This window comes from Pinus tabuliformis, chromosome 4_1, assembly GCF_031772625.1.
Source record: "Pinus tabuliformis cultivar Carrire ecotype Pingquan chromosome 4_1, CPIR1, whole genome shotgun sequence".
Lineage (NCBI taxonomy): Eukaryota > Viridiplantae > Streptophyta > Pinopsida > Pinales > Pinaceae > Pinus > Pinus tabuliformis.
This window is the reverse complement of record NC_142303.1, coordinates 218,449,348-218,593,526: the sequence shown is the minus strand read 5'-3', so window position 1 is coordinate 218,593,526 and position 144,179 is coordinate 218,449,348. Positions and strand designations below refer to the sequence as shown.

At 38.4% G+C, this 144,179-nt stretch overlaps 1 protein-coding gene across 2 annotated transcripts; it reads right to left on the bottom strand.

Annotated features, from left to right (window-relative positions):
* Positions 1 to 30,566: 30,566 nt before the first annotated feature.
* LOC149175019 (dual specificity protein phosphatase PHS1-like) lies at positions 30,567 to 136,384 on the bottom strand. 2 transcript variants are annotated; one of them, XM_089419495.1, is made up of 11 exons: positions 136,058 to 136,384; positions 135,836 to 135,925; positions 132,943 to 133,106; positions 109,380 to 109,584; positions 108,189 to 108,365; positions 103,395 to 103,555; positions 32,661 to 33,777; positions 32,405 to 32,551; positions 31,949 to 32,176; positions 31,605 to 31,765; positions 30,567 to 31,471 (listed from the first exon to the last, which is right to left on the bottom strand). In XM_089419495.1, the coding sequence occupies exons 1-11, from the start codon at positions 136,205 to 136,207 to the stop codon at positions 31,165 to 31,167; spliced, it is 2,907 nt and encodes a 968-aa protein (XP_089275621.1). In that variant the 5' UTR covers positions 136,208 to 136,384; the 3' UTR covers positions 30,567 to 31,164. The 2 variants fall into 2 exon arrangements, with proteins under 2 accessions (XP_089275621.1, XP_089275622.1); XM_089419496.1 differs by lacking the exons at positions 135,836 to 135,925; positions 136,058 to 136,384 and having other exon boundaries at positions 109,380 to 109,579; positions 132,943 to 133,085.
* Between the last annotated feature and the right edge of the window lie 7,795 nt (positions 136,385 to 144,179).

Genomic DNA, 144,179 nt, shown 5'->3' with positions numbered 1-144,179 from the left:
TACTTTGGGAGCGAACTAGAGAAAATGAATTTCCTAGTCTGAGAGATGTGCAACATCACACAATACCTCATATGTGAAGGGCTTGATGTTGTAGGGAAGGCGACACTACTGGCAGATTCAAAGATCTCGTCCTTAGTGAAGCCACCCAATACTGTACAACTGCGGGTATGGTGTAGTCGGTAGGCCCAACCGCTTCACGACCTCTGCTGAAATGACGTCCTTTTGGCTCCCATTGTCAACAATGAATTGCAACAGCAACCCCTTCACCCACATTTCTGAGTGGAAAAGTTGCTCCCCCTCCTTTGGATCTTCGGGCTCATTCTTCTAGATCTTGGCAGTGGCAACAATGACACTGGGCTTCGCATCAATGATCTACTTGCCTTTGCCATTCCCCTTGTCGGGTTCTAACTCAGGGTCGGAACATGCATCTGATTTTGAAGCCTTCAACTCGGCCACCAACGACTGCTTGGTCTGACACTCGTGTTGTGAGTGGGGCTCTTATGGAACTCACACCACTTTCTTGTGTCCTTCTTTGACTTTGTGGTGTTGTTATTTTCTTGCGGCTTCGACGGGTTGTCATGGGTCACCTTGCCTTGGCTTTGTCCTTTGTTCTTCAGATTCGCACATCCAAAGTCTCGCTTCTTTTGTTTAAACTTCTTTTCGATTTTGACAGTGTATCGGTACCCCGTGCCGAGCGTGGAGATGTTCAAGAAATCCATCTCATCTTGGATGCATCTATGTAGGCAACTACGATATTTGAGTACCAAATGCAACTCAGAGTCCTTGATATCCAACTGTGTGCGAAGGGTATGAAAAATGTTTGTGAACTCCGGCACCTCGTGGTCCCTTCCCTGCCACAGCGTGGTCCACTTTATGTATTTGTCCTCATAGCTTTTAACAGGGTAGTACTACTCCTTGATGGCATCTCGAAATGCATTCCAAGTGGGTGTGGCTGAAAATAGTGAGCCCGTACTTTCATCCTTCTGTTCGTAGTAGGTTTCCCACCAGTCCTTAACGTGGGGGGCTGCTTTGAGAAGAGCAAAAATAATCTTTTCCCGAATGGAAAAATCATGAATAGAAAATTATCCTTCTAGCATATTTAACCATTTATCTACGGCATCTACATCTATCTAACCCTCGAATATGGGGATTTCAAAGTTAACTTGTACCTTAAAGGGTGTGGCATTTCCAGAGTAGCTGTTGGAAGCTGATGCGTTGCCTCTGGGTAGCCGCTGAAGGATCTGGGCAAAATTTTCCATCATCGCGTTCCTCTATCGCTCAAGGGCTTCTTTGAGCAAGATTTGATAGGATCTCTTGCCCCCTCGTCTTTCTTTTCATCCACCATGGGAGGCCGTCGAGATTTGCGAGACTAGTCTTGCAAAGGTTTGACTAGTTCAAGCCCTAACTCCTTATATCCCGACCTCGTTGGGGATATGCAAAGAAAAACCACATAAAGAGAAGAACCCTCTGATACCACTGATTTGGATATATGTAGGAATGCAATAAAGTACATAAATAACCATAAATATAGAGATGCAGCGGAAATAATACTTCATTTCATTAATGTAAAATACTGAAATATGCTTGCAAACAGAAATGGAAATAAACCAGCTAGGGTGATGATAGCTTATCTCTAAGAAGAGATGTAGTGACTACATGCCTCTGAACTGAGTTACAATGAGGCTTGAAGACCTATTTATTGTTGAGAAACAATGGAAAACCCTAAACATCCGAAAACCTAACCCTAGGAGATGAAGCGCCACACTATGGGCCCCGTTTTGGGTAAATTGGTACATCAACTTCTCGGGGTCGTAACTTTTGCATGCAATCTCCGTTTGACACACACCATAGCTCATTAGAAAGATGAGGACTACAAATTTGGGAAGAGAAACATTAGTCTTTGGACCCATGTTGTAGTTGGTAGGCCCAACTGCTTCACGACCTTGGCTGAAATGAGGTTCTTTTGGCTCCCACTGTTAGCAATGAATTGCAGCAGCGAACCCTTCATGCACATTTGTGAGTGGAAAAGTCTTTCCCCTTCCTCTAGATCTTCGAGCTCATTCTTCTAGATCTTGGCAGTGGCAACAGTGGTACTGGGCTCCACATCAATGATTTGTTAGATAAAATTGACTCGGGGTTTGAGTCAAGGTTGACCTAGTTAAATAATAGTGGTTTTGGGTACATGGTATAGTGTACCCATGGTATTATGGTCCGTGGTATTATATGTAATGGAGCTTATAAAAGGCTGGAAGGACTTCATTGTAAAGTAGGCCTAGAGGTGAGCGGTGAAGGCTCACTTGGCCGAATTAGCCAGGTTTTTTGGCCAATGCTAATGAGATCTTATTGGGTTGGGTTTTTCCCCGGATTTGGGGTTTTCCCGGATAAACGTTTCTGTTTATGTGTTTATGGTTGATGGTTGTTGTTTATATTTGTTCCTCTTAGTAGTTCTCCGTAATATATAATTTTATAACATGATCTGCTTCCCTTTTCCATTCCCCTTGTCAGGTTTTGACTCAGGGTCGGAACATGCATCTGATTCTGAAGCCTTCAACTCGGCCACCAACAACTGCTTGGTCGACACTCACTTGTGTTGTGAGTGGGGCTCTTATGGAACTTGCACCACTTCCTAGTGTCCTTCTTTGACTTCGTGGTGTTGTTCTTTTCTTTCGGCTTCGACGGTTTGTCTTGGGTCACCCCGCCTTGGCTTTGTCATTTGTTCTTCGGATTTGCAGATCTAAAGTCTTGCTTCTTTTGTTTAAACTTCTGCTCGATTTTGACAATGTATCGATACGGCGTGCCGAGCGAGGAGATGTTCATGAACTTTATCTATTCCTAGATGTATCTGTTTAGGCAGTCGCGATATTTGAGTACCAAATGCAACTCAGAGTTCTTGATACCCAACTGTGTGCGAAGGGTATGAAAAATGTTTGTGAACTCTAACACATCTTGGTCCCTTCCTTGCTGTAGCGTGGTCCACTTTATGTATTTGTCCTCATAGCTTTTGACAGGGTAGTACTGCTCCTTGATGGCGTCCCAGAATTAATTCCAAGTAGGTGCTGCTGAAAATAGTGAGCCTGTACTTTCATCCTTCTACTCGCAGTAGGTTTCCCACCAGTCCTTGACGTGGGTGCTACTTTGAGAAGAGCAAAAATAATCTTTTCCCCCACTGGAAAAATCATGAACAGAAAAATACCCTTCTAGCAAATTTAACCATTTATCTATGACATCTGCATCTATCTGGCCCTCGAATATGGGGATTTCAAAGTTAACTTGTGCCTTAAAGGGTGCGACGTTTCCAAAGCAGCTGTTGGAAGCCGATGCGTCGCCTCTGGGTAGCCGCTGAGGGATCTGGGAAAAATTTTCCATCACCGCGTTCCTTTGTCGCTCGAGGGCTTCTTCGAGCAAGATTTTGATAGGATTTCCTGCCCCCTCGTCTTTCTTTTCATCCACCATGGGAGGCTATCAAGATTTGTGAGGCTGGTCTTGCAAAGGTTTGACCAATTCAAGCCCTAACTCCTTATATCCCGCCATCGTTGGGGACATGCAAAGAAAAACAGAGAAAGAGCAGATCCCTCTGATACCACTCATCCGGATTTATGCAGGGATGCAATAAAGTACAGAAATAACCATAAATACAAAGATGCATCGGAAATAATACTTCATTTCATTAATTTAAAATACTGAAATATGCTTACAAACAGAAATGGAAATAAACCAACTAGGGCGATAGTAGCTTATCTCTGAGAAGAGATGTGGCGGCTACATACCTCTAAACTGAGTTACAATGAGGCTTGAAGGCCTATTCATTGTTGAGAAACAATGGAAAACCTTAAATATCCAAAAGCCTAACCCTGGGAGATGAAGCGCCACACTATGGGCACCGTTTTGGGTAAATTTGGTACATCAACTTCCCAGGGTCGTAACTTTGGCATACAATCTCTATTTGACGTGCACCATAGCTCGTTAGGAAGATCTATCCGAGGACTACAACTTTGGGAAGAGAAACATCGGATCAAGGTCCTATGTTGCTCCCAATGTTCCCAAAAAATGTCATTTAGGGCCTCAAAATGGATCCGAAAATTCCAGACCCGAAAAACTGTTAAAAATAGTAAATTGTGCTACAATTAAGGAAACTGAAAAACTGAAAGAGACAGTTGTGGGGGTCCAAGTGGGGTAAGTGGGTGGCCACCAACATCCACCTAGATCACCTCCCTACTTTGGGATCCAGACATCAACACAAAGTGTCGACCAAATGTCCTCCCAAGAAATATGTCTTACACACAAGGCCTCAACGCTCATGATTATTCCAATCGGTAGCAAATCCTCCCCAATCAAACAAATCGGTAACAAATCTCTCCCGATCAAACTGATCGGTAACCAACATGTTGTCAAACCTCCGAGATATTTATCTGTACAAACACAACCCCAATCAGTAACAAACTTTCAAATGTACATAAGTAAACACAAACCTTCGGGGTCTTTCATACAACTTGATCTTGCTTCTCAATTTATCACAATAGAACTTTATAATGAATCTTGATAGAAGACTCCTCAATTATACATCTTCCTTTCCTACTTCACATGTAACAACATATTCTGCAATTAGATCCTGCTTTCCTTATTTCAGTAGCCCCTCAAAATGCTTTCTCCAATTTCTTCTTTCAAGGTATTTATTATGACCATAATATGCCCTCCCTCTTAACTTAAGGAGATTTATTCTATCCAGGATCCCTCTTAACTTAGGGAGATAAACTTCTTATTATAACATTGGAGAATCTTTCATGGCTTCCATCCTTCTTGATCATCATCATTCATATAACTTCCTTCATCATTCTTATCAAGTCAAATTTACTTACGAGCATCTTCATCATCTTGAAGATTATGCACCTACACAACTTAGATAACAAGTATAACCAAATATGTATAGAAGCATGAAGTTAACTATACCAGAATCATAAAATAATAGAAGCATTGGACTTTAGACATCAAATACCCAAACTTGGCTAGGTTCACAAACAAGAGACACATACTTTTATACTTCAACTTCTTGCTAGGGTTTTGTCATAAAACCCTAGACTTCATCATTGAGAAACTTAATCATGCTAAAAATCTTCATTATATCTAGGGCTTCAATATTTCTTCGAGAGATATGACATACCCTACTACAAAATAGTGCACACCCTAGAAGCAATTCAAACAAATATAGTTCTACAATGTATCCAACAACTTTAGAACTCATATGTTAGACTTCTACTAGGATTTAGTGCAAGATCCTAGATTTCATACATGAGTCATTAAGCTTCAACAATCAAAACCAATCACAACTCAATTTTAGATTTCAACAATATTTCATAAATCTCAGATTATCACATAGTCATCATATATGAAAGAATTGAACTTCTGCTAAGGTTTAGTTACAAAACTCTAGAATTCACAAACACAATCATCCTAAAGTATCAAACTTCGACTAGGGTTTAGTTCCAAACCCTAGGACTTATCCATCAATAATTAGGTCAACACGTATATCTAGGTTTCCATCATCATGCACAAACATCTCATAACAACGTACGTTAGTCGAACCCAATGATACAAACACATTCAGATATCTAACATATTTGATTAGATGGACAAACATATACATAGGGTTTCATTCCTAGGACATTATCTAAAATAAGGGTCTTTCTCATAAACCCTACCAAACCTTAAAGATCTAGGGTTTCAACAACAAACGTTAATTTATCAATACTTCAAAGTTTTGGGATTTCAGACATTGTCATTCTACCCTAACAAGTTAGGGTTTTAATAACCATACCAAAACCTCAAACATGACATTATCAAAGCATCAAATATTTTCTTTAGACTTCATAAAAAACCCAAAGTAGGATAGGGTTTCACACGTTATCATCGACATACCCTTAAGTTAGGGTTTTACAAAGAACCTTTTTAGGATTCCAAGGGAGTAATCAACGATGTGAGGAGGGTAGATTTATCTAATGATGAATCACCCAATCAAGAATCTTTATGATTCAAGAGAGCTAGACACAATAATTCTAGTAATGTAGGAATGAATATAACTTTATCATGAAGAGAGTAAAACTTGTAGTGTAAGACACTGCTTTTGTTTCTTAACAAACCTTGTAATTCCAATGTTGTGTCTTGTGAGGCTTTCTTCCATAATCCTTGAGTATTCAACAAGTTTTTCCTAAACAAGGAAAATATGAATAGAAATGTGATTAGTATTTAATATAAACAAACTTAGATAAGTAAAGGAAACCAAAAATGAAAAGGTAATACAAGGAGTAAGATACTTATCTTTGGAAGTTGATGAGGGATCCCTCCAAACTCGAAGGATACTTATAACCTTCAAAAAACAATTCAAAAAATGTTTTTCCAAAATATGTTAAACCTACAAATCCTAGAAATAAAAAATGAAACAACTAAAGCTTAGAGTAAAATACTTAGTAGTGTAAGTCCCTTATATCTGATTCTTCGACTTTATTCTTCTTTGGAGATCCTTCTTTAGAAAAATTAGTTTGGTCCATGTTCCTTTTCTTATTTTTCGGATTGTCACGACAATCACTTTTATAGTGACCCATATTATGACATTGGTGGCATTCTATTTTGGGCATGTCTACCTTCCTTCTTGGCCCTTTTGACTTCTTGAAGTTTCCTTTCTCATGATAATCAAAGTATGCATTTGAAACTTTCTATTCTTCATTGTTGGTTACTAATGAGATTTTCATCTCTTCTTGGTTGCAAACATTCCATAATTGTTCAAATGAATGAGTTTATTTCTAGTTGTTGAGTCCGAAAGAAAAAACACTCCAAGTAGGTGGCAATCCCAACAATGCAGTAATCACTAGCTCTTTTTCTGGTACAATATCATTTATGGCTTGAAGGTCATCTCTAATTCTATATGTCATTACAAATAAGGAAGCCACAATGTCATCTTTTGTCATTTTTTTTGTCCTTAGCTCATTCTTAAGACTTGCTACTTAACCAATGTTCTTAATAGTGAACAATTTTGATAAGGCTTCATACGTTTCTTGAGTATGATCTATGTTGGAAATGTATGGGACAAGATTGTCCTTTATACCTTCTACCATTAATGTCATAGCCAATATTTCTAACTCTCTAAACTTTACTTTAACTGCATCACTAGATCCTTCGGTAGGTTTCTTCACTTTTCCTGTGACCAAATCCAAGACTTGTTGTTTTCAAGAATGAGATCAATTCTCTTCTTCCATCACCTGTAAATTATTTGATGCTCCTTCTAATTTTTTATCTCATTTTATTGTGTTAGACATTGTCCTTGAAGGTAGTAAGCTTCTTTCCTTATAAGATCTCCTTATATGATCCCTTGCTCAACCTTTTGAGGTTTCTTAGAATCCTTTCAATAGATCCTCAAACTACCTTTTTCCTTCTTCACCTTAGCTCTGATACCATGTTAGAAAATCAGAAAGGCAGAAATATTTTCTTTATATAGATAATTACTTGTGACTTTCTTATCTTTATGTTCTTCTTTTATCTTTTAGTTCATCAATCAATTACCAAAACAATAGCACAAAGATCATAGACACCATATATAGGCGGAAAGCCAGGGCAAAACCCTTATCTAGGGGAAAACCCAGTCAACAACTCTTCCTTAATAACTTCCTAAGACAATCCAAGACTCTTGACTTAGAAACAAACTTCCTCCACACCAAGTCATCCCTTCCTTCCTTCTTGCAGATGATAACCCTTCAACTGTGAAATTTTTTGAATCGAACAAGTCAGAAATCTACTACAGCAAACTTATTTGCATTACCTACTTGTCTTCTTCATTTAACAAGTTATTTTCAGAAATATTCTGAAAATATTAATGTAAATACATTGCAGCCTACACCAATATACAGATCAAGTTCTGAAAAAATAAATGATACAAACATACAAAGGACACACTCATTTTTGGACAAAATGTCCTTGGAAAAACCCAATGCGAGAAAACTGGTGCAACAACTCTGTGGGTTTTCTATTATTAAGAAAAAGTTATGAATAAAAATGTTGGTTGCCCTCTCAGAAAACCAATGATAGAGAAATACAACGGTGGAAAACATAAGTGAGTTTTACCTCACTTCACCCAGCAGATTCTGGTTGATCCGGCGGCAAATCTGGTTGGCCCTTACAACAGCACTGCCACTTCGGAGTAACTGCGTGGGCCTACGTGGAGCTCTTGAGGCTCTGCGTCAGCTCTTCTGCCCACTGCATCATCTTTCCCAGATGTTCCTGCAATTCCTGGCAGTTTCGGCTCTCTGCATGGAAGGCAACTCTCTCCCTCTGCATTGGCCCTTCTCGCTCTGCATCAAGGCTACGTGGGCCAAAACTGGCCCAACATCAGCTCTTATGTCTACTGTATTGCCTCTATAAGCTTCTCTTTGCCTCTTTATCAGTATTCCAAAACTATTATTGCCCCTCAGCTGCAAGATCTCCCCAATCGCTTCCCTCCTAAGAACTTCTCACCTCAGAAAATTGATTTCCTCAATCTCTTTGTGTGTCTTCTCCAACTGACCCCAAGCCTCCATTTATACTTTTCCAGTTGAGAAATCAACCGCTGAGATTAAGTCTTTAATCAATGGTTAAGATTAAATTAGACTTCATCCTTGTCTCTTAGAAGCTTCTCACCCATATTTTCATTAATACCCATTGATATTTTAATTTTCCTAAGTTTAGACATATGAACCCCATTAAAAATATTAATTATTTTAATAAAATACAATTCGCGTGGAATTTCACCAAACTATTTCTTGGTCTTGGAGATCTCATGTGTTCTAGCCCCTCCACAAAATTTCGGAGCTAGTGCACATCTGATGCTACCCAAAAATCAACACTCCCTCTTAGTGATGAATGCGCTCTAGCAATACTTCCCAACAAAAGTATCACACTAATCCATGGCATCGATCCTCTGCGCTGCTGGTCTGCTGCCCCTCATACATTGCACTGTTGCAACCTGTAATGCTACCCATTACGCTGCCACTGTCATTGCTACATCTATACTACAACTCCCTCTCAATATGTTGCATCATGCTGCCCATAGCACTGCCACTGCTAACTGAAGCACCGCAACTCAGTTGCTGAGAAGTAAGCAATTGAAAATCCACCCAAAAGTTGACATGTTGGTCATTTGAGATGTCCCTGGACGCTGAATCTACCTCTTATGCTAATTTGTGTTGAGCCTTTAATGCTACGACGATGTTGTTGTATCTGGTCTGTGCCTCCCGCACTGTTGCGACACTCCAATGCGCTGCTTCAGATTCTGGCACTCTAGATCTACCACTGTTGCTACATCATCCCTTGCACCAACTGACTCCTGTCATTATGCTACTGTCATTAAGGGCTCCCCTTGCCGTATTTGATCCAAGAGTTTGGGCACCTCAAGGATCTTGTCCCTCTTGTAGTCCTCCCCGATTACAGTTCAATATCACCCCACCTTTTTTCTAGAGGTTCATGAGCACTCATGGCGCAATCATCATCGTTTTCCTCTCCGTCATCTTTTGTTGGAGAATCCTTTCGGTCAGACTTCTCTTCTTTGCCCTTCTTCTGAGGGCACTGTGTGGAGAAATGACCCATTTCTCCACATTTGAAGCATCTGACTTTGGATATGTCCTTTTTCTTCCTCTTATGTTTCCCTTATTGTCTCGATGATGCGAGAGCTACATCCTCCTCTTCCTCCTTCTTGACTCTGATCCCTTTGTTGCTTCTTCCAGCCTTGGTCAATCGTCTGATCTTTTCCCGTCGAAGAGCTGCCCACATCTCCTCCCAACTAGGAAGAGAAGCCTTGCCCAAGATGATTTGGACAAAGGTTTCCCAATGTTCATTGACTGCATTCAGGGCAGTTCTGACCATAAATTCAAGATCTGGTGTAGCCCATACGGAAGCTAGCTGGTCACGGATCCCTTGCAACCTGAGAAGGAAGGTATCAATTTCTTCTCCCTTCTACATCTGAAACTATCTCAGTTGACTCTCAAGCAACATCTTCTGTTGAACAAAACTTCCCTCGTACAATGTGGTCAAGGCCTCCCACATTTCCCTTGTTGTTTCTTTCTCAACAATATGTGGTATTACATGATCTTTGACCCTGTCCAAGATCATGCACTTTGCTTTAGCCTAAGCCTCTTCGTACTTCTTGAGAGGATCAACATCAACCAGAACAACAACTGTCTTCAAGGCATAATCATTGATGCGAATTTTGTCCAAAACTTCCAAGATCCTGGCCTTCCAGATGACAAAGTTGGATGCTCCATCCAACTTGTCCTGGTCCCTCAATCCATTAACTTCCATCTCTGCTCAAATGAATGTCGAATTGGTTCTCTTCTCCCTCTTTCATTGTTGCCCCAACAAAACTCATATCTGGATTTCTTTGGTGCTAGAAATCCTCTAAGGAACAAGCTCCCTCTTAATTTTGATTTCCTTCACGGAAATCCTTCTACCAACAACTGTCGAACCACTTCTCTCTGATCTCTCTTTGCTGCTGCTCAACACTGGATTTAGATTTATTGGCAAGAAATCTTTTGAGGAAATTATTCCCTCTACTTTGCTTTTGCACCACTAGGTATTGTTCTGCACCAACAAAATCAACACCCCACCAGCAACTCCATATGAGATTTGTGTTGCACCTATAGCTATGACAACCAGAAAAACGAGACCCAACAGTCTTTGCGTTGGCCCATCAATCACTGCGTTGCCCTCTGCAGCAACAACGTCACCCAATCAGGCTAACGCATGCTCTATGTGAGCCTCCCTTAGTGACTGTGTCACCCCTCCTCTGCTCTCTCAACCAGAAACTGCGTTATCTCTCAAGATAGCTGCCTTCGCACACATATTGTCTTTTGTTATTTCGCCCATGGCTTCAGTCCTCCTTGATCTGCAATCCCTCTGATACCAAGTGAAATTTTCTAAATCAAACAAGTCATAAATTCTACTGCAGCAAACTAATTTGCATTACCTACTTGTGTTATTCATTTAATAAGTTATTTTCAGAAATATTCAGAAAATATTAATGTAAATACACTACAGCTTTCACCAATATACAGATCAAGTACTGAAAAAATAAATGAGACAACCATACAAAGGACACACATCTTTTTTGACTAAACGTCCCTAGATAAGCCCAATGCTGGAAAATTAGTGCAGCAGCGCTGAGGGTTTTCTATTATTACGCAGAAGTTCTAAATACAAATGTTGGTTTCCCTCCCAATAAACCAGTGACAGAGAAATACAATGGCGGAAAACCTGAGTGAGTTTCACCTCACTTTACCCGGTAGATTTTGGCTGATTCGACATCAAATCTAGTTGGCACGAGCTACAACTGTGCTGCCCCTTTGCAGTAACTGTGTGGGCCTGCATGGAGCTCTTGGAGGCTTTGCGTCAGCTCTTTTGCCCACTATGTCAACTTTCCCAGCTGTTCCGTCAATTCTCGACATTTCCAGCTCTCTGCGTGGAAGGCAGCTCTCTCCCTTTGTGTTGGTCCTTCTGGCTTTGTGTCAACGCTGCATGGGCCTAGATTGGCCCAGCATCAGCTCTCCTGGCTATTGTGTTGCCTCCACAAGCTTCTCTCCGCCTCTTTGTCAGTATTCCAAGACCATCACTGCCCCGCAACTGGAAGATCTCCCCAATCGATTTCCCTCCTAAGAACTTCTCACCTCAGAAAATCAATTTCCTCGATCTCTTTGTGTGTCTTCTCCAACTAACCCCAAGCCTCCATTTATACTTTTCCTATTGAGAAATCAATGGCCGAGATTAATTCTCTAATCAATGGGTAAGATTAAATTATACTTGATCCTCATCTCTTAGAAGCTTCTCACCCATATTTTCATTAATACCCATCAATATTTTAATTTTCCTAAGTTTAGACTTAGGAACCCCATTAAAAATATTAATTATTTTAATAAAATACAATCCATGTGTAATTTCACCAAACAATTTCCAAGTCTTGGATATCTCATGTGTTCTAGCCCCTCCACAAAATTTCGGAGCTAGAGCACATCCAATGCTACCCAAAAATCAACATCAACAGCAACCCCGACCTTACAACAGCAAATTTGACCCGACAAATGGCAGTAGCAGCAACAAAAACAACTTCGACTTGACAAGAAAGACTTCGATCTCCTAGAGAAATCCACACGAGAGAGAGAGATAGCCCAAAATTTCGATCTTGCATTTTTCTCCCTTCTTCTCCAACTTCACACTCCTTTTAGCCTCCTTTCCTACTTCACACTTTTCCAACTCTTTCTTCTGGATATTGAAATTGTATGAGAGAGACTGAATGCTCTGAATGAATTCAAACTACTCTAATATATAAGCTTCTGGTGAGGTTGAGTTACCCAGTTTGAGGCCGACTTGATCTCCTTGAGGCTGACTTGGCGTGGAGGGGATAAATAGCTTATTTGACTCAACATTAATTATTTTTACATTATTTGAAAGCCCAAGAATGGTCTATTTTAATGGAATATGACTCTAATGACTCAGAATAAATCCTAAAATTCCTAAATGGGGACTTTGACCTAAAACATGATGACCAAAGCATGAAACCCATGCTTTAATAAGTCATAATAATAATAATAAAAGTATCTTTTTCATTCTTTTGATAAATAAATTTATTTGTGACTCAAATACTTTTAATGAAGACCGAACCTAGTTACAATTTTCAAAATTCACCTAGCTCATAATATGTTGCAATATCCGGTTTTAAGGTTGTAAAGGGGTCTTTGTGGTCAAGCCCTATACTTTTGTAATTTTTTGAAACTTGCGACACAAAATAACATGCTGCAATTCTAATGTGATTTCCATTTTTTATATATTTTAAACCAAATGAATTATGTATTTGATTCTTATTTTTTTAATTGAATGAACAACCTTCTTTTTCCCTCACTAATACCCTAATACCCAAGTGTCCTTTACCATTCCCTGTGGTCTTGTTCCAGGCTACCATCTTCAAGTACCCTTCAAACAAATTTGTCCTACACCCTTCATGCTCATGTGTTTCTTTGAGACAAATTATGTCTCTATCCTCCACAATAGGCCCTCACCCAGGTCCTCGTCTCCATGGGTAACCTCTGTAGTTCCAACAAAATAAACTTAAGGAAACTTGGGTATGACTTGATTGTTATTTGTTTTGACATACAAGACTCACATTTGAGTCTTTGTCCTTGTTTGTCCATACTGACCTTGTTGTATGGTTTCCTACTAAAGAATTTGTTGCCTCTTTTTTGTTACCATCTTGCTGCTATGTTTTCAAATGAGGTACAAAACGCTCTATCACAACTTTACATTTATAAATCCATACTCTCTTTCCCTCGTCTCTTTATGTCCTAACGTTTGAAATTTCCTCCCCTCTTTCCTCTTGTTGTCTTATAGTTAAATCTTCTTTTAGAAAAAAAGTGAGAACCTCTCAAGAGTTGCTTCTTGCTCAGAATGATATGCTTATCACGCATCCTAAGCATGATCGATTTTATGGGGCTGGATCTCTCACTGCTAATCTTACCCACCCTCCATGCTTAACATATTTGTCATTGCCAAAGCAGCTTGTCTTTTAAGAAGTCCCTTGAAAGGTCAAGAGTACATTCATTTTTCCCATAGTCTTTCACCCCTTTAATAATTATGTTTGTTGCTCTATCGTGCCTTTCCTCGCTTTCTCTATATTGCATGTTTCCAACCCACATGTTTGTTTCTTTGTTATTAGAAAAATTGCTAATAGCTTGAGCCCAAGTTTTGGAAACTCTTGTGAAACCTTCTTTCGTTTCTTCTCTTACTTTCACTTCATGCTTGTCTATTTGGGCAGCCACTTTCCCTTTATCTTGGGATGGTTTTGAATTCACCACCTCTTTACTTTCCACTATAAATTTATTTGTGTTTTTCACATACATCTTCATGTGTTTCCATTATGTATTATTCTCTATCAAGAGAGCTTCATGTAGCAATGCCACTTGCTCCTTCAAAACTTTACTGCTTTTTGCTGAAGATTGATTTGCAGTTGTTATTACATGAATTTTATAATCACTTTCCTACTTTAGCTTCTAAAACCTCCAACCTCCTCTTTGCACTTAACAATTCTTTCACATAAATATCATATGACCAGGTGAGAGGTGTGGATGTGGGGCTATAGAAGGCAAAATCATCGATGACTTTTCCTCTAGGCTTGTTGTTGCTACATGCTTGCAAAGGGGACTTGTTTGAATATTGCTTATTACGAAGGGCTTGAGTACTTGGAGAGAATTTTTTACTTGTCTGCTCCCATTTTAGATGGGCTAGTCCTTGTTTTTTAATGCCCTGAAACTGTTTGGCATTGACCCAAACCCACTTCCCTGTGTTGGTTGATGAGGCAATTTTCACCTGTCCTAGATCATTTGTTTCCACAAGTCCTAAAATTTCTTGCCCCGTTGTCATGTTTGAATGCATTGTCATTGCCTTACAAAATAGAACACAACAGAGACTGAAGTTTAGTAGTAAAATAAAGAACTAACATTGTTCATGTTCACCTGCCCTGACCCTGTTCCTACCCCATGTTCTTGTTCCTCAACCCTATCTTTGTTCATTGTTTCTGCTCACAAGAAGATCTATGAATACTCACGCTACCAAGAGAAGATCATTGCATATGAATGGTCCTACTTTCTATCGTCCAACTCGCCAAATCCCTGTAAAACCAACAGGAGCAAACTAATGTGTTTGACCTGCAAACACTCTCGCTATCCTATGGGCTAAGTGATCTCGAAATAAATATATTCTGAAGCATGTTGAATGTAAAATAATTACAGACAATTGACAAAAAAATCCAAATACTATAAAGCAATGCTTATTGGGTGTTTTTAAATATCTAATGGAATAATTCCCCAATACTATACCACCCAAAAGAAAATCATTTATTTTGACATTTATCAATATTTAAACAATGCATTAAATATATTATAATGGGATTTGTTATACAAATCACAACAGATCTCTAACTATCATTTAGTTGGAATGGGGGATAGTTCTCAAAGATAGTTTCTCTCTATTCTAATGAAAAGGGGAGACAAGTGGTAGTTAGAGAGAGGCTTAGTGTTGTATGTAGGAAAACTTGCATGTTCTTGGAAAAGATGTGGTCTGTTCTTTTAATTATGGAATAATTGTGACAATCTCAATGCTAAATTGTTGTTAAAGAGACTTGGTTTTATGTGCAAGCAGACTTGTTTGTTTTTAGGAAAGATATGGTTTGTTCTTCTAGCTATGGAATAATTGTGATAGTCTAAACATTATTCAAAATCTTTGTTTGAGTAGATAAATGAGTTTGAGTGTATTGGAATGTTCAAGAATTGTGACAATCTCAACGCTAAATTGTTGTTAAAAAAACTTGGTTTTATGTGCAAGCAGGTTTGCTTGTTTCTAGGAAAGATATGGTTTGTTCTTCTAGCTATGGAATAATTGTGATAGTATAAACATTATTCAAAATCTTTGTTTGAGTAGATAAATGAGTTTGGGTGTATCGGAATGTTCAAGAAGTATGTTGCTAATTTTTCATTGGTTGTTATTAAAGTGATCCATTGTTGGAGGTGCTAGAGTGTTGTGGTTAGAGTTTTTAGAGATTTTTGCACACCATGATCCCACAAAAAGGTGTTGCTTGTGCCATAGGCCTATCCACCTCACAATAGACTATATATGAGGAAACTATTATGTTATTGTCTTGTAATTTTGTGAGTACTTTTTGGGTTGAGTTAACCTAGTGTATCAAATATAGTTTTTGAATTTGTGCTAAAACCCTACACAATGATCATCACCAAAGTTACTGGTTTTGTATTGATATGGAGAAAAGGACACTTTTTGTAGTGTGTTTCTCTAATGGTAAATATTACAACTTTTTGTTATTTTTCTAACTTTTTGTTAGTTTTCAACTGAGTCCACATGTAAATGTTTGCAAACATTTACACCACTACAACATGTCCTCATAGCTTTTTTCTTTTAGATTTAATTTTTAAAAAAATGTTATAAAATAATATATTTTGATTTTAAAATGTGTTATGGTTTTTGAGTCAGTGGTATTGATAATTCATGGTATTGACTCATGGTATTGTAACAAAGCCTATTTACAAAGTAATAATATCCATAGTAAAATGGGGATGAATATGCATGGTTAGAAATGTTGTTATATTGTAAGTTTATTGTAAGTATTAAATTTTAATTTAAAAAATGTTACAAAATTAAATTAAATTAAAATATTTATAATTTTTTTATTTTTATTTTGAAATGAGTTGTGGTTTTTCGGTATGTAGTATTGATAAGCCAAGGTATTGGCCCATGGTATTGTAAGAAAGCCTATTTAGAAGTTAGTAATTTCCATAGTAAAATGGGGTGAATATTAGTGGTCAAGAGCCTTGTTATATTGTAAATAGTATTTTTTTATGTGGTTATTAATTAAAATTAAATATGGTTACAAAATCCTTAGTTTAAGTTATATAGTAAAATGGAAGTAAATTTATAGCTACTATTTATATGCTATATATTTTAATGTGATATGTATATTATCTAAGAATTTGTTTGTAATTTTATTAATGAAATATATATAATTTAAAAATATTTACTAACATCTAAAGCCTACACATATACCCTATACTGGATTGTATAACAAAAATATTTTAGTGTCAGCCATAAATAAAAGGTTTCAATGTCCATATTAAATAACATAATGTTATATATAAAAGAAAAATAAACTAATTTTAATTTTAAAAAATCTTATATTTTCATTATTAATATGGAGTTGATATATAAAATTCAAAAAATCTTAATTAAAAAAATATTTAATTTGGATTATAAATCAAATACTCCAATATGCACTTTAAGTAAAGGATTTTAATATATATATATATATATATATATATATATATATATATATATATTTAAACAATCATCTAACATTTTATAAAATATAATAATAAAGATAATTTAAACAAACATCTAACTTTTCATAAAATATTAATAATAAAGATAATTCAATGTGTGTGTGTGTGTATATGTAAATAGTGAGAGAGAGTAAGAGATAGTATCTTATGGATATATGTGTTTTATTTCCAAACATGTGAAGTCAGATATTGACCTTTTAATGGGGAGAATGTGAATCATAAATAAAATATTTGAGTGTCAACTATGTATATAATACATAATACAAGTGAAAATGAAAATTTTCTTATAGTTAAAACACTTTCTTTAGTGTGTTGGTCAAAACTAGCATAGATCCATCTTAACTCGCTTAAGAGCATCACATAGATTACTCTATTTCAGAGCTTAAACATGTCATGTCAACTTTACGACGGATCACAACAATTCCTCTCTCTCTCTCTCTCTATATATATATATATATGTGTGTGTGTGTGTGTGTGAAAGAGATTTTTAACCAAAGGTATATAGAGAGAGAGCGCATATTTTAACCAAAGGGAAAAATAAATAAACTATTCTAATAAATACTTTATTTATTATATGCATATCTACTTATTTATGTGTGTGCGTGTGTGAGAGAGAGAGAGAGAGAATTAACATGGCAACAAAAGATTTCATGCAACTTTGAAAGTCCTCCATTAATAATTTGAGGCCCAAAAAGATTTATATACAAAGAATACCTCAAGTACAAACCCTTGGGTTGGGTTAAAATCTAATCACCAAAGCTACATAGAAAAGATGCCCTAAATGCATATTAAACCAAATGTGTAGACATCCTAGATACCTAAAACCCTAAAGCATAAAATACCTCGAAATTTCATATCCAAGTATACTTCATAAAGTCATGCTACAAACCTATGAGTAGATGTGAGGAAGTAGGGGAAAAGGACGAATTCGATGTGGAGAAACAATGAAATGGAAATACAGGTAATAAAAAGGAATGCTCATAGCCAAATATACTAGCCATTATTGCGCAGTAGCAAACATATAGGCCTTAAGACCACCCTTAAAGGCATGAAGCACAGACTAAAGTAACCAAGAAGAACATGTAATATTGTTTACCTACCAATGAAACCTGAAACCCCTATGTTGAGCCACAACTATGAAGCTTAGAGTGCCCTTGACCATCTTCATAAAAGAAATCGTGCCAAGAATAACTCAACATAGTTAACTTTAAATGTATTGACTCCCGAAAGACTTCAAATCATTTTCCACCTTCTGAATTCATCCATTAGATAAGGAACACTCAATTATATTCATCCTCCTAGGATCTGAGCATTTAACCTTGATGGAAGTGAGCATGGTAGATTGTATCTCCTCAAAAACCACTACATCACATAGATCACTCTATTTCAAAGCTTAAACATGTCAGCTTTACGAGACTTGATCATGTGTGGGGAGTATTACAACGATTCCTCTCTCTCTCTCTCTCTCTCTCTCTCTCTCTCTCTCTATATATATATATATATATATATATAGAGAGAGAGAGAGAGAGAGAGAGAACATTTTTTAACCAAAGGGAAAATTAAATAATCTATTCTAACAAATACTTTATTTATTATATGCATATCTACTTATGGAACAAAATAAGAGGCACATAACAATACTTTTATGTATGCATTAACTACAGTAAAGGAAATGGTAATAGCAACATACTTGTGGAAAATGTAGAACTTATTAATAATGTCAAAATGGAAAAAAGCACAGGCTACCAACTAAAACTGAAGCCAACCAAATTATTTTAGCATAAATCAAATATAAATTTTGAAACTATTTACTCTAAATCATAATCTATCATTGCACGCCCTATAATAATAGAAGAAAATCTATAAACATGAACATTATTTTCAATTAGAAAGTGTGTGATATTGTTTTGGGGTAGCATCGGATGTTCTCTAGCCACGAAAATTGGTGGAGACGTTAAGGCACATGTGATCTCCAATACCCAGAAAGGGTTTGGGCAAATTCTAAACAATTGAGAAATGTTAAAATAATTAATATTTTTAATGGAGTCCCTAAGTCTAAACTTAGGGAAAATAAAATATTAATGTGAATTAATATAAAATTGTGTTAGAATGGTCCAAAAGTCATGGATCAAGCCAGATCTAATCTTAGCCGTTGGTTAGGGACTTAATCTCGGCCGTTGATTTGTCAAAGAGAAAAGTATAAGATGAGGCTTAAGGGTCACTTGGAGAAAACACCAAGAGATCAAGAGTTCGACTTTCTGGGGTTGGATTTGCTGAGGAAGTCGAGAGAGTGATCAGAGTTGCAACTGAGGGGCAGTGAATATAGAAGAATAGAGGTAGAGATAGCACCAGGAGGATCGGCGCAGTATCCGAGAGTGAGGGGCACAGAACCAGCGAAGGGTTCACGCAGAGCCAACCAGGGCTCATGTAGAGCCAACCAAGAGCTACACAGTGCCTCAGAGGGCCAGCGTGGGTGACGCATAGGGCCAGAGGACTGACGCAATGCCTCCAGAGGCTGATGCAGGCCAAGCCAGAGTGACGATGGGAAAATGCTGGGCCAGAAAGGGCTGACGTTGTCCCTAGAGGCTAACACTAGGGTTTCGTGGGGTAGATTGGAGTTGTGAAGCTGCTAGAGTGATTATCCAGGGTTTCAGCCGGAACATCTGTCTCCGACTGAGAGGTACTACTGTCGAGATTATTCTATGTTGGGTGAGCCGGTTTTGGCACCCAGATTGTATTCTAAAACTACTTAATAATTAAAACCCTTAAATAGCTACACCGATTTTTCCGCATTGGGTTTTTCCGAGGACATTAGTCCAAAAACAACGGTGTCACTTGTGTGCTTGTTTCTGTTTCCTTTAGTTGATGATCTGTAATGTGTTGAGCATGTAATTGTATTTATTTCCAGTGTTTACATGGTAAATAACTTGTTAATTAATAGAACAAGTAGGTAGGAATAAATTAGTAAAGTACATGAAGGGTTTCTAATAGATAGGCTTAGAAATTCCAACATGGTATTAGAGCATGGTTGTAGATCACAAGAAAACTGAGGACATCAGCCGAGCAGAGCAGCAACAACAGAAAACAGTTTTCCCGAGTGACAGAAGTTGTTCCTAGCAGAGAAGCAGCAAGGAAGGGGTGATGCAGTGCCTGCGTCATCAAGTTTAAGCCAAGAAGAGGCAGTGTAGAGCCTGTAGGGAGGCAAAGACAGGCTCACGCAGAGGCCAGGAGGGCTGACGTAGTTGGCTGAGGACATTGATTTGCCGGTGCCGGGATTGCACAGAGCCTAAGAGCTCTAACCTTCAGTTTGTTAGGGTTTAGGAGGTTGTGGGTAATTTGCAGAGTGGAGTTGGTGGGGTACTGTAGTCAAAACAATACCTAACAGGGCAAGGCCAAGGAAGAGGGAGTTACTACTGAGGATTTCTAGTCCAGAAATTCGAATCAGTGGTGCAGCTGCACTAACGATCAAAGTGGAGGCATCTCGACATTGGCAGAAGGGTTTCCAGGAGGGAAATCGAGGCTCAAAGGGAGTCACACCAAGGACTTCCAGGAGGGAAGTAGACGAGCAGCGAGATGGCGGTGAACGAGGTAAGAGATCAAGACAGACTGGACGGAGCCTCAAACTTCGTAGTCTGGAAGGCCAGAATCTTATCCGTTCTAGACAGGAATTGTGTCAAGCACTTCGCCTTGAGAATGATAGTTATCCCAGTTGACCTAGCTGATAACAATAAGTACGAGGAGGCAATGGCGAGGGCCAAGAGCATCATTCTTGACGGGTTCAAGGTCCATGTAGTACCACATATTATTGAAAATGACATAGCAAATGAGATGTGGGAGGCCCTAAAGAAATTGTACCAACATACTTTTGTGCAGAGAAGGATGTTACTAGAAAATCAGTTGTGATCATCCCAGGTGCAGAAGGGAGAACAAATCGACCCCTTCCTCAGTCGATTGAAGGAGATCCAGGATCAGCTAACTTCCATAGGGGCCACGTCGGATCAAGAACTGATGGTGAGTACAACCCTAAACGCAGTATCAGAAGACTGGGAGGTGTTTGTCCAGAGAATATTGGGCAGGGCAACCCTTCCAGATTGGGAGGAAATGTGAGCTGCTATTTGCCAAGAAGAGATCAGAACGCTGAGCAAGGCGGGAAGCAGTGGCAAGGGGATCAGAATCAAGAAGGAGGAGGAGGTGGATGCTGCCCTGGCATCTGAGGGGAAGCAGGAGAAACGAAAGAAGAAGGACCTCTCCAAGGTCAAATGCTTCCACTATGGGGAGTTGGGTCATCATGCGACCCAATGTCCAAGGAAGAAGAGCAAGGGAAAGGCCTTCGAGACCAAGGTTGCGCCAGAAAGGGCAGAGAAGGAAGTGGAGACAGACGATGACTATGCCATGAGTGCGCACACACCACTTGAGCTGAAGTGGGAAGACATCACGCTGTAGTCAGATGGACTACAGGCAATGAGGGGCAGGATCTTCAAGGTACATAGCCTCTTGGATTAGACCTTACTACGGGAGCACCGAAGAGCAGTAGCAGTACCGGCGAATGTCAGTAGAGACGGATGCAAATGGAGCGACAGATGGAGCTACATTGCAGGATTCCCAGGACAGCGTCAGGCAACAGTGCCAGAAGCACGAGAGTGTTGCACTAGTGAAAGATAGCACAAAGAGGTGTGCAACAGTGCGAGATGCATGGAGTTGTTGCAGCAGCACAGAGGTCAGAGAGGGAGCACTTGTTAGTGACAGATGGAGTTTCAACATCGAGGGTGTCTCTAGCTTGATAGAGATGTCAGAGTTGGACGATCAGTTACTTACTTCTCAATAACTGGGTTACAGTGCAGTAGTTAGTAATGACAATGCTATGCGCAACATGATGTAACAAGATGAGAGGGAGTTGCAATATAGATGCAGTAGTGGCAGTGGCAGGGCCATGGGTAGCAGTACAGGTTGCAGCAATGCAAATGATGGGAAGCGGGCCTTTCATCAGCACAGGGACTGATGTCGGATGATCAGGGTGATACTCAGTGAGGAGTATTGCTAGAGCACAGTCCTCCTAAGAGGGAGTGTTGATTTGGGGTAGCATCGAATGTGCTCCAGCCACGAAAATTGGTGGAGAGGCTAAGGCACATGAGATCTCCAATACCCAGAAAGAGTTTGGGTAGACTCTAAACAGTTTGGGAAATATTAAAATAATTAATATTTTTAATAGAGACCCTAAGTCTAAACTTAGGGAAAATAAAATATTAATTTGAATTAATATAAAACTGTGTTAGAACGGTCCAAAAGTCATGGATCAAGCCAAATCTAATCTTAGCCGTTGATTAGGGACTTAATCTCAGCCGTTGATTTGTCAACAAAAAAAGTATAAGAGGAGGCTTGAGGGTCACTTGGAGAACACACCAAGAGATCAAGATTTTGACTTTCTGGGGCTGGGTTTGCTTAGGAAGTCGAGAGAGTGATCAGAGTTGTAGCTGAGGGGCAATGAATACAGAAGAAGAGAGGCAGAGATAGCAGTAGGAGGATCAGCGCAATAGCCGAGAGTGAGGGACACAGAACCAACCAGGGGTTCACACAAAGCTAGCCAAGGCTCACGCAGAGGCAGCCAGGCGCTGCGCAGTGCCTCAGAGGGCCAACGTGGGTGACGCAGAGGGCTAGAGGGCTAACGCAGTGTCTCCAGAGGCTGATGCGGCCCAAGCCAGAGTGACGTTGGGCAAATGTTGGGCTAGAAAGGGCTGACGCTGGGGTTTCGTGGGGCAGATTGGAGCTATGAAGTTTACAGAGTGATTATCTGAGGTTTCAATCGGAACATATGTCTCCAACAGAGAGGTACTACTCCCGAGATTATTCTATGTTAGGTGAGCCAGTTTTGGCACCCAGATTGTATTATGAAACTGCTTAATAATTAAAACCCTCAGATAGTTGCACCGATTTTCTTGCATTGGGTTTTTTCGGGGACATTAGTCCAAAAACAATGGTGTCACTTGCGTGCTTATTTCTGTTTCCTTCAGTTGATGATATGTAATGTGTTAAGCATGTACTTGTATTTATTTCAATATTTACATGGTAAATAACTTGTTAATTAACATAACAAGTAGGTAGGAATAAATCAGTAAAGTACATGAAGGGTTTCTAACTGATAGACTTAGAAATTGCAACATGTGAGAGAGAGAGAGAGAGAGAGAGACTTAACATGGCAACAAAAGATTGCATGCAACTTTGAAGGTCCTCCATCAATAGTTTGAGGCCCAGAAAAATTTATATACAAAGAATACCTTATGTACAAACCCTTGAGTTGGGTTAAACTTTAATCACGGAAGTTGCATATAAAAGATGCCCTAGATGCCTATTAAACCAAATGTGGACATCCTAGATACCTAAAAGCCTAAAGCATAGAACACCTAGAAATTTCATATCCAAGTACATTGCATAAATTCATGTTTAAACCTATGAGTAAATGCAAGGAAGTGGGGGAAAAGGACTCATCTGTAATGGAATGGAAATAGAGGTGCTACTAAGGAATGCTCATAACCAAATACACTAGTCATTGTTGAGCAAGAACAAACCTATAGGCCTTAGGACCACCCTTAAAAGCATGGACGAGCTAAAGTAACCAAGAACATGTAATCTTGTTTACCTAACAATGAAACCTAAAACCCTAATGTTGAGCCACAACTACGAAGCTTAGAGTGCCCCTCGACCATCTTTCCAAAAGAAATCGTGTCAAGAATAACTCAACATAGTTGATGCTTTAAATCTATTGATTCCTAGAAGACTTCCAAATCATTTTCCACCTTCTCAATTTTGTCGGTGAGTGAGGATGACATGGATTGTTTAATGTCCAATTCATCCATTAGGTAAGGAACACCCAGTTATATTCATCCTCCCAAGATCGAAGCATTTAACCTTGATGGAAGTGAGCATGATAGATTGTATCTCCTCAAGAACCATTGGGTAAGACTACCCCTATGCTCAATCTTTCAGTGAAGCATTAAAACCTATTTACTTTGTCAAAATAAATCCTAAGATGAAATTGTGGCATGAAGAAACATTGGATAAATCTCAATAGGCACCAGACACTCGTTCCTATATGTGGATTTTTGAACTAAACATTTTACCAGCCCTATTTTCTCCATATAGATATGTACTGAACCTTGAAACTGTCTTTGTGACCACCTTATTTTGTTTGTGTATGAGTATATGCATACTAGTGTTTCTCTCTATATATATGATTTCAATCAAATTGTGATATGCCAGTGGTACTATATCATAGTTTTTATTTTGATCTTCTTAAGAAATGCTTTTGATAATGAGACAAGAAAAATGATTTTGTTTTTTCCTATTTGAAACAAAATTATTTAAAAATAATGCTTAGAATTTACAAAAAAAAATTCGGCGAAGATCACATGAGACATCATTTGTCGACGCGTTTCGAACCAACCAGTGTGGTTCATCGTCAGGACCAGTTGAAGAAACAGATCTAGCCTAGCAGTTTAAATAGACAGAGCAAAGCCCCCAGCGATTAAAAAGGCTAACAACTACTTTTGACTAGGTACCTTAAAAAATGCTACCCGGGGGGACGAGTCCTTTAAATAAATTAATATTGTGATAAAAATATTTAAAAATAATTAAAAATATATAATAGTTATGTTAAAAATAATTTATGTTACTAGTTAGTTAAAGACAAATAAATAAAAATCATATCTAAGGGAAAAAAAATTACCCTAGAGGGGGACAGTCCCTCAAATAATAATGATAAATAATTAAAAATTCTTTAAAAATAAATAAACAATTATGTACAATTATAAAAATAGTTAGTTAGAAAAAAATAATTAAAAAATTATATCTAAGGGAAAAAATATTTCTCATAGAGGGACCAATCCCTTAGAAAAATAAATAAAATAATTATCTGAAAACTTTTTTATTAATGAAACTTATATGATAAAATTATATTATATTAAAATTATATTAAAATTAAAATATAATTAAAACTAAATTATATTAAAATTATATTAAAATTAAAATATAATTAAAATTATATCTAAAATTAAATTATATTAAAATTATATTATTAAATTATATTAAAATTATGTTAAAATTATATTACCTAGGGGGACCAACCCCCTAAAATAAAATAATTTAATGATAATATATAATTCAAAATTTAAAATTTTTAAGTTAAATTAATAATTAAAATACTTCGTGATAATATTTCGTTACAAATAAATTATTAAAAATAAGAAGGAAAAATAGGAAGGAAAAACAAAATGAGTAAAATATATATGTAAAAAAAAAAATAATAATAAATAAATAATTAAATAAAATAATAATAATAATAATAATAATAATAAATAACTACGTTTAAAACAAAAAAAAAGGACTAGGACGAGAGTGCTGGGACCCAACACCGACTGATTTTCCAGCCATCATCTCTATTGAGATTACTCGGCCTCTTTTCAATCTCAAGCGCTTCCCTAAATTTCCGATGATGGAAGTGCGAAACCTTAGCAATAACACTAGCTTCCTCAATACAAACATGATGATTGGTTTTCTCAGCATGCTCAGCCAAAACAGAGGACTTAGTACGCCTATGCTTAAGATCAGCTGCATGCTCACTAATCCTCTGATTAATGGAGCGACCAGTTTCCCCAATGTAGGGGGTCCCACAGGAACAGGGGATCAAGTACACACCTTTCATATCTTCAGGGTCGATAAGATCCTTCGCTGATCTGAGGGACATGCGAATGGTGTTCAGGGGCCTAAAGGTCACAGGAACATCATGCGACTTGAGAATCCTACCAATCTTATCAGTAGTCCCCTGAACATAAGGAAGAAGGACACCAGGAACTCACTCCTTTGGTTCTCGATGAGATAGCGAATTCTTCGAAGCTTTAACGAAAGCCCTCTGACCCAGGAATCTACTATAACCATTCTCAACAAAGACATCAAGGAGATGGGATTTTTCTTTCTCCAAACTCTCCTTATCCGAGATCCTTAGGGCCCGAGTAGCCAGGGTATTGAGAACACCCAACTTTTGAGCCGGGAAATGATGGGAACTGGCATGAAGATACTGCTCAGTATGCGTTTTCTTCCGGAAAACTCGGTGGCCGAGGGAACCATCACTATTCTTAGAAATAAGAATATCGAGGAACGGAAGGCAACCATCAACCTCCTGCTCCATGCTGAACTTAATGGCAGAGGATTGATTATTGAGATGATTGAAGAAGAGATCTAATTCCTCTTGGCCGTGAGGCCAGATAACATTGGTGTCATCCACATATCTTCTCCAAAGCTTTGGCAGGAGCCTGGAAGAGTTTAGAGCCTTGGACTCAAAATCTTCCATGAAAAGATTAGCGACAACAGGGGAAAGGGGTGAGCCCATGGCAACCCGGCAGGTTTGCTCGAAGAACTCTCCCTCAAAACAGAAAAACGTAGAAGTGAGACAGATCTCAACTAACTTAGCAGTGTCAGGATCTGTTAGGCGGTTGATCACCTCCATGGCCTCACTAATAGGGATGCAAGTGAAGAGGGAAACAACATCAAAACTAACAAGAATGTCCCCAGGGTCAAGCTTAATGTCCTTAAGCTCCTTAATGTAGGAAGCCGAGTCCTTTACGAAGGACTCCGTACGACCAACCAAGGGCTTAAGCTTTAACGCAAGGAACTTAGCAAGAAGGTAGATAGGACCACTAATGGTGTTGACAATGGGCCTCAAGGGAGCCCCATCCTTGTGAATCTTGGGGAGACCATATATTCTAGGCGCGATAGGGTTGCTTTCAATGAGTTTATGGTGCAGGGAACTCAATGAGCTAATGGATTTAATGGCAAGCGCCACCTTCTTAGCAACCTTCTTTAACGGATTCCTAGGAAGCTTTTTGTAGCTACCACTATTATGAAGATGATCCAACATCTTGCTACGGTAATCAGCCTTGTTCAGAATAACGGCAGCACCACCCTTGTCTGCTTTTAAAACAATGATATCCTTGTTCTGGTTCAAGGATCTGAGAGCGACAGATTCTTCCTTGCTAAGGTTGCTCTTAGGGGGCTTAGCCTTTCTCAAGACAACCGCACAATCTTGCCTGATGGTGTCCTTGACCCTATCAGGTAAATCTCGTCCTAGTCCTTTTTTTTTTTTAAACGTAGTTATTTATTATTATTCTAATTATTTTATTATTATTATTATTTTATTTTATTTTATTTTTATTTTATTTTATTATTATTATTATTATTTTTTTTTTTTTTACATATATATTTTACTCATTTTGTTTTTCCTTCCTATTTTTAATAATTTATTTGTAACGAAATATTATCACGAAGTATTTTAATTATTAATTTAACTTAAAAATTTTAAATTTTGAATTATATATTATCATTAAATTATTTTATTTTAGGGGTTGGTCCCCTAGGTAATATAATTTTAACATAATTTTAATATAATTTAATAATATAATTTTAATATAATTTAATTTTAGATATAATTTTAATTATATTTTAATTTTAATATAATTTTAATATAATTTAGTTTTAATTATATTTTAATTTTAATATAATATAATTTTATCATATAAGTTTCATTAATAAAAAAGTTTTCACATAATTATTTTATTTATTTTTTCTAAGGGATTGGTCCCTCTATGAGAAATATTTTTTCCCTTAGGTATAATTTTTTAATTATTTTTCTCTAACTAACTATGTTTATAAATTATTTTTACTAATTGAACATAATTGTTTATTTATTTTTAAAGAATTTTTAATTATTTATCATTATTATTTGAGGGACTATCCCCTCTAGGGTAATTTTTTCCCCCTTAGATATGATTTTCATTTATTTATCTTTAACTAACTAGTAACATAAATTATTTTTAACATAACTATTATATATTTTAATTATTTTTAAATATTTTTATCACAATATTAATTTATTTAAAGGACTGGTCCCCCGGGTAGCATTTTTAAAGGTACCTAGTCAAAAGTAGTTGTTAGCCTTTTTAACCGTTGGGGGCTTTGCTCTGTCTATTTAAACTGCTAGGCTAGATCTGTTTCTTCAACTTGTCCTGACGATGAACCACACTGGTTGGTTCGAAACGTGTCGACAAATGATATCTCATGTGATCTTCGCCAAAAAAAAAATTGTAAACTTGATATGGATCACAGAAGCCTAAACTCTATTAATGCTTAGAATTACAAAACATTATATTTGGATCTTATATAAATATACAAATATAAAAACAAAGTTTAATTAGAACAATTGTCTATGATTACCTAAAATAAAAATTCAGTTACCAAGTACTCCAATGATTTTGCATTGTGAAATTAATCTTACCTAAAATAAAAAAATAAAAAAATCAGTTACCAAGTACTCCAGTGGTTTTTCATTGTGAAATTAATCCTTACCTAGTGTTAGAATTTAAAATATTTAAAGATTAGATATGACAACATGAATAGACAATAAAACAGCATAATATTACTCAATTTCACCTCACAACCATGGAAAGTGTAACATAATATTACTCAATTTCATCTCATAACCATGGAAAATGTAACAGCCCTAAATCTATAATTGATACAACAACATAACCATACCTATTTCCCTAATATTAAATTAAATTATTAAAGAAAATATATATGAGAATTAAAACCAAAAAATGTTGAAAACATATTAAAATATAAAAATATTTAGATATGGTAAATAAATAAATAAAATCTGCTTCTCCTACTTAATAGTCCTAGAACGAACTAGAAATAATGTACAGAATTACAAAACATTGCATTTGAATCTTATATAAATATACAAGTATAAAAAGAGAATTTAATTAAAACAGTTATCATTAACTAAAATAACATAAAGAACTTCAATTACCAAATGATTAAAAGACTTTTCACTGTAAAATTAATCTAACAAAAGGTTAAAATTTAAAATATCCCAGAAAGATTACATCTGACAACATGAATAAACAATAGAACAGCATAGTATTATTCTATTTCACCTTACACCGATGGTGAAATTGAAACCCGTTAATGACCATAAGGTTAAGTGTCATGTTAACCCATGAGATATTTTGGAGATTTGGAATAATAAAATATAATAAAGCATCTCGCTCTTCATTTAAAATACATGTTATCCACATTATATAACAAATATAACAAGTTATCCACATCATATAACATGTCATGTACATGAACATAGGTGCTTGTCACAGTCGCATACGCCTTAGGATATCATGAAGAAAATGGGATTGGAGATATCCAACCCTTCCTTAAACCTTCACCCAGTATATTCCAGCTCCATCAAAACTGCTCGGGCCATTAAAGGTCCATCTGTCACATTTCACCAAGCTCCTCACATAACTATGCTCATTTAAATATTTGTCGCATAGACTATGGAGGCATGTGGCATGCTGCTCAGTATAGAGGGATATTCCCAAATTAAAGAAAGTTAATATAACATAGAGGGTGCACATTTTTTCTTCACCTATGTGACCATTAGGTGTTAGCATGTTTGTGATCACGCGGAGAAAGGATTACACACCTAACCAAACACATTTCTTTCCAGGGCACATGCTATCACGATGGCTACAAATCACAGCCCATAACCCATTCTTACCATAAAAATTGTTGAGTGGTCAAAATAAGGATACTTCGCATGAGAACCTGCACTTCTTTATCCCAGATAGTAATGGAAAACAAAACCGTACAATTCAACAACACAGGCATACAAATCACAGCCCATAACCCATTCTTACTAGAAAAATTGTTAGAGTGGTCAAAATAAGGATACTTCGCATGAGAACCTGCAGTTCTTTATCCCAGATAGTAATGCAAAACAAAACCGTACAATTCAACAACACAGGTATGAAGGTAGTGTTGTTTGGTGAGAAGCATCACGCTGATGGCTAATATTACAATGCTCTAATTGTGCAATATATAGGAGGCTTTAATACAATAATTTTGCAACGCAGCAATTTGACTTGAAAGAGGTGTTGTTTGGTGAGAAGCATCACGCTGATGGCTATATTACAATGCTCTTATTGTGCAATATATAGGAGACTTTAATACAATAATTTTGGAACGCTGCAATTTGACTTGAAAGAGTTGTTTGGTGAGAAGCATCACGCTGATGGCTATATTACAATGCTCTAATTGTGCAACATGTAGGAGGCTTTAATACAATAATTTTGCAACGCTGCAATTTGACTTGAAAGATGGATGAATATTTTTTCCATGTAACCAAGTACTCAACCCTTCAGCCCGTCAGCAAAGCTAAGATATTCTTAGGACTCAAGAGTCAAGACCATTCAACAAGGCTCAAAGCCATTACAACATTATACTTGATATGAGCCCAATATGCCATTTGTGGAATTGAACCTAGATGAGGAGGATAACCATCATTCCCCAACCACCCAAAAACCCAAGATAAATCCAACTGACTCTTGAAAAATGGATATTATATACAAATATAAATAAATGAATAAATCTCAAGATGCATTGAATAGATTGACAAAGTATCTTTACAGAACTCTAGAATTCTGTCAACTTTTTAAAATGCAACATATATTATATCATCAATCAATAATGTACATCAAGATTGTCACATTGAGGTGCCAAACAGCAGTCTCACAAGACCTCCTTCCTACATATGCAAGTGGAGTTAAACATATTCACTTCAGCTCCAACTTGAAGGATCATTATTTATATAGACAAGGTATGCTGTTAAGTTACTCAACAATCAGGTAAATTGCATCATTAGCAACCTCGAACATTCACACAGAAAAATGAGGCTATGCCACTTACAATTTAGATTTGTTGGCAGTTACTTCATCTAAAAAATACAACAGCCAAAAGAAAAATTGGCGCTAGATCGAACACATTTACCTAAAAGTCATATTACATTTGAGAGGTAGACGTACTACTACAATAGATAACCTTTTTTCTCATTGGAAAAAATGCATTTTATATTTTATTAATGCACAGAATCAAATACATCATACAATCTCACATTGCTAGCCAGAGTAGAGGTACTCCCACTCCATATCTAAGCAACGTGTGCAAGCATGTCCGCTTTGGCTCCAACTTCAAAAGAGAATTCCTTTTCTCAAAATCCCTATCTTAGCTGCAAACTGAATTTCCTTCTTGGATTTGTAACCAGCAACTTCCCCCAGATGAAGCTGTGTACTTTCTCCACTGAACGAACCCTAGCAGCCTCATTTTCAAAAGGAGATGCCAGACAAACTTATAGTGATAATAGGTAGTTTTCATATCATTAGCTTGATTTGACTGAATCAATGCTTTGTTGCAAGTCTTTTAAATCAAGGCTATCCAAGCTTCCTGAAGAAATTCGTCGATGTGACTTGTGCAAATGAAGCTTTAGAGAACTGCTACTTAGGCCTACACCTTTCCCACAAACTGGGCAGATCCTCATGATTGGCTTCCTTTGTTGCCAATCCATAGAAGCTTTCCCATGCAATCTCTTATCTAGGTCTATAAGAGTTCTCATGAACCCATCATTTGGCTGTGCACGACGGTGAACTCGCTTGAGTTGATTCCATGCTTCCAAAAGAGTTTGATGCCTGACGGTGAAATCCAAATCAAAACAGAGATAAATATGATAAGTTTCGGAACAAAAATTTTGTTACAAGTATATACAGGAAATATGATATACCACCTGGCACAAAAGCAACACCAAAAACAAGAGATTCATACTTGCGTAACATAAGATATGCAAGGACAACTGTTGCACTGCGACTTTTTCCTTCAAAACAGTGAACAAGAATCTTCCCACTCTTGCTGTTTTCGACATTCTCGATGAAATCAGAAGCATCTTCAAAAAGGGAACTGATGTTTGCATTATCAGTATCATATATCTGTTACATAGATAAAATTTTGCTTTAATGACAAAAATTCCACCCTTAAAAACACCTATAAATGCAATGCATCGTGACTGATCAGAAATACAGGCAACTCTAATATAGCAAATTCAACAACATAAAGATACTCAAAAGCTAGGGCTAGCAATAGTCCAGGAAAATAAGGAAAGAAAGAACCACCGAAAAATTTCTGTACTCAAAGAGTTCCGGATATTGTGCTTCTGATTGACCAAGCTCATTTGGGCAGAGGCACAAGATATGAGTAATTCCAAGATATTGCAACGTGTTAAGAGATCTTGCAGCCAAAGCTCCACCAACAAACAAATAATTTGTAACAGAAGAAGGGCGCTCTGTGTCTGCAGCCTGAGAGATTAAAGCCATCCTTTCAAGAAGGTGCTCGAGCCTTACCTATAACAGCCAAAAATAGAAATAAATATTTTGAAATATTCAAAAGCTCTCAGAAAACTGCTCTAGACTTGCAGATTTTCTCATTCTTTTCAAGCCATTATGGAAACCGTGGTAAAGAATCAAAGACCCTGTTTTTTGAAGCTGCCCCATCCCTGAAACACAACACTTGTCTGTTATAGAAAAATCTCCAAGCAAAACTCATAAGAGATACCTTTATAGACCTATTACCTTTAACTCGTAAGTGTCCACAACAGTATGGTTATCTCCACCCTCAAAAAAGCCCGTGTTAAAACCATTTTCATGACAGAACTTAACTGCTTCTGCTCTAAGAGACTCATTCCATACTTCCAATTCCTTATTTATTTCGCCATCCACCTACAGACATTAATGTCTCAGAATGAATCCCTCTTATCTATAAAGTAAGATAATCAATACAATGTTTAAAATAAGCAACCAAATATGTTATTAAATATAATGATCACACCTTTGCATTCTTATTGAAGTCCTTCAACTTTAAAGTAAGGCGCATGCTGCGAAGAGGATCTCCATTGCCCCTAGATTGTCTTCCATGGGAGTTGTCTCGGGTCATCGGTGACACTGTTTCTGGTGAGCTGTCTTTAAAAGGAGATTTCAATGATGATTTTCCTGAGCAATCTGGAGGACTAGAACCCTCGTTCAATGAAGCATCTTCAGTTTCTGTACTAGCACCGGGAGTCATAAATTCTTTATACAGAGCTGGTGACTGACAACTACTTTGAAATGATGGAGTTGAACAGGATTCAACAGCCCCAGAATCTTCCTTATCTTCATCACCGGGTGGGATTTTGCTTATAATTGACACAAATGTTCTCAGTAATGCATCCAACTTCTGGTGAAATTTTAGTAAGAAAACATGTAAGCTTTGCATTTCCCTCAGAGCACCACGAAAACCAGCTCGGAACTCCTGAACAACTTTTACTTGGTCAACACTTTCCAAAGAACAAGAATCTAAATTCCCTGCAGTTTCACCTAAATTTTGAAAGCCAAGTCTCTCCCCAGATATTTCATAAAGCAAATTTGATGAAAATTCAGTACTATTTAGAAGAAGCTCCACCAGCTTTGGATATTGCAATTGATCAGACGACCTTTTTCCAGCAGGAGGCCGGCGTGGAACTCCAGAATCAATTGCCACAACATAAAAGTCACTCATATCATTTTTCAATGCCCCACACTCTACTGCATGAATATCCCCCGCAGAACCATACCAATCAGATGTGTCAGAATTGTGTGAAACAAGACTTACTTTATCAAAACCAGACCTGCTGTCCACTGAGTTAAATCTCCTTTCCCTATGAGAAACTGCAAATCCTCTGTTTCTTCGAGGCATAAATTCAGCTTTTTCATGTAATGAGACGTCCACATTTATAAATGGAAGTTTTTCTGTGAATAAAAGATTTTCCGGATTCCCACGCCATCCAAGCTGACGACAAGGCAGGCGGTCTTCATTTCGGACAACTAAATCTAGAACCAATAGCTTGCCAAGAGCTGCAGCAGTCTTTTGAGCAGCTTCTTGAGTATTAAATGCAAATGAACTGTCCAACCATGGGCAACCATGTACATACCTACAACAGAATGGACAAGAATATAAGGTTTAGTGTTTACGTGAATCTTTGCATCAATACATATAAGAAATATGCATCCTGCACAATTATCACTGCTACATTATGCTTTTCTTTTAAATTTCTCGACCGGTCCATTGTCCATTTTCATATTCCCCCACACAAAACTAAGGTTAAGACAAGTTTCATGTATTTTTTTGAGGTTTTGTCCTTCAATTGTAGTTAACGAAAAACAAGGAAATGCATGAAGAACAAATGAGAAAATCAGGGCCAAGGAAATGCATGAAGAACAAATGAGAAAATCAGGGCCAAGGAAATGCATGAGGGACAAATGAGTAAATCAGGGCCAACTTGTATTCTTGGGTGAGTGGAATAAACCCTTAAAATATATCTTCAAAGGATTAAATAAGAGGACTCAGAAAACCCAGAAAATCGTCAATGAATTATCTCAGTTGTTTTGGGAAATATCTCACCAAGGAAAATGTCTATGATACATGATAAATTGGGGATGATGATAACACTTTTTGACAGGTTAACGAAAACCATTTAACTCCAACCAAATGAGGAAGGCACAGCTTAAGGCATTCATTGAAAGAAACATCACAGATGATTATAGTAACCATCATGCCTTCAGCTCTGACAAACTCTAAGGCCAAATCAATAACCAACAACTCATATTATAATTATTCTTATTAGAAACATTTGAATTACAAGAATGACACCTCAGTTTTGTGTTGAAGTTGAACTCAAATTAGATTATAACTACAGAAATTTAAAAGTAACAGTTCCATAATTACATTTAATCGTTAAAAATATCTATTAATCACTACAAACATGCACATATTGGATCCATCTCAAGGGCACTGGGTATATGAGGAATCCCAAATTAGATTCAGATTCAACCCTGATTAGGCCTGGATACAAACAGGATACAGCGTATCATGACCCAAATCCCTTTAAAAACACCATAAAAAACATAAACACTAAAACAATTAGCTACAGACGTCTGTGAGAAATGACCAGTTCCTCAGGTCAACCTTATCTTGATTCACATGGTGGGAAATGGCATTAAGGGTTGAATAAACGAAGTACTAGAACAGTTTATGGTTTGGTGAAGCTGGTATAACTGTTATACAACTAGTGACAGGCATCAAGTATCTTATGCATCATTAGCAAATGTAAAATCACTTTCTAGGAACTGCCTAAGGTCATGAGGAGATTAGTCTAATGAATTGGTGTACACGTGGATTATATTTGTTTTTCACACTTTCTGCACTTAAATCTATGTACTTTATATTTCAAAAGTTCACCTACATCATTGTAAAGCCTTACTTTTGACTTGTCGATAAGCAACCAAACGTGAAGTATTTCTTGAGAATGAAATTTATAATGGCTGAAATAGATTTATGAAAGTAATAGTAGCAACGAAATTGAAAGTGATGCAAGAAATGAATGTGTGCCTCAAGTGAAATAATGCAAAACAAGAGCACTTCAACATACCAACACATTGATATAGGAAGTTGAGGGAGCGGGGTGAGGCGGCTAACCCTAGCTTAACTTGCCCTGTTTCATGTCTCCATGCCCCCTTGCCTCGGCATGTATCGGCTTTGGCTCATTTGCGTGCAGGGTTGTCTAGTGTCGCCTTGCTCTGAGGTCTTTGATCATTCATCATCATATGTCTGTGGGGAGGGTTGAGGGCGCGGCGCACTCGCTAGTTCTGTTGCTTGGCTCTTCAATGGGCCACTTTCTTTTGCTAACGAGTTTGGTCGTCTTTTGCATGGGCATTTTGGCAACGGTTTCGGCGGGTTGTGTCTATTGAGAAATCTAGGGCAAAGATATTAAGTGATTTCTCTTTAATTAGTAACTGCTTGTGAGATATTTTTACTTCTTTAGATTAGGATCTTCCTTTACTTAGGTTATTAGTGTTCTTCTTCATCAAACAGCTACCAATGCATGAACATAAATAGACAAGAGACACAAAATGTAGGCTATCAGCCAAGGCCAAAACCTCTCACTCTTTGAGAGGAAAACCTGCACAAATTCTTCTTATAGAGATTCCAATTGACGAATACCAAGACCACGACCCTTGACCTATTTGCCACTCCAAGACCAAGACACAAGTTCTCTTGACAGTCAACCTTTTGCTCCTTTCCTCTTCTCGATTCCTCTTCCACTTCGACCTTCTTAGCACCAAGACACTATCACCACCGAGATCTTCTTACTGTGGTAGTACTGAGATCTTATTCATTGTGGTAGCATAGAGATCCTTTCGTTGTTGTAGCACCGAAATCCTCTCAATGTAGTAGCTTTGAACCCTTATCACTGTGATAGCACCAAACTTATTTGCTATGGAGGCATCGAGATATAGCACTGAAACATTTACTGTGATATATCACCGAAGTTCTGCCTTCTTGATCTTCACTGTAATCCACTTTCTATCTCAGAAAATTATGCAGAGAATATCCTTGTGATCTATCCAAACTTCACTCTGAAATTATCCGAAATTCTTTCTGCAATAAGGCCAAGTTTTTGTACCCTTATCCAAGCTCTTTCACTGAATTTTGTCTCTGCAATTGTCATTCGCATTTCAAAGGTGATCGTAATGCTTGACTGTGGAATAGGTCGAGCTGCCTATTTATAGTCTTCTGTCCATGTATATTAGCCGACATGAGTTCTACATTTCATCTTGAAGCCGACTTGAAGAAGGATAACTTGTGCTTGTCTTGGAGGGCTACTTGACAATCCTATTGACTGATATGCATTTGTAACATATGCCTAAGAAGGGTTCTTCATACATGACATTGACTCTCTTTGACTTTTATGACTAGATGATGTTAGGATATTCCGACACATAGGAAATAGTTAAGTTCAACTTGGTCTAGTATAGAGTTAGGTATAGAGTTAGGTAAAGTGTGTTTCTTTACCGTTGTACATTTTGTAACTTACAATCCGACGGTCACGATATGTAGTGATCCGACGATTCATTCTCTCCTCGGTATTACCGACACTTGATCCGTGGCTTGACACCCGATTGGTCCATGAGTTCTATTTAAAGCGCATGGAGGGTCATTGTTCGGGTAATCTGTGCATGAGAGAAGCTTATGTAAATTTTCATTCTTTGATTAATAAATTGCCTGTAGTACCCACGTTGGGACAGGCCGTGGACTGTTTCCCTCTTTGAGGGTTTTAACCACGTCAAAAATACTGGTGTATTGATCTGTGATCTGGTTGTGAGCGGTGTCCTTTTGGTATTCTTTCTGAGGAACTTACCCTGTAAATTCCTACATGGTATCAGAGCTATTTGAGGGCCGCGTCCGTTGGTGATCCAAATCTGAAGCCGGTAGAACTGCATGCGGCTGTCGTTTCCTAGATCTGCTGTTTCTGACTGCTTTCGGGCCGAGAGGACTGCTCTGTTGCGTTCGGAGCATCTATTCCAGTCAGGAACCCCTTTCGTTTCACGCGAAAAGGTTTCCGGTAGCCCTAGCTGCGTCATTTTTCAGATCATGAGGTATACAGTGTTTTTTGCAGTTTACTGTTATTTTCTCTCTGCTTATTTCGGTTTCGGTTTATTTAGCCCTTTTTTTTTAACCGGATCTATACCTTTCATTTCTGCGTATGTGTTGAAATTTGGTACCGGAGGACAGGTGGTTCCCTAAGGCTTTGATCTTTGGCCTAGGGAAAAGTGTCCAAAAGAATTTAATTTTTCTCCTAAAGTAACTTTATAATTTTTATAAAGTTAAATCTAACTTGAAAGTGACTTTAAGTGATAAAGTTACTAAGTCTAATTTTAAAGTGACTTTTATAAAGTCAATGAAAAATTAGAAAGGAAAAGTGACTTTGGAAATAAATGACTAAGTGGGTCTTTATTAAAGTGGGGTGAATTAAAAAAATAGAAAGTGAGATTTAAATGAGCATTTAATCTCAGCCATTGATCTAAATCTATTTCAGCCATTGGATTTAGGGATCACCCAAAAGTCATTTAGGGTTGGGTTAAGGGAGGAAAAGGAGGAAAAGATCATTCATTCTTTCATGAGCAGATTGAGAGAGAGAGAGCAAGAGAGCAAGGGAGATTTCTGGACAAGGAGGAGAAGGAGGCAGCAGCTTGGCACACATACCAAGACAGCATTTAAGCAAATCCTTACAGCTGAATGTGCAAGCAGTAAAAGGCAGATTTTTCTTGAGCAAACAGCAAAAGGCAGATTTGTTTTTGCACAGAAATCGAGGCAGCTGATTTTCTGCACAAAAATCGAGGTCTGTACAGCCTGTCTGTACCGTCCGTACAGTCGTCCGTACAGTCCGTACAGCCGTCCGTATCGTCCGTACAGCCGCTCGTACCGTCCGTATAGTGGCCGTACAACATTGTGTTGCTGTTTGGAAATTTCTGGTGGTCTGTGAGGCTCAGAAATCGAGATAAGTTGTAAATTTGTTTGCTGATTTTTGCTGAAAATTTCTCACTGTAAAAAGGCATTTACAGAAATAAAGAAGAGCTCTCAAACTGATTTTCCCCAAGAGTTGTAGGGGGTTTTTCCAGGGTCAAGTTGACCAAAAATCACTGAGTTTAAATGTGTTTTAATGGCTGTTTTTAATTGCTGATTTTTATTTCTGCAATTTCCAGCATTCTGAAAAATTTCCAGAATTTGTGTTTTCAGCGATATTTATTTTTTTCAGTCTGTTAAATGTATGGTTATGGGAATGGGCATTTAACTACATGGGAGAAATAAGGTGAAACTGAAAACCGGGATGGGAAACAGAATTTTTACATGGTATCAGAGCTTGAGTGCTGAAGAGCAGTTTGGGACAGCAAAAGGAAAAAAATACAGCTGCTGATTTTTTCACTCAGAAAATTCCAGCAAGCTGATTTTTCATAAACAGCAGTTTTATCTTTACTACAGCAGTGCTATTTTTCAGTTTTAGGACAGCAAGATGTCATTGGGATTGAGGGTGGAGGATAGGTTGGATGGGCATACAAATTACAGCGTTTGGAAGGAGAGAATGCAGAGTATCTTTGAGGAAGCAGAAGTCTGGGATATCATGGTGCATACAGCACAGCACCCTGTTGTTGTGCCTACTGATGCTACTCAGTTGGCAGCTTATAATAGAAAGAACAACAAGGGTAAGAGGCTGATTCTAGACGGAATCAAAGACCATTGCATTCCTCATGTGAGAGGAAAGAGCAATGCCCATGAGATGTGGACAGCATTGTCCAATCTCTACCAGAGTACCAATGAGAACCGGAAGATGGTCCTGAAGGAGAAGCTGAAGAACATTAAGATGGGAAATGATAGTGCAGCTGGATATCTCACAAAGATTACCAATGTGAGAGATGAGTTGGCAGCGATTGGAGAGGCCATTCCATCCACTGAGTTGGTGCGTATTGCAGTGAATGTCCTCCCCCGTTCATGGTTGAACTTTGCTGATGGGGTTTGTGCACGTGAGACCCTTCCCACATGGGAGAGGTTTTGGGATGATTGTATTCAGACAGAGATCAGGAAAGGACAGCTTGGGGCAGCCAAGCCAGTTGAGCAGGATGAGGACGTAGCACTGGTGGCAGGAGGCAAGAAAGGCAAAGGGAAGAAGCAGGCTTCCACAAGCGGTGGTGGAGGCAAAGGCAAAGGTAAAGGTAAACAGGGTAACTCACAGAAGGACTATTCCAAAGTGAAGTGTTGGAATTGTCAGAAGATGGGACACTATGCAGTGGTGTGTCCGGAGAAGAAGAAGAAAAAGGGGAAGAACCAGGATGTGGCAGCTTCAGCTGAGATTGAGGACTTTGCAGGTCGTTTTGATCGGGAGTTTGCGTTCATTACATGTGAGTCCTCTAGTGCAGGATCACTTGCCACACAGGTTCAGAGGGAGCATGCTTTTCCCTCAATTAGCGGAGCATCTACAGGTATCTGGTATGTGGACAGTGGGGCTTCACGCCACATGACAGGAGTCCGGGAGTACTTCTCAGAGCTTTCAGAGAGTGGCACTGATATTGAGGTAGTACTCGGTGATGACAGAGTTGTTAGAGCAGTCGGGGTGGGTACACTGACATTTCAGAGGGAGTCCAAACCTCCCTTGAAAGTGTCAGATGTTCTTTATGTGCCAGGGATGAGGAAGAACCTCATATCCGTCTCAGCTTTGGAGGACAGAGGATATGAGGTACTGTTCAGGGGAGGACAGGTGTTGATGTATCCCAGGGGCACTCCAGCTGATTCAGCTAGAGTGATAGGTGTACGCCATGCAAAGGTGTACAAATTTGCATTCCAGCCCCTTTTGGCATTGAGCAGTAGTACCCACAGCAGAGCTAGCAGTTCTAAGCTGTGTGAGATTTGGCACCGCAGGATGGGACACATGTATCATGGAGCCTTGAGGACATTGCGGGAGATCACCACAGGTGTGCCAGATTTCAGTACTGATCACTTTGATACTTGCAGAGGTTGTGCAATGGGCAAGTTTGCCAAATCCCCTTTTCCTAGCAGTGACAGCAGAGCGACGGGGATACTTGATTTGATTCATTCCGATGTGAGTGGTCGGATGTCTCATGTTTCCTTGAGTGGATATGAGTACTATGTCTTATTCATTGATGATCACTCCAGGAGGACCTGGATTTATTTCTTGAAGACCAAGAGTGAGGTCTTCAAGCGGTTTCAGGAGTTCAGAGCTGTTGTGGAGACTCAGACAGGTCGAAAGATCAAGTCCCTGAGGTCGGACAATGGAGGAGAGTACACCCTTGGGGAGTTTGTTGACTATTGTGCGGAGGCAGGCATTAGGAGGGAGTTCACTGTTCCTTACAACCCCCAGCAGAACGGGGTTGCGGAGAGGAAGAACAGATCCATCATAGGGGCTGCCAAAGCCATGTTACATGATCAGGGGCTGCCATTGTTCTTGTGGGCAGAGGCCTGCAACACAGCTGTTTACTTGCAGAACAGGAGTCCGCATCGTGCCTTGGGGCACATGACTCCGGAGGAGGCTTTCTCTGGGAAGAAGCCTGATCTTGGTCATCTTCATATCTTTGGATGCATTACATACTCCTATATACCCAAGGAGAAGAGGACCAAACTAGAGCCCACCGCAGAGAAGGGTATCTTTGTGGGCTACAGTGAGACCTCAAAGGCCTTTCGGATTTACATTCCTGCACAGAGGAGAGTTGTTGTCAGACGGGATGTGAAGTTCGAGGAGGACAGGGCCTTTAGGAGGTCATGGGAGTTAGAGTATCTGGATCAGCCAGACCCTCAACAACAGTTGAGTCAGTCGCAGGGATCCAGTGGGCAGGGATCAGGAGGATCCGGAGGTACATCTATGAGGATGTCAGGTCCATCAGTGAGCAGTGGCTCGCCGAGCCAGAGGGGTGGTGCTCCGGGCAGCATGCAGAGCAGTTCACTAGGGAGTCCACTGATGGACAGTTCACACGGTACCTCAGCTTCTACAGGTTCAGGTGCAGGCAGGAGGACAGCAGACAGACAGTCAGAAGTTCAGGCTACTGATGGTGATGAGGAGGAGTTTCATTCTCCTATGGGAGAAGCATGCTCAGGGAAGAGGAAGCCCAAGTGGCTTCAGGACACCTTGAGAGATGCCACATCTGTTGCTGAGCCGAAGAGGCCGGTCAGAGAGAGTAGACCACCTGAGAGGTTTTGTAGTTATATGGCAATGGTTACCAGCATCCTTGACTCTGAGCCTTCTAGCTATGAGGAGGCAGCTAGCCAGCAGGTCTGGAGAGAGGCCATGCAGGAGGAGTATTCTTCTATCATGAAGAATGATGTTTGGGAGGTGGTGCCGAGGCCTGAGGGCAAATCCGTGGTTACTTCCAGATGGCTTTACAAGGTAAAGCATAATGCAGATGGCAGCATTGAGAAATTCAAAGCGAGGTTTGTGGCTAGAGGGTTCTCCCAGGTAGAGGGAGTTGATTATGAGGAGACCTTCGCTCCCGTGGCTCGATATACTTCGATCCGCTCCATTATATCGATAGCAGCAGAGATGGGTTGGAAGATCCACCAGATGGATGTGAAGACCGCATTTCTCAATGGCTTCATACAGGAGGAGGTGTACATTGAGCAGCCACAGGGCTTTGAGGTGCATGGGAAGGAGTCCCATGTGTGCAGATTGAAGAAGGCCCTTTATGGCCTAAAGCAAGCTCCCAGAGCTTGGTACTCCAGGATAGATGCATACTTGCAGGGGATGGGTTTCACAAAGAGTGAGGCAGATCCGAACCTTTACTTTATTGTGATTGGTGAGGAGCCTCTCATTCTGGTGTTGTATGTGGATGACTTGATCATTACAGGTGCAGAGAGACTCATAGAGCACTGCAAGAGAGATCTTGCGGCAGAGTTTGAGATGAAGGACATCGGCTTGATGCATTACTTTTTGGGTTTGGAGGTGTGGCAGGAGGAGGGGCATTTCTTCCTGGGGCAGGGGAAGTATATTGTGGACATCCTTAGCAGATTCCACATGGAGGATTGTAGACCCATGTCGACACCGATTATCACCAACTGGAAGAAGCTTCATGCTTCGGATTCCGAGTTGGTGGATCCCACATTGTACAGGCAGCTGATTGGTTCCTTGATGTATTTGGTCAACACTAGACCAGATATCTGTTTTGCAGTCAACACGATGAGTCAGTTTATGTGTGAGCCTAGGAAGGTTCACTGGGTGGCTGCAAAACACATTTTGCGGTACTTGCAGGGGACAGTGGATTATGGTCTAGACTACAGGCAGGGAGATGGAGTGAGATTGGCAGGATACACTGATTCTGATTGGGCAGGTTGTGCTTCTGATAGGAAGAGCACTTCAGGGTGTTGTTTTGGGTTGGGTTCAGCAGTAGTGTCATGGTTCAGCCGGAAGCAGCAGTCAGTAGCACTGAGTTCAGCGGAAGCAGAGTATATGGCAGCCAGTCTAGCTAGTTGTGAGGCCATCTGGCTTCGCAAGATGTTGTTTGGCTTATTTGGTCAGCCGTTGAGACCTTCAGTGATTTACTGTGATAATCAGAGTTGCATTAAACTCACGGAGAATCCAATATTTCATGACAGGTCAAAGCATATCGGGATCAGATATCATTTCATCAGAGACTATGTTCAGAAGGGAGCTGTGAAGCTTGAGTATATTTCCACTGATGAGCAGGTTGCAGATATTCTTACCAAAGCCTTACCACGGGGCAAGCATGTCTACTTCAGAGACAAGATGGGTGTGATGAGGAACACCTTCCTCGGTAAGAGGGAGTGTTGAAATTTGGTACCGGAGGACAGGTGGTTCCCTAAGGCTTTGATCTTTGGCCTAGGGAAAAGTGTCCAAAAGAATTTAATTTTTCTCCTAAAGTAACTTTATAATTTTTATAAAGTTAAATCTAATTTGAAAGTGACTTTAAGTGATAAAGTTACTAAGTCTAATTTTAAAGTGACTTTTATAAAGTCAATGAAAAATTAGAAAGGAAAAGTGACTTTGGAAAGAAATGACTAAGTGGGTCTTTATTAAAGTCGGGTGAATTAAAAAAATAGAAAGTGAGATTTAAATGAGCATTTAATCTCAGCCATTGATCTAAATCTATTTCAGCCATTGGATTTAGGGATCACCCAAAAGTCATTTAGGGTTGGGTTAAGGGAGGAAAATGAGGAAAAGATCATTCATTCTTTCATGAGCAGATTGAGAGAGAGAGAGCAAGAGAGCAAGGGAGATTTCTGGACAAGGAGGAGAAGGAGGCAGCAGCTTGGCACACATACCAAGACAGCATTTAAGCAAATCCTTACAGCTGAATGTGCAAGCAGTAAAAGGCAGATTTTTCTTGAGCAAACAGCAAAAGGCAGATTTGTTTTTGCACAGAAATCGAGGCAGCTGATTTTCTGCACAAAAATCGAGGTCCGTACAGCCTGTCTGTACCGTCCGTACAGCCGTCCGTACCGTCCGTACAGTGGCCGTACAGCATTGTGTTGCTGTTTGGAAATTTCTGGTGGTCTGTGAGGCTCAGAAATCGAGATAAGTTGTAAATTTGTTTGCTGTTTTTTGTTGATTTTTGCTGAAAATTTCTCACTGTAAAAAGGCATTTCCAGAAATAAAGAAGAGCTCTCAAACTAGTTTTCCCCAAGAGTTGTAGGGGGTTTTTCTAGGGTCAAGTTGACCAAAAATCACTGAGTTTAAATGTGTTTTAATGGCTGTTTTTAATTGCTGATTTTTATTTCTGCAATTTCCAGCATTCTGAAAAATTTCCAGAATTTGTGTTTTCAGCAATATTTATTTTTTTTCAGTCTGTTAAATGTATGGTTATGGGAATGGGCATTTAACTACATGGGAGAAATAAGGTGAAACTGAAAACCAGGGTGGGAAACAGAATTTTTACAGTATGCTCTTTGCCCTGCGACTCTGTGCGATCTGGGCAAATCAGAAACAGAAAGGAAGGATTTTTCTCATGCGTATGCTCTTTTCCCTGCACCTTAGTGTGATCTCGGAAAATCAGAAACATTGAGAAAAATATTTAGTTTTTCGGCTAAAGCTAACTTTGAGATTTTTTTTAAAAAAATTCTAGTTTTTTTGGCTAAAACTAACCTCGAGCCGCAAGGTTCGTTTTTCTTTGCATATTCGTGTTGGGTTTTGTGTTTTGTGTTTTGTAGGGAAAAAGAGCTTTCTCAAGGCAAGCACGCAAACCAAGGCCCCCCCCCTCTCTCTCTCTCTCTCTCTCAAATTTTTTGTATAGATCAATTGGTTCAAAGCTATTTTAAGAGCACTTGGGTTCAAGTCTCCATTTTGTGGGGGCGGATTTTTTCATTCCCGCACATTCGCGCACTTTGCCGGCAACGTCAACAATTTTTTTTTCAAAAAGCCTTAACTTCTTCATCCGGAAGCCTTTTTCAGAGCCGTTTTTTTTAAAACCGCCTTTTTTTTCGAGATCTATCCATTGGAACACTTACTTTCAGCATCTTCAGCTTCCGTTTTTTTTTTAAATGGAAAGTCCATGCCAAGTCATTCTTGACAGCACTAACTACTTCCAATGGGTAGCCTACATGGAAGATTTACTTAGAAGTAAAGGTCTCTTCAGAATAGCCACAGACCAAGAGAAGAAACCAAAAGATGAAGACAAGGCTGCAAAATGGGAAAATAGACAAGATCAAGCACGTGGTTTGATAGGGATGTCTATTTCTCCTGATCTTAGATTCTACATTGCAGAACTTGAGACTCCTCATGAAGCATTAGAAAAACTCGCTAAAGTTTTTGGGATTAAAAATGAAATTAGTGTTGCTTACTTTGGATCCTAATAATTTTTCTTGCATTGAAGATTTCTTGTCCAAATTCAAGACCCTTAGATATCTCTTGGAAGGTGTTAAAGTTAAGAAAGAAGATGGTAACCTTATTTATTCCATCCTTACTAAGTTGGGACCAGCCTACTCTGTATTTGTTTCCACTTTCCATTCTACAAGGGAAGCTTTCATTTGTCAAGGAAAAGACTACAAGGCCCCTTCCTTTGACTCCTTTTGTGATTCCTTAATAAGAGAACAAGAAAAACTCTTACACCTTGGTCTTCTTAATCTTGGAAACTCTTCCACGAAAGCGTTAGCCGCCCAACAGCAACCAAATTCAAAGAATCCTAAGAAGTCATATCCTCAAAAGAATGGTCCTAAACCAACTCAGCCTCAAAATGAAAGATCATTTCAGCAAAATGATAAGACCAATAAAAACAAATGGAAGAAGACTGATAGACATTGTAACTTTTGTAATCGAGATGGCCACTTAGAATCTAAATGCTTTAAGAAGATGGAAGCCTTGGAAGCCGCAATGAAGAAACATAACATCCATGTGGAGCCTACTTCAACTTCAACTTCCGGAATGGCACTTTCTGCATGTCGTTGTCAATCATCTCAGTCTGGTTATGCATTAAATGTATCTTCTTCTTCTTCTCATTCTCATGAGTGGCTCATTGATTCTGGAGCCTCTTATCACATGGCCAAAAACCAAGCCATGTTTTCTTCTTTAAATGATTGTAACACCAAAAATATATATGTTGGTGATGATAGATCTCTTAATGTTGTAGGGACTGGAACTGTTCATCTAGACAATGGTCAGTTTAATGATGTATTATGTGTTCCAACCTTATCCTGCAACCTTCTATCTGTCTATCAGATAACTCATTCAGGTGAAGGTAAAATTGTTGAATTTTCACCTCATGATGTTGTAATCAAGGATCTAAAAGATCCTAAACAGATTCTAGCTACTGGTCTTGCTGATGATTCCACAAGGTTGTATAAGTTTCACAACTTTGGGTCATCAAATCTTCCCTCAGTATTTGTTGCTCATAATGATGAAGTGAGCAAACTTTGGCATGAGCGATTTGGTCACTTAAACTATCGCTCCCTTCAGCATCTATGTAAAGAAAATATGGTGACAGGTCTTCCTATGGTATCTTGCAGAGATGGTGTTTGTTCCGGATGTGTACTCGGAAAACATCATCGGGACAGTTTTGACAAACGTGCCTCTTGGCACGCCTCAGCCCCTTTACAGCTTGTGCACAATGATTTATGTGGTCCTCTTCCTGTTGCTTCATTCTCTGGCTGCAAGTACTTCTTAACTTTCATTGATGATTTCTCCAGACGCACTTGGGTATACTTCTTAAAACTCAAGAGCGAAGTATTTAACACATTTTTGGCCTTCAAAGCCTTTGTTGAAAAACAATCTGGACATCAAATTCTTAAGCTAAGAACTGATAATGGTGGAGAATATGTTAAAAACACATTCATCAACTTTTGCACCGAAAATGGAATTCAAATGCAACATACTGTTCCATACACTCCACAACAAAATGGTGTAGCTGAAAGGAAAAATCGCACCTTAAAGGAAATGGCTAATTGTATGCTGCAATCTAAAGGACTCAGTCTTAGTTTTTGGGCCGAAGCAATTAATTGTGCAAATTATATAATCAATCGCACTCCTACTAAGGTTCTAGAGAATATCACTCCAGAAGAAGCTTGGAGTTCCATTAAACCAGATGTAAGTCACTTTCGTGTGTTTGGAAGTGAAGCATGGGCCCATATTCCAGATGAAAAGCATAAAGCTTTAGAACCTAAGAGTGAGAAATGTACTTTTGTTGGATATTCTGAAGATGTAAAAGGTTATAGACTTATTCCATTTAAGTCCAAAAATGTTATCATTAGAAGAGATGTAAAATTTGATGAAAATAAATCGGCCTGCGAGCCTAGTCCGGCGGATGTGCCACCTCTTCCTATCTCTTCTACTTTTGAAAACATTTCTTCTTCAGATGATGAAAGCGAGGATGATAATCCTCCCCCACCTTCTCAGGATCCTCAACTTCCAAGATGGGTCCGTGCTACTCGGGATGCAGCAGGTGATCTTGCCGGTGATCCTACAGATCAGCGACGTACACGTTCTCAGTTTGAAAGAGCCTCTTCTTTACTGGCTCAAGCTCCAGTAAATCATGATCCTGACACTTTTGCAGAAGCTTCAGGCCATCCACATTGGGAAGCAGCTATGAATGAAGAATATCATTCATTGATGACAAATGATACATGGGATCTTGTTCCTCTACCAAAGGGACGCAAACTTGTTAGATGTAAATGGGTTTATAGAACCAAGTTTACAGAACCAAGTATGGACCAGATGGGAAAGTTGATAAACATAAAGCTCGTCTCGTTGCTAAGGGCTTTTCACAGGTTGAAGGCATTGACTACACTGAAACCTTCTCCCCTGTTGCCAAAATGAACTCTATCCGCCTTGTTCTTTCCCTTGCTGCCTCTTTAAAATGGGAAGTCCATCAGATGGATGTTAAATCTGCCTTCTTGCATGGGGACTTGCAGGAAGAAATCTATATGGAACAACCCATTGGCTTCATACAAACAGACTCCAGCCTTGTTTGTCGACCTAAGAAATCCCTTTATGGCCTCAAGCAAGCTCCTCGGGCTTGGTATGCCAAAATGGATAGCTTTCTTTTAGAATCTGGCTTTTCTAGGTGTCATTCTGACAATACTGTCTACACCAAGAAAGTGGGCAACTCTCTTATCATCCTTGTTCTTTATGTTGATGATCTTATTCTTACTGGTAGTGATCCCAACCTTATAAACCATGTGAAGTCCAGCCTTAAAAAGAAATTTGAAATGACAGACTTAGGACACTTACACTATTTTCTCGGTCTTCAAGTCTTGCAATCCAAGGAGGGTATTTTCCTTTCCCAGTCCAAGTATGCTTGTGATATTCTTCGTCATTTTCACATGGAAGACTGTAAGCCAGCCCCTTCTCCCTTTCAGTCTGGAGTCAAACTTTCAGTCTCTTGTACTTCTCCTGAAGTTGATGCTACCTTATACCGTCAACTTGTAGGAAAACTCTTGTATTTAACCCATACTCGTCCTGATCTTTCCTTTGCTGTTGGCCTTGTTGCTCGTTTTATGCAAAACCCCCGTGAAAGTCATTGGAAAGCAGCTAAAAGAATACTTCGTTATGTTCGAGGTACAGTACAGTTTGGGATTCATTACAGTGCCAAAGCAGCTCCTCTGTTAGTTGGTTTCACTGATTCTGATTGGGCTGGTGACCCTGATGATCGGAAGTCTACTGCCAGTTATGTCTTCACTCTTGGTTCAGGACCTATTACATGGGCTTGTAAGAAACAGGCTACCATTTCTCTTTCGTCAGCAGAAGCAGAGTATCGTGGTGCCGTGGAAGCTAGTAAGGAAGCCTTGTGGCTTCGTCAGATCCTATCAGAGTTTGGCTTTGAGCAGCAGCATCCAACCACACTTTGGTGTGATAATCAAAGTGCCATTCAGCTATGCAAAGATCCAGTCCAGCATCAGCGCAGCAAACACATTGAACTACACATGCACTTCATCAGAAAGCTCATTCATGACCATGTTCTTGAAGTGCAATATTGTTCAACAGATGATCAGGTTGCAAACATCTTCACAAAGGCTCTCACAGAGGCGAAGTTCACTAAACTTCGATATATGCTTGGAGTTCAGGAAGTTGTCACTAAGGGGGGATAGGCTCTAGTGCCTCCTTCCTTCTCCTATTGTGTCATATTTGTAAATCCTTCAATCCTATCCCAAGTTGTTCTTAAGGGGGCATGTTAGGATATTCCGACACATAGGAAATAGTTAAGTTCAACTTGGTCTAGTATAGAGTTAGGTATAGAGTTAGGTAAAGTGTGTTTCTTTACCGTTGTACATTTTGTAACTTACAATCCGACGGTCACGATATGTAGTGATCCGACGGTTCATTCTCTCCTCGGTATTACCGACACTTGATCTGTAGCTTGACACCCGATTGGTCCATGAGTTCTATTTAAAGCGCATGGAGGGTCATTGTTCGGGTAATCTGTGCATGAGAGAAGCTTATGTAAATTTTCATTCTTTGATTAATAAATTGCCTGTAGTACCCACGTTGGGACAGGCCGTGGACTGTTTCCCTCTTTGAGGGTTTTAACCACGTCAAAAATACTGGTGTATTGATCTGTGATCTGGTTGTGAGCGGTGTCCTTTTGGTATTCTTTCTGAGGAACTTACCCTGTAAATTCCTACAGATGACAAATGGGAGCCATCTAAAAATAAAATTAATTGCTCATGAAACCCATGAGGCAAGCATTACAATAATAATTTTATTTTTCTTCTTTACATGATTTACATAAAATCACAATTACACGTCATTATGAAGACCGAACCTGGTTACTTTCCAACAGTGTCTTCGGCTCTGGGTGGGGTTCCATGGTTCTCCTCCATTTGCCTTATGTGGTTTTTTTCAGGGGTTGGCTTCTCTATCAGCAGTTGGGCGAACATGATGGATTTTCGTTGGGCTTTGTTGCCCTTTTTGGTTTTTGGCCTAGTTTCTAGGCATTTTATTTCAAGCTTGCGGGGCGACTTTTGCCCCGACTTTCTCGTTTCTGACGTGAGGCGTTCATTGCTCAAATGTGTTTCAGCATGTGCAAAATGTAACTTTGTTCCTCTTGGATGAATAAAATTACGGGTTTCTTTTCTCAGGAAAAAACATACCAACACACTGCATGAAAAGTTATTTAATGGCCTCCAATACATTCAAAGAGTTAGAATCAAATGTAATTGAATCCCGAATCCAGCGAATCCAGTGAATCCCGAATCCAACGAATCCGACACGATTCGGTCCGGATTCGTGTCCAAATCACAGGACACGTCGTGTCCGAGGGCGTGTCGCAATTTTCAAAAGCGTGTCGCGATTTTAGGACACGTGTCCGGTTTCCAGGACTCGCTAAGCTCAGCGCGGGAATGAAAAGGGCGTGTTTGCTCATTAAAATTGTCATTTGGCAAGTGATTTGTGCTGTTGGCAAGTGATTTGTGTTGTTGGAGCAAGGAGTAAAGCATTTTGGCAGCTTCATGATCAACTCTAGGCCCTAGTATTGATATGTTATTCATGATAATGTTAAATTCTTAAAGTAAAAGTGACATTCTCCTTAATCTTCATTTTCATCCTTTTACTTAAATTTTTAACATTACCATGAAATGACTCAGGATGTTTGAGAGTGGTTCCGGCCTCATTGGATTTCATATGGAGAAAGTAGAATTTTAGATTTCATTCAAAATCCAGCAGACTTATCAGTTTTTCAGGATTTTAGGATTGGGGGATTGCAATGTTTCCATTGAATTTTGTCATGTATTAGGGTATGGAACTCGTATTTAATCAAGAGCACCAAACCAAGAGCTTCTGAATATGTCGCTCCCGCTCCCGTTTTCGCTCCCGCTCCCCGCTTTCGCTCCCGCTCCCAAGTAACACTGTTCCTGATGATATGGGTCTGGACACCACTGTTGAGTTGGCATTGGCCAACATGGATCTCAATGATCCAGTGCTAGAGCCTGTTAGATTTGATGACTTAGAGGGGTCAACCTCCATACCAGCAGATGCAGAGGCGACTATGGATACAGCGGAGTAGGAGGATGTAGAGGAGAGCAGTGGGGACCATGATGATGGGGACAGTGACGCTGATTCTGATGTTGATTGATGCCTTGAGGCTTGTATACCTATAGTTGTTTTATATTTTCTATTTCTATTTGCCATTGACATTGCACCAACACTACCTATGTAACACATTTTGATTTGATGACTTAATGAGAAAACTACAGTTGTCAGTGTGTTTATCTTACTATCTTGTAGTTGTAAGTTGTCTTTCAGTTATGAATTATGAATCATGATTTAAATTTTTAATAGATTTATCATTTATGTGACCAGTACCACTGACATTTATTTGAATTTTGTATGTACTATGCATGCTAATAGCTATAGATGAAGATCTATGTTTGAAATCAATAAATTTGTATCATTAATTAAAATTTGTGTAAGAAATATGATATCTAATTTTTAATATATATATGTATATTTTTTAAATATATATATATATATATATTTTAATAAAATAATATATAACGTGTCCTGTTCCGGGGGGTTAGCGTGTCCAAATCCGACACCACGAATCTCGAATCCTACGTGTCCCGAATCCCCGTGTCAGGTGACTTAGGAAATTACCCAAGAAGTTGGTTGCATCACAATGAGTACTGAGTGACAGGGTGCCATGAATTCCTTCACTTGCAATTGAGGTAGTGCTCTGAGAAACTAAAACATAGAAAGGTGAGATCTCCACTGCTACCAAAGCATCTAAGAAAAATTGCCCAACCATTGTACCAATGCTCCAATATGCATATAAGGAAGAAACATTTCCTCCCTCAAACTAGTTGATCCAATGGCTCAAAGCAAGGAAATGTTGGAAAGGCCAAAAGCTTTGTTAGTACAACCAACCTTTCTTCCTTCTCCACTTTCAATTATTTTGGCAGACACAAAATCTGTTTTCTTTGCTCCACTAATTGAGTAAAAGCATCAACAAAAATTGCTTTCTTTGCTTCACTTCTTGAGTGGAAACATCAACAAATCTATTTTTTGCATCTCCTCATTGAATTGAAAAATTCTTGCTTTTCCCCTAGCTTTACTCATGAAGACATTTAGTAAAAGCTCCCATTCTCTCATTAAAACTATTTGTCTAATTTTCCACATGATAAAATATTAAATAAAAATTTAATCATTTAATTATTGCACAACTTATGACTTTGAAGTCATAATCCTTGAAAATGTTCCTAAAGATATGATTTAGATCAACGCCAAGTGTTGGCTCAAGACAAAAGCCAATGGCAAAGATGTTATTCAACTCCTCACTTTTGTTGATTTTTGGTAGCATCAAATGTGCTCTAGCCATGAAAATTGGTGGAGAGGCTAAGGCACATGAGATCTCCAAGACCCAAAAATCATTTGGAGAAATTCCACCCGGGTGAAGAGATATTAAAATAATTAATATTTTTTATGAGTTCCTAAGTCTAAACATAAGAAAATTAAAATATTAATGTGTATTAATATAATATGGGTGAGAAAGTTCTAAATAACGAGGATCAAGCTAGATCTAATCTTAGCTGTTGATTAGAGACTTAATCTCGGTCGTTGAATCGTAAACAGGAAAAGTATAAGAGGTGGCTTGAGGGTCAGTAGGAAACACACCAAGAGAGATCAAGATTTAGATTTTTTGGGGTTGGGTTTGTTGAGCAAATTGAATTAGAGATCAGTTGCAGTGAGGGGCAGTTCAGCAAGGGATTTCGATCCAAGGCTAAAGAATACATATCATAGAGGCAACAAAGTGCCGAAAGAGATAGCGCAAATCCTAGGAGGGCCGACGCAGAGGCTAAGGAGGCCAGCGCAGAGGACGCAAAAGCCATAGAGGCAGATGCAGAGGACGCAAACGCTGGCGCAGAAAGCCGCATAGACTGATGCAAACAGCGCAGAGGGCTGTAGAGGCTGCGCTGAGGAGGTTTTGTGGGGTAGAATGAGAGCAGATTAGCCGAGAGAGGGTGATGCAGTTCCAAAGGAGTGCTTGGAGCAGCTTTCGCTGTCCAGCACAAGGAATAGTCAGAGTCACTGTGGGGTTGATCATCTGGTTGCTGATTTGCTGGAATATCTATCTCCGAAGAGAGGTACTACTGCTAAGGGAAGGGTGAGCCATTTTTGGCACCCTAGTTGTATTCAGAAATCTGCTTAATAATAAAACCCTCATATATGCTGCACTAGTTTTCCTGCATTGGGTTTTTCCAGGGATGATTGTCCATAAAATAACGATGTCCCTTGTGTTGTCTCAGTTTATTTCAGTTGTTGATCTGTACATTTGTGAAGGCTGCAATTGTGTTTACTTCGATGTTTATGTTATTAAATAACTTGTTAATCTAAAGAACAAGTAGGAGATAGTAGACCAGAAATTGCAGTAGGGCTTTCTGATGTGTTAGATTCAGAAATTTTCACAACTTTTCCATAAAAAGGAAATTCAAACCACCCCTTAGTTGCTCACTAGGAACCACAACCAACACCTCACCTGCCATATATATAAACTTCCTAATTATATACATGCCTAAAAAGGCAGTGTTCTCCAAAAAGCAAAAAAATCACGAAAGTACAACTTTTGGCCAAATGACATAATGGGCCTGTTACCCACCACCTATGGGTAGTGTATATAGGAGAAAATTTTTCTCCTAGATGGTCCTCATCCAGTAGCCAACAACCCCTTACATCCACCAGATAGCGCGATGTGCCATTTTCTCCGCCACTTCAGCTAGCCATGTGGTTCCCCACCCATCTATTATGAATGTATGTTTGAAGGTGGGCCTCCCGACCCCAAAGGTATGACCTTTCATTAGTTTAGTTGAGTAATTTTGTTTAATTTTCATGAACACTTTTGGACATGAATTGGTGGGGAGGGATTCGACAGAAAGAGTAGGCTAGGTTCATGCTTTTGTCTTCCCTGCCTAATTTGGTGTTTGGCCTTATATCCTAGTCTCGCGGGATCTCCTTTACTGGACATTAGCTTTAGGGTTGGCACTAGATGAGAAATCTTGATTTTGGTTGCATGGTCCCGCTTCCCAACATCATATACATCGCCTATTTCCGCTCATTTTGACCCCATTCAACATTTTTCCCATCCGGGTCCACATGTGTCCACTGGGTCCACACAGGGTTAGCCTCCCGCTCCCCCTCCCCTTGTCCACACCTTGGGTCGGGCTTAGAACAATGCCTGGAGGTTGATGCAGCGAATAAAAAAAAAAGTGTAGTTTGGCCACTTTCAACAAGAAATGTACCACAAAAATGCAAAAGATGGCCAGGACATGCAAATTTAGCACGTGGGCAAAAGCCAAAACATGGGCTCTACCCTTTTCCCATGGCCATCACCCAGGTTCCTATGGGCCCTAGACAAGCCTTGTTGTCGCACAGAATGTCTAGGCAACGCGACAACGGCTCAGATCGGGTGTTATCACCCTGAACCCCAATCTCTCCATTTAAGCTATCTCCCTACAACAGACTAAGGGGGGTAGACCGTATAGAAATGAAATGAAGAAGGACCAATTGGGAACCAACCAATCTAGGAGACACAGTTGAACGACCAAATGCTTGTTTAGATCTAGCAAGACTTAAATGATTTGATTTAGACAATTGATACTAGTGCCTTGTGGAGTCAACTATTTTGCTAAGAAATTTAGGACCAAATATAAGATGGACAACTACTACTAAGGAAAATGTTATTATGATGAAAAGAGATGCAAGATGCGATTAACAAAGGGGTGAGAGAATAGTCTTGAGGTAAGATCGTTTAAGGCTCAAGTACTTAGTAAGTTAGTATTGATGACAAGGGTACTTAATGAAATAAAGAGACAATCTTATACAAGACAAAGTGCCAATAAAATACACAAGATATATGCTCTTAAAGAAAGATCATTAATATGCAAAAAAATTATAATAACCACAAGCGAATAATGATATTAATGTCAAGAAAGAGAACTAGAGCATTTATCCAATTTATGGTTCAACAAAAATTCTTCAATAAGATTATCAACGCTCCCTTTAGACAATTAAGATTCTTCCAAGATAATGTCAATGACAATTATATTCAAACCATTCAATTATCTTCAGATTACTCAATATTATGCAAATGGAGTAAATCACCTTCAATGCTACTTAGCTCAGAGAATTATATTTCAATGCAATTACCATTCACAAGTCAAGGCATGAGAAATGTTTTAGAAAGATAAATATCAACTATTCTCAACTTAAATGTTTTATAGGGCAACAAGCTTATATATGTGATTTTGAAGTAGGAAATCAAAAGACAACAGACACTTAGACTCGAAATCCAAAATCCAAAAAACCACTAAAGTTTGTTGATGTAATCTATGCAAACAGTTGCCCTTACAAATGAAACAAAAGCACTTATTTTCAGAGATGATATCTATGACCGCAGTTATGTTTTCAGAGACAATAGGAACACCAAAAAAAAAAGATTTATGACAACAAAGAAATGCTTGCTGCAAACAAATATATCAGTCCTCTTAAAACTTGTGACAGTCACCTTCACAATGATGTTAGAGCACTTAATTTTCAAAAAATGTTTTTTAGGACAGCAATAAAAAAACTTTAGAACAACAACATACAAATGTTATGACAGCAGTAATAGGACAATGAAAATAGTAAGCTACCAATGCTATATTTATGCCAAAAAGAAAGAAAAAGTGTAATTTGGCCACTTTCAACAAGAACTGTACCACAAAAATGCAAAATATGGCTAGGACATACAAATTTAGCATGTGGGAAAAAGCCAAAACATGGACTCTACCCCTTTCCCATGGTCATCACCATGGTTCCTATGGGCCCTAGATGAGCCCTGTTGTCCAACAGATTGTCTAGGCACCGCGACAATGGCTCAGATCGGGGGTTGTCACCCTGATCTCCAATCTCTCTATTTAAGTTGTCTCCCTACAAAAGACTAAGGGGTGTAGACCCTACAGAAATGAAATGAAGAAGACCCAGTTGGGAACCAACCAATCTGGAAGACAAAGTTGAGCGACCAAATACTTGTTTAGATCTAGCAAGACTTAAATGATTCGATTAGATAATTGATACTAGTGCCTTGTGGAGTCAACTATCTTGCTAAGAAATTTAGGACCAAGTATAGGATGGACAACTGCTGCTAAGGAAAATGTTACTATGATGAAAAGAGATGCAAGATGTGATTAGCAAAGGGATGAGTGAGTAGTCTTGAGGTAAGATCATTTAAGGCTCAAGTACTTAGTATTGATGACAAAAGTACTTAATGAAATAAAGAGACAATCTTATACAAGACAAAGTGTCAAATATCTCAAGTGCCAATAAGATACACAAAATAACCAAGATGACCACAAGATATATGCTTTTAAAGAAAGATAATTAATATGCAAAAACTTTATAATAACCACAAGCGAATAATGATATTAATGTCAAGAAAGAGAACTAGAGCATTTATCCAATTCATGTTTCAACAAAAATTCTTCAATAAGATTATCAACACTCCCTTTAGACAATTACGGTTCTTCCAAGATAATGCCAATGACAATTATATTCAAATCATTCAATTATCTTCAGATTACTCAATATTATGCAAATGGAGTAAATCACCTTCAATGCTACTTCGCTCAAAGAGAATTATATTTCAATGCAATTACCATTCACAAGTCAAAGCACGAGAAATGCTTTAGAAAGATAAATATCAACTATTCCCAATTTAAATGTTATTTAGCACAGCAAGCTTATATATGTGATTTTGAAGTAGGAAATCAAAAGATAACAAACACTTAGACTCGAAATCCAAAATCCAAAAAACCACTAAAATTTGTTGATGTAATCTATGCAAACAGCTGCCCTTACAAATGAAACAAAAGCACTTATTTTCAGAGATGATATCTATGACAGCAGTTATGTTTTCAAAGACAATAAGAGCACCAAAAAAGAAAAAGATTTATGATAACAAAGAAATGCTTGCTGCAAACAAATATATCAGTCCTTTGAAAGCTTGTGACAGTCACATTTCACGATGATGTTAGAGCACTTAATTTTCAGAAATTGTTTTTTAAGACAGTAGTAAGAAAAAATTTAGGACAACAACAAACAAATGTTATGACAGCAGCAATATGACAATGAAAACAGTAAGCTATCAATGTTATCTTTATGCCAAAAATTTACCGAAAATTTTCCAAACTTGCCCACATGAATTATCAAAAAATTTCAGCCTGTTATGATGTGATTTCCAAAATTATATCAGATCTAATATACTTATTACAATTAGCAATTAAAATATGAAATAAGCTTAATGATGGATGCCCAACTCAAGAAATTGATTCCTTAATGTATTAGACAACTTAGGAACTGATTTTAAGCTAACCCACATGAAATTTTGCCACTGTTATATTTTAGACTTCAAAAACAAAATTATTCGGAGATAACAGTCACCCAAAAATGTAGATCTAGGCCAAATTTTTGATACCCATCAAACATAAGTGACTTATTAATGTATTTAACAATTTTTCAGTTAATATCAAACCACTTTGATGTGTTTTTCAACATTATTAGAAAGATATATCACTGTTGTAGCAGACAGTGAGGAAAAAGAGGGTTTAGAGATCAAACCCTTAGGCCCTAGGCCTTGAAGATCACTTGCCCAAATTGCCAAAAAAAATCAATACCTGAAACACAAATTTTAATCAATTTTTCTGCAAAAAACCACCAATGATCTGTTTCGGAAAATTTAAATATTCATATCAGAAATAGAGAAAGGGGAATCTAGGGCCAATGACAGCTAGCACTAGGCCCAATAGGGCTAGCGTTGGGCTAGGAGAAGGCAGATCTGGGCTTAGGAGCCCCAAAACTTGAAACCCTTGTTCTAAAAAAATTATTTTGCTTCAGATGCAAAATCTTCAATGGTTGGCCCTGCAAAAATTTTGGAAACTAGATCTTGCCCTCCAGGACCTAGATCTATCTTAAAAGCCAAAACTTTCCTCAAATAATCTCAGATCTGAAGCATTTAATGAAAGATCTTATTGTTTCTTCCCTGCAAACAAAAGTTTGAGGCTAGATCTTGCCCTCCAGGGTCTAGATCTAGCTCATATCTAAGGATTTCCTTGGCTGATTTCTCAAATCTATTCTTGCACAAGTAAAAGAAAAAAACCCAATACCCAATATGTACAAAAATACAGAAAATCCCAAAAACCCAATTGTTAAAATTCAAAATTTTGTTACAAAATTTCAAATCTACACAAGTAAATAACAGATCTATACAAATAATTTACAGATCTATGCAAATAATTTATAGGTCTATCAAATCTAAAGAGTATGAGTCCAACTCTGCTCCCAGATCTATAGATATAAGGCTCTCTCTAGCCAGAACTAGCTATTTAGCACGGTTTTTTGAAGATAAATAATTTTTTAAATTTTAGGTACTAGCCAAGAAAATCCTTGCAAAATATATTTCGTTAGATAATCTTGGATTTTTAATGTGGAAGGCTCTCCAGATCTTAAGTTTCAAGGGTACGCTAGTCCAACTGAGGACTTCCCCAAACGCCCAAAATCTCTGAATAAAGATGACTTCTGCACACTTAAAATATAAGTCGTCAAATTAATAGAGGTATAAAATAACGATTAAATCTTCAAAGATTGGAGATACCTGCCAATCGAATAAAAATCTTAATGCTATCTTAAAACCCAACAATTTAAGCAAGATACCTGTGCAATAAATTGATCTACAAGAGCTATTAACCAGCAGCTTATAAATAAGATCAACAAAAAATTAAACACACGTTACCATAAGATACTAGAGAGGAACACTGCCATCAAGTAAAACCCCAAAGACTTTGCATTGTATTATTCCATAAAAGTTTACAAGAGCTTCAAGAGCTAGTACACGATCAAAAGATCAAATGATTTCAAATGACAAATGACCTCTAATTTATAGATTAATTCTCCAAGGACTAGTTGGCTTGATCCTTATCAAAGTAATCTCGATCGTTAAAAAAGATTTAATCATCTTTCAATCTCCTCCGTCAAAGATTTGTTTGGGAAGTCTCTAAGTCCTACTATGGTAACTTGTGAAGCAGCGTCAAAATGTTTGAAGACCCCGAAGGTTTTTGTTTTACTCATGAGTATTTGAAAGATTGTTACTAATTGGGGTTGTGACTGTTCATGTAAATCTCTCGAAATTTTTGAAAAGCACGCTTGAGGTTAGAGAGATTTTGATGTGTTGAGGCATTGTGTGTGTAAAATGCCTAGGAGGACATCTAGTCGGCATATGTGTTGATGTCTAGTTCCCGAAGTAGTATGGAGGGTCGCATTGGTCATAGAGCTCTAACCTTGCATTACGCACCTAGTTCCCTTGGTTGATGGTTAGCAAGTAAGCCTAATAATACCTAGAGAGGCTGAAAGCTTTAGTCCATCTTAGTCCCACCCGAATAGATTGCCTTGGTCAAGAATCTAGTCTGTGGCACCGTAAGTGCCTAAACTCTTCGTGGTTCATGTGTTTTGAAATCTTCCATGTACTTGTATATGTATGTATGAATACCTCCCTAGTTAAGACGGAGTGTTGAAGAATGTAACTAGGTTTGGTCTTCGTAAATTATATTTGAGTCATAATGAAATGTACTTATCAAAAGAAAAGAAAAAATTATTATTATTATTATTATGACTTATTAAAGCATGGGTTTCATGTTTGGGTCATCATGTTTTAGGTCAAAGTCCCCATTGAGGACTTCTAGGATTTATACTGAGTCATTAGAGTCATTGTCCATTTAAAGAGACCCTTCTTAGGCTTTTGAATCATGTAAAAAGATTTATTATTGAGTCAAATAAGTTATTTGTCACCTCCACACCAAGTCAGCCTCAAGGAGATCAATTCGGCCTCAAACAGGGTAATTCGACCTCACTAGAAGCCTATATATTGGAGCATTTGGAGGACAATCACTCACAGGTTTAATATACAAGAAGAGGAAGCAGAAAAAGTGCGAAGTTGCAGAAGGAGGAGATTTGCTGGAAGAAGGAAGATCAAAGTTTCTGGGTTTGTCTCTCTCTCACTCGTGTGGATTTACTAGGCTATTTGTTGGAAGGTCGAAGTTTCTGTTGGGTCGAAGTTTCTGTTGGGCTAACTGTTGGGTCGAAGATTTGCTAGATCGAAGTTTTGTTGTTGCTACAAGTTGTTGCTGCTAGGTCGAAGTTATTGTTGAAAGGGTTATCATCTACAGAAAAGAAGAAAGGGTTGACTTGGTGTGGAGGAAGTCTGTGTCTAGGTCAAGAGTCTTGGATCATCTTGTGAAATTATTAAGGAAGAGTTGTTGACTAGGTTTTCCCCTAGATAGGGGTTTTTCCCTGGCTATCCGCCTACATCTGGTGTCTGTGATATTTGTGCTATTGTTTTGGTAATTGCTTGATGAACTAAAGATAAAAGAGGAACATAAGAATATCACAAGTAATCATCAATATAAAGAAAATCTTTCTGCCTTTTTGATTTTCTAACATTAGGCAAATTATGAGTGATTTCTAGGGCATATTCATGAATGTTTTGTCATTGTTATGAATCAAATATGACTATTGTAAATAAAAGAGTGAGTAAACAAGGGTTAGAAAATCAAACCCTTAGGCTCTAGGCCTAGAAGAAACTTGTCCAAATTTGTCCTATGGCTGGAACACCTGCAAATACCAAAATTAGGCCAAAATATCCTGCAGAACCTGCTAATATTCAGTCCATAAGTCAAATGACCAATCAGAGATGGAAAGAGGGCAAATGAGGGCTAGGAAGAGGGCAAAAGGCAAGGAAGAGAAGGCCTATAGGCCAGCAATGAGGCAAGGAAGCCCAAATTAGGGTTGCGACTAGGGGTTTAAGAAAAAGGAGATTAATAATCAATTGAGCCACTACAAAAGTCAAGGCGAAGGTAGAAGCCTTGTGAGCTTTGACAAGAGTCGGGATGAAGGAGTTGCCAATGGATGACTGGTGAGCCATGTGCAAAATCCAAGGCAATGCCTTGTGAGCTCTTTGAGCAACAGTCAAGACTCAGTCTAGCAAGAGTCAGGACGAATGAAGAAGTCCTGTGAGCTAGCACTAGTATGATAGACTCCTTGGCTTGTTGTGATGTGACTACCTAGGACCTAGCCCCTCCTAGGCTTACTCCAACAAGTGTCCAAGTTGTATTACTAAATGATCACATGGAAAAGGCCTTCTTCTTATTGTTATCTTGAACATAAGTTCTTAAATGTAATTACAAGTGAATGGACCATGTTGGCTGAGAAAGTGATAAAATGTCTATGTAAAAGCCTTGAGTCATGTAAAAGGGTTTGTCATGTAAACTCCTAGTCCTAGAGACTAGTTGAGATGTTATAATATAATGTTATGATGTAAAGGCTAAAAGCCTAAGTATGCCTAAGTTTATAAAGGCATTATTATATTAAAGATGTCAATGTAAAATTAGAAGAAGGGGGAGCGCACTTGTGTCTAGAGAGAACATGTTGTTAACCCCTCTTCCATGGAGTCTTCTAAACGGATCATGAAACTTATCAAATGTCAATCCAAGATTAAATCTGGGCACTCCATTCTAGCCAAGAGAAATTATAAAAGGACCAAGAGAAAGCGATTCGCTACACAAGTTCCTCTTCTACAATTTTCATCTACTCTCCAAGGTGCACCTATCCCTCTTGAGCATCCAAGGTTTCAAGTTCTCAACTGTTAGATATAAGCATTCAAAGTTCAGCAGTCATTTCGCCCAGATCTAGTCTATTTTTCTGCAGTGTGCCCAAGTAATCTTCAGATCTACTTTATACAAGCTCAGATCTATTGAAGAATCTAGGGCAATTAGGTGTAAAGTGATTCTTCGGGACTAGATAGCAATTTGTGAAGTCTTTATACTTTTCTTGTTAGCTTAATCTTCTTCTTTGCTTATTAATGCATGTGTGTGTGCTTCATCAAACTATTATCAAAACATAAAACAAGAACACAACATGTTGGCTCTCTGCCAGGGCCAAAACCTCTCTTCTCTTGAGAGAAAAAACCCTTCGATAAGTTTTCTCTTATTGAAGCTTCTTTTTTGATCAATGCCAAACCCTAGAACCTTGACTAGAATATCCTCCAAGCACAAGTCAAACCCTTCCTTCTTCCTGCACTTTGTTTCTCGACATTTTGTCCTCCTCCTTCCAGCACTGTGTTCCCCAACACTTCGTCCTCCTTCTTTTAGCAACAGGTGATGGACCTTGTTTATGTGAGCTCTAGAAGAGACTTCAATCTTTGGTCCTTGGTGAGATCCTTCACCAATGAGGATACCTTCCTTCCCTTGATCCAAATTAGCTTCTTCTTGAGGTGTAGTTGCAGACTTGATATGGCTGCACTGCAGCCCTAATTTCTCGCACATGTGGGAGGTTTCTCCTATGCTTTGGTTCCTTTCTTCTTCACTTGAGAGACTCTCTTCTTCGCTTTGAGTAGGAGGCCTTATAAGCCTAGGTTACTAGCCCAAACAATGTGATAATTATCATTGTTATCATGTTGTTGTAATGAATATAAGGATACTTATGTTTCTCACACCTCTTAACTTCGTCCTAGACTTCACCTTGTACGCTGCACTAGAGGCTCCCTTTCCCATGACTTTTTCACCCTTTACACATCCCTTTTCTTCATTGATTTCAAAGGCACTTTCTTGACATTATGAGGGAATGGACAACCTATATATAGAGGAATGTCCCTCCTTTAGGCCTACTTGTAGGCTGACTAGAAGACTGCAGGCCGACTTGACATATTTAGCTCGAATTGCTTCTTTGATGGTGTCACATGCTTGGAGGAGACTTTGACTTTGCTTGGAGGTATTTTCTTAACTCTAATACATAATCATACATGGTGTAACATGCCCTTAAGGCCTTCAACATTTTCTTTTAACTCTTTGACTCACCTATAGCACTTAACATGTCCTAGACCTATTTCAATGAGCAAGAAACTCATTGATATATATTATAAAAATAATATTTCTTTTCTTGAATAAGTACAAATATCAAAAGCACATTTATGAAAGACCGAACCTAGTTATATTTCCTTCAATACTCCATTCACATAAGAGAAACCGGATTTGCAATCCATCTTTTATAGCATCATATCAATCAGCGTTGTCATAGCACAAGGCCTTGACTGACAGTTCCATCTCTTCATGAGACATGAGCTACAATGATGGCGAGACCAATGATTTATAAACACCTTCATCATTGTCTCTCAAGGTACATACCCACCCGAGTGTTCTCTGAGTATGACCTTCTAGGACTATTCTTATCTTGGGTTTCCAACCCTCAAAGAATATCGGTCCTCTTGCCTACTCTTGTCTTGGATGCCCTACACATCCTCAAAGAGTATCGGATGCCAGATGATTACCTAATCCTCCCATTCTTTCTTCCAAGTGAAGACAAGAATGTTGTGTCTATCTTGTGTCTACATTTCCATTCATGGCCTTCATCTAGACTTACGGTTGTTAGTCCTAGTCTAGTGCATGATACATGAAATGGAAAAACACAATTGTCACTCCTTTGTAATCAGGGGTGATCCAAAACTCCCTCTTGATCAGGGACCTGTCAGAGCTCCCTCTTAACTAGGGACTCTTTCATTCATCAGCAACTTCTTCTTCACAGGTCCTTTAGCTGCTTGATCTTCTTCCTTTCTTTCATGTCATGAAGTCTTTGCTCGAACTTCTTCTAGGTAGGGCACCATCCATTGATCACTTCCCTTCCTGATTTTTCATGTCATTGCTTCCTTCGTGGAAAGTGGCTTTTTTGTCATACATCAGGTTTGCTTGTCATCTGGCTACTCCTTTGTCATTTTTCCATGCTTTGAAATACTCTTCTCATGGATGCTTCGTGGTACTTGCTTGTTTACATGCTTCGACCTAATAGCCCTTCATGACTTCATCCTGATATTGCTTCAACATTAAGTTTTGTTGGATGGCTTTCTTCATCATGACATCCTCGTAGAGTAGAATCAGTTATCTACATCTTTCATATCTCCAAGGCCTTCATAGGTGTCAAGGTTCCTTCCTTCCTTTGCCAGAGTTGTCTTGCCTTCTTTCAGGAGATATCTTCAATGGTTCTTTGTCAATAGTGATTCTTTGTGATCATGGTGTTCTTCACATGCTTGTCTCTTTCTCATTTGCTTCTTCTTGGATAGATAAGTCAACCACCTTATGCTTCTTGTGAGAGCACTTCTTCATTGCATGCTTCTTGGACTAGTCAACATTTCTTCTTGCTTCTTAGTCAACAACCTTATACTCCTTATGTGAGCATATCCTTTTGTTGACCTTCATTGCATTGTAGTAAATGCCTTCGAGCATGTCCTTGGTGAAAGAGATTCTTTCATACTTGATCATGCTATAGAACTATTCTCATGACTCAATAATATACAAATGATAACATGACTAAACTCTAATGCATACATACCTCATGTTGATTCTCCTTTGATCATCTTCGCTTGGTTGTACTTGGTGTGGCCCTTCTTGCTCCATCTTAGCTTGCATGCATATCATCCTTTTCTTGAATCCCATGAATGGGATTCCCAATGAGACATTTGCTTTGGTTCATGAACCTTATTTTGAAGATTCCATCATAGGATCTTAAATATCCTTGCCTTGCAAATGTTTCTTTTCTTTTGATGATGGAGGTCGTCTAAAATTCTTAATCATGATCAATTTTCTTTCATCGTGGATGAAGTCCTATACTAGGTATGCTCCTTCTACATGAATATCTTGAGCTATATCTACCATGCTCCTATATTCTAGAAGATATTTCCAACCATGCATTTTTTTCTCATTATAAATGCTACTTCTACATGAGTATCTAGAACTTATGTACTTCATGCTTCTAGATTCTAGAAGATGTTTCTAGCCATGCAATTTTTATTTTATTCCTACATGCTCCTATCCTACTCAAAACCTTGAAAGAAGACTTTAAGTAAAGAGTTTGACTTAGTCATAGTAGAGATCTGGAGGATCTTCCTTCTTTTGCTTCTTTTCTTCTTCTTTCACCTCTTGAGTCATGTGAGCTTCCTCCCTCTTTCTTTTGTTGTTGTTGTCCTTCTTAAGCTTAGGACAATTCCTTTTGTAGTGTCCATATTCTTGGCATCCATAGCATTGGATTTTGGACATATCTTTGTTGTTTGTTCTTCATGGACCAAATTTGCCAAATTTTCCCTTTCTCTTGGCCATGGTAGCAAATGCTTGCTCCTTTGATCCCACATCTTCCTTGGCTTTGAGTCTAGTTTCCTTTGTTTTGCATAGAGACCACATTTCACTTAGTGTGGTAGCTTCCTTCTTGGCATATATGCTAGATGTGAAGTTGCCCCAATCCTCAGGTAGAGCATTGAGTACTACAATTGTCATTTCTTTGTCGGACAAGACATCCCCTAGCTCTTGAAGTCGATCTCTCATCTCAGAGATCTTCATGAAGTAGGGAGCTATTCCTTCCTTTGATATCTTCATCTTGTACAATTCATTTCTTAGAGATATCACTTCTCCAGCTGTGGTTACCGAGAATAGCTCTACTAGTTTATCATAGATTTCTTTTGATGTTTCAAGTTTGGAGACATAAGGAATGAGAGAGTCCTTGATAGATTCTATTAGAATCATTTGAGTTCTTGTCTCATCCTTATTATACTTGGCTAAGGCTTAAGTTTGTTCCTTAGCAAAGATAGTGATATTCCCTTTGACATGTTCTAGGAGTTCATTCTCCTTGAGAAGTAAATCAATCCTCTTCTTCCATGCAAGAAAGTTATTGGTAACTACCAATTTGTTGATTTCCTTGCAAAAAGACATTGATGCATATTCAGAAGGGGACATATGCTTACTTGATAGATTTTGAGATGTAGTTGACTTGCTTTCTCCTTGAAGACTTGATGGCTTGCCTTCCTTAGATCTTGATGTTCTTCAAGTTGCTTTCTCCCAAGTGGGCTTGCTTCAAGTAGACTTGATTGATGGCTTGGCTTGAGGTGTAGGTCCCTTCCTGATCTACTCTTCTTTGTAGGTGATTTTATGTAAGGCTCTTCTTCTTGCTATGTAGTCTTCCTTGATGAATGATAGATGATAAACCTTCTTGTCCTTGAAGTGATTGAGACTTCTTGGCTTGATGCTTCAACTTTCTACATGTCCTTCCTTGATGAGTCACCTTATGAGTGTTCTTGAGATGCCCTTTCTTTGATGTGTCACCTTAGCTCTGAACCATGTTGAAGAATCTAGGGCAATTAGGTGTAGAGTGATTCTTCGGGACTAGATAACAATTTGTGAAGTCTTTTTACTTTTCTTGTTAGCTGAATCTTCTTCTTTGCTTATTAATGCATTGGTGTCTGCTTCATCAAACTGCTATCAAAACATAAAACAAGAACACAAGATGTTAGATTTTAGACTTCTGTGGGAGTTTTTTGATTCATCATCCGGATTAACCACAGTTCTCAGTTCATTATGCCAACGTTTCAAACCCCAAAGGGGGTCCATCATCAAGACAAATTTGAAAGAATACCAGGGCCAAAACCTTTCTTCTCTTGAGAGGAGAACCCTTCGGTATGTTTTCTCTTATTGAAGCTTCTTTCTTTATCAATGCCAAACCCTAGACCCTTGACTAGAATATCCTCCAAGCACATGTCAAATCCTTCCTTCTTCCTGCACTTTGTTTCCCGACACTTTGTCCTCCTCCTTCCGGCACTTCGTTCCCCAGCACTTCATCCTCCTTCTTCTTTCAGCAACAGGTGATGGACCTTCTTTATGTGAGCTCTAGAAGAGACTTGAATCTTTGGTCCTTGGTGAGATCCTTCACAATGAGGATACCTTCCTTCCCTTTATCCAAATTAGCTTCTTCTTGAGGTGCAGTTGCAGACCTTATATGCCTGCATTGCAGCACTAATTTCTCGCACCTGTGGGAGGTTTCTCCTATGATTTGGTTCCTTTCTTCTTCGCTTGAGAGACTCTCTTCTTCACTTTGAGTAGGAGGCCTTATAAGCCTAGGTTACTAGCCCAAACAATGTGATATTTATGACTGTTATCGTGCTGATGTAATGACTGTAAGGATACTTTTGTTTCTCACGTGTGTGATTGTTTTCTACCCTAGAAAACAGTCCTCTTAACTTTGGCCTAGACTTCACCTTGTACACTGCACTAGAGGCTCCCTTTCTTGTCACTTTTTCACCCTTTACACATTCCTTTTCTTCGCTGATTTCAGAGGTACTTTCTTGACGTTATGAGGGAGTGGACAGCCTCTATATATAGAGGATTGTTCCTCCTTTAGGCTGACTTGTAGGCCGACTAGAAGACTGCAGGCCAACTTGACTTACATAATCATACATGGTGTAACATGCCCTTAATGCCTTCAACATTTCGTTTTGACTATTTGACTCACCTATAGCACTTAACATGTGCTAGACCTATTTCAATGAGCAAGAAACTCATTGATATATATTATAAAATTAATATTTCTTTTCTTGAATAAGTACAAATATCAAAAGTACATTTATGAAGACTGAACTTAGTTACATTTCTTTCAACAAGATCTAGTCCAGGTTGCTACAGATCTGACATCTTTGGCTCAAGGCAAGTTGATCCAAGTCATTTGCACCTAAATGGAAAAAGTTTCAAGTCAGTTAAGGCTTCATTTGTTTCCAGTCATCATCTCTCCCAGCGAACTGTACTGTAACACCCTCGAAGAACATCTTTGCTGGGGTTTTCTCCCTTATTGGGTTTCCCCAGAGTAAATCTTGTGTATTGATGTGTTTGAACATTTTAACAGTTTATTTCAATTACTTATGCATGTTGATATTCAGATTTAAAGAATTTAAAGTATTCAGATTCATATCCAACAATTAGATCTAGCAGATCCAAGTGAACAGCAAGCCAATCTAGCAAATCTAAGTGCTGATCTAAGTGAACATCAAGCAGATCTTGCAAATCTGAGTGCAGATCTAAGTGAACAGCAAGCAGATCTAGCAAATCTGAGTGCAGATCTAAGTGAACAAAAAGCAAATCTGAGTGTCTAGAAGGCTAAAAACGTCAGTTTTGATGTGTCCTTGCAAGTTTTTGATCATTTACAATAAGCTGATTTGAATAATGGAATTTCATGTGTACTTGAAAAGTTAGTTTCTGTTGTTTATATTTTCAACTATATATGTGACTGCTACAAGTTTAGAATTTTAATTCTGTGATTTAAGTAATCCAAGATCTGGGTTATTTAATAAAGAAACATAGGACAATAGTCATCTTGAGTTAAGAAAATTTTAACAGTATTGATGCAATATTGTTGCAGTTGATCTTTGAAGATTGGAAGAACAGTTTGAGGGCTGACTTGGTGGAGGAGGAAGGTCTATTGATCTAGGGTCGTGGTCTATCTCGTTTTGAATTACTGAAGGAAGAGTTCTTGACTGGGTTTTCCCCTATATAGGGGTTTTAACCTTGGTTGTCCACCTACATCTGGTGTCCCCGATCTTCACTTTTTGTATTGATAGTTGCTTGATGAAACAAAGATAAAAGAACATAAGAAAGTTAATAATAAGAACAAAAGAGTATCACAAGTAATTATTAACTCAATAAAATCTGTTTGTCTTTATGATTTTCTAAGATGGTATCAAAGCTAAGGTGAAGAAAAAGGAAAAAGGCAGGTAGAAGATCTATTAAGGAAAAAGAGATCAAAGAAGGGTCATTAAGGAAAAGGATCATATAAAGAGACAAGCCTACTATTTACAGAAACTATGACAACCTCAATGAATGGAGAAAACAGATGTGAAAATTTCTAACCTGAAATTCTAGTGTAGCAACTGATTTATTTCACCTAATTATTCTTCACAATAAGTTATTTACAAAATCCCTTCAGCAAACATTAAAATAAATTCTACTACAATTATCACATAATTACACAGAAAATAACAGCGATATACATGCACAAGAACCAATCACATCAACACAGTTGTTTTTGAACAACTGTTCTTGGAAAAACCCAATGTGGGAAAACCAGTGCAGCAGATGAGGATTTTATTAATCTTCAGCAATGATCGCTTTACAATGAATGATTTTACAGAGAAATTGAAAGAAAACACCTATGACTTTCCCCTGGAAACTTTCTGACACCTTGGAGACCCTTCTCCCACTTCTGCGTCACTTTGTGTGGTTTTGCATCCCTCTGCATGAGCCTGCATGAGGGTTGTGTCTCCCCTGCACTGCGTCACCCACTGCGTTGTCTCTCAATGCCCCTGCGTCACCTCCTCCTCAATCATTGACTGTTGCTGATGCCCTCCTCTTCCTTCACCCTACAACTCTCCCTCTGAAATCGATCTCCTCTGGAAACTTTCTGACACCTTGGAGACCCTTCTCCCACTTCTGCATCACTTTGCGTGGCTTTGCATCCCTCTGCATGAGCCTGCATGAGGGTTGTGTCTCCCCTGCACTGCGTCACCCACTGCGTTGTCTCTCAATGCCCCTACGTCACCTCCTCCTCAATCACTGACTGTTGCTGATGCCCTCCTCTTCCTTCACCCTACAACTCTCCCTCTAAAATCAATCTCCTTCTCTTTGAAAATCGATTTCCTTGGGACACTGAGTATGTGCCAATGTGTCTCCAAATGATCCTCAAGTCACTCTTATACTTTTCCTGTTGATAAATCAATGGACGAGATTAAATCTCTAATCAACGGATAAGATTAAAACAGACTTGATCCTCGTCTCTTAGAAGCTTCTCACCCTTATCTTTATTAATACCCATTAATATTTTTATTTTCCTAAATTAGACTTAGGAACCCATTAAAAATATTAATTATTTTAATAACTCCTCATCCGGGTGGAGTTTCTCCAAACGATTTTTGGGTCTTGGAGATCTCATGTGCCTTGGCCTCTCCACCAAATTTGAATGCTAGAGCACATCTGATGCTACCCAAAATCAACACTCCCTCTTAGAGAGGAATGTGCCCTAGCAATGCTTCAACATAGAAGCATCACACTGACCCTCCGCATCAGTCCTCTGTCCTGATACTTGGCCTGCTGCCCCACATCCACTGCACTGCTGCTTCCTGTACTGCTACCCATGACACTACCATTGCCACTGCTACATCTGTACTGCAGCTCCCTCTCAACATGCTGCATCATGTTCTCCATAACACTGCCACTGCTAACTACAGCACTACAACTCCCGATACTTATCCATTTCTGCGACTGAAATGGATTCTTCACCATCCCCATCTTCTCCCTGAAATAAACAAACTTTGTTCTTCCTAGAGCCTTGGTGAGGATGTTTGCCACCTATTCTCCTGTAGGAGTATACCTCAACTATACTGCCTCTCATTGAACACAGTCTCTGACAAAGTGACACCTGATATCAATGTGCTTCGACCGATCATGAAACACTGGATTCTCAAAGAACTTGATGCAACTCTGATTATCACACAAAATCCTGGTCGCTTCTGTCCTTCTCCTGAATAAATTCACATGCAATTTCCTAAGCCATATGGCCTCGCACGAAGTTGTGCTAGCTGCCATATATTCTACTTCAACTGAACTCAGAGCCACAGATTTATGTTTTCTACTACACCAAGAGGCCATTCCTGATCCAATGTTGAAACAGTACCCAATTTTACTTTTCCGATATACTGAACTTCCAGCCCAATCTACGTCAGTGAACCCACTCAGCCTGATGTCATTGCCTCGAGTGTACAATAGTCCATGCTTGATTGTTCCTTATATATACCTGAGAACATGTTTGGCTACTGCCCAATGCACCCTCTTGGGTTCCACCATGAACTTATTGAGGGTGTTGACAGTGTAACAAATATTTAGCCTGGTATTGACCAGATACATCAGGGAGTCAGGGACCCTAAAAGTTGCCTGTACAAGGTGGGATCAACATCTTTATCTTCTGATGCATCAATCTTCTTTCAGTTGGTGATCATTGGAGTAGCCATAGGTCTACAGTTCTGCAACCTGAATCTCTTCAAGATCTTTGTAGCATATCTCCCTTGTCCAAGGAAGATCTCACCCTTCTACTGCCAAACTTCCAACCCCAGGAAATAATGCATCTTTCCCAAATCCTTCATGTCGAATTATGTGGCTAGGTTCTTACAGTCTTTGATGAGCCTGGATGATCCTGTCAGGAAAATATCATCCACATATAACACCAGGATTAGAGGCTCATTCTCTACGACAAGATAGTAGAGATCAGCATCTGCGTCACTCTTGACGAACCTCATCTTCTGCAAGTAGCCATCAATTCAACCGTACCATGCTCTAAGTGTCTGTTTAAGCCCATACAAATTTCTTTAATCTGCATACATGAGATTTCTTCTTATGTATCTCAAATCCCTTTGGTTGTTCAATGTATACTTCTATCACCTCGTTCAAGAACGTCGTCTTGACATCCATCTAGTGAATCTCCCACCCCATCTGTGTTGCAAGGGATATCATGGTTCTAATAGAAGTATACCTGGCTACTGGGGCAAAGGTTTCTTTGTAGTCTATCCCTTCCTTCTGAGCATACCCCTTAGCCACAAACCTGGCTTTGTATTTCTCCACACTGTCGTTTGCAGCATATTTGACTTTGTAGATCCATCTCGAACCTACCACTGACCTGTCCTGAGGCCTAGGTACCACTTCCTAAACATCATTGACCATTATAGAACTGTATTCCTCCACCATAGCATCTACCCATACTTGATGTTGAACGGCCTCCTGAAAACTAGAGGGTTCCCCAACCTGAGCTACTAGGGCCTGGTATCTGTCTGGCTGTCTTCGCTCCCTTTTATCATTCCTGGGTGCACCAATGAAGTCCTCTGCATCTCGTAGAATCTGTCGGAGTTCCCGGCTCGTTCTTCCACTGGTAGTGGGTACATCTATCAGCTCTTCCTCTTCCTGAGATTCCTCCTATTCTAAAGCTTTGCCTTTAGGAGAATTGTTGGTACTAGTTTCTACTGGTCGAAGTGGTTGGACCAACAGATCGTCTTTTAAATGCTCCTCGGAAAGCATTTCTCGGGATTCCCTGAAAGCTCTGTCCTCCATGAACTTTACATCCCACCGAACTACTACCTTCCTACTCCCTGGAAGATAGACTTTATATGCCTTAGCATTCCACAAGATATCCTTTCTTAGCAGTTTGATCTAATTTCTCTCTTTTCTTCGGGTATATGGCAATACGCCAAACTCCCAAATATCTTGAAATGACTAACTTCAGGTGTCTTCCCGGTGAAGACCCTTTCCGGAGTGATTTTGCCCAATGCCCTGTGTGGAGCCCTATTCTAGACATAAACTGTCGTGCTGCATACTTCTACCTACAAGAATTTGGGCATATCCTGATCATACAACATTGCCCTAGCTGCTTCCACAATAGTGTTGTTTTTCCTTTCTGTTACTCCATTCTGCTCCAGATTGTAGGGAGTTGTCCACTCTCTTCTGATGCCTTCCCTAGTGCAAAAATTAGTGAAGTCTTTGTCAATGTACTCTCCACCATTGTTTAAGCGCAACACTTTTATCTTCATTACTATCAGATTCTCTACTAGAGCCTTGAACTCTTTGAATCGACCAAAAACCTCATCCTTGGTTTTCAGAAAGTAAATCCAAGTCTTCCTGGAACAGTCATCGATGAAGGTGACGAAGTATTCGGCACCACTAAGAGCTTTTGTGGACATATGTCCACGGATGTCTGAGTGTATCAATCCTAGAACACTCTGAGCTCTATTGTTACTTCTGGAAAATGCTGCTTTGGCATACTTGCCTAGAGCGCACCCTTTGCATACATCATCTCGTTTGGTACTTAATTCTGGAACTCTTGATACTGTTTTCCTGAGAATTCTCAGAGCCCCATGGTGTAAGTGTCCCATCCTCCTATGCCATAGTTCATTCAAATCTTTATTTCCATTGTTCACTATCAATGCCATTGGAGACTCTAGTTGTAATCTATATACCTGTTACCTCTAATTCCAATCTGGGTCTTCTTTTTCCAACTCGGGTGTTTAACATATACTTTCTCCTTAATGAAGAAAACGTCATAGCCCTTGTTTTGAAGTTGAGATATGGAGAGTAAGTTCATCCCCAATCCTGGCACATGCAATACATTGGTTGCTCGAAGCCGCTCTCCTACTTCGGTTTGAAAGACTACAATACCTCTTCCTACGAGGGTACACTTTGCCTTATTTCCCATGGTGATCTGAAAATTCATCCTTCTTCCTGATTATTTGAAAAACATTCCAGGAAGCTCCACTATCTATATACCAAACCTCAGATGAGGCAGAGCTTGCCAGGCAAGCGACTTCTTCTTCCAGTCTGGAAGCTAACATAGAATAATCGTGATCCATGTCACTTGTGCTTTCTTCTGGAAATATGTCTGAGTCCCTTTGAGTTGATGCCTTATCATCATGTGAAGAATTTCAACCCCCACTCTGGTTATCAGCTTTCATTATCACTCCATGCATTTAGTTTTAAATCTAAACATGATAAAAATTCTAAAATCTGGAAATGACAATATTTTCTGAAAACACAAATTTAGAGATTTCACAACTGCTGAAATTGCAGAAACAAAACACTACAAAATTATAACAACCACACACAAAAAATAACACAATGATTTTTTATCAATGTGACCCTAGAAAAACCTCCTACAACTCTTGGGAGAAAACAAGATTGAAAGCTCTTATTTATTTCTGAAAATGCTTTTACAGAGAAACTGAAATACACAGTAAAAATTCAAACTTATTTCGATTTCCATGCTTGAACTCCGCCTCGAAAATCGTGCCAATCAGCAAACAGCCAAAACAGAAATTTTTCCAGCAATAAAACAGCATTAAATGTTGTACTGCCTACCTCGAAAAAAAAATGCCCATAACTTGTACAGGCTGTACAAGTTTCTGCAGTACGGCTGCCTTGAAAATCGTGCCCGAATCTGCCTCGAAATTTGTGCCCTTGTTGTTGTCCCTCTTCCTCGATTTTTGTGCCTTTCTCCTATTGTACAATTTTGCCTTGGGATGTGTGCCAATAAATGTTGTTGCCCAGATTTGCTGAAATACCTTCTTGCTGCTAAACTTCACTTCCTTACTGCTCGGAAATTTTCTCCTTGCCCTCTCCTCTTTCTCTCAAATGCTCATGAAAGAATGAATTGATCTTTTTCTCTTCTCCTCCTTTTACTCTCTAAATGACCTTTTGGGTTACCCCAAGATCTAATGGATGAGATTCATTTAGATCTAGGGATGAAAACAAAAGTGCATTTAATTCTCACTTTCTATATTTTAACTTGTTGACCTAGGTTGTCATTGATGTCAATATGGCAATATTCTAAATACTAGAGAATGACATGAAGCCAAGGGGAAGCTGAGCAGATCCATGAAGAGACACGAGCAAGGCCATCAAGATAGCCAAGCCATAAACAAGAGGAGTTACCAAAGGAGGTCTTTGAAAGACACTGTCAAGCCAGAGGAGCCACAATGGAGCAAGAGGAGCCATATCGAAGGAGCATTGCATGTAATACATGCCCAAGAAGAACCAAAAGGAGCTACAGGAGGAGCCACATATATATATAATATATATATGCAAAAATAGAGTTAGCGGAGCTACAGGAGCATATAGAGCAAGCAGAACAGAGCATATATATATGCCATATATATGCCAAAGAAGAGCAGAGCAAACAGAGGACGAAAACAGAACCATCGGGAGTTATCGGAGCAATAATGCCAAGGAGTAAGGTGCATAAGCGGAGGAGCATATAAACTGAGTTAAAATAACGGAGTAATATTCATATAAACAAAGTTAAAGGAGCAAAGTATATTGATGCGATAATACACGGACCCGCATCTGCCTATCGCAAAGTTCAAAAAGGTTGTCATCCCTGAAACCCTCTGATTGCGATAATATATGCGCGAACCCATGGGACCATTGCAATACGTTGCAATTTAATATCGCATCCGCCGCGTCGCGATTATGTATCGCAAGTGGTTAAGGCCCTGCCACATTAAAACCTCCGATTGCGATAAAGTATGTGGACCCGCTGCAACATTGTAATATGACTTAATATATTATCGCATCTGTCACATATCGCAAGTTGTAAAGCCTTGCCACATTGGAAGCACCGACTGCGATAAGGTTGTGGACCCGACAGGTATATTAACGATGGTTTAATACCATATCGCATCCGGTCCATCGAAGCAGGGGAATCGGCCATCGGCTATGCAATAAGGCACGACTGATTAAAGACCTTCAGGAATGCGCAATTGCAATTGCGATTGTGACGTGGCGTATGGGACCTCCCTGTCAATACAGCCGCTCCAATGAAATCCTTCGAAAAATATAAAAGCCGAGTTATATATTTTAAATGAGAAAAACTCAGAAGTCGGCCCCGTGTCCTTTGGTGATTTGCAAAAGTCATATATATATATATATATATGAGCTGAGATGCTTCACTTAGTGGATTGATCTCGAGCATCTATATTACGAAGAAATAATAGTTCACAACTCATTGAACTTGAAAAGAAAAAAAAAGGAATCTCTCTGATATTTGTCGTGCACGGGCCTTTGAGGCAGAAATGCAATACAATAACGCTCCCGATAGTTCAGGAGGCTGAATCAATCCGATTGCGATTGCGATTAGGACGTGGTTGTCCGTTAAACTATGCCGACTCTGTGTATGCCTGCCATCATTAAAAAAGGAGAGCGTTGTTACAATTTTTTGAATATGTGTTCTCTATGTATGATTCGGTCCTCGCCGTTGAATCAACATGTCTCAGGAGTGCTGGCGAGCACGAAGAGATAGAGGAAACCACAGAGACCGAGGAGGAAGCCAAAGGGCCAGCGAAGAGAGGAAACCGACAAACAGAGACATGAGGAATGAATAAAAGACAGGAAAAACAGAGAACAGAATGTGGTTGAAGGTTGTTGAACACTATGGAAAATAAGTTGGAGGAGACAGAGGCAGCGAGAGGCAGCGAGAGGATCCAATTGAACAAAAAGAGGGTCGAAGGGCCAACAGGACAATAGACAATTGAAGGGGAGAAGTAGTCAGCAGAGAACATAAGCTTGAACAAAAAGTTGTCCTTTATGCAGAGCTTAATGCAGCTAACAGTAGACTGAATAAAGCTGTGTGAAGACATTATCAGAAGTCATGAAGGGTACTCCACACTCTGTGTGGGCAGTATGAAGAATTGGGAAGACTACTTCATAAGAATATTGGTTGTCATTGATGTTGTAGCATGGAGACTACAGTGAAGCTATAAACAGACAAAACTCAGTAGCGAAGAGTTCTGGGAGCAGAACATTACTATCAAATGTGCTTTGACAAGATTGGGTCAAAACCCTTGGGGCTGGTGCCTCAGAAGTAAGTAGGATTGGAGTCCTTGGGGCTGGTGTCTCAGAAGTAAATAGGATTGGAGTCCTTGAGGCTGGTGCCTCAGAAGTAAGAAGGATAGGAGTCTTTGGGGTTGATGCCTCGGAAGTAAGAGGGATTGGAGTCTTTGGGACTGGTGTCTCAGGAACTAGAAGGATTGAAGTCCTTGGGAGTTGGTGCTCCTAAGTCCAAGATTGGTGTCTTGGCGAAATAGAGTTGGTGCTCTGGAGGTTGGAGCCTCACCAAAGTCCGAGTTGAAGTTTGGAAATTGATTGCAACCATCTATATATTGTATCTATTTTACTGCACAATTTATATTAATAAAAGCATTTATTCTTGTTGTTTATCTTTTGTTCTGAATATATATGTTTTAACTGGTAAAACAATAGTCGGAAAAAGAAATACAAATTCACCCCCCCCCCTAGTATTTCCAACATAACTCACCCACTTAAATAAAGACCCACTTAGCGTTTTATTTCCATAGTCACTTTTTCACTTTCTAATTCTTCATTGACTTTAATAAAATCACCTTTAAATTAGAATGTAATTTTACCACTTATAAAGTCACTTTTATATTAGAATGTAACTTTACCACTTATAAAGTCACTTTTAAATTAAATTGACTTTACCACTTATAAAGTCACTTTAGGAGAAAAGTACAAATAAATTTGGACACTTTTCCCTAGGCCAAAGATCAAAGCCTTAGGGAACCACTTGTCCTCTGGTACCCAAATTTTAACATCATGCCCCTAACCCGTAATCAATTCTTCTCTCATGTTGCTCGATCTCTTCTCTAATACCATGTGAAAATTTCTAACCTGAAATTCTACTACAATCACTGATTTATTTCACCTACTTATTCCTCATAATAAGTTATTTATGAAATCCCTTCAGCAAACATGAAAATAAATTCTACCGCAATTATCACATAATTACACAGAGAAAATAATAGCGATATACATGCACAAGAACCAATCACATCAACACAATTGTTTTTGGACAATTGTTCCCAAAAAAACCCAATGTGGGAAAACCGGTGCAACAAATGAGGGTTTTATTAATCTTCAGCAACAATTGCTTTACAAAGAATGATTTTACAAAGAAACTGAGAGAACACTTGAGACTTTCCCCTAGAAACTTTCTAACACCCTGGAGACCCTTCTCCCACTTCTGCGTCACTCTGTGTGGTTTTGCGTTCCTCTGTGTCAGCCTGCGTGAGGGTTGTGTCTCCCTCTGCGCTGTCTCTCAATGCCCCTATGTCACCTACTCCTCAGTCACTAACTGCTGTTGATGCCCTCCTCTTCCTCCACCTTGCAACTCTCCCTCTAAAATCAATCTCCTTCTTTGAGAATCAATTTTCCTTGGGATACTGAGTATCTGCCGGTGTGTTTCCAAATGATCCTCAAGTCTTCTCTTATACTTTTCCTGTTCATGAATCAACGCCCGAGATTAAGTCTCTAATTAATGGCTAAGATTAAAACAGACTTTATCCTCATCTCTTAGAAGCTTCACACCCTTATATTTATTAATACCCATTAATATTTTTATTTTCCTAAGTTTAGACTTAGGAACCCATTAAAAATATTAATTATTTTAATAACTCCTCATCCGGGTGGAATTTCTCCAAACGATTTCTGGGTCTTGGAAATCTCATGTGCCTTAGCCTCTCCACCAAATTTCAAGGCTAGAGCACATCCGATGCTACCCAAAATCAACAACAAACTAGAAGGAGCCTCCAACTATAGGGCCTGGAAAAAGAGGATAGACCTCATTCTCGAAAAGAACAAAGTTTTGGATCTCGTTAAAGGAAAAGTCAAGAAACCTATTGATGAATCAAGTGATGCAGAGAAAACAAAGTTTAGAGAAATCAAAATCGTGGCTATCAACCTAATAGTGGATGGAGTTAAGGATAGCCTAATTCCATACATATCGAACATAAATTTCGCTCAAAAAATGTATGAGGCTCTCTCCAAGTTGTTCACAATCAAGAACATTGGTCAAATAGCAAGCCTCAAGAATGAACTAAGAACTATTAAGATGACAAATAATGATACCGTTTCATCATATTTTATAAGGATATCCAAAATCAGAGATGAACTTCAAACAATAGATGAAGTTGTCCCAAAAAAGGAGCTCGTAATCACTGCCCTTCTAGGACTACCAAAATATTGGAGTGCCTTTGTATCAAGACTTAACAGTTGGAAAGATACTCCAACATTTGAACAAATATCAAATGCATGTAGTCAAGAAGAAGCCATAATATCGTTAGTAAACAACAAGGAGGAGGAAGAAGAAAACACCTCAAATGCCTATTCTGCTAATCACAAGAAGAAGGGAACCTTCAAGAAGTTCAAAGGACCACCAAAGAAGAACAAGATGGAAGAATCCGAAGTCAAAGACTTATTTGCTAGGGATTCTTAGGGACACTATCCCTTGCATATCCTTCTATTCTAAGTTTTGAATTGTTTTCCTTTATGTTTTGATCTCTAGAATTTGTAGGTCTAATAGGTCTTGTTAGAACACCTTTTATTTTGATAAAGTTGTAGGTATCCCTCAAGATTGGATTAAGAGGGAGCCCTCACCATTTTACCAAAGATAAGTATCTTACTCCTTGTCTTATCTTTTATGTTTGGTTTCCCTCTCTTATCAAGATGTGTTTGTATTGTATGCTAATAACCTTTTCTTTATATTTTCCTTGGTTAGGAAAGCCTGCAGAATACACAAAAGTTATGGAGGAGACTTCAGAGGATAAACTTGAAGCATGAAAGAAGTTATGTTGCAAAGGAAGCCCTTCAAGAATTGATGTCATACAAGGTTTGTTAAGGAACAACTCAAAGGTATGCCTTAGACTATAAACTTTGTTATAAAGTTCTCTTCATAAAAGGTATGTTCATTCTATTTTAAATTTGTTTTACATTACTGACATCGTTATATCTAGGGTTTTGAATCACAAAGATTCTTGTTAGGGTGATTAATCATTAGATTGAATCTACCCTCATTATATTATCATTCTTGTGGAACCCTAAAGAGGTTCACTGTAAAAACCCTAAGGCTATGTCAATGCTAATATTGAAACCCTAGTCTACTTAGGGTTGTTGATGAAATCTAGAATTCCTATTCTTTTGATGTTTTCAAATTGTTATAGAAACCCTAGCCCTTTAGGGTTTGCTGTTAATATCTAAGTCATGTATTAAAACCCTAGATGTTTAGGGTTTATGAACTAAACATGTATAATATCTATAGCAATGTCCTATGAATGAATCCCCAGGTATTTGTTCGTCTGTCTGATCGAAACCTAGCCTAATCAAAATTGTTATATGTCTAACTTTGATGTGTTGATATTGGTCTGTATTGTTAGTGCATGAAATCCTAGATATGTATTTGCAAGTATGCTGACCTAATTTTGGGGTTTGTAACAAAGCCCTAGTAATTGATATTCTAGGATATGATAATATTGTTTTCCAATATGATTTAGTTTTGATAATTAAATCTAGGGTTTGCAAAAAAACACTAGTAGTGTCTAACATGGTAGGATTGTTATTAACTGCTACTATCTAAGGCTTTGTGTCTCGATGATGGAATCTAAGGTTCGCGGTAAATCATTGTAGAGTCTGACATATCTCTGAAAATAATATTGAGGGTCTAGATAGAATGAGATTGATTTCTTGATTGAGTTGTTTCATATTGTAGTCAAAGGGTTTATGACAACAACCCTAGCAAGAAGTATGTGTTTATTGTTGATCATGAACCTTACTAGGTGTTTGATATGTAAAGTCTAATTGCTTCCATTATATTGACATGATTTTGATATAGTTAACTTCATGCTTTTGTATTTGGTTGTACTTCTTGTTTAAGTTGTGCGGGTACATAATCTTCAAGATGTTGGAGATGTTCGTAGGTAAAATTGACTTGATAATATTAGTGAGCAAGGAAGTTGTGATGATAATCGTGATATTGTAAGAAGGAATGAAGCCATGATAGGTTGTCCAATGATATAGAAGTGGTTGGTCTTCCCAAGTTAAGAGGGAGCATTGTTAGAAGAATAGAGTACATCTCCCCAATAAAGAGGGAAGGCATATTATGATGATTGTGATGGATACCTTGAAGAAGAAATCAGAAAATAAATGAAAATTCTACAATGTATTAATGATGTCTTGATGTTGTTGAAGAAATGAAAGAAGAAAAGCTTTTGACTAGTTGCATATGAATAAGTGGTATCAAGATGATTGAGGACCTCAAAGGTTTGTGTTTACATGTATATGCATATTTGAAATTTTATTGTTGATTAGGGTTTGTGTTTGAACAGGTAAATATCTCCATGAAGAAGGATGAACACTTGGGAAGCATGCTTGGATGAATGGATAGATCTAGTTTATTAGGGAGAGATGAAGCATCTAATGGTGGATGCTTGGGAGGACATCTAGCCGGCCTCTGTGTGTTTGATGTCTATATCCTGAAGTGGGAGGGTGGCATTGATCTTGGAGCTCTAGCCTTGGATACGCACCTAGATCCTTGGTTTGATGGTTGGTTAGTAAGCTTGATGGTACCTAGACTGGCTTAAATCTTTAATCCATCTTAGCCCCACCCGGATAGATAAACCTAGTCAGGTATCTAGTCCAAGGCACTGAGTGTGTCAAAACTCTTTGTAGTTCATTTTGGAGATTTTCCATGTACCTTTATATATAGGTAATTATGAATAGCTCCCTAGTTAAGAGGGAGTGTTGAAGAATGTAACTAGTATCGATCTTCATAATTGTACTTGAGTCATGATGTAATATATTTATCAAAAGAAAGAAAAAGAAATTATATTATTAAATAAATTGACTTATTAAAGCATGGGTTTCATGCTTGGGTCAATTGTTTTTAGGTCAAAGTCTCCATTGAAGACTTCTAGGGTTTATGTCAAGTGTCTTTGTCCATGTCATCATGTAAAGAACCCTTCTTGGGATTTATTTGTCAAGAACCATGTTACTTGGGAGCGGGAGCGGGAGCGGGGAGCGAGAGCGAAAACGGGAGCGGGAGCGACCATTTTCAAAAGCTCCCGGTTTGGGAGCGAATCCTGGAGCGATTTTTTAAAAATATATATATTTTTTATAATTTTTAATTTTTGATACATATATGTCAACAAAAACATGTAGAATGATGAATTAGATATAAAAAACATAAAAAAGCATAGATTGAACCATATAACAACAATCATCTAGAAGTTATAATCTTCATCAACCACGTCCGCAAGTTAGTAACATAGTAACATACAACATATTGAGTCTCATGATTCATCAATCTTAAAGTTTCAAGCTTTCAAAATTCAATATATAACATTTATCATCATTGATCACCAAAGTTGTACTTGTAAGCTAAGTGTAACCATTACAACAAATAATATCTAACATGAAATGAAATGTTATAAAATGAAATGAAATGAAACAACTTTCAACTTTCATGAAGCATCATATTCATAATTCATTACTAATGAGTTATAATTGCCAACTTCAAACTTAAATTGTCATATATTGTTTAAAAAAATATCATAATAAATATGAAAGAGTCAATAATTATAAAAGCTACTAGAAACTAGAAAAGAGAAGTAAATCTATTATCTATTTCTTATGCTTGGGCCTCTTGCCACCACGAGAAATGTCTAATTTTTTAGTCTTGTTGCAAAATCAGGATCTTTGTCATTAATATCACCCTCCAAGCATTAATATCCAGAGGTATATTTGTCATTACCTTTGTATCTGTATAGGGATCTTTGTCATTAATATCACCCTCTAAGCATTAACATAAGATAGAAAAAGCATAGCATGTCAAGTCAAGATTTTGTTTGAGTGATGCGTACATTTTTAGAAGGGTCATGATAGAAGAGTTCGACAACCAACGTCACTAACATCAAGGTACATAGAGGGATTGGTACTCTTGATTAAATACAAGTTCCATACCCTAATACATGACAAAATTCAATGGAAACATTGCAATCCCCCAATCCTGAAATCCTAAAAAACTGATAAGTCTGCTGGATTTTGAATGAAATCTAAAATTCTACTTTCTCCATATGAAATCCAATGAGGACGAAACCACTCTCAAACATCCTGAGTCATTTCATGGTAATGTTAAAAATTTAAGTAAAAGGATGAAAATGAAAATTAAAGAAAATGTCACTTTTACTTTAAGAATTTAACATTACCATGAATAGCATATCAATACTAGAGCCTAGACTTGATCATTAAGCTGCCCCACTCAAAAACTATTTGTTTCTTTCAAAAAAAATTGCATTTCAAACATTACTACCAAAAAAAAAATGCAAAAAAGGCAAAACGCTCCCGAAAAGGCAGGGAGCGAAATTTTTTTTAGGGAGCGCGCTCCCGAAATCGCTCCCTTTTCGGGAGCGATTTCGGGACCGCGCTCCCGACCCGCTCCCGAGTCGCTCCGGCCCGGAGCGCGGATTGGGAGCGGGAGCGAGGGGGGGGGGCGCTCCCCTGCAACTATGGTCAAGAAAGAAAATTATTTTAATGTCAAATAGGTCAATTAGGCCTCCACCAAGTTGGCCTCAAGGAAAGACAAGTCGGCCTCAAAGGAAGAATTCAATCACCTAAAAGGACTATATACAAGCAGCAACTTGACTCATTTGGAGGACTCACTCAACAAGTTCGAATTGCAGTAGCTAGAAGCAGTAAAAGGTATGAATTCCAAGGAAGAAGAAGGAAAGGGTTAGCGGAGGAGGAGGTCATTATCTTGCTAAGGAAGTCGAAATTCTCTCTCTATTATCTCACATGTGCGAAGGAATTGAAGCTGCAGTTGAGCCAAAATTGCGGTCTTGAAGCTGTGCTGAAATTCTGATGTGGTAGGTCGAAAATTTGTCTTTGACGCAGTATTGTTGCAGTTAACCTTTGAAGATTGGAAGAACAGTTTGAGGGCTAACTTGGTGGAGGAGGAAGGTCTATTGGTATAGGGTCTTGGTCTATCTCATTTTGAATTACTGAAGGAAGAGTCCTTGACTGGGGTTTCCCCTAATAGGGGTCTTAGCCTTGGTTGTCCGCCTACATTTGTTGTCCTTGATCTTCACTTTTTGTATTGATAATTGCTTGATGAAACAAAGATAAAAGAAGAACATAAGAAAGTTAATTAGAACATAAGAGTATCACAAGTAATTATAACACAAGAAAATATTTTTGCCTTTCTGATTTTCTAACACCCCATTGGTCAAGGGAATCATTGCACAGGAGACACTTCCCAAGTTTGACAAGTTGTGGGATGATTTCATCCAAGAGGAGAATCGGGAGGAATATTTAACAGGGCAACAAAAGGGTGATGATGAGAACATTGCCCTTACTAGCTAGGAAAGAAAGGTCAAAGGAAGGTCAACAAGAACATAGGTGTACAGATGACTTCCCAGTTTGGGAAGAAGAAGGATCTAGGAAGAATGCCACAAGAATGAGCACTATGCCTCACACTGTCATGAACAGAAGAATGGTAAGGGAAAGTCGTAGAAGTTAGAATCATCTATAAATACTCAAGTCAATGAGTTTGTTGTCAAGTTCGAGAAGGAGTTCTTGCTAGTATCTTGCCTTTCTGGCACAATTTTCAAGGGTTGCCTAGTTTGTGGATAGTGGTGCTTCTTGTCACATGACAGCATCACAAGAGGTATTCACCAATTTTTCGGGGAAGGGTTTAGATCTGAATATGGAACTTGACGATAATGTCAAGTATGATGTAGAGAGAGTTGGAACCATTTTGTTTTAGCTAGAGTTAGGAGGCTCTCTAGAGGTGAAGGATATTTTGTATGTTCCAAGGCCAACAAAGAATTTACTCTCAGTCTCAACCATGGAAGATAGGGTTATGTCATATATTTTCAAAAAGGACAAGGTTCTTATTCAGTGAAGAGATTCTAGCCTTGACTTAGGATGAGTGACTGGAGGCAGAGAGGGTAATATGTGTATGTTGAAGGTTCAACCCATACGAGCCCTAGTCCATGACAATGACAACCTATGTGAGCTTTGGCATAGGAATTATGGTTCACTTACATCACAAAGCATTGCCCATACTAAGGGAGACTGTCACTGGTCTTCTGGAGTTCAACAAGGAGCAGTAGGGAGTATGCAAGGGATGTGCAGTTGACAAATATGCCAAAGTTGTTTTTCCAAACAGCGAGAGTAGGTCCAAGGGAATCTTGGATCTAGTACATACAAATGCCTATGGTCTTATGTCATTAGTATTGGTGAAGGGTTCCAATTACTATGTGACCTTCATCGATGATTTATCTAGGAGGACATGGATCTACTTCATGAAGACAAAGGATGAGGTCTTCAGTCGATTCCGGGAGTTTAAGGCTCTAGTGGAAAATCAGACAAGAAGGAAGCCTAGAGCATTGAGGTCAAATAATGGAGTTGAGTATACTTCCAATGATTTCAAAGCTTTTTGCAAGGAGGCAGGGATCAAGAGGGAGTTGACAAGTCACAATACCTTACAACCCATAGCAAAATGAGGTCGCTGAGAGGGAGAACTAGACCATAATTAGAGTTCTTAAGGTGATGATTCATGACCAAGATCTACCCATGTTCCTTTAGGTAAAGGCATGCAATATTACAATGTATGTACAAAACAAGAGCCCTCATAAGGTCTTGGGAGAGAAAACTCTAGAGGAGGCTTTCTTTGAAGTGGAGCCAAAGATTGGCCACTTTTGGATTTTCAGTTGTCCAATATATGCCCATGTACCAATTGGAGAAGAGGACAAAGATGGAGCCCTCAATAGAGAAGTGCATTTTTGTGGGGTATGGTAAGACTTCAAATGCATATAGGCTTTTCATTTCAGGGCAGAGGAAGACCACAGTAAGTAAGGATGTTAGGTTCGAGGGCAGCTCGACATCCAAGAAGTCCCATGAGATGCCACTAACAGTGATATGTTGAAAAATGCAACAAGAAAATCCTAATTTAATTTTGTCCTTGAATTAAATTAAGGGACAAAATTAAATTAGGAATTAAATTCTAATTCTAATTCTCATAGCAACTTGTAACAGTTAACTAACATAATTTGACTTAGTTGACTCAGTAAATTCGAGTTGGGAGTCTATCTAGAGTCATGTAGAGTGGTTCCTAAATTTTAGGGGCCTGAGTTGAGTTCTTTTGAGTTGTAATTATTTAATTCAATTTAACCAAGTTAAATTCAGTTAAAATAGTTCCAATTGATGGAGGAATTAGTGGGAGATCCAGTAGTGGGGTGTAACCAGCACTGCTCAACCAGTAAACTGAAGATTCACTCATAATTAACTCATGCATGTCAGATCAGAGAAAGACCCAGTTGATATTAGAGTTAAGGGACAGTGTACTATCAGTTGTATAATCATATGAATTGTGGCTTTCTCCATAAAATTATTGTGTTATGTGTGATTGAATTCTTCCTTTTTCTGCTTCGTGATTTCATCAATCAATTATTGTTTTCGCTGATGAGTAGAGCAGATTCAAGTCAATTGTTTAGCATATTACAATCTGCAGTTTGAATCTACAAGGAATTTCTACATGATAGAAGAAAAGGAGGAGGAAGCTCCAAAGGTAGAGCAGCATCCAGAGGCTTCCATTTTTAAGAGTCCAACTTTAGGTTGGGAGGAGCAATGTTGTTAAAATCGCGATAATATCACGATATTATCGCTTTATCGCGATTTTTTCCTGAAGCTGATATTATCGCGAGTAATACTCGCGATTTTTTCCCAATTTATCGCCGAGGGTCGAGGCAGTGCGGTTTTATAAGGGATGTTAAATGTTCGAAATGCAATTTTTTTAAAGAAACAAATAATTTTTGAGTGGGGCAGCTTAATGATCAAGTCTAGGCCCTAGTATTGATATGCTATTCATGCTAATGTCAAATTTTTAAAGTAAAAGTGACATTCTCCTTAATCTTCATTTTCATCCTTTTACTTAAATTTTTAACATTACCATGAAATGACTGAGGATGTTTGAGAGTGGTTCCGGCCTCATTGGATTTCATATGGAGAAAGTAGAATTTTAGATTTCATTCAAAATCTAGCAGACTTATCAGTTTTTCAGGATTTCAGGATTGGGAGATTGTAATGTTTCCAGGTGACACCACCTGCCCGGGCTACCCCTGCCACCAGTAGAGGACATGGTCTACCTCCTATAGCTCCTACTTCTAGTTCTTCAGCTTCTAGAGCACAGCAAACTCCACTGCCAACTCCACCAGCACCAGTATCTACATCTAGAGAGAAAGGGAAAGTTGTGGCATTTTCTCGCAAGAGGGGCAGAGGAAATCAATAGGATTAGCCTTTAGTTATTTTCTTCATTTTATTGTATATGACATTATGACATGATGAGATACATTATTATATTTTTTGTTGATATTTTGAGGCTGAGTTGGGACTCAAGAGTCAGGACTCACTATTCAGGACATGATTCAATGTTATGTGTGATTTTAGCACTAGAAATGATATTAAACATCTTATATATTAGTTCTTTTATCATATTTATGTGTCAATGTATTTATTTTATGTTGTAGATGGTTTAGATATTAAAAAAAAAAAAATGAGTATTTTTGTACCAAGCAATTTTTTCCCAATTATTTCTGATTATTTCCCAATAATTACGATTTTTTCAGGTTTTTTCCTCACGTCGATATTATCCCGATAACGATTAATGCAACAATGGGGAGGAGTCATTAGCTCCTTCCATTTCTGTCAAAAGACCCAGGTGGTTTGAGTAGACATTAAAGGATGCTCAGGACTCCAAACATCAACAACTTCAACAAAGGAGCAACAACAACTGAAAGCCAACTCCAATTATGTGGCTTCTAGCTCATCCATAAGAAGGACAAGGAAACTATTGTTTTCAATGCCTTGTCTCGCCATAATGAACCACCCACATTTAACTTTAGTTAATCCACCTACTTCGATCTAGGAGCACCTCACAAACTACAAAGTTACAAACCAACATAGATTCATCTTGACTACAAAATTCTTCATGATTGAAATATCCCAAGTTAAAATGGAACCATGCAAGAGTGTGTAATGTTAGACATCCCATCCATATCATGTGGTCATTTTTTTAATTGTTTTTAATATTATATTCGCCAACTTATGTCACACATCATGCCAATGTTAGGCACAAACATTACACCTCCACCATATTGGGTTATAGAATGCAACATTGATTCAACTAGATCCTTCTATAATTCACCTTCAGTGAGATATTCTTGATGGCAAGAAAATACAACCATGGACTATTAGGAATTGCGAAAATTCCTAATCCTCAAGGAACCCCTACTGCAGCGAATCTAAATTTACTTCACCTACTTGATTTTAAATTATCAAGTTATTTTCTGAATATACACTATTTTAAATTTGATTTCATGAAACAGAGAACTGAGCAAAGAATAAGATACATAGGACACAGTGATTTTTGGACAAAATAGTCCCCGGAAAAACCCAATACAGGAAAACCGGTGTAGTAGATCTGAAGGTTTTCTATTATTAAGCAGTAATTTTGAATACAATGTTGCAGTGTTGTGAAAATCGCGATAAAATAAAAAAATCATGATTTTTTCCCTCTTCCGATAAAATCACGATAATTAAACGAAAAAAATCGCCAGATTTTTTTTTGCTGATTTTTATTGAAAAAATCGCGATTTTATGAAAAAATCGCGATAAAAACTTAAAAAATCGCCAAGGGTCGCGACAGATGGCAGCGAGGTTTTATAATGTTTTTTTGGTTTTTTAAGGGATGCTAAATGTTTGAAATGCAATTTTTTTTGAAAGAAACAAATAATTTTTGAGTGGGGCAGCTTAATGATCAAGTCTAGGCCCTAGTATTGATATGCTATTCATGGTAATGTTAAATTCTTAAAGTAAAAGTGATATTCTCCTTAATCTTCATTTTCATCCTTTTACTTAAATTTTTAACATTACCATGAAATGACTCAGGATGTTGGAAAGTGGTTCCGGCCTCATTGGATTTCATATGGAGAAAGTAGAATTTTAGATTTCATTCAAAATCTAGCAGACTTATCAGTTTTTCAAGATTTCGGGATTGGGAGATTGTAATGTTTCCAGGTGACACCACCTGCTCGGGTTACCCCTGCCACCAGTAGAGGACGTGGTCTACCTCCTATAGCTCCTACTTCTAGTTCTTCAGCTTCTAGAGCATAGCAGACTCCACTGCCAACTCCACCAGCACCAGCATCTACATCTAGAGGGAAAGGGAAAGCTGTTGCATTTTCTTGCAAGAGGGACAGAGGAAATCAATAGGATTAGACTTTAGTTATTTTCTTCATTTTATTGTATATGACATTATGGCATGATGAGATACATTATCATATTTTTTGTTGATATTTTGAGGATGAGTTGTGACTCAAGTCAGGACTTACTATTCAGGACATGATTCAATTTTATGTGTGATTTTAGCGCTAGAAATGATATTAAACATCTTATATATTAGTTTTTTTATCATATTTATGTGTCAATGTATTTATTTTATGTTGTAGATGGTTTAGATATTAAAAACTTGAAAGAAAATGAAAAAAAATGAATATTTTTGTACCAAACGATTATTTCCTGATTTTTTCCGATAATTTCCCGATAATTCCGATTTTTCCCCGCGCCGATTTAATCCTGATAACGATTAGTGCAACATTGCAATGTTGGTTGCCCTCCCGGCAAACCACTGACGAGGAAAATACAATGGCAGAAAACTAAGTGAGTTTTACCTCACTTCACTCGACAGATTCTGGTTGATCCGGCAGCAAAACTCGCTAACCCCGGCTATTTCTGCGTTGGCCCTATGTAGGCTCTGCATCAGCCTTACAGGCTCTACGTCAGCTCTGCATTGTCTCTTCTGCCTACTGCGTCAACCTTCCCGATTGTTTCGGCTTTCCGGCTTTCTGCATGACAACAGCTCCTGCTTTTGCATTGGCCCTTCTGGCTCTGCGTCAGGCCTACGTGGGCCCAGATTGGGCCAACACCAATCCTCCTAGATGCTGCATTGCCTCCACTAGCGTCTCTCTGCCTCTCTGTCAGTAGTCCCAAACTATCCCTGCCCCTCTATTGCAGAATGATCACCTAGTTCGTATTCTCAGCTTCCTAACCCCAGAAATCAAACTCCAAATCAATTCGTTCTCTCTGTGTGTCTTTTCAAATGAACCCCAAGCCTCCTTATACTTTTCTCATTGAGACTTCAATGGCCAAGATTAAGTCTCTAATCAACGACTGAGATTAAAACTTGACTTGATCCGCCTTCTAGATCATTCTCACCCATATTTTGATTAATACCCATTAATATTTTAATTTTCCTAAGTTTAGACTTAAAAACACCATTAAAAATATGAATTATTTTAACAAAATACAATCCGGGTGGAATTTCTCCAAACGGTTTCTAGGTTCTTTAGAACACATGTGCCTTAGCCTCTCCATCAATTTTCATGGCTAAAGCACATCCAATGCTACCAAAAACTAACACTCCCTCTTAGCGAGGAAAGTGCTCTAGCAACAATGTCCAACTGCACGTTGCTCTATTTCTGAAGCACCTCCTTTCTGCACCGTTGCTACCACCAACATTATGTTGCTACTGCAACTGTACTGCTACCCATGGCACTGCCACTACCACTGCTACATCTGTACTACAACTCCCTCTCAAATGTTGCATCTACTATGCTGCTAGCACTATCACTGCTAACACTACATTCATACTGCAACTCAGTTGCTGAGAGAAGCAACTGAAAAACATCCAAAATTACTGAACTTAATTGTGTTCAGCATAATACCATGAATGTTGGAATCTGACTGCTACTAGTCTCTGACCCTCTGAATCTTCTACGTTGTTGCTGACTTCTGCACTGTGCCATCTGCACTACTGCCAACCTTGCTCTGCGTTGATTAGCTCCTGGTCTCGGGCTACTGCGTCTATCTCTCCAAACAATCCACTACATCATCTGACACTAAGTCCATCTTGCTACCGCTGATTCTTGGGCTCCCGTAGCAAGGAATTGATCCAGGAGTTAAACTCCTCAAGGATCTTGCCCACATGTAGTCCTCTCGGGCCCCAGCTACAGCTCAATATCGCCCCTTTCCCTTCTGGTGATGCATGGGCACTCATGGCAAACTCATCTTCGTCAATATTTGTTGGAGCAGCCTTGGGATCATGTTTCTCATCCTTATCATATTGCTTCAAAGGACACTGAGATGCAAAGTGGCCCATCTCGCCAAATCTGAAACATTTCACCTTCAAAATGTCCTTCTTCCGCTTTTTCTTTTGTTGTCCCTTGGATGCTACAGTTGCGTTCTCCTCCTCCTCCTTTGTCTTCATGCCACTCCCACAACTGCCATTGAGGTTGACCTTAACCAGGTCCCTCCTTAATTCTTCATGTTGAAGAGTTTCCCACATCTCCTCCCATGAAGGTAGTCTTTCCCTACCCAATATACTTTGGACGAAGACTTGCCATTCATTCGAGACTCCATTTAGGGTCGTCCTTACCATCGTGGTAGACTGAGGAGTAGACCCCATACAGCAAGCTGGTCTCTGGTGTCCTGAAGACGTTAAAGATAGGAGTTAACTCCTTCTCCCTTCTGCATCAATGTCCGCTGCAACTTTTGTTCTAGGTACATCTTCTACTGTTCAAGAGAGCCTTCATACAGTGAAGACAAAGCTTCCCACATCTCTCGCGCTGTATCTTTGCCCTACAAGTGTGAGACCACATGATCTCAAACTCCATCGAGTATGAACCTCTTCGCCTTCCCCTGCTCGGCCTTGTACTTCTTTTGATCATTATCAGCAAGAATAGCTACAACACTCTTGACGTAGGCTTCAAGATCGTACTACTCCAAAAAAGCTAAGATTTTGGTCTTCCATATGACATAGTTGGAAGATCCTTCCAACCTATCCTGATCTCTAAGCCCATGCGATGCCATCTCACCCAAAATGTTGAACTGACTCCTCTAGTCACTGCTCAGCACTGTTGCCCAGCAAGTGAGAAATTCAAACTTTTGGCGAGAAAAGTTCTCTGAGGAGAAAATTCCCCTTCTATATGTCTTCGCTCTTTTCCGACGGATTTCTGCCCCGGCAGAAACTGCGTCCTTCAAGCACTGCGCTAAGGCTCTACGTCACTCCCTCTGCCTTTGCAAACTCACAAGCTGGAAATTGTACCTCTCTGTCAACTCTCTCAAAGAGAGATTTCCTCGATATCTCTACTTCCCGGCAAGGACTGAGCAATCCCTTTAAGGTGGTTCAAATTGCTGCCAAACACAGCTATTAGCCTCTTTGCTCAGCGCTGGATCTGCTCTTCCTGTTCAAATTCAATCCTCTAATACCATGTGAAAATTCCTAATCCTCAAGGAACCCCTACTACAACAAATCTGAATTTACTTCACCTACTTGATTTTAAATTATCAAGTTATTTTCTGAATACTGAAGCAAATTACTTATGTAGCCTACACTACTTTAAATTTGATTTCATGAAACAAAAAACTAAGCAAAGAACAAGATACATAGGACACAGTTATTTTTGGACAAAATAGTCCCCGGAAAAGCCCAATACAGGAAAGCCGGTGCAGCAGCTGTGAGGGTTTTCATATTATTAAGTAGTAATTATGAATACAATGTTGGTTGCCCTCCCGACAAACCAATGACAGAGAAAATACAATGGCGGAAAACTAAGTGAGTTTTACCTCACTTCACCCAGCAGATTTCCACTGATCTGGCAGCAAAACTAGCTAACCTAGCTAACCTTGGTTATCTCTGCGCTAGCCCTACGTCAACCTTACAAGCTCTATGTCAGCTCTGCGTTGTCTCTTTTGCCTACTGTGCCAACCTTCCCGATTGTTCCGGCAGTTGCAGCTTTTTGCGTGACGGCAACTTCTGCTTCTGCGTTGGCCCTTCTAGCTCTACATCAGGGTTATGTGGGCCCAGACTGGGCCAACGCCAGTCCTCCTAGCTGCTGCACTGCCTCCACTAGCATCTCTCTACCTCTCTGTCAGTACTCCTAAACTATCCCTACCCCTCTACTACAGAATGATCATCTAGTTCGTATTCTCAGCTTCCTAACCCCAGAAATTGAACTCCAGATCAATCCGTTCTCTCTGTGTGTCTTTCCAAATGAACCCCAAGCCTCCGTAACCTTTTCTCATTGAGACTTCAACGGCCAAGATTAAGTCTCTAATCAACGGCTAAGATTAAAACTTGACTTGATCTGCCTTTTAGATCATTCTCACCCATATTTTGATTAATACCCATTAATATTTTAATTTTCCTAAGTTTAGAATTAGTAACTCCATTAAGAATATTAATTATTTTAATAAAATACAATCCGGGTGGAATTTCCCCAAACGGTTTCTAGGTTCTTTAGAACTCATGTGCCTTAGCGTCTCCATCAATTTTCATGGCTAGAGCGCATCCAATGCTACCAAAAATTAACAGGAACCACAATTGTGAAAATTCTATCACTGCAACAACTGATTTACTTTTCCTACTTATTTCATCATAGGTTATTCATGAAATTACTTCAACAAATATTAAAATAAATACTACTGCAGATATCACATCGTAATATAGAAACAAAAAATATGCACACGTTGACACACTTATTTTGGACTAATGTCCCAGAAAACCCAATGTGGGAAAACCGGTGCAGCAAGGGAGTATTTTATTATTTAGCAATTTTCTTGTACAACAGGGTGCCAAACTGGCTTCCAGCACTTTCCTAAACCTAGCGTAGGCCCTACTGACCTCTGCTACAGCCTGAAACCTTCTGTGCCAACCTGAAACCTTATGCGTCAGCCTACTAAGGCTTTGCACAGCCTCTCTAGGCTTCTGCGTCACTCCTGCAGCCTCTGCGTGGATGACATAGGCCCTTCTAGCTCTACACAGTCTTTGCTACCTATGCGTGGCTTCCTCTGGCTCTGCGTCTGCCTCTTCTACGCTGATCTCCCATCTCTTTGTTCCATACTTGCTGCCTCCTGACTGCTCTCCAGACCACTGGTTCAATTTCTTAGCAAACCCCGCTCCAGAAATTGAATTGACTGGTCTCCCTCAGTGTGTTCTCCAAGTGCCCCTCAAGCTTCCTCTTATACTTTTTCTGTTGACATCTCAACGGCCAAGATTAAGTCCCTAATCAACGGCTAAGATTAGATCCATGTCTTTTGGACCATTCTAACACAGATTCATATTAATACACATTAATATTTTTATTTCCCTGAGTTTAGACTTAGGAACTCCATTAAAAATATTAATTATTTTAATACCTCTTGATCTGTTTAGAATCTGCCCAAACCCTGTCTGGGTATTGGAGCTCTCGTGTGCCCCAACCTCTCCACCAAATTTCATGGCTAGAGCACATCCGATGCTACCCCAAATCAACACTCCCTCTTAGCGAGGACTTTGCTCTAGCAATACTCCTCAATGAGTATTACTCTAATCATCCGGCATCGGTAGCTGTGCTGATGCTAGGCCTCCCTTCCCAACATCCTCTGCACTGTTGCATCCTGTACTGCTGCCCATTGTTCTGCCACTGCCGCTGCTGCATCTGTACGACAACTCCCTCGGCATCCGTGCTACTGCTAGTCCTTTCTCCCAGCACTGCATCCGCACTACACCTTCTTCTGCATCTGTGATGTTGTTGGTCCTTTCTCCCAACACTGCATCTGTGTTGTTGGTCCTTTCTCCCAACACTGCAACTCCGTCTTCATTCGTGTTGTAACACACTACTTCTGAAAGGGGCTCTTTACCATCCCCATCTTTTCTCTAAAGTAGTCAAATTTTGACTTTCCAAGGGCCTTGGTGAGGATATCTGCCACTTGTTCCCTTGTAGGAGTGTAGCTCAATTGTACAGCTCCACGTTGGACACAATCTCTGACAAAGTAACACCGGATATCAATATGCTTTGACCTATCATGAAATACTGGATTCTTAGAGAGTTTGATGCAACTCTGGTTATCGCACATGATCCTAGTTGCCTCCATATTTCTTCTGAATAGGTTTACCAGCGGTTTTCTAAGCCATATGGCCTCACACGAAGCTGTGTTTGCTACCATATATTCTGCCTCAAACGAGCTCAGCACCATGGACTTTTGTTTCCTACTGCACCAAGAGGTTATTCCTGATCCAATGTTGAAACAGTACCCAGAGGTACTTTTCCGATCCACTTAACTGCTTACCCAATCTGCATTAGTAAATCCACTCAACCTGATATCCTTCCCCTTGTCGTACAAGAGCCCATAATCAACTATTCCCTGTAAATACCTGAGAACGTGCTTGGTTGCTGCCTAGTGAGCCCTCCTTGGTTCCACCATGAACTGACTGAGGGTGTTGACAACTTAGCAAATATCTAGCCTGGTACTGACTAGATACATCAGGGACCCTATGAGTTGTCGGTATAGGGTGGGATCGACATCCTTGTCTTCCAATGCATCAATCTTCTTCCAGTTGGTGATCATTGGCGTAGCCATAGGTCTACAGTGTCCCATCCCGAACCTTTTGAGAATTTATGTAGCATACCTTCCTTGCCCAAAGAAGATTTATCCTTTCTCCTGCCAAACTTCCAACCCTAGAAAATAGAGCATTCGTCCCAGATCCTTCATATCGAACTCTGTGGCTAGATTCTTCTTGCAGTCTTCAATGAGTCTGGATGATCCTGTCAGGAAGAGATCATCCACATATAATACTAAGATAAGTGGCTCACTCTCTACGACCAGATAGTAGAGATTCAGATCCGCGTCACTCTTGACAAACCCCATCTTCTGCAAGTAGCCATCTATTCGACCATACCATGCTCTTGGTGCCTGCTTCAGCCCATACAAGGCTTTCTTCAGTCTGCATACATGAGACTTCTTCTCATGAGTTTCAAATCCCTCTGGTTGTTCAATGTATACTTCTTCTTCTATTACCCCGTTCAGAAATGTCATCTTGACATCCATCTGATGGATCTCCCATCCCATCATATCACGGTCATAATAGATGTATACCTGGCTACCAGGGTGAAGGTTTCCTCATAGTCAATCCCTTCCTTTTGAGCATACCCCTTAGCCACAAACCTGGCCTTGTATTTTTCAATACTGTCGTCCGCAGCATATTTGATCTTGTAGATCCATCTTGAACCTACCACAGATCTGTCTTGAGGCCTTGACACCACCTCCCAGACATCGTTTACCATTATGGAGTTATACTCCTCCACCATCGCATCTAGCCAGACCTGATGCTGAGCTGCCTCCTTGAAGCTGGCAGGCTCTCCATCCTAAGCTACTAACGCCTGATACTTGTTTGGTTGTTTTCACTCTCTTTTATTGTTCCTTGGCTCTCCGATGAAGTTCTTTGTATCACACAGAATCTGACGAAGTTCCCTACTGGTTCTTCCTCTGCCAACATGTGCTTATGTTTGCTCCTCTTCCTCATCCTGAGAATCTTCCTGATCTGAAGAAGGATTCTTCACTTCCATTGGTTGAAGAGGCATGACCAACAGATCCTCTTTCGACTGCTCCTTGGAAGGCATTTCGCGAGATCCTCTGAAAGCTCTGTCCTTCATAAACTTTACATCTCGTTGTACTACTACCTTCCTGCTCCCTAGAAAATAGATCCTGTATGCCTTAGCGTTCTCGCTATATCCTGCCAGATACCCCTTTTCTGCAGTTTGATCCAGCTTCTTCCTCTTTTCTTCGGGTATGCGACAATATGTCAAACTCCCAAATATCCTGAAATGACTGACTTCAGGTGTCTTCCCAGTGAAGACTTTCTCTGGAGTAATCTTGCCCAATGCCCGATGAGGAGTCCTGTTCTGAACAAAGATAGTTGTGTTGCATGCTTCTACCCACAGGAATTTTGGCATATCCTGATCATACAACATGGCCCTAGCTGCTTCTACAATAGTCCTGTTTTTCCTTTCTGCCACCCCATTCTGCTCCAGATTGTAGGGAGTTGTCCACTCTCTTCTGATGCCCTCCTTAGCGCAAAAATCAGTGAAGTCCTTACCGACATATTCTCCACCATTATCTGAGCGGCAAGACTTTTATTTTCTTACCTAACAGATTCTCCACTAGAGCTTTGAACTCCTTGAATTGACAAAAAACCTCATCCTTGGTTTTCAAAAAATAGATCCAAGTTTTCCTCGAGTGGTCATCAATGAAAGTAAAGAAATACACACCACCGCTGAGAGCTTTGACAAACATAGGTCCGCAGATATCTGAGCGTATCAATCCTAGTACACTCTTGGCCCTGTGGTTGCTTCTGGGAAATGCCACCTTGGCATACTTTCCTAAAGCGCATCCCCTGCATACATCATCTCGTTCCGTACTCAGATCCAGAACTCCTGTTACAGTGCTCCTGAGAATTCTCAGAGCTCTATGGTGCAAGTGACCCATCCTTCTATGCCATAGTTCGTTCAAGTATTTGTCCCCATGACTGCCTATTAGTGCCATTGGAGATTCTAGTTGTAATCTATACAACCGATTACTTTTGATCCCAATTTGCACTTTCTTTTTCCAGCTCGGGTGTTTGACGTAAAACTTTTCCTTGATGAAGTAGACGTCATAGCCCTTGTCTTGTAGTTGTGACACGGAAAGTAATTTCATCCCCAATCCTAGCACATGCAGCACATTTGTAGCACGGAACCGCTCTCCCGATTCTGTCTGAAAAACTATGTTACCCTTTCCTACTGGAGTACACTTTGCCTTGTTCCCCGTGGTGATCTGAAATTTCATCTTCTCTTCTCGATATTCTAAGAAACACTCCTTGATTCTCGTCATATGCCACGAGGCTCCACTATCTATATACCATACTTCTGATGATGCAGCACTAGTCATGCATGCCACTTCTTCCAACCTGGAAGCCAACATAAAGAAATCAAAATCTCTCTCTCTTGTGCAATCTTCTGAAAATCTGCGTGAGTCCCCTGAGGTGGATGCCTCTGCATTGTGGTCTCGACCCATAACTGATTTTCCCTTTTTGTCTCTGATTACTTGCTCTGATACCATGTGAAAATTCTATCACTGCAGCAACTGATTTACTTTTCCTACTTATTTCATCATAAGTTATTCATGAAATTACTTCAACAAACATTAAAATAAATATTGTTGCAGATATCACATCGTAATACAGAAACAAAAAATATGCACACATTGACACAGTTATTTTGGTCCTCGGAAAAACCCAATTTGGGAAAATCGGTGCAGCAAGGGAGGATTTTATTATTTAGCAATTTTCTTGTACAACAGGGTGCCAAACTGGTTTCCAGCACTTTCCTAAACCCAGCATAAGCCCTACTGACCTCTACTACAGCCTGAAATCTCTATGTCAACATGAAACCTTCAGCGTCAGCCTACTGAGGCTCTACACAACCTCTCTGGGCTTCTGCGTCACTCCTGCAGCCTCTGCGTGGATGATGCAGGCCCTTCTGGCTCTGCACAGTCTCTGTTGCCTCTGCGTGGCTTCCTCTGGCTCTGTGTCTGCCTCTTCTGCGCTGATCTCCCGTCTCTTTGTTCCGTACTTGCTACCTCCTGACTGCTCTCCAGACCACTGGTTCAATTTCTCAGCAAACCCCGCTCCAGAAATTGAACTGGCTGATCTCCCTCAATGTGTTCTCCAAGTGCTCCTCAAGCCTCCTCTTATACTTTTTCCGTTGACATCTCAACAGTCGAGATTAAGTCCCTAATCAACGGCTAAAATTAGATCTGGCTTGATCCTTGTCTTCTGGACCATTCTAACATAGATTCATATTAATACACATTAATATTTTATTTTCAACTTAGGGACTCCATTAAAAATATTAATTATTTTAATATCTCCTGATCTGTTTAGAATCTGCCCAAACCCTTTTTGGGTATTGGAGATCTCATGTGCCCCAACCTCTCCACCAAATTTCGTGGCTAGAGCACATCTGATGGTACCCCAAATCAACAGCAATATCCTCTTTAAAAATCACATCTATTTTTATGTTAAATCTCCTCTTATTCAATAGGCATGCATCTCACTTAGTGGTTCATGTGGGTTTCCAACTTTCCACAAAATTTGCAAGAATGGTTCATGTTACCACAAAATCTAGCAGGCCTTGGAGGGAAACCCTACAAGACAAAGAGCTAGCTAAGTTCTAAGAATGGGACAATGGCCCATTGTCACCAGAGCCAAGGTCCCCTACTCTTTATGAACTTTAACCGATGGGAGTCCTAGTAAGGTAATGATCACCTATAATAGATATTCTAAGGATTTAGGTGCAAGGTGATACAAAAGGACCTCTCAAGGAATGCTTAAAAGTTGTAATATAAGACTTTAAAGGCACTTCGCACTCTATGAGAGACCTAGTAATGGATTGCACAAGACCTCAGTTTTTGTGAATTATCGTGGATGAAGGTACTTCCAAGATCAAGGCAATGAGAAGAAAGGGCTTCTTATGATATACTTCACCAAGTACTAAGCTCATACAACCCTCAAGGAAGTCCCCAAGTTAAGAAAAACTAGCTAGGATTTCCCTCTTAGGGTGAAAGATATTTTAATTTTATGGACGAAATCCAAGTAGATGTACACGAAACTTTGAGGTCAAGTAGTCAAGACCCTAGACTTGATGTTTAAGCTCTTGGAATCCCACCAAACTTCCTCCTATGCAATTCACTCTAAGCCCTAGATAGTCGTCCTATCTTAAGAGGACCGAAATTTAGAGAGAAAATTATGGAGAAAAAATGAGTTTGACCACCAAGGACTTGGATTAGTGCCTTGTTTGTTGGGCATATGGAGTCTTAGGAAGCTTAAGATGAGCTAAATCGTCTCTAAAGAGGCTTAAAATTGATGCTCTAGGTACCAATTCTAAACATTTACCCACTTGAAGAGATAATGGAGTTTCTTGGAGAATCCAAAGATTTTCCTCCACTAGGAACATTCATTACATGCCATACATTGAATACATATGCAATATTCAACTAGAAAGCCTTCCAAAATTAATTTTCAATAATTAGGGCACAATTAGCACATTCTAGAAGCAACAATTCCATATATTAAACAAATTCAAGAGAAAAATTCCATCAACATTAAGTACTTACAAGAGGACATGCAATATATGCATCCAAGATCCAAGAAATAGCACCAAAGAAAAAATTGAACTAGCTCCAAATGTGAAAATGCATCCAACAGATTCTCCAATATCCAAAGAAACAAGTGTGAGTTCTTCTCAAGAGATCGAATCCAAGTGTGATGATTATGAGTAGCTCAAATGAGCTCTCATCTATTTATACATGATCTATCAAGTCTAATTTTAGCCTAGAAGCCCCTCTTAGTTGTCAAATGGAGGGAAAAACTAATTGTGGTTACAAGCCAACCACATAGCCAATGAAAAATCATAAAGATAAACCCACAAGAGGGTCAAAATGTTGACGTCATCACTACGTGGGCCTCTTGGAGGCATGCGTTGAGCTCTCTCTGTGCCAAAGTGAGTCAAGAGGGCTCCATAAATCATCTACTAGGGGTTGGCCCCTAGACATCCATGCAAATCATCAAGTGGACCCCAATTTTGTGTTTGGGGCACAAAATGGGTCTCATGGGTCTCTTGGTGATAGAATAGCCTGAATCTGCTCCATTGTTGAGGGCTTGGAGAATGGTGCTAGCCCTCCCACGTCTCAAAGGGTGAGTCAAACCTCTTTTGGGCCTCATAATAGATGCTAAACCATGTGTACACTACTAAATTGGCTAGGGCATGTTAGTCCAAGTGCATCATCTCGTGAATAATATGGGGCAAAGTGCAAACTGTTGTGGTGTTGTAGGTGCCCATGGAGTGAAATAATGATGCTCTGCAAATACAAGAGTCCCATGGCTCTCAATGCTTCACCCGGAGAGAGTCATATGCTCCTTTGGTGGACTTAAGACCCAGTTAAGTTGCCCATCCCATGATAAAACCACCTACTAATCACATATAATGTCCAGTGCTGCATTCTCACCATTAGGTAAAATAATTCATCAGTGCATCTAACGGAACCAAGCTTGTTAATCAAGGGCACATTAAGACTTCATATGGCACTTCTCTTCCAAATTTGGGGCTTTAATCTCATAATCGTGTTACCTCCCTAGGTAGGAGTGGTTAATAGACAATCTTATTAGGTGTTCCCTAGTACATCCTTCAATTAATAGGTGGCATGTAAATGATGATGAAATGGATGGAAAACAGAGGTCTCAAGGCCCCAGTTAAGTTGCCCATCCCATGATAAAACCACCTGCTAATCACATATAATGTCTAGTGTTGCATCCTCACCATTAGGTAAAATAATTCATCAGTGCATCTGATAGAACCAAGCTTGTTAATCAAGGACACATTCAGACTTCATATGGGGCTTCTCTTCCAGATTTGGGGCTTTAGTCTCGTAATAATATTACCTCCCTAGGTAGGAGTGGTTAATAGACAATCCTATTCGGTGCTCCCAATCCCTAAGGGGAAAGATAGATCCCTAATACATCCTTCAATTAATAGGTGGCATGTAAATGATGATGAAATGGATGGGAAACAGGGGTCTCAAGGCTAGGATAGCAATGATGAGGGATGTCCACATATTAGTTATATAGATGTAGGAGGGAGCAATCATGGATACATGAGTTACCCCCTTTAGGGGAGGCAGTTCATCACCCACCGGGGGTTGGGACATGCATGGGTTCCTTAATGATGTGAGGGGCACTCAAGGACCCTAGGAACTAGGGTGATGACCATAATGATAAGGGGTAGAGCTCATGTTTGGCTTTTGCCCACGTGCTATATTTAATGCCCCAACTACTAAGTTGCACGATACGGGGAAACAAGTACAAGTTTCTGAAACGAGAACAGGTACGAAACGTGGCCCCCCACAAATTTTGGTAACAGGGAAACGCAATATATATATATATATATATATATATATATATATACATATATTAGGACATTTAAGAAATATGTGCAATCATAAAGCATACATGATACATTCTAATTTATTACATTATGATTAAATTGTCAATTGTCAATGCATAAACTATAAGTCTCTAAATTTACATCACATTTACTCATGAATGATCACATAATGAAAATAGCAATATCCAAAATCAGCCATGAGAAATTTCTAATTTCTTTTCTCGTGCTTGATTTGGAGTCTCCTCCTACATAGTCGAATGACCTTAGTGCTCTTGATTGAATACAAGTTCCGTACCCTAGTACCCTAGGTGCTCTTGATTATTAGGAGTCTCTCCGGCATAGAGGCTTGGTTTTCTTGATTAAATACAAGTTCCATACCCTAGTACATGACAAAATCCAATGGAAACATTGCAATCCCCCCATTCCTGAAATCTTGAAAAACATATAAGTCTGTTGGATTTTGAGTGAGATCTAAAATTCTACTTTCTTCATGTGAAATCCAATGAGAGCGAAACCACTCTCAAACGTCCCCAGTCTTTTCATCTTAATGTTAAAAATTTAAGTAAAAGGATGAAAATAAAAAATAAAAGAGAATGTCACTTTTACTTCAAGAATTTAACATTACCATGAACTGTGTATCAACACTACAGCCATAGGCTTGAACATTAGGCTGCCCCACTCAAAAAAATCCTCTTTTTTATAACTTGAGAGAGACATCTAGAAGCTCCAGAAGATATTTTAGTCGCCCAATAAAAAATTAGAAGCAAAAAAATTTTAAAATAAAATGTCAAGTGTTAACAGGAAACTCCGTCGTATGGTTTGGAAACTTGCTTCCAGCCATACTGGCCACGTTTCCCCAGTGGAAAACAGGTCAGTATAGTTGAAAACGAGTTTCCAGGCCGTGCGGTACGAGTTTCCTCGTTTCTGTTTCGTTTCCGACCGGAAACGGACCCCTGGGCAATGTTTCCTGCAACTTAGCCCAGCTACCTTTTTGCATCTTATAATATTATTTTCTTTTCTGTCTTGCTTGTGGCCATGATATGCTTTTAACCTTTTTCTTTTTTGCTACATCAACCTCCAGGGCAACATTTTTAGGCCCGAACGAAATGTGTGGGCAAGGGGAGGGGGTGTGCCAATGCCTTGTGGACCCAAAGAAGGAATATGATGAAATAAGGCTTGTAATGTGCGGAGAGGGGTGAAAAATGTGGAACAAAAATACTGGACCACGCTACCAAAATGGGTTTCCCAAGTAGTTCCCTTCCTAAAGCCATAGGCCAATAGGGCAAATCCCACAACACTAGGATTGGTGATTAACCCCCCATTAAGGTGAGAGAACAAAACCACAATCAAAGCCCTTCCTCCTTCCAAGTCACCCAATAATCCATGCCCAATGAAAAAAAAGCATAAGCACCCCATTGCACAATGAAAAACATACCTTTTGGGTCAGATTGCCCACCTTCTAACATATGCTCTCAACAAATGGGCGAGGATACATATAACTAATGCAATGAGCGGAGTTAAAGTGGCACATCACATCAGCTATGGGTGGCTCTCAGGGGCTGTCGGTTGTCAGCTAAAGAAGATAACTAGGAAAGGAGCTCTCCTATGGATCCCCACTTTTGGTGGGTAACAGCTACTACAATTTTTGGCCAAAAATGATGTATGATGTTGACTGATTTGTGGCATAATATGACATTTGCTTCCTTGATGAATACAACTACCCAAAATAATGAACCACGGTATTGTTTGATGATGTTGGGGCATTTGTCAGAACTTCCAACAGTTGGTCCAAAATTAGCTTGTTAGACTCATATAACCTTAGCTTAATTAAAACTAACATAAAACATCTATCATCAACAGTACTCTATGAATCCTTTATGACTGTTTCCATATTATTGTTACAACCCTAAAAAAGAAGTAATAAAGCGGAAAACCATATGGATATCTGATCTAACCAGCTTGTCTATGCAAAAGACAATAGAGACTGTTTTGTATTATACTGTATTTTAAATCAATACAATTATGGAAAAATCCAGTTACAAGTCTTCTTTGCTAGATGCCATCAAAATCCTTAAAGGGCATTAAACAATCTCTATAATCCACTTTTACACATGGGCATGTTTCCGAGGGTGAGAGTATGTTCCCAAGGGTGGGGAGCATGCTCCCACCCTCCTAGGACACAAGTAGTAAAATGGGGATGTTTTGCCAAGTTCCCTTTTTAAAAGTAGTACAAGAAACACACATGGAAATGCCCTAATGACAAGAGGGATACCCACAAAAACCCTAAAAAAGCGTACTTCTAGATGTTTCCTTCCCAAAAAATTGCACCATAGAGGTAAAAATAGAAAAATAATGATAAACTAAAAGAAAAAATCCAAAACCTAAAGTGTCTACCCTCTAAATCCTAGTTACACTTCATATAAACTGCTCTATGCCCACCCAAAATCACATTTACATTTATGTTTTCATATATTTCAATTTCATTTTTTCCTCTATGTTGGGCACCCCAAAGTTCCCTGTGATGATCCCTAAAATTTGTGGGGGACCTCTAAATGTCCCCCGAACACTTTTCCATGTTCCTGCATCCTAGAAACTTAGTGGAATATTACTTTAATATCCAAATACTAGAGGGATAATTTATTAAGAGCTAACTTACCCCATAAGTAATAAGCAACGACTCAATTCAAGGGCTTCTAGCAATTCAGTACACGTTATTGTGCCCAACTCATCTCCCTCTGCACTTGCCATATTTCTTGCTTTCTCAGCAGCATCCTTGATACTCTGCCACTCAGCACTGGAATTATGAATAACTCTAGCCTGCACCAAAAAATGGCCCATTAATTAAACACAATGGCCTTCACCAAGAACAACAGATTAATTTACGATTAAAAAGTTAAAACTAACTTCTTTCATCTCTTTTTAGTTGATGGGATGGGGGCATCAATAATGTATCATTTAGCATATTTAATTTCATTGAGATGGCATATTCTAAAGCAAGCATCGAAATAATTTGCAGTTACACCAAATGTTGGAAAAAATCAAATATAGAACACTGCTAGAAAAGAAGCACAAACTCTCAAGCCAACAAATCTTCAATACAATATGTTATCACCCTCACTGTTCCTAGTGCAAGATATCATTACAGGCAGAGAGTGAGAGTTACATATGGTGGAGTAGGGCTTTCATTACATGCATGCATGCAATGCCTTCAACATGTGTGGTTCCAAATGTCTTCCTAAGGTTGTGTCGATATTTGTAGCATACTATTCATTTTAAACGCTTCTACTTTCAAACTCTTCTATTAGTAGACATGTCTATTTTTAGAAAAGCAACATGCATGTTTTGGAAAAGTGGAACTTCTATTTATCGAAGTTTCTATTTTTAGATGATGTCATTGTTATTTTTGGAGGTAAGCGCTATTTATGGATACTACTATATTTGGAAGCAGGCCGTTCATGCACACATACTATTTTTGGATGATTATGAGGATGTTTATTTCTGGAATAACAACTATTTCTCAAAGTTTCTAATTCTAGACAAGGTCACTATTATTTTTGGAGGTAAGGGTTATTTATGGATACTTCTATATTTGGAAGCATGGAACTCATGCATGTAGGTACTATTCTTGGATGACAATGTGGATGAGTTAGCAACTTGGATGAGCTATTGACCCAGTCAATGATGTGCTTTTATAAAGACCCGAATTAATTCTTAGACAAAGCACATATATTTTCAGAATTCAATGGTTGCTTGATCATCAAGCAAGTGCACGCAAACATGAGCATATTTTTGAGGATATTTTTGTCACTTTTTGAGGATATTTTTGAGGGTGCCGTTTTTGAGGATATTTTTGTCACTTTTCCCAAAGAAATATGCCCTAGGTGAGGCCTTGCCTTGGAGGACAAGTTTAACATGTTCCAGATCGAGATTGGCACTATGTTTAACCTTCCAGATCAGTTGAGACAATCCAATGAGATAGATATGACCATGGCTTATCTTACTTCGATTTGTGTACTATTTTCAGCAGGTAGAGGGTGTCCATACCATTCAAGGACAACTCAGCTGTTTTCATACTTGTTCTGAATTCAGCCTAGGGGGAGTGCTCCACATGGGGTCCGAGTCATACTTGGTGTTTTCTGAGAAACAAACCCACCTATTTTATGAATGGACCTGCACTATTTTTTAGTCATACAAGCTATTTTTGGAGCAGATAAGCAACATCTTCGAGAGTATACCAGTGCTACACTTGAGGATATGTAAAATGCTTTTGCAAGAGACATATATGTTGGAGAAAAAGGTACCAAGGAGGTGTTTCCTAGTGCATTTTCCTTTTTGCCTAGGAAAACACTTTATAACACCTTTTTAGCATGTAATTTTACAAATTATATTAAAGTCATTATAAAGTCACTTCACGTGGTACTTTATGTACTAGGTACTTTTAATATTAAAGTCACTTTATAATTTTAAGTACAAGGTATAAAAATAAAGTTGTAAAGTGACTAGGGAGTCATTAATGAGGGAGACCATATGAAAAGGGGGTGAAGTGAGGGAATGATCTCCACCATAGATCTAGATCTCAGCCCTTGATCAAAAGGGTTAGGGTTCACCTATCTAATGAGAACTATAAAAGAGAGGAAAAAGGTAGAGAGCTTATTCTAGTCCTCATGAGCATTTTGGAGAAGAGGAGCAAGGAGGAAGAGGAGACTTTGAAGCAGAGATTGCAGGTTTGCTGTAAGAGAGTAGTGGCTGCTACAAGGGAAATATGCTAGTGAGAGAAATCACCCCCGGGTCGAGTTTCTAAGGGGCACAAAAATTTAGGGCCAAGTTTCTAGGGCGCCCGAAAATTTAGGGTCGAGTTCCTAATGAGCCCAAAAATCTCGGGCCGAGTTTCCAGGGAGCCTGAAAATTTCGGGACAAGTTTCTAGAAGTTTCCAGCACACATTTCAAGGTGGTTTAGGTCTGCAAAGTCTGGAGATTTTAGCTTGAGTTTAACAGTGAGAAAACAGGCCAAAATGCTATGAGATGCAGTCAGTCTCATGCTGCAAACTCAAGACTGAAAGTGTGCTTCCAGTGGGACCAAATCAAAGGTATTTAATGCTGTGCAGTGGCTAGATTTACAAGGAGCTGGCAGAGATACACAGCACTGAAATTACGGGCAGAAAAATCAGTCTAGTGGCTCAAATTTCTGAGCAAAGAAACCTGGACAGAGGAGGCTGATAGCACTTTGGACAGTGGCCCGAGTTACAAGGCAGAAGTCCAGACTTGTTGCAAACTGTGTCCCGAATTTCTAGGGAGATAAGTACCTCAGTTTTTGTAGTTCATACTGTACATATTTCTCTGAGAAAAGCAAAAGAATAAAACCCTCCTTATCACTGGTTTTCCCTTTGTGGGTTTTTCCAGGGTCAAGTTTGACCAAAAATAACTGTCTAAAAAATTGTGAATACTTATTCCTATTTTGTTTTCTATCAGCTGGAAAAATGAAAAGTGTAGAAGTAGCCTGAAGTGTTCCAAAATACTTTGCAAAGAGTTTTTATATCAGCTAACATTTGGGGCTGTGGGCATTAAACAACATGCAAAACCTTTGAAACTGGGTTGGGGCTACAGATCTTTAAATTTCTACAATATCAGCTTATATTTACAGTATACCAGCACCGCTTTTAGAGCTATTCTTTGGCCTTCATTCTTTTCCTATTTTTGACAAGATTTTCTTCGAATTGTTGCATGTCATGTTATATCAGAAACATAACCTCCTTTCGAAAAGTATACCACAAATAATCCAAGGCTTTCAGATTTGGAATTACAGAAGCAAGCAGGAGCAATCCATCAGTATATCTCCAGTTTTCTTCTCTCCATCATTTACTCTTCTATTCTTCCTCTCATGGTTCAGTGTCTAATCACCATTCAGGTGTTCACATGGCTCCAATCCTTGTATAATGCTACTGTGAAATTTTCCTATCTCCAGGAGTTGTCTAAACTTTAAAGAAAGGATCCCAAGACTAGGCTTCACTACTAATTAATGAAGAATGAAATCGTCTTCTCTTTTATCTATGATGAATGCTCAAGTGTATGACTGTATTGTTTGATTGCTCTCAGGAATTTCTAGAATCAAGTTTGAAATTCTTGTATCGATAGGATCCATTTGTGTGATTACCCTACTGATATATTCTATTCATTTCTGATTCTTTATTCTTCTTTCACATCACCCAAGTGGACTATGGCACCGGTCACACAAAAATCAAACATTATCATTGTAATCACTGATTTTAAAAATTTGATAGGGATAATCCCCTTGAGTTCGAAAAGTATGACTCTAAGATTTAAAGAGGGATTGTATCATGATAGATAAGACAATTTTATTAATCTCCAATTACTAACAATATAATAGGTCAAAGGAACTGCAGACTACAATAGTGTTGAATACAAAGTGGAAGCACAAAGGTCACTCCGAGAAAGTGATAAGAGTGACCTTCCTTCAACTGTCTGTTCATAACTCCTTGAGGCCATTTCTCAAGGGAAAATTTTGGGTGATTAACAAGAAACAAATCAGAGGATTAAAATTAGGTGGATGTCTTAAGCTACATTTGCAAACACAAATACTCACTCTGTTCCATGTAACTTCAAAAGCCTCTAAACCAGAGAACAAATATATACCCAAGAACAAGGGAGGGCATCGACATTGAAGCACTTGTTCAATATCAAAACATATTTGCAATAAAAGTGCATAAGTGTCTTGGTTGGATAAAACAATATAAACATTCCCCATTTGAATTTCTTAGACAATAGATGTTGCTATTGCTAGGAGTTTCTGCCTTGCTCCTGCAAGGATATGCCAAAAGCTGTCATCTGCCTCTCTATTGGTAGATTATATTTCTTACAAACATTTAAGGACGTTTGGAGGAACCCAAAAATCACCACATGCTCATCCAATGGTAATTTATTTACTGTTCTAAGATGCATTTGCAAAAGCCTGTCAGAAGCAGACCAATTGGTTGGGATCAATGGTGTTAATGCTGCCTGCCCACCTTGGTTTGAATCCTGCATAACCTTGGTGAGCGATTTCAGGCTTTGCATGAAAAGCTGGAGCTTATAGTGGCAGCCCAGTGGATTGAACCTATGTCCCCTGGGCATGATTCTACTCAGTTACCAATTCCCTTGGTCTGAAGGATAATAAAAAAAGGATGCATTTTGAAAAGGGAAAAAAAATTAAAAAGAAGTGAAAAATCCCAGTCTCATTGCCGCCCCCTCAAAGGTGGATGCAAATCGTAAAGCTATAAGATGTAGATATAATTACAGTGAAATACAGACAACGCCCAGAGGAAAGGGAATTCATATAGAGTATAAAAAGGAAAATAAGGAATTATAAGCTATAAAGAAGCAAATGCAGCACAAACTAATATGTAGAAAAATGATTCACCTCTAACAATGAGTTCAAAAGAAAGAGCATTCATACTTGAGGTGTTTGGACTCCAAAACGTTTAGCAAATTCATAGCCCAAACGCTCAGATTGAGTGGCCATTCTTGAGGAAGAGAACTTCATAACAGCTACCCCTTCCTGTGAATAACTGGAGTTTCCTTCAGTAACTTCAAACAGTGCAAAGAAAACAACTCCACCTGAATTAACTGTAACCTGTACAGATACGATTCTAGTATCTATTAGTATTCAGTGTTTCTCTTTAATCCAAAGTAACTCATACAAAAACCATAACAGCATATGAATAATATAAAAGAAAAAAATAAATACTGATAAAAAAACAGGGATGTACAGAAAAGACATAAACCAGTCATTATGACAAGTAAAGACCAGATTATAACAGTACATTTTAAGTTCATGAAGTATTCCACTCTAGATCTTATGTCAGCATATCAAAATTCAAATGAAATGGAAAATGTACCAGCAACTCAAGGTATTACAACTGGCATAAATCCATCTTAATCCTGGATCCATTAAGCACAGAGAGGGATAAGAATACTTGAGGTGTGAACCTCTTGGCACTTAATAGATCCATGTCTAAAATGAATCTATGTGTATGTGTGTGTAGATGGCCAGCAGTTTAATGTGGATAAGAACATTGCAAAAAGACAGTGGACACACGAGAAGTACCAGCCCCCACCAGAGATGCAGAGCACCTTGCTTCTTTTGGCACAATATACGCATGATGACGGAGAAAAGGGAAGTCGGTAGCCATAGGGCTGTGACACAGGTATGGTGCACTACAATAGCACTCACCGAGGCAATGTTCTAGATGTGCCTGATAATTGGTTGCATTATATGGCATCCCTGAAGGATGATCCAGCTAACTTCGATAACTCAGAATGAGCTAAAATATTATTAAACACCCAGGCCAAAATATCAAAAATGACCCATATAGGCCTTGAAATTTATTCAAGAAAACTGAGTAGATTGTATCACATAGTATACCCATCAGCAAATAAGAAGCCCAAGATGGCATCAAAAATAACATTTCCAACATCCTCAAGCCATCTTCATCCTCATCTACTCTTTTTTCTTCCACCAACTAACATGACAGGTTTAATTGCAAATACATGTATTTACTATTTTACTGCAGACAATTTGCTAGCAATATGACATAGACAACCATTTCTCAGCTGAACAACAAAGAGAATTAAAAAGGCCTTATACCTCTAAGGGTTTGTTCAATTCATCCTCCGAATGTTCTGTGCTGTTCTTGTGTTCTGTATGATGCAAAGATATAAGTGTATCCCAGGAAAACTCACTTGATTCAATATCCAATGCCACAGCTTTTCCTAACCTTTCCCACAGGGTCGTTTCAGAAGTTGTGTCATGAGACAAAGCATGTAAGTTTGGAGTTTTCGACTCGACTGCACTGCATAAAGAAGTCTTATTTCATCAGACATGAATAAGTCATAGGAGTGTTGTACATTATTTTCAACGTTATACTCTTCTTATTGTATATAAATAAACATATTAACATAATCATGAAATAGTGCTTCTATTATGATACAAGCTGAAAACAAACAAGGTAACAAAGGAGCTTAGATGGATCAAAGTGACTTTTGGGTCTCCTAGCAGCACAAAAAGTGAACATTGTAACATTATCAATATATTATATATAGTAAATAAGCTTAATGAAAGAAGATGGGAAAAAAATGTGATTTCCAATTAAAACAGCCTTTATTTGTGAAAAGAAGGGGAGACACAGCAGCCTTGTCTCCTTTTGAAAATTTAAAAAGGTATGATGTTACAGAATTTCAAAAATATATCATGTAGAGTTTCCTAACCAATGTTTCACATGTAGTTTGAGCTTCCTCCCTTGAGTGAATATTTTGAAGTTAAAATGAGAAGCCATTAACTTCTCTATTTCAAGAATTATGGTATTTTGTCTACAATAAAAACTGTTGATTTCTGTTGATTTCTAGGGTTTGCTATATGTTGTAGCAAGATATGTCATACCTTTGGAAGAAACATTAAAACCCTAGATAAAATGAAAGTTGTTATGAAGTAGTTAGGGTTTATGACAACGTCCCTAGAAAGTTGTTGAAGAGTATATGTCTCTTGTTTGGGTATCTGATATGTATAAAGTTGAAATGCTTCCGTGATTCTGATATGGCTAACTTCATGCTTCTATAGATTTGGTTGTACTTGCTATCTAAGTTGTGCAGGTACACAATCTTCAATATAGTGAAGATGCTCAGCATGATGAGGATAACTCTGATGAAATGGTTAGAAGCCACGAAAGATTCTCCGATGACGAAAAGAAGTTGATCCCCCTGAGGAAGCATGAATAGAAGAGATCTCTCTAAGATTAAGAGGGAGTCTGGACAATAAGATGCTCCCTGGTTGAGAGGGAGGGCATAGCTTGGTTTTGATTGAAGAAATGAATTTCAGTGGATATGTTGTTGCATGAGAAGTAGGAAAGAAGAGTATATAATTGAGGAATCTTTTGTCAAAGATTCGGTTGATAGTCCTACTGAGTTGAGGAGCAACATCTAGAACAACCCTGGAGGTTTGTATTTGATTATGTACATGTGAAAGTATATTATTGATTGGGGTTGTGTTTGTACAGGTGAATCTCCCGAAGGTTTTGATAGCATGTTGGTTACCAATCAGTTTGATTAGGAGAGATTGGTCATCCTTGATCTACTGGATCAAGGGGTGTTGAGGCTTTGTGAGTGAAGCATTGACTGTGAAGACATCTGGTCGGAACTGTGTTGACGCCTGAGTCCCGAAGTTGGAAAGGTGGTGTTGGTTATTGAGCTCTATTTTGGATACACACCCGGATTTCTAGGTTGATGGTTAGCTAGTAAGCCTGATGGTACCTAGAAAGGTTGAAAGCTTGAGTCCATCTTACTCCAACATGGATAGATTGCCCTAGTCAGGAATCTAGTCCATGGCATTGCGGTGCCTAAATTGTTGAGAGACCAATGGCTAGATTGTCCTAGTCAGGAATCTAGCCCATGGTATTGCAGTGCCTAAATTGTTGAGAGATCAATGGATAGATTTCCCTAGTCAAGAATTTAATCCATGTCAATGCGGTGCCTAAATCTCTTCATGGTTTATATAGTTTAAGATCTTCCATTGTACTTGTATCCTCCACACCATGTCGACCTAGAAGGAGATCAAGTCAGCCTAAGGACCCTATTTGACCTCACATGGAGCCTATAAATACAAGCACATCGAAGTCATTTGGAGCATCACTCTCAACAAGAAGTTTGATATCTCTTGTAGCTCAGAAAAGTGCGAAGTTTGTTGCCAGGAAGCCGAAGTGAATGCGAGTTTGGGGAAGTCTAAGGAGAAAAGAAAAATCAAAATTTTGGTGCCTCTCTGTCTTTGTTTCATGTCTAGATTGGGAAATCGAAGTCTTCCAAGTTTGTTTGTTGCCGAAAGCTACTGCCTAGTCAAAGTCGCTGGAAAGGGGTCAATTCTTCTTTTATGTTCTTCAAAGTTCAGCAGAGAAAGAGAGATAGTACATTTACAACAGAAGTCAACACTTTGACTTATCTAGATATGAGCATAGATCATCTCCTATAATGATGATACATGAGATCAGTTGAAGACATTCTGCTTCAACTGATTCTCCAAGGTGACGGCTTCACCTAACATAGTGTTGCAGCTTGTACTCATGTTGCACCCGTCACTGTGCTACACCTAGTCACTGAGCTGCTCCCATTTGCTCCCATCATCATGTTGCTCCTTACTAATGTGCCCATCATGCTGCATCATTCTTCATCATGTTGTCTCATTCATCATCATGCTGCTGTTATACTTTTGTTGCTTCATCATACAGCCATATGTATATCAACCTTAGCTGCTCGCTGTGGCTTGCAGCCTAGCAAAGCAGCTAGGCTATAGTTCCCGATTCTAGACCCAAGGTAGCAGCTTAGCCCTCTGACTTCTAATCTGATGACAGTTGCTCCTAAACGTATCTCATCCAAGTTACTCTCATATACAGTCATATTAAGGATCACTTTTATGCACTAAGGTCACTGTCATATTTGAAATTTCTGTCATGGATAAATTGTATTACATATCACTGTAACATATTTTGATCAAAATCCTTGTCATATAACCATATGTCTCTACCATACAAATATTCATAACTGTAATGTGAGTCGAGCCATACTGAATACAATTTGAGTCCACTGTAGTGTGATGCAATGCCAGAGATAGAGAAAATCTGAGCCACATAAATTTTGTGCCACAGAGAATATAGTGACCTTGCTGCTGAGATTAGAACCTTAGATATATATGAACCATGAGCTTCCAAAATTGCGTGTCTCAGAGATCATTAGCGTGCCACTAAAATTCAAATGCATACCTCAGAGTATATTAGCATGCCACTGTAATTCAAACACATGCCTCAAAGTATATTAGTGTGCCATTGTAATTCAACAGAGTCTTGGAGATATTTGAACCACAGAGCCTGATCTACACTGCTAGATCCGAGAACATCACAGGATGTCGAGAGTGCCATCACTGCACCACGGTGCAATCTATACCTTACTGCGGAGACTACGGCTCCCTTAACTACAGCTCCCTTATGCAAAGCTTTCTGCGTGTTAAGCCTGCGGCTTACTGCAGCTAGGGCATCACTGCAACTGTGGCTGGAGCATCACTGCGGCTAGGGCATCACGTGACTGTAATTTAGGGATGCATATAAGACCTTCACCTTCATTGTGTTTAGGGTTTCACGTCAGCGTATATCCTAGGGCACTCTTTTAGATCTCATCTTCATCAAACCCAAAACAGGTTGAAGAGAGATCACAAGAGTGAGCATGTGTCAAATGACTTCAAGTCCTCTTCTATTTATACTAAGTTGAATAGACATGACTTTTGGGCTTCTTGAGCCTACATAAGTTGCTGGCCGACTTGACAATTTGTCCATAATCAAAATAAATTCATATCTTCATAAATACTTATCGGAATCGGATGATCTTTAGATCAATCCTACACCTCTCGATGAGAGGGATCCAAGAAAAATATCAGCTGCCATAAATAAGATGACCCACATGGAGTTTGGCCCTAGTTGCCAATTTTAACAAATCATAATAATAAGAAGCATCACAAGTAACTATCAAGAATTAGAAAATCTTTCTATTAGAATATATTAGAATATTCCTATTTAGCATTTAATGCTCATTCCTTTTAGCTGTTGCTATTTATATTCTTTTAGCAGTTTCTTTGATGAAACTGAGTGTTTCTATATTCTACATAGAAACCTGATGTTTCTATTATTGTAAATATCTCTGTATTATGATTGAGCTGTTTGCTCATTCGAAATTAATTCATTCAACATTCTTTTATGGTATCAGAGCAAGGTTAAGAGATTTTTTGAACAGTAATTCTCTCTGCATCGTAATCTCTTGAGGCCTTTCTAAGGTCGAGCCCTCTGTAAGCCAGGCAGCCTTCACTGAGTCTTAGCCTCGGCTTTGCTCGCTGTGATAAAAGCTTACAGTCGTCCATCTCGATACAGAAATGGATTCTTCCCTTGCCTGGTAATTTTTTTTAAGGAAATAACTTTGTGGCGGTGACTGTTTTCGTGGGAGCGAGATTTTTTTTGGCTGGCCAGTTTGCTTGGAATCGTGAATCCGGCTATCTTCTTCTTCGCCTGGCGGCTATTCGACCACATCGTGGAATTCCTCAGCAATCGTGATCCAGGTGTTTCCTCTCAAAACTCATTTGTTTGTTTGAAAATCGGAGTCGTGGTTTGAAAAGTCGATCTGCGGGCACCTGTCTATTTTTTTTAACTGCTGTTAAACGCTGTCAAACCCGTGGATATATGTACCCGTGGATATACATTTTGAAACCCGTGATATTCATTTGAAACCCGTGGAAACCCGTGGATATATATTTCAAAACCGTGGATCTATATCTGAAACCCGTGGTTCATTGTATTTCACGCGTTATACTTCTGGTATATTTCAAACGCCGATATATCTCAGTCATACGCGTGTTATCAAACTCGTGGATATATTTCAAAACGGGTATATATATAAAGCGTATTCACCTGTGGCTTTTATTTATATATACACGTATATAAACGTAGCTGAGACGTGACGTGAAGCTTTGATAGCTCACGTGGTCCAATTTCAAGCGTATACACCTGTATATTTCAAGCATATACACCTGTAGCTGAGACGTGACCTGTAGCTGAGACGTGACGTAACGTGAAGCTTGGATAGCTCACGTGGGCCATTGTTTAGATCTTCGTATTTGTTTTGTGGACCAATTTGATACCTGAGACGTATATATCCGTGGTGTTTGCCGGCAGTGTGTTACCAATCATCAGAAACGTGAAGCTGAGACAGCACATGTGGGTCCATTTTTCAATATTTGTATTTGCTGTATTTGTGGTTCTGGTTGCCGGCAGTGTGCTACCAATCAGCGGAATTTTTTTTTTCTTGTGATCCTGACAGCGTTCATTACAAACTCAGACCTGTGACATCTGTTTATTGCATCAGTATACACTTGTGGTAGACCTGCATTCTCTTGTGGGAAACTGTATTCTCAGAACTGTATTCTGTGCTAGCAGTATTACTATTGTTTTAGGCTGAAGAGATATTTTTGCTGGGTAAAAAAAAAAAAAAAAAATTTTAGCAGGACAAACTCTGTTCTTTAATTTACATCAGGATAAACAGGCAGCTACATTGTTCTTGTGTGTCAGACTTCTGTATTTTCTTTGGGAAAATGGCCACACTTACCAATCTGATGTTAGAAGGAAATCAACGCTTTAATGGCAGCAACTATAACAGTTGGAAACAAAGAATGTTGACCATTTTTTAGTACAGGCGTCTTGATCAACTCATTTTGGGCAAAGAGCTTCGTCCCGGTACAGCGGGGACCGATCAAGATAAATTTGATGATCGAAATCGAGAGGCTGTTATGCTTCTCAAGCTCTCTGTCGCTGATGATCAGTTACCACAGATCCCTTCTGGCAAGACAGCTGCTGAAATCTGGCAACAGTTGAAAGAACTGCATGAGACATCTGATAAAAGCAGAGCTTTTTTTCTCAAAAATAAGTTGTTCTCCATCATGATGGACGAACATATGTCTTTACAGGAACATCTCAACAAAATTAAAGACATTCGAGATCAGCTCGAAGCCATTGGTCGGACCATGGAGGAGGAAGATATGGTAGTCATTACTTTGAAAAGTCTACCGAAATCTTATGAACACTTCATTGAAACGCTCAACATTACCACCACAAATGTTGATCTGAAGTTTCCAGAGTTATGTACCAAACTTCTGCAGCAGGATCGGTGGAAACAGCAGTTTGGTAGTAGTGCTTCATCAGTGTCCTCGGAAAATGCATTTTCTGCAAAATATCAATCCTCTCAGTCCTTTCAGCAGAAAGGCTCCTCTCATCCTTTTGATCCTGCTCGGAAGAAAAGTGTGCAATGTAATTACTGTCACAGGTTCGGTCACATGAAGAAAGATTGCCGACAGAGGATTGCTTCTGAACAGAGGAAACAGGGAGGGCCACATCAGACAGCAAATGTTGCAGAGCATTCCGAGCAGACAGAGTCTGCCTTTTACGCCTTTATGGCTAAAAGGTCTTCAGATCATGTTCCTTCCTCTGCATGGTACATTGATTCTGGCGCATCACGTCATTTTTCTCACAGGCGTGACTGGTTTATTGACTTCTCATCTTTCAGTGATTCCGTGGTATTTGGCGGAGGTGAAAAGTACACAGTAGCTGGCAGAGGTACAGTTCAAATTCAGTCTGGTGGGCGCACACTTATATTTCTGAATGTATACTATGTTCCTGGTATGGAAATTAATCTGCTATTTGTCAGCCAGATTATGAGGAATTCTCCTCAACTTGATGTAGTGTTCAGTACCCACAAGTGCTCCATTATTGACAGGGAGTCTAGTTTAACAGTTGATGTTGGCCTAGAAGATCATGGTTTATACAGGCTACTTGACACCGGTGACTCTCCAGAAGTGGCTCTAGCAGCACGTATTTCTCCTATCAGCACTCTATGGCATCAGCGATATGGGCATCTCAATATGCAGTATCTCTCTCAGCTCTCTAGGGAGGGACTTGTGTCTGGATTACCTGATATTCAGACTCAGCAGTTGGGGGTATGCAACGCCTGTCAAGCGGGAAAGTAACATCGGTCTTCATTCAAAAATGAAGAATCTTGGCGCGCATCTAAGGTACTTCAGTTACTTCATGCTGATATTTGCGGACCTATGAATACAGCTTCTATCACTGCTTGCAAATATTTTTTACTTATTGTAGATGATTTCAGTAGAAAGATGTGGGTATATTTTTTAAAAAATAAATCTGATGTTCTTAGTACCTTTCAGAAGTTTAAAACTTTAGTGGAGAAAGAATCTGGTTGTAACATAATGACCCTTAGGACAGACAATGGGGGGGAATTTTGTTCTTCAGCGTTTGCCAACTTCTGTGATATCCATGGCATCAAACGTCAATTAACCACTCCTTACACTCCTCAGCAAAACAGTGTTGTCGAGCGTCGCAATCGCATGGTTGTTGAAATGGCTCGTTCCATGCTACAACACAGGAGTGTTCCCAACAAATTCTGGGCTGAAGCAGTATTTACTGCTGTTTATCTTCTTAACAGATCACCCACTCAGGCTATTACAGGGAAGACTCCTGAAGAGGTTTGGTCTGGCCGAAAGCCTAAGATCAATCACCTCAAAGTATTTGGCTCAGTTGCATATGTTTGGATTCCAGCTGCTAAGCGATCTAAGTTGGATTCCAAAAGCCAGAAACTCATGATGACAGGGTACAGTGATCATCACAAGGCCTATAGGCTGATAGATATAGCCACTGGTCGTCTTAGCTTCAGTCGGGATGTAGTATTTGATGAAGACAGAGGATTTTTTCAGTCTTCTTCTTCTAAGCAGTGTTCTGAGGATCAGCCTCACAGTGTTCTTCTTCCGGTCGGTCCACCTGATGGGAGGGATGATGTAGCATCAGTATTTGATCATACTCTATCTGAGCTTCCTCCAGAAAATAACCCTCCTCTTGAGGCCCCTATTGCTCTTGAGTCTCCTCCACCTCCTCCTGATATTGGTTCATCTACTTCTGCTATTACTTCTTCTACTCTTCGACCAAAATGGTGGGCTAAAACCATTGGTGATCTCCGGGATGATGAGCTCCTTGAAGGCAGAACTTCTAGACATAAGAGCAGACAACAGTCTACAGTCAATTTTGCTCTTATGGCTAACCTGCACAGTACTTTTGAGCCTCAAACTTATTCAGAGGCTAAGGGTACATCTGAGTGGGAACAGGCTATGGAAGCCGAATTCCAGAGTCTTCAGAAGAATCACACATGGACACTTTCTGATCTTCCTGCAAACAAAATGCCCATAGGCTGCAAATGGGTGTATAAAGTGAAATACAAAGCTGATGGAACCATAGACAAGTATAAAGCTCGGCTTGTGGCTCGAGGATTTTCACAGAAGGAAGGCATCGACTATGAGGAGACTTTTGCTCCTACAGCCAAGATGAGTACCATAAGGCTTGTTCTTGCCCTAGCAGCTCAGTTCAATTGGAAAGTTCATCAGATGGATGTAAAAAGTGCTTTCCTAAATGGTGATCTCCAAGAAGAAGTCTACATGACGCAGCCTCCAGGATTCAAGGTTGCTGGTCAAGAACAGAAAGTGTGTCGGTTAGCTAAAGCAATCTATGGATTGAAACAAGCTCCTCGGGCTTGGTACATGAAAATTGATCAGTACCTGACAGATCAGGGTTTTCAGCGGAGCCCTTCTGATGCAAACCTGTACATCAAGCATACTGGTGATGATATCTTGTTTGTGGTTGTCTATGTGGATGATCTTATCATTACTGGCAGCTCTGCACATTTGATCCATGGGATCAAACAAGATTTATGCAGAACTTTTGAGATAACAGACTTGGGGCTTCTTCATTATTGTCTGGGGGTTGAAGTTTGGCAGACTGAAAATCAGATCTTTCTCTCTCAGTCCAAGTATGTCAAAAATCTTGTGGACAGATTCAGAATGCAGAATTGCAAACCGGCCACGACTCCTATGGAACCAGGGCTCAAACTTTCAGCTCAGTCATCCTCTCCCCTTGTGGATGAAACTTTATTCAGGCAATTAGTGGGCAGTCTCATCTATCTTACTGCTACCAGACCTGACATCAGTTTTGCAGTAAGCTACATTTCTCGCTTCATGTCCGCTCCTAAAGCTGATCATTGGCAAGCAGCAAAGCGTGTGCTACGATATGTGCGTGGCACTTCTGATTATGGCCTCCTATACACTCGAAGTTCCAATCCTATTCTCAGTGGTTACACTGATTCTGACTGGGCCGGTTCGGTTGATGACCGTAAATCTACAGCTGGGTATGTGTTTAATCTAGGATCCGGTGCTGTTACTTGGACTAGTAAGAAGCAACAGGCAGTGGCTCTCTCCTCAACAGAAGCCGAGTATCGGGGAGCAGTTAAGGCATCCTGTGAGGCAGTTTGGCTTCGACGTATGCTGGCAGATATGCATGTTTCTCAGACAGGGCCTACTTCTTTGTTTTGTGATAATCAGGGAGTGCTTAAACTTGCCAAGAATCCTGTCTTTCATGAACGAACAAAGCATGTGGAAACTCATTGTCACTACATTCGCCAGCTTGTTGAAGACGGCTCAGTTCAGTTGCAATATGTTCCCACAACAGAGCAGCCCGCCGACATCTTCACCAAGCCTCTTGGTCCTGATAAATTTGTAAAATTCAGAGGGTCTATTGGTGTTGTAAATAGATTGAGCATTAAGGGAGGGTATTAGAATATATTAGAATATTCCTATTTAGCATTTAATGCTCATTCCTTTTAGCTGTTGCTATTTATATTCTTTTAGCAGTTTCTTTGATGAAACTGAGTGTTTCTATATTCTACATAGAAACCTGATGTTTCTATTATTGTAAATATCTCTGTATTATGATTGAGCTGTTTGCTCATTCGAAATTAATTCATTCAACATTCTTTTACTTTTTGCCTTTTTATTTTCTAACAGAGTCTTGAGGATAAAGGTGGGAAGATCAATAGAAAATAGGATATAGTGTGATCCTTACCTCTCATGGGAAGTGGTATCCTGCCTATTGTCGATCGGACATATATTTATGGTGGTAGATTAATCTCCCCTATTGTCCGTGGATATAGGGTGGTAGTCGGAGCTCCCTTATGATGATTATTCTTCATTAGAGTGAGCCATCATTGTTCCGGATGATACAGAGCAGAGATGAGTAGAGAAAGCAGAGATATTTTGTTACCAAAAGAAATTCCTCCCTAGCTAAGAGGGAGTGTTGAAAATTTGGCAGCTCATGGATGAATTTCTCTAAATAGAAAGTCTAAAAATAGAATTTATAAAAATACAAAGTCTAAAATTAGAAAGTCTCAAGATAATAAATCACCTTGCATCAATTGGTAATCAAGCATTGTTGATGAAAAATCACTTCTTATTATTAATCAATCCTAACAGTTCAATCTCGACTTAATGTTTTACAATCAACATTATTATTCTCCTCTTTATGATATTATTATTATTAAAAGGAATTTCAAGATGGCTCTCAATAATGTTCTCTTACACTCTCATTATTGGCATGGCATATTCCTCTTACACTCTCTTACACTCAACAAAATCATGTCATAAAAGATTCCTCTTACACACTTTTTAATGCATATGTTACACACTCTCTTAAAAGCATAAGCTATAAAGCAATGTTGCATTAATTGTTATCGGGATTAAATCGGCGCCGGGAAAAAATCGGAAAAATAAATTGGAATTATCGGAAAAAATCGGGAAAAAATCGTTTGGTACAAAAATATTCATTTTTTTTTTCATTTTTTTCAATTTTTTTAATATCTAAATCATCTACAACATAAAATAAATACATTGACACATAAATATGATAAAAAAAACTAATATATAAGATGTTTAATATCATTTCTAGCGCTAAAATCACACATAACATTGAATCATGTCCTGAATAGTAAGTCCTGACTCCTGAGTCTCAACTCAGCCTCAAAATATCAACAAAAAATATGATAATGTATCTCATCATGTCATAATGTCATATACAATAAAATGAAAGTCTAATCCTATTGATTTCCTCTACCCCTCTTGCGAGAAAATGCCACAGCTTTCCCTTTCCCTCTAGATGTAGATGTTGGTGCCTGTGCTGGTGGAGATGGCAGTGGAGTCTGATGTGCTCTAGAAGCTGAAGAACTAGAAGTAGGAGCTATAGGAGGTAGACCACATCCTCTACTGGTGGTAGGGGTAGCCCGGGCAGGTGGTGTCACCTGGAAACATTACAATATCCCAATCCTGAAATCCTGAAAAACTGATAAGTCTGCTGGATTTTAAATGAAATCTAAAATTCTACTTTCTCCATATGAAATCCAATGAAGCTGGAACCACTCTCAAACATCCTGAGTCATTTCATGGTAATGTTAAAAATTTAAGTAAAAGGATGAAAATGAAGATTAAGGAGAATGTCACTTTTACTTTAAGAATTTAACATTACCATGAATAGCATATCCATACTAGGGCCTAGACTTGATCATTAAGTTGCCCCACTCAAAAATTATTTGTTTCTTTCAAAAAAAATTGCATGAAAAAACCCAAAAAAACGTTATAAAACTATGCTGTCGCGACCCCCGGCGATTTTTTAAGTTTTTATCGCGATTTTTTCGTTTTTATCGTGATTTTTTCAATAAAAATCGGCAAAAAAAAAATCCGGCAATTTTTTCGTTTAATTATCGCGATTTTTTCATTTTATCGCGATTTTCACAACACTGCTATAAAGGCATGCCTACCTCCTTAATGGCATGAGTTGCATTTCCTAAAGGGGCATGAGTTACACTCCCCTTGGCATGCGAGTTACTCCTCCTTTATGGCATGGATTCGTTGTTCCCCTATATATATGTGCCTCATTCTTTCTTCCCTCACTACTTGTGCATTGTGAAAGAAGAACTTGAACTTGAAAGAGAGTTGAATAAGATTGTGAGAGGGAGACTTGAAGAGTAAGCGCAGAACTTGGTGAGCCAAGGTTGATTCAGTGTTTTAGTGTTGAGTCAATCGAAGGAAAGGTTGATTCAGTGTGTGCATCTAATACTGCTACCAGTGATCTTCATGCTATAGCTTGTTCAGATTTGGGTGAACTCACTCATTCTCTTGATCTCTCATTGTACTTTGTATCTCTGTTGAACAATTGATTTCTAATAGAAAAAGAATCTAGTTGGGTTTTCCCCTTGTGGGTTTTGCCCTCGTCATTGGACCTAAATTCTCTGTCTCATTTTGTTCTTGGTTGTCTTCTATTGTACATTTGATTTATGTTCTATCTACCATAGTTTTAAAACTAGGTCGGTCTAACTTGGAATCGGCTTAGTTGACCGAGCCATACCCCTGCCTGGACTGACTAGGTCAATTATCCAATTGGGCAGTCGGTCCATTACCGAACCGGCCGAGTTGGTCACCGATTCAGCGAGTTCAGTAATGGACCAGTCGAACCGACCAAGCCCAAATTAAATTGGTCGGTCTTGGCAACAAGAAAAAAGGCGAGTTGGGGGAATTGAAATCACTTTTTTTTGTTTAAACTATTTCCTAGCCCCTCTACCCTTCTCCCACGCCTATAAAGGTGACCCAACCCCCTCATATTTCCTCACAACTATCTCATTGCATTTATGTGAGCATTTGTGAGGAGTTTGTGAGCAGTTGGAGTTGGTTTTTGGAGCAGCATTGAGGAGGTCCTTGGTTGATCTTTGGAGCAGCGTTGGTTATGTGTTTTTGTTATGATCTCTATATATTACATGCATTGGACAGTGCACTTGGTGTCATTTTAATATAATAGATATATTCATGAGTATGCTTTGATCAAGTGTTGTCTTCTCTCTATTATTCAAATCTTTGGGTTCGGAAACATGAATGAAAATCTTTAAAAATATAATTTTTCATTAAAATTAAATATTTAATGTACTTTTTACAAAGACCGAGTCATAGGAATCAACTAGTCTGAGTCGATACCAAGTTGGAGTCCAAGTCAAAGTTGACCCTCGATCGGTTCCGAGTCTGCATCCGAGTTTTAAAACTATGCTATCTACAACTGCTTACCTAATATTATGGCATAAAAAAAAGTTTTGTAATAAGTGATTGTTACAACATAGAACATTAGAATTTCAACACTAATACTTCTTATGAGCTAATACGCGCTAAGCCTAATAATTTAAAGGTTGCTCGGACTTTAGCTGAAGAATTGGAAAAATGTAGAAAAGCATCTGGGAAGTCTGAGATTTCGGGATTTACTAGGGGTCATCATAAGAATGAGTCAAAGGGAAAAGAAGTTAAAGAAGTTGAAAGTGATCCCATTAAGGAGTTGACGCAAATGATTAAGAATATGGAGCTCAACCAAGCGAAATTAATAGCAAACCATGCCAAGGAAATAAGTGCCATGCAGAATAGATTGGTGGAAATGGAAAGATCACAAGTACAGAAGTTCCAACCTCGACCAAATGATAGATGGCACAAGAATAAAGGGCCTCCACAACATCATAGGCCTCCCAACCCATTGGAATCCACCAACATGGTAGATCAAGTTCCCCCATATTGTAGGCCATGTAACGAGTTTCATGAAGAATCTACATGTCTCATTGTAAAGAGAATCATGGAAAGTGGCATGACAAGAGGTGAACATGTGGGGACGAGTGGTCAAATCAATATGTTCTCTATGGAAAATCAAGTTAGGACTATTGAAGGAGATCAAGAGATCGATCATGGCCTAATGCTTGTGAGGTTGATAATATTATTGCAAATTTTGATAATGTCACTAAACTTTTTGGGGAAAAGCCTACATCTGGGCAGATCTTTGCCATGGCAAAGCTTAAAGGAATGACTTATCAAAGGAGAAATAATCAAAATCAAAATAATCCTAGAAATTTTTCTCCTCCTACTTCAACATTGAATTTTGACGTGGACGATTGGATGAATAATGTAAAGGTTTCTATCCCAGTATCTAAGTTATTAAAGATTCCATCTCAGAGATCAAAATTGCTAAGTGTCATTGAAGTTACTCAAAGGGAAGAAATGCCTTATAATGAACCGGAAGCTGAAGAAATTATATTAAAAAATATGAACTATTATTTGGGGAATGAAGATCATCAACCGTTCTTTATTACCTTGATGGTGAATGATCGCCTTTTGCATAATTGCATGCTAGATTTAGGTGCATCCGCTAGTGTCATGACCAAGAAAGTCATGGAGCAATTGAACTTAAGGATATCTAGGCCCTATCACAACATATGTTCCATGGATTCAAAAATAATTGAAGTATGTGGGTTAATCAAAGATTTACAAGTTTTCATAGCAACATACCTTGATAAAATAATCACTATGGATATAGTTGTGATAGATGTGCGTGATGCATGGGGAATGCTCTTTTCGAGAAAGTGGAGAACAAAATTTGGGTGACAAAATTCAGATGGATCTATCATATGCCACCATCCCCATGCTAGATAATACATTTGTCTGGCTTGGTCACAAGTTAGAACGAAGATATCATGTTGAAGATCCAAGAAAACCCTACAATGAAATTACAAGTAGGTCATATACATCAGAAAGTGATGCGGTATTGACGAATTTTCCATTACCCTTGACTAAACAGATTCTGAATTGCAAAAGTAGGTCATCCTATAGCATACTTCAACACTTCAAATTTTGCATCAGCTCATTCTGAAGACGTGGCAAAGAGGTCTACATTGGTCACATCATCATCAGCATCACAGCCTACCAGGAAGAAAATTAAAAAGGAAAAAAGAGGTTAAAAATAAGCCACCAACTTTGGACATAATTGGTACTTCGAGGAAAAAGAAAAAGGATATAAAAGATACATCATCATAAACAGGGTCAAGCCTCAACGGGTTAAAAATCAGAAAAGAAAACAAACAAGGCTTGATACATCTAATGGCCATATAGAACATAGCATTGGGATGAGTTAGTCTCCCAAGATGACGAAAACTAGATAGGGCACATCAAAGAAAGAACCCATGGATCTGTCTGTGGGTCGGCAGATTCTCAAAATGGACTTCATTGAAGACATCTAATGCCATAGGGCATCCTCTGTATTGTATCTCTAACCCTCCTCTCATAGATTAGATTTCATTTCAACATTTCTATTTCATGTTCGTAGGTTAGGTTTATATTTCATGTTATTAGAATAGCTTTCGTTTCAGTTTCAGTGTTTGATTTTATGATGATTTCTAGATTTATATTTGAATGGATGTTGCTAATGTGCTTTGTTGGACTTGGACGCAAATTCTAGATTCATGCATGCTTTGTTGGCGTTTGGGAAAGTTTTAAGTTGAACCAACCAACTCTCAAGGCATATGAGTGGAATAAGCCACATAGATCTCCCTCAAAGGCTTATCATAAGATCATTTTTAAAGGGAGTTTTTTGGCCATAGCTTGCAAATCTAATCATTTATTTTTCAAATCTATCTATTTATGCACTTTATCTACTAGATTTAGCTATTTTAGAACTTATACTTTGCTACCCAAGAGCGGAGTTATACTCACACTATTTGGGCTAGTAGATCTGTAAATTTTGTATATATATATATATATGTGTGTGTGTGTGTGTGTCTTCTCTTGTATAGATCTTGTATATATTTCTTGGATCCCCTCTCTATTTTTTGCAGACCTGACGAAAGGAGCAAGGGTTTGGCTTAAAGAATTTTCATAATTTTTTTATTGCAGGTCGAAGCTTGGGGATCAACAAAACAATTAATTTTTGAAGCTAGCACTTGTTCGTTGATCAAACCTTCTCCTCTCTCTTGCGCAGATCCTAGACGATGTTGAGAAATGAAGGGCAACTCAAATATTCACTTTCTCTTAACTATGATAACTGCTTGTGATATTATTTCCTTAGATTCTCCTTCTTATTGTTAACATGTGTTATCTTCATCAAACAGCTATCAAAACAAGAAGATCAAAAATGCACAAGTACACAAGATATTGGCACCAAGCTAGGGCAAAAACCTCTCCAAAAACGTGAGAGGAAAAACCCTTTGAACTCTTTCTTATAGAATCTTTATTAAGGAATTCCAAGACCCAAACTTTGACTCAAAAATGCCTTCAACATCAAATGAAAATACCTCCAAACATGTACAACCCTTTGTTTCTTTCTACAATTTTGGACAGTATAGCAGGTCTGCAACAAGGGTATGACAGTCAGCAAATATGGTCTCGGATAGGCTCATCTAGCCTCCTCTTATCTTCGCACTTCTTGTAGACCCATCGTACATATCATAGCCTTTTGAATTGAGCTTGATCTGAGATCTCATGATGCCAAAAGAGTGATTGTTCTAGAGCAGCAAGAACAGAACCTTCCACTTCAAAACGTAGGCACACGTACTAGGAGTTAGGGCTCTTCTAGCCCTCCAATGACTTCGATCTCTTCGGCAATGGCTTCCTCCTTCAAACTACGGCTAGATCGGACCTCTAACCCAACGATATACTCATATAACGTGATACCCTAGACCAGATCAGAATGTCGCATGAGAGAACAGGCTTGATGATGAACTCGGATGAGGGAACAGACTTCCTCATTGACTATGGCTACCTTTCTCTTTGACCCTTTCATTTCGCTTTTCTTTTATGAACAAATGAGAATGAATGTGCTGTGAGGAGGTATCAACGTTGCCTTTAAATAGGCTTGCCTCCTCATCTCTAGGCCGACGTGATCCTTTGATTAGGCTGACGTGATCCCTTGATTAGGCCGACATAATAAGAGGCTTCCAAAATTATTTCAAGCAGTTTCTTTGCATCAAATCCGTGGGTACATGTTGGAGTATTTCATTGATGATCTAGAAGGATTTTTTATTTACATCAATTACATTTACAAGTACATGACTGTCTTCATTTTACATGACTCATCTAAGGCTCTCAATTGGAGCCACAACTAGACCAAGAAACTTCTTGAGCATGAAACCCATGTCTCAAGCAAAAAATATAAAAATTTCTTGATACAAAATTACATCATTACAATATTTGATATTATGAAGACCGAACCTAGTTACATTATTTTCAACAAACGACTAGGGCTTTAAGGGTTTTATTCAAGTTCGATTTTTTTTTTAAGAGATCCATCATCTAAGCCTTGGGAAAAGGCAAGATCAATTTTTTTTGGAGGCCATCTTCATTTCTAGAGCAAGATCGAATTTTTTTGTGGAAGTCGTTTACATTTAGAGGCCTATCTCTCTAAGCCACAAGCAAAGGAAAAGCTTCTCCTTGCTTCTTGTACGAAATTCCTCCTTGGACGTCTAACATTTCAAGCAAAATTTTCTTGGAGAAATTCCATTGTAATTTAATCATAAAATTTTAACTCTTTGAGGAAGGGGTATCCAAGACATTGAAGCCAATTTTTCTTGCAAACCCTCCTCTAAGATCAAATCCCTCTCTTCTCTCAAAGAGGGTTTCAAATTTGTAATATAATAAAGGAAAATTTTTTCTTAAGGGAGCTTGGGGTTTTTCCCCTTTTTTAATTTTAGGTTAACATGTTCTTTGCTTAGGACAGTTACTTCAGAGATCCATATTAGCCCAATTTTCAATTCATTCCATTTCCATTAGCAAACACATAAAACATTATCACATTGAGTGTAACTGAAGAAAGAACATAAATGATAGATGCAAAAGACAAGCCAAGACAAGAGAACACGGGTCTGGCACAAGCCAAGGAAAAATCCCAAGACGAGAAAAAACCCTTTATCAAGTCATCTTATTATTAATATCGAATGTTCAGCAGAGAGAGAGTACAATAATATAGCTTGCCAATTTGGAGATCATATCACTGCCCTTGAACAAGTGGCTAACCCAGAACTGCAATACCAACATTCTGTCAACAATAGTCAATTAAGGTTTGGTTAGGGTTGCTTACAGTGCACTGTTGTTGCATTAAATTAATCCAAAAACCCTCCTTTTAGCTACAACTTTCTCTGGTATGCTCAATGCAGGCCTTCGCTGGGCCTTAAGGCTAGACTGAACTCATGTTAAGCCTATCGGCTCCCTTGACTATGATAGGGCAAACCTACGACCCTTCCTAAAGGTATAGCACTGAAGTGTGATCAATCAAGGGGATAATATCTTCCTCAAATCGTCCACCAACTAACCTATAAGGACAGAATTACCCACACAAACTTCATAGAATTTCCTCAAAGCCTGCGATTGTTGATCTGAAGTATCTCGACCCTGTTGGAGAAGAAAAACCCAAAACAAACTGCCCTTTGACCTCCTCCAATAACTCGGTTGCCTCATACATAAAATTTTCTATGCAACAAAGTACTTGAATGTGTCTTTGGAGGATGGAGGACACCTTTATTTATATAAGATGGAGAGGGGAGTCACATGTCTAAATAACCCCAAGTCAACCTTGGTAATTTGCACATATGTGGGTTTCATTTCAAAAACATATTTCTCCTTGTCCAAATTTAGTGATCTTTAGGTCAATTTTGGTACTCTTGAAAAGAGGAATTTAATGCAATAATTATCTTCATATAATGAACTTCCCAAAGTGGATTTTGGCCCTAGTTGCCAATTTTAACACCCTTGATGTCCCTCTCTCCTCATTTGGTAGGAGAGCCTCTTGGATTCCTAGTTTCTAACTTGTTTCCTTTTCTTTTGATAGCTTAGTCATTAGATCTATTAACTGACTAGTTCATTTTGCATTGACATCTCTAGATCTAGATCTAATCTTATTTTGCAAGAAGCTTGAATTACTTGTCTTGATCTAGTTCTCTTGTGCTCATTGAATAATTTCATTGACTATTAGATCTAATTGGCATATCCATTGAAGTAGCTTTATTTTCTTGATCTTATTGCCATATGCTTCTTGGTCTAGTTCGTTTTGCATCATTGCGTAATTGACATAAGCTAATTGCACATTGATTCCATAACTTGTGCTCAAAGTATTTATTGCCTATTTGATCATATAAGTGGAATGGTATTTGCTATTGATAAATCTTAAGATCTTTCACTTTTGAAGCTTTTCATTTTAATTGTATCTCACTTCGGGCATCTGTTTTAAATTATTAACTAATTGCATCTTAGATCTTATTTGCATATTGCATTCTCTAAAATTTACCTCCAAGCATAAGCTTGGTTAATAGAAATTTAGGATAACCTTCCCTAACTGTCATTCAACTTCTTAAATTTGAGTTTGGATCAAAGGTTAAAACGTGTGACCCTGCGGTTCTCTTGTGGTCAAGACCCTTGTAGGAATGAAGGCACACAGGTTGCATTGATGTCCTAAGAGGGTATCATTAATGAGGCCTTAGCCCTCTCACTTAGTCCTTCATGCAACTACCCGCTAGTCCTTACCAAGTTGAAGGAGTTGACGAGAAGTCTCACCTTAATTTAGGCATATAAATTTATAATAAAATCTACCAAGAGCACTTGATCACGCACGCCCACTAATAACATTTTCTCATCTTGCATTCAATTGGTTATTAACTTATTGTGCAATTGGGTTTGTGAGCTAATCACTTACTTGCAAGTTTCCATTTAATATCCTTGTACTTGATTTCTTAACGAAAATTGTTTCTAGCAAGTTATACTTATGAGCATATTGTTTCTAGCAAGGTACTGGTGTAATCATTATTTTCCTTGTAGGATATCTTGTGAACATAATTGATTTATCTAAATTGTTGATTCTTGTATGCTCATGAACATTTCAAACCTGCTAAATTAATCTCTAATTTATATTCAAATTATGTTGAATGGTATTTGCTTTGCCTATTATCTCCTAGGCCTTGTTATTTCTAATAAGTTTTCCTTTAGAATCTTCTTTAGGGACCACCCCCCTTAGCTTAGCTAGGAGAGAGCTTAAACAGAGAGAATTGAGAATAGGTGAAAGCCCCTTCTCAGAGTGTTTCTGTTAAAATTGGCAACTAGGGCCAAACTCCATGTGGATCACCTTATTTATGGCTTCTGATATTTTTCCTAGATTCCTCTCATCGAGAGGTGTAGGATTGATCTAAAGATCATCCGATTCCGATAAGTATTTATGGAGATATCAATTTATTTTGATTATGGACAAATTGTCAAGGTCGGCCAGCAAACTTATGTAGGCTCAGAAGCCCAACAGTCACATTTATTCATCCTCAACGTTTGCATATAAATACAAGGAGCATTCTCCTCATTAGGAAAATTCATTCACTCATCTTCTCTCTCTCTCTCTCCTACACATAAAAGGAGCCTCTCTCTCACACACGTGTGGCTGAAAGGAAGATGTCCTAGGGCAAGGAAGACGCAGAAAGAAGGATGCTAGGACAGCAGGTCATCTCTTTGACCAGCGTTGACCATCCAAAAGTGTGGATTGAGTGTGGTTGCCTCTCCTAGGCAGGCCACAATTTTTGGCACAAAAATCGAGATGATCTGACCTCTAGTTTGACCGGTGTTGATTGCCCTAGTTTATGGCTACAAGTTGACTTCAGAAATCTGCAAATTGATTGAACTTTTGGGGCTGTTTCTTCAGATTTTTCAAGGACAAGTTGACCCGAAATTGACCAAGTATTTTAGAGGTCAATTTCAACTAGTTTGGCCAGGTTTGACTTTGTTGATCTAGGGTTCGCTGTTGCTGATATAAAATTACAGAATTCAGATTTTGTACTATTTCTCTCCGCTGAACTATTGAAGATAAAAGAAGATTTGATCAAAGGGTTTCCCCACATTGAGGTTTGTCCCTGGCTAGCTGCCACATCTTGTGTCTCTTGTCTTGGCTTGTTTTCTGTTGATCATTTAATGTTCTATCTACACTTTACTTAATGTATATGTGATTGCTAATCTGTGGATAATAAGAAGAAAAATAAGTAAACTGCTCTAAGCATAGAACATACCATAATTTAACAGTTTTACCTTTAAGGCCACACCTAGTGGGATTAGGGACTTTTCCCACATTAATCTAGGTGTGCATCCTAGGCGACAACAAGCCGCATTCTACATGTTAGCAACTTAGAGAAGGTTGCTTGCTTGGAAAACGCACTACATTGGAGGAGAAGCATTTGACATTCCAAAGGGGGGGGGAATATGCCCTAGACAGCATGGGGTAGCTTGCATGGAGGCATAGAATTGACTTGTTGACACCTAGGCAGCAATAGTGTTCATGCAAGGGGAGTAGGGACCAAGCGGATCACATGGCTTAGGAGGAGCATTCAAGTCCTTGGAGGTTTGTAAGAGGACCATTGTACACATATCATGGAGCACCCTTGCAATCAAGCCTTCTTGCATATAACATCACTTTGTAGCTTGACCCATATACCCTTGGGTCTAGTGCTTCACATGCGTGAGTCTATTTGTGTTTATATTAAGTTACTTGAGGGTTTAGGCCCACATTTATTGTTGGCCTCCCTTATCTCTCATATAATAGAGTAAGGCAAGAGAATTCAAGATGAAACCCTAGGGGTTATTATGAAGACGAGGGAGGATGTATTTGTTGGAGGATTCTTGTGAGATACTAGAGTTTACTCTTGTGAAGAAGATGTTGGATACGAAGATGTGATAACTCATCATCATTTCATCATCTTCTGTTGAAGATGTTAGAGGAGGAACATCCTGCTCTCTCTTTCTCCCTTTCATCTTCATCTTTGTACTCTCTTTCCTGTCTTGGAGGTGGTGCTAGGGTTTCTTGGAGCTCATGGAGAATCTTCAATGCAAGGGTTAGGGTTTTATCCCTTTGAGACAATGGAGCTAGGGTTTTGTGATTAAACCCTAGATTGTACTTCTTGAAGAGTGGAGACAAGGAGATGTCTTACCTTGGAGGACTCACTAGTGTGATGCTTGCTTGTTGGATCTCCTTGGTGCCACCTAGGATTTTTCTTGGTTTTTTCTAACTAGGGTTTTGGAGAGATAGAGGATTGTACTAGCCTTGACATGAGGCTATAGTATGTATATGAACTTCATCTTTACTAATATATGTGAAGTTTTCAACTGTACAAACTGTCTTATTGCAGATTTAATTTTCAGTTATCTTCATCTTCATAGTTTGATAATTTCAGGCACTTCTGTGTCTTGCTGATTTGATCTAAGCTAAGGCTGAAGATGTTAAGTGATCTAACATTAATATTGAATAAGATAGGACAGATTTACTACTGTTATCACTGTTGTTATAAGGTGAATTTCAGATCTGGTTTATGCATGACAAATTGCCCTGTAGGGCTGAAACTTGCCGGCATTCATTTGGTATCTTTTCTATTGCCTTGTTGATTGGGGTTGTTAAAAGATGAAATATTTTCTGCTGTTGCTGTTGTTTTATCATATTTCATAGCAGTCCTAAAGCTGTAAATTCACATGGTTAAGATCTGTGGAACCTTTAGAAAGAGGTAAATTTTCTGAAAATGCATTAATTGCCCTTAATTTGTAAAATTTCTACACATTCTACTTCTGTGAAGCGCATTCACCTTCAGCAGCATGGTGCTTCAGCAGAACCATTGTCATCGCTTCCTGTGCATAATAGAGGACTGTGTGGTCACAGCCGTAGTTAAGAGGAAGGGCAGTTATATATGGAAGGTAGATGCACATGCATGCTGAGGTATGTATGCACCAACCTTAGTGCTTTGTTTAGATTTAACAGTTGTCCTCATTTAGCAGTGCGCTTTTGTTAGTTTCAGTTCAAAGTTAGGAAGTTTGCTTTTCCCAGAATTAGAACTATTGTTTGATTTTAGATTTATTTTTCCAGACTTGGGAATAGCGCATGGGTTAGAGGAGATTTCGAGATATAGATAGGACACAGTTTCCCAGGAGAGTGGAGTGCTTGCTTCATGCATTGATCCTCTCCTCATGCATGTAGTATTCTACGCAGTTTTACTCATGCAGGAAGGGTGCTCTAATCTAGGCAGCGTTAGCGTTTTATAAATCTGGGCATATTCGAATTTATCGATGCATACTATTTTGCTGTACCAGAAACCAAAGCTATTGTACCAAATACCACGCCTGTTATGTAGGGCATTACCCTGATAACAAACAGTGGGAGGATTGGAACTAAGATATGTCCATGGTTTCCTTAGATACACCTTTCTGCAGCCTATGAACTCCTAAACAAGTATAAGGATTTAAGCATTTGAGAGGGTGAAGTGTAGCAAAGCCAGTGCAGCAAAAAGGATTGAGAGTTGCTGAGTGGTTGATTCTTCTTACAATATCCACACAACACTATTAATTTATTAAACTTCCTATAGTAAGAAATTGCTCTTCTAAGTTAGTTTCATATATATATTACAGCAGCTTCCATCTCAAGTCAATATTTGGGAAGCATTGAGACGATGATTGGAAAACTTAAGATGCATACAATCCGGGAATGCAAGATTCAAGGACTAAGCCTACAAGGCCTAGAGAACTGTAAAACAACAAAGTTGCATTTGTATATTTATTTTTTTGGGGAGGCGACAGGTGGAACTGCTCATGGGGGTTTTGAACCAGTTAACATAACATCAAGGAGTGCCTTAACAATGCACCAAACCACCATCTATTCAAAGCCCCATGGGCCACGTGCATTTACATATTGACATGAGTGTTTGGAAATAAATAGATTACCAAAGATGGTTCCATTAAAAGATGATTCCAAGCTAGCAAAGCAGATGAGTGATTCGGCCAACCATTGCTGCTACTTAGTTTTAACTTTTAAATAACCTTCCGCCTATTTAAATGAATAATAACTGTCCTTGTATCTATTACATAATGAAAAAACATAAACGAGTTGCTAACAAACCTTTCACCATCGTGTGACAAGTCGAACAGCATGTTTGTGGCCTTCAATATTCGTGTTGGAAAACCTGAGGGACCAAACCTTCTACTGAATTCACGGGCAGAAGCTAGCCACGTTGCAAGCCTAAATGCTGGGACTGCCGATATGTTTCCAAATAAAAACAGAACCTGCAAGGATGCAAGACAGGCAGATCTAAATCAAATCCTGCCTTTAGTCATGAAAATTCCGTCAATATGTAATCAATCAGCTTTGTTTAGGTCAGATTCCCATGGCATATTATAGAAAACAAGATTCAAGCAACTCCTAAACATTGTCAATCAAATCACTTTTATACAGGACCACTAATAAAGAAAAAACAAAGCAAAACAAATATAAAATATCAGTTCAGGTTATCTTTAAACTTAATGCATTTTGAGGATATCTTCTTGCAGTGTATTAAGTTAGAGGAAATTCCAAGCACGGCCCAAGTAATATGGCACTGGTAGGGTCCATGGATGCCTACCAACCTAAGTAACCGGATTCGTCCTAAACCCCCTACGAATCCCGAATCCAGCGAATCCGACACGATTCGGTCCTGATTCGTGTCCAAATCATATGACACGTCGTGTCCTTTTCCGACATGTCGAATCCGAGGTCGTGTCATGATTTTCAAAAGCGTGTCGCGATTTTGGGAATCGTGTCCTGTTTCCAGGATTCGGTAAGCTCAGCGAGGGTATGAAAAGGGCGTGTTTGCTCATTAATATTTTCATTTGGCAAGTGATTTGTGTTGTTGCAGCAAGGAGTAGAGCATTTTGGCAGCTTCATGATCAAGTCTAGGCCCTAGTATTGATATGCTATTCATGGTAATGTTAAATTCTTAAAGTAAAAGGATGAAAATGAAGATTAAGGAATGACTCGGGATGTTTGAGAGTGGTTCCAGCCTCATTGGATTTCATATGGAGAAAGTAGAATTTTAGATTTCATTCAAAATCCAGCAGACTTATCAGTTTTTCAGGATTTTAGGATTGGGGGATTGCAATGTTTCCATTGAATTTTGTCATTTATTAGGGTATGGAACTCATATTTAATCAAGAGCACCAAACCAAGAGCTTCTGAATATGTCGCTCCCGCTCCCAAGTAACACTGTTCCTGATGATATGGGTCTGGACACCACTGTTGAGTTGGCATTGGCCAACATGGATCTCAATGATCCAGTGCTAGAGCCTGTTAGATTTGATGACTTAGAGGGGTCAACCTCCATACCAGCAGATGCAGAGGCGACTATGGATACAGGGGAGGAGGAGGATGCAGAGGAGAGCAGTGGGGACCATGATGATGGGGACAGTGATGCTGATTCTGATGCTGATTGATGCCTTGAGGCTTGTATACCTGTAGTTGTTTTATATTTTCCATTTCTATTTATCATTGGCATTGCACCAACACTACCTATGTAACACATTTTGATTTGATGACTTAATGAGAAAACTACAGTTGTCAGTGTGTTTATCTTACTACCTTGTAGTTGTAAGTTGTCTTTCAGTTATGAATTATGAATCATGATTTAAATTTTTAATAGATTTATCATTTATGTGACCAGTACCACTGATATTTGTTTGAATTTTGTATGTACTATGCATGCTAATAGCTATAGATGAAGATCTATGATTGAAATCAATAAATTTGTATCATTAATTAAAATTTGTGTAAGAAATATCTAATTTTTAATATACATATATCTATATATATATATATATATATATATATATATTTTAATTTTTAAATATATATATATATATATATATATATATATCTATTTTAATTTTTAAATATATATATATATATAATAATATAATATAGAACGAATCCTAACGTGTCCTGTTCTGGGGTCAGCGTGTCCAAATCCTACATGTCCCGAATCCCCGTGTCAGGTGACTTAGCTACCAACTAAACGTCTGAACTGCACCGTTATTACGAAAAATACCGACCAAAAAGCTGGTTTTAGTACTCTCTCGGGATGTTTCAACATGACCCATTTGCAACACTACTCATGAAATTCACTACTTGACTTAAAAATAAGCAGCATTGATAGAAAGCCAAATGATAATGGGGGAGAGACACAGATCAAATGACCGATTCTCACAATACTTGGAAAAACTCTCAAATGAAATGGGTCATCTAAATAACGGCTGGTGAGAATTACTGCCCATGTGATAAGTGATATCGACAATATTATTGTTCAGAGCCACGGTACAGAACCATGATGAGAACTTCGGTACCTAAAATCAGAGTTACACATGAGCCTTAAGCTTGTCAAGCTTAAGTCACAATCAATTTGTAGAACACCAATACTGTAAATTAATTTAATGCTCATAGTCGAAACCCATTTTGGTGAAATTTGATATAATTAGTGGTCGACTACTAAAAGGCGTATCGCATTCGCATTTCATCTATATAATCAGTACATTACTCCTCCACAAACTTGTCAGCTAAAGGAATTATCTGGACAACAATGAATGGAATTCAATTATTGTGCTTTGAGATCCAATATATGGTCCATATAGTCCAGGGGAGCTGTTCAAGACCAACTACCAGTTGACTTAATCAAAATGCCGGACTGAGGCATTTGGCAAATGATCCAGAGTACTTGCGGCATTGGTAGAAATTAAACCGATGGAGTTATATGTAAAGTTCAGTATTTAGTTTTATAATTTTTGTGTAGCTCAAAAAATCAAAACTATTCAACTCAAGGTATTGCTTCTACCCTGATGCCTCTCGAACCTCAATATATCCAGTGCTAAAATAGAGCTATTTGCGAACACATTGTTAGCATAATTTATAGACCAAGCAACCCATTTTGAGCGATAGCTTATTAATCCTTGCTAAAACTTCAGTTGAAGATCTAGGTCAATCTACTTACAGTAGATAAAACAGTTGGGGGCAGTGAGAGTCCGACTTCTTGGCATGCTTCTTCCAATACAAGCTTTAATTCTTTCTCCTCTTCACTTTCCTGCGAGAAAAACACACTAAAATCTCAGGCACAAGCAACGCTTAAGCCTTTCGTTTTCAATTCAATATATAACCAAAAGGGGGAGGAAGTGAATGGGTCCGCCAATCTGACGGATTTGAGCATTAGGTTTACCTCGAAATGGGACAGAATATCAGTTGTGATGTCCACAGAGTCGGCTGGGTCCACAGTTGCCAGAGTACTAGAGTAAGAAGGACGGCACCGTCGTCGGGCTTTTAGCTTTGGCTTTTGCTTTTCTTTTTCTTTCATCGTTGTCATCATCATTCTTCCCCCCAATTTGGGGGCTATTTGCTCTGCCCCTGCCCTTGTTTGCTGGCGAATTCGACCAATTCTTGGCGATGTTCCTGCAATTCACTTCGGTCTCTGTGCCCGCTCCGTCCTCCTCCATGCCCTTGACTTTCGTTTCTCTCTATTTTTTATTTCGATCTGCTTTTGGTTAGACATTGGACTGAACTAGATTTTGGAGTGGCATTTTCCAGCTCATATATATGTTGTTTATTAAAAATTGTAATTATAAAATTTGTGACTTTACCAATATAGTTAAATATTCTATTACATTTGGATTGATTGTTACTATTTAAATCCATTTTGTCACTATAGTTTACTGCTTCAAATTTGCCCAAAGTAATTCATTGAATAATAAGTGAAACAGTCATAAAAGGAGCCCAAAGTAATTCATTGAATAATAAGTGAAACAGTCATAAAAGAAAAAGTGTTATGTATTAATTAAAAATAATAATAAGTGAAACAGTAATAAAAGAAAATGTGTTATGTATTAATTAAAATATTGTATTCTATAGGTGAAGTTTGTGAAGTTTAAATATATAGTTTTTAAGTAAAGTTTCTTTTGTAAAAATTATATAAGAAAAAATTTTGGTTGATGTAACTAACAAGTGTGGTTGGCAAAGGTTTAAATAGAGAGTAATGTAAAGACCAAAATGTCAAGTAACAGTTATGTTTGAACAATAATATTTAAGGAATTTAGACTTCTGTGATCCATAACATTGTTAAGATAGTCTTCGGCAAAATCACATAACCAATCTTTTGTCGACGCGTTTCGAACCAACCAGTGTGGTTCATCGTCAGGACAAGTTGAAGAACCAATCTGGGTTAGCTAGATTAAATAGAGCGTGCAGAGACTCTAACAGCTATAATGCTAACGGCTAATTTTACCTCATGGTCAAACTACTCAAATATTTTAATTAATATTTCTAGAAATAATTAAAATTGGTAAATAAGGAAATTAATATTATTTCAAATATTAATAATTTAATCTATAATGGTCAATATATAATCTATATTGAATGATTTATTATTATTCAAATTTAAATAAATTGAATAATAACAACATACAATAATATTAATATTTTGATTATAATGGTCATTATATAATATAAATTAATTGATTTATTATTATTAATTATCTTAATAAATAATATATCTATTTAATAATAAATATATGTATTATTAAATAATTGAATTCATTAGATAGTATAAAAACAGATATATTCTTAATATTATTTCTATAGTATAATATTAATATTTTAATCATAATGGTCCTTATATACTATATATTAATGATTTATTATTATTTAATTACAAGGGAATGGTAATAAATCCCTGCTATTTTTAAAATTTAGTTACAAAAGTTAATTATGTAATAATTATTTACTGGTCTAATGGTAATTATATAATATATATTAAAAGATTTATTATTATTCAATTATTATTTAAATACAAGTGAATGGTAATAAATCACTACTATTTTTATAATTTAGTTACAATAGGTAATTAAGTAATAATTACTTAATGGTGCATTGGTAAAATAGAATTTCATTATTTAGTTCTTTAAAATATATCATATTCCTTAGTTTTAATGTACTGGTCCTTAAACTAATAAGTTATATAAAGTAATATTAGATTATTGAATACTCATTCACTATTATTTATAAGGAAAAAAGGGGGGACTCAATTTATCAGGAACTAATTAATAAATTCCGGAAAAACTAATAAACAGCCCAATAGTATCAAAATCATGTTAAGGTTAATATAATAATAAGCCCGAGACAGAATCATAATAGAGAGGCCTTGGAGATTGAGAAAAGGCCAAACAATCTTAATAGGGATGATGGCTGGAAGATTGGCAGTTGCTGGGTCCCAGCCTTATCTTCCTAGCCTCCTCATTCCCCTGTTCTTGTTTGGTCCTAGGGTTTCTATCTTCCCCTTCCTTTTTTGTTCTTTTGGCTGATTTTTCCGTTTATTTTGGAGGTTTGAGTCATTAATAAGTTATGATTCTGTCTCGGGCTTATTATTATATTAACCTTAACATGATTTTGATACTATTGGGCTGTTTATTAGTTTTTCCGGAATTTATTAATTAGTTCCTGATAAATTGAGTCCCCCCTTTTTCCTTATAAATAATAGTGAATGAGTATTCAATAATCTAATATTACTTTATATAACTTATTAGTTTAAGGACCAGTACATTAAAACTAAGGAATATGATATATTTTAAAGAACTAAATAATGAAATTCTATCTTACCAATGCACCATTAAGTAATTATTACTTAATTACCTATTGTAACTAAATTATAAAAATAGTAGTGATTTATTACCATTCACTTGTATTTAAATAATAATTGAATAATAATAAATCTTTTAATATATATTATATAATTACCATTAGACCAGTAAATAATTATTACATAATTAACTTTTGTAACTAAATTTTAAAAATAGCAGGGATTTATTACCATTCCCTTGTAATTAAATAATAATAAATCATTAATATATAGTATATAAGGACCATTATGATTAAAATATTAATATTATACTATAGAAATAATATTAAGAATATATCTGTTTTTATACTATCTAATGAATTCAATTATTTAATAATACATATATTTATTATTAAATAGATATATTATTTACTAAGATAATTAATAATAATAAATCAATTAATTTATATTATATAATGACCATTATAATCAAAATATTAATATTATTCTATGTTGTTATTATTCAATTTATTTAAATTTGAATAATAATAAATCATTCAATATAGATTATATATTGACCATTATAGATTAAATTATTAATATTTGAAATAATATTAATTTCCTTATTTACCGATTTTAATTATTTCTAGAAATATTAATTAAAATATTTGAGTAGTTTGACCATGAGGTAAAATTAGCCGTTAGCATTATAGCTGTTAGAGTCTCTGCACGCTCTATTTAATCTAGCTAAGCCAGATTGGTTCTTCAACTTGTCCTGACGATGAACCACACTGGTTGGTTCGAAACGCGTCGACAAAAGATTGGTTATGTGATTTTGCCGAAGACTATCTTAATAATATTTAAATTATGATATTAATTTATTAATATATTAAAAAGAAATATTATTAAGTAACGGCTAGTTTTTAAAAATGATATTTAAATTATGATATTAGTTTATTAATTTATTAAAAACAAATATTAATAAGTGACTACTATATTAGATTGCTAGTTTTGAAAAGAAAAAAACAACAATAACTAACAAGAATAAAAAAATCAAAGTCAAAAATTATAAAAAGGAGTCAAGAGCCGAGACAAGATCATTTAATAATAAAAATAATTAATGTATATATATATATATATATATATATATATTCAAAGAAAAGTAATCAATAAATAAAAGAGGGTCAACAATAAAATATGGGGTTGAGGCCCATTAAACAAATAACAAAAATACTAAAAGGACTTAAGAACGAATTGGATGATAAAATATTTAAGAAAACACCAAAGGCCAAGAAAATAAATTCTAATGAAGAATAAATCAACAACAAATACTATAAAAATGACACAAATACCTACATAAATAAATAAACAAACAAAACAAATCCCAAAAAGAAACCTAAAAAACTAGGAGGACGAGACAGGGACCCAACTTCTACTAATATTCCAACCATCGTCTTTATTCTTAGTATAGTTAATGTATTGGAAAGTTACACCCACGGAGAATGCCCAACTATGAGAATTGTATCATTGTCTTGAGATGAGTGTTAGAAAGGTTAATGAGGAGTGGCAGTATAGCGTCATTTAGCAAGTTGCATCATACAACAGGGGTTCCTCGTAGATTGGACAATTAGTCTAGCAATACCTCTTTTTAAGAATGGTGGCATCAATAATCCTCCAATTATAGGACCATAATGATAAACCCCTTGTTTGCAAAGCTATTTGGAAGCATGCTAGAAAATAAAATCAACGAGTGGGCAGAAGAAAGAGATAAACGTGTTAAAGGGCAAACAGGTTTTAGACATAAACATTCCACAGTTGATCATGGTATAACTTTAAGGCACATCATTGAAAAAGTGTGGGAGAAAAAAGGAATAAGACTTTTGTTGCTTTGTTGATTTCAGAAAAGCCTTTGACAAGGCTCCTAGGAATAAGTTGTGGCACATAATGGAGGAACTTGTGATTCCTTGGCATTTGAGTGCAGTTGTGCATAGGTTGTATGAAGAGGTGAAAGTCAAAATTAGAACTTCAGCAGGCATCTCTGAAAGTTTTAGAAGTGATATCGGGGTCAAGCAAGGTTGTCAATTGTCTCCTACGCTTTTTGGTTTATATATCGACAAGCTTAAAGAGTGGCTAAATTCACAAGGGGGTGATAGTATCCATTTGGCCAAGTTTGCTATAAAGCTTCTTTTGTATGTAGATGACCTTATTTTGATTGTTAACTCTGCTCTTGGTTTGCAAGAGCACTAACTTTCCCTTAAGCATTTTTGTAGAAGGGTGGAGATGCAAGTCAATATTAGCAAAACGAAAGTAGTGGTTTTCTCTAACAAAAAAAAACATAACCAACATAAGTTCTACTTTGAAGACAGTACTCTGGAAGAAGTTGCAGTTTACAAATACCTCAGAATTGACTTCAACAAAAATCTAAGCTACTCTAGAAAAAAGAACTTTGGGGGGTTGGAAAACATTTTATGCTTTTCAAAATAGGTGTAGAGAGGCGGAATTATGGGACTAGAAACCACTCAAACTCTTTTTGGGCTTTTAGTGATTTCGGTGATTCTCTAAGCTTGTGAATTATGGATCAGTAGTACATCCAATGTGCAGTGGAAACAAATTGAGAAAATTCAGAAGCTCTTGATTACAAACAAATTCAAAATGAAAAGTGTAGTCTCTTATGCTATCTTGTTATGTGAAACGGGGGTTGCTCCTATTGAAGCAATTGCTATGGTGCGAGTTATAAGGTGTTTAAAAAAAATTGAACAAATGGAAGAGAGAAGATGGCCTAAGGTTGTCTTTAATGACATATTGTGCAAAAGACAGAAGACTTGGATACACCAAAATATCAAATGGTTTATTAAATGGGGTATTTGCTTGAACATGTGTCCCACAAACAGTAAAGAGATAAAAGCTTTTGTTATCAATAAGTTCCACAAGTGTACTGGAACAAGGAGCTAGGGAGAAAGAAAAAGTACTATATTGAAGAGTTTAATCTCACTCGTAATCATCAACAAAAAGCATACATAGGGGCCAACATTTCTTGGAGAGCCAAAATTCTTATTGCTCGGTTAAGGACTAACTCGCATCAACTCCATTGTGAAACATGGCGCTAGAAAAGGCCAAAAGAAGTGTGGGAAGAAAAAGTATGTATTTTTTGCTCTTATGGAAAAGTGGAAACAAAAAAACATTTCATTTTAGAATGTGAGGCCTTCAAAGATAACAGGGAAAGTTATGCATATATTCTGGCAACTAGTTTTTGGAATAAGCTATTCAACGAGGGGTTTATCGAGAATTTAGGAGCGTTTATCGTGAGGCTTCACAAGAAAAGGGTTGAATACAAGAATCAGATGGAGAAGCAACATGTCCCATAGGCTATTTTTAGCCTCGTGGACGTTAAAATTATTTCTTTCTTTCTTTCTTCTTGCACGAAGGTGACAATGTGTTTGGGGATGTTTGAAGTTGGATCATGGGAAGTTTTGGGAACAACAGAGTTTGATGCATGGGAGATCTGGGAAGCGAATTTAGTCTTGCAACCCGCCTTCAAGTCGGCTTCAAACATAATTATGGTGAATTTCATGACGTTATGGCATATCATGACAGGGGGTGGTCGAGGAGAACTAGATTTGGGGGCAACAATATATTTTGGTCTATGGTTCATCAGTTGCCTAAGTATATACGATTGTTATGCAGCTTTCACTTAACTCACAACCAATTAAGTGAAATTTCTCTTTGGTTATCGTGCTTTTGCGGGTGCTTTTTATACTTTGGGTTATGGTCGTCCATGATTGTTGAATTTTCAACTCGATGCAAAACTCTAAGCAACAATGCCCTTACTCTCAAGCTTAGTCGTGGCTCTCAGATGGAAGGTGTAAATTATCATGCTTGCTTTATTTGACATAAGCATTGCACTAAGATTGGGTCTAAGGTTTAGTTTGCCAGTAATTCCTTTGCTCACAACCTTTCAATTTGAAGTTTCTTTGTTTTTATCATCTACATGTGGCATTGTCATATTGATTATGGTTTTTCTTCCCTTTTTTGGGTTTGCTTGTGGTTCTCAAGCTATTTTTATTAGCTTCCCCCTAATCTCGTGTCATCAACTCAATCTAATGTTTAGCTCTTTCCTTTCCCTTTTTTTTTAGTGACACGGTAAGGTACACTTTGTTAGTTTAGAGAATCCATCTTAATAGCCTTTTCTCGAGTTAGGCTTGTAATTTAGGTGGGTTTCCCCCAATCTCCATTGGGTGCTCTCCCTTGGGTTATGGTTTCTACGTCACTCCCTTAATCTTTAGTTCTTATTTCTTCCTCCTCCATTCTCTCCTCATTATGGCACCATGGTGTATCTACTCTGTTGTAGAGGAGGCAAAAGAGGCAGAGTCACCCCACTTATCTGTCTCGATTCTCAATTGCCCTCATCTTCTCAACCTCGAGCTCAAGCTACCACTCGGTGTTCTATGGCTATATATATGGAAGATATGTGTGAAGAAGTTCATAGAACAATCTCTATGGTTGAGGAGTAAGTTTGTGATATCCACAAATTCATCCTAGAACATTAGGTTGAAAGGGACACTAGGAATTGGGTCCCTAAGATCGATGATTCTACTTTGGCTTGTCAGACTTACTACACGCAAATAATTAATTTATATTGGCACATAACAACTCTCATGGGAAGAGTCCTCATAGATCATTTAAACACAAAACAAGAATTTTTGGTCTATGTGGCAAAGATGACAGATAAAGTGGATAGGTTCGACAAAACGATTTTTCCGTTGGCCAAAAGATTGACAAACTTGCCTTCACTTCCCTTGATGAAGACAGTGATCCTCCTCCACTAATACAAGTAGACTCTCCCTCAAGCTAAAATGATTAGGCGAGCCAAATTTTATGCTATGATATTTTATAATAACATTGTCATAGATGTGGTTATCAATTTTTGGCATAAGAATTTTTTTAGTTTTTTTCGCAGACTTGTAACCTATGTGATATGTAATGTTAAGATTTTTAGCCTATATCATTGATCTAGTTTCTTAAGTGGCAAAACAATAGTTCATGGAAAATTGTGATATACATCTTTTTGAAGCTAATAAAAAGTACTTAACCTTACAAACAAAATGTATTATAAATTGAAGAATTAATTTAATAAATATCATTAATATTAATTTTATGATAATGTGTTTTCACGGAGAAAAGATTTTGAAAATAAAAATTGATTTTAAAATATATAATTTTTGAGGGTTGAGGCAGGGGTGTCCTTTGTCACCTCTATTGTTCCTCTTAGTGATGGAAGGTCTTAGTAGGCTCATTGCCTCTGCAAAAAGGGAGGGTAGACTAAAAGGCCTGAGAATGAACGAGCTCTGCCACCTCACACACCTGCTCGTAGTTGATGATGTCTTGATCTTCCTAGATGGTAGCATTAGGGACTTGGCCTCCTTCCATGACATGAGATTCTCACCCTCTTTGAAAAAGCGACAGGCATGGTTGCAAATCAGACAAAATATACGATTACACTGACCCATACTACCCCACAAGAGGTCAGTGTTGCCCAAATGTACTTTCATTACATTCCTCACAAACTCTCGGATGGTCTCAAATACTTGGGTTTCTGGATAAAACCACACAACTATCGAATTGCCGACTGGATCTGGTTAGTGATAAAATTGGAGAAGAGGTTGAAAATTTGGAATCATAGATTACTCTCTAGAGCAAGGAGACTTGTCATGATTAAATCTGTTCTAGAAGCCAC

What these genes read in the sequence shown, in the direction of transcription:
- LOC149175019 (XM_089419495.1), bottom strand. Translation starts at nt 136,207, where the DNA reads ATGATGATGACAACGATGAAAGAAAAAGAAAAGCAAAAGCCAAAGCTA. An exon ending in AATTGAACAAACCCTTAGAG is followed by an intron (nt 108,366 to 109,379) that starts GTATAAGGCCTT and finishes GTATCTGTACAG; the next exon opens with GTTACAGTTAATTCAGGTGG. An exon ending in CGTTGCTTATTACTTATGGG is followed by an intron (nt 33,778 to 103,394) that starts GTAAGTTAGCTC and finishes ATTCTGTTGTAG; the next exon opens with GTATGTACATGGTTGCCCAT.